This window comes from Canis aureus, chromosome 8 (assembly GCF_053574225.1).
Source record: "Canis aureus isolate CA01 chromosome 8, VMU_Caureus_v.1.0, whole genome shotgun sequence".
In the NCBI taxonomy this organism is placed as follows: Eukaryota; Metazoa; Chordata; class Mammalia; order Carnivora; family Canidae; genus Canis; species Canis aureus.
In genome coordinates, this window is record NC_135618.1 from 35,797,798 (window position 1) to 35,936,882 (window position 139,085).

General features: G+C 54.6%; 2 protein-coding genes and 3 long non-coding RNA genes across 15 annotated transcripts; 3 read left to right on the forward strand and 2 right to left on the reverse strand.

The window, feature by feature from the left end:
- The first annotated feature begins 16,195 nt into the window (after positions 1–16,195).
- On the forward strand, positions 16,196–65,808 carry SLC6A17 (solute carrier family 6 member 17). Of its 3 annotated transcripts, none has more exons than XM_077905804.1 (12): positions 16,196–16,308; positions 32,682–33,054; positions 37,581–37,738; positions 39,411–39,537; positions 40,298–40,479; positions 42,180–42,290; positions 56,344–56,585; positions 56,866–57,058; positions 58,833–59,025; positions 59,513–59,672; positions 61,298–61,460; positions 61,943–65,808. In XM_077905804.1, exons 2-12 carry the CDS (start codon positions 32,769–32,771, stop codon positions 62,309–62,311), a joined length of 2,184 nt encoding a protein of 727 aa, XP_077761930.1. In that variant the 5' UTR covers positions 16,196–16,308; positions 32,682–32,768; the 3' UTR covers positions 62,312–65,808. The 3 variants fall into 3 exon arrangements, with proteins under 3 accessions (XP_077761930.1, XP_077761931.1, XP_077761932.1); XM_077905805.1 differs by lacking the exon at positions 16,196–16,308 and adding an exon at positions 24,750–24,768; XM_077905806.1 differs by lacking the exons at positions 16,196–16,308; positions 37,581–37,738 and having other exon boundaries at positions 32,934–33,054.
- A 6,434-nt stretch (positions 65,809–72,242) lies between these two features.
- On the reverse strand, positions 72,243–76,113 carry LOC144318664 (uncharacterized). Of its 2 annotated transcripts, none has more exons than XR_013384721.1 (2): positions 75,593–76,113; positions 72,243–72,924 (listed from the first exon to the last, which is right to left on the reverse strand). It is a non-coding gene; the product is annotated as an uncharacterized LOC144318664 (long non-coding RNA). The 2 variants fall into 2 exon arrangements; XR_013384723.1 differs by lacking the exon at positions 75,593–76,113 and adding an exon at positions 74,494–74,597.
- KCNC4 (potassium voltage-gated channel subfamily C member 4) lies at positions 74,557–104,532 on the forward strand. Of its 7 annotated transcripts, none has more exons than XR_013384718.1 (5): positions 74,557–75,402; positions 85,816–86,752; positions 88,770–88,973; positions 92,691–92,905; positions 94,846–96,022. XR_013384718.1 is itself a non-coding variant. In XM_077905807.1 (4 exons), the coding sequence occupies exons 1-4, from the start codon at positions 74,695–74,697 to the stop codon at positions 91,519–91,521; spliced, it is 2,019 nt and encodes a 672-aa protein (XP_077761933.1). In that variant the 5' UTR covers positions 74,557–74,694; the 3' UTR covers positions 91,522–96,022. The 7 variants fall into 7 exon arrangements, 5 of the variants coding, with proteins under 5 accessions (XP_077761933.1, XP_077761934.1, XP_077761937.1 ...); XR_013384719.1 differs by having other exon boundaries at positions 94,908–96,022; XM_077905807.1 differs by having other exon boundaries at positions 91,352–96,022.
- A 6,079-nt stretch (positions 104,533–110,611) lies between these two features.
- On the forward strand, positions 110,612–128,398 carry LOC144318665 (uncharacterized). Of its 2 annotated transcripts, XR_013384724.1 has the most exons (8): positions 110,612–111,580; positions 113,171–113,250; positions 113,558–114,014; positions 114,089–114,204; positions 122,408–122,585; positions 124,703–124,814; positions 126,734–126,834; positions 127,186–128,398. It is a non-coding gene; the product is annotated as an uncharacterized LOC144318665 (long non-coding RNA). The 2 variants fall into 2 exon arrangements; XR_013384725.1 differs by lacking the exons at positions 122,408–122,585; positions 124,703–124,814; positions 126,734–126,834; positions 127,186–128,398 and adding an exon at positions 117,676–119,850 and having other exon boundaries at positions 113,558–116,908.
- On the reverse strand, positions 111,901–114,139 carry LOC144318663 (uncharacterized). Its single transcript, XR_013384720.1, has 3 exons — positions 113,570–114,139; positions 113,152–113,366; positions 111,901–112,851 (listed from the first exon to the last, which is right to left on the reverse strand). It is a non-coding gene; the product is annotated as an uncharacterized LOC144318663 (long non-coding RNA).
- Positions 128,399–139,085: the final 10,687 nt, after the last annotated feature.

The window sequence follows — 139,085 nt, forward strand, 5'->3', positions numbered from 1 at the left end:
GCCGCGCAGGAAGCATCCTGTCTGCTGGCATTGACTGGGGAAGCCAGCAGGGAGGTATGACATTGAAGTGGGCCTTTGAAGGGCAGAGAGGCTCCTGATGAGGGCGCCAAGTGAGAGGACCTTCCAGGGAGAAGGGCTGCTGCCCAGGAAGGTGCTGGCCAGGGGGAGGCTCAGCAGAACCCTGGGGCGAGAGGTCATGGAGCCGAAGACCCATGAGAAGTGTCCTGCTCAGGGGCGTGCCGCAGAGGCGACTGCCTTTCACAATCACTTTCCGCGTGCCAGGCACCGTGTACTCCCCATCTCTAGTTTCCACAACTGTTCTTCAAAGTCAAGGTCATTATCCCATTTCACAGATAAGCCACCGAGGCCCAGACTGCCTGAATTAGCCCCCAAAGGTGCACAAGTGAGTGACAGCACCAGGACTCCATTCAGGTCTATCGGCAGAGCTGCTCGGTCCGCACCACTTGCTGAACACCACGGGGCACTGAGGCGCTGGGAGCTTGCGTCTGACCCCCCTGCTCCCCCTGCTGTGAGCCGGGGAGGCCTTTGCAGCCGGGCTGGTCTCTGGACTGGCAACTGGCGGGCCCGGTAAAGCAAACACATGGCTCAGCTGGCGGTGAAGCACAGAGGAGGCGGCCTGTGCCTGGGCAGCACGGCCTCCTCAGAGGAGGTTGGGGACGGGTGGCTCGGTCAGTCCACCATCAGGCTAACAGGCAGGGAGTGGTGCACGGAGACCCCGCAGGTGAAGAAGGGAGAGAGAGCCAGCCTGAGGCCACTGGGCTGCTACCAGCCTCCAACACGGTGGATGTTAACCTCTGTGAGGCCTGCTGGACATCTGTCCCAAGGCCACGTGGTGACAGCCCACAGCCAAGGTCTGCTTTCATTCTCTGTCTCCTTCAGGAGTATTTTGGTGCAGGGTTTCTTTCTTTCCTCTGAATCCATTTCCTCTTGGACCCTCCACTGAATCATGTGAATCGGCTCTGGGTGTCCTATCCCAAGACCTGGCCAGCGATTCCTCCTCAGGTCACCTCAGGCAGAGCACTGTGCCCCACCCTGCACACTCAGGTCCCGTCCCATCCCCCAGCATCCCCGGAAAATGCTCCTCGCATCCACCTGCCAGGTGACCTCCTCCTCCCCACCTCCTCCTGGAAGCCTTCCCTAACTTCTACAGCTTGTCCTGCTTCCAGACCTGCAAATGTTCCCAATTACAGCTGTTTGTTAACAAGATTCTCTTCTGTTGGCTTATCCGTATGTGCCCAAGCACGGTAGCTCTGCAGGGGCAAGGAGTGTTCTTTTCTCACCTCTTCGCCTCTTCATCCGTCGTGTCCCCAGAACCTAGCAAGGAAGGGTGTGGGACATGGTGGTGTCTGAGGATTCAGCTGGGTGGGGGCAGATCCGGGACATGTTCATCAAAAAAAAGATTTCCATAGGTTCCTGAGTATGACATCTGGCTTTGCTCGACACTACAGGCCTTTTCATGATTTATTAGCCACTCTCTCTGTGTTTATCAGCCAGGGGGCTGGGGCTGAGTCTTGGCACAGACTGAACAAGCTCTGTTTTGACCTCCCTTGGAGGATCTACCCCAGCCAGGCGGGGTAACAGGAGCAAAGGTACCTGAAGTCCCACTCACCAGAGCCGCACTTATATCTCTGTGGCCCACTGGAGCCCCCGGCCCACAGCTGAGCCCCAGTCAGGTGTCAAGGAGCCTGCTAATGACACACACCCTGCTCTTGCCCCCACTTTGCAACTGACTCGTTGCGTGACCTTGAACAAGTCACCCCACCTTTCTGGGCCTGGTTTTCTTCATCTGACAACGAGGGTAGAGGCCTAGCGGCTTGTTAAGGTGACTTCCAGCTCTGAACCTTTGCTTCTCAGACTCAAAGGCAAGGATGTCTATTGCTTCTTGAGTAAAAATGCTTCTCCCCTGACAGCCGGCCTGGGGGGATGAATATTTCTGTCAGAGCATCCTTGCAGGAAGGCTAGAGCTCTGCAGGTCTCCCCCACGACTGGACACTTCAGCTTTAGTCATCGTTCATCCTCAATCTCTCCTCATCCTCCCTCCAGCCCCGCTTTGCCACCCCACCCCTAGTCTGGGGATGCGGCAACCTGCCATGAATGAAGAGTGGCTGGTCACGTGGCCTCGTAACCATGGCGATGGATCCCCGCAGCCAGTAGGCATCAAAGTCACATGAGAACCCCGGAAAACTGGCTGAGGTATTTATAGAAGCAGGCTGGTGCTTTTATGGAAATGGGTCTATATTTGGCTCTGGTACTGAATGCTGCATGCTGCCCTGGGGCCAGGCAGGGTTTGCACCTGCTTCTTCCTCCCCAAGCCTATGGGGCAAACAGCCTCCTCCTTTCCTTGGTCTCCTGGCACATCCCCACCTCACTGCACTCCTAGAAGATGCTGCTCCTACTACAGCAGACTCCCCCAACCCCTCTCCATGCCCCCCCAAACAGTGCTTCTTCCCCAGGTGGGAGTCTGGGGACCCAGGACGTGGGCATGTGGGCAATTTGGGGTATCCTCCTTCACTGTCCCTCCGCCTGCCCTTATAAACAAGAGGAATGTCCTCACTGCTCTCAGGAAATATTAGAAGATACTGTGACTCCTCAAAGCCTTTACCACTTCTTTCTTCCTTCAAAGTTTGGAGGTGGGGGGGGAAGGGAGGAAGTACTCTTCCAAGCACATGACTTCAAAGGTTCAGCCATTCCGCCCTCCATGGGTGTTACAGCCATGTTCCAGAAAAGCCAAGTTTATGCTAATGACAACTATGGTTTGTTGCTCCGTCTCTGGACGTATGCTATCTCATTTAATCCCTAATTAGTCCCTAGAACATACAGACTGCTATGATCCGCCTCTTACAGATGAGAACAAGGAGCTTCGAGTCGCAATGAGAACCTGAATCTGATCCCACAGCCCATGCTCTTCCCACAGCCGTGCACCTGAACTCAGGGGAGGCGGGTCCAGGAGACAGCGGCAGAAAGGGACAGTCTAGAAGAGCAAGGAGAAATGCATTTTTGTTATTTTAATGAACAGATAATACATGCACAAGGCCAAAGGAAAATCGAAACAAGCTAAGTCCAATACCAAGTTTCCCTTCCAAGGTCCTCCAGCCCCCAAGCCCCCTCCACAGAGGAAGTGACCGTGGCCACTTTCAGGTAACCCCTTCCTGGAGGTCTCATGTGCATATCAGAGCAGATACGAATATGCCAAATATACATGGTACAGACACGAGGTCTTTTTTTAATTTATTTTTCTAATTGGAGTTGGATTTGCCAACATAGAGCATAGCACCCAAGGCTCATCCTGTCCAACGGCCCCCTCAGTGCCCACCACCCAGTCACCCTGTCCCCCTGCCCACCTCCCCTTCCACTATCCCTTGTTCGTTTCCCAGAGTTAGGGGTCTTTCATGCTTTGTCACCCTCTAAAATCCAAAAGGTACATGATGAAAAGTCAATCTTTCCTCCTTGCTTGCCCGCAGCAAGGAAGCACCATTATCAGTTTCTTATGTATCATTCCAGGAATATTTTATGCCTCTCCAAGTACGTGCAGCATACACAAATGGTCCCACCCTCTTCACACTATTCTGTATCTTTTTTCATTTAACAATACGTTTTGGAGTCATTTCCAAATCAGAACATAGAGAGCAGATTTGTTCATTTTAATGGCTGCAAAGAATTTCAATATGTAGAGGTACCATAAATTATTTCAACATTTCCTTGTTGATAGGCATCTATACTGTTTCCTTTTTTTTATTTTTTATTTTTTTCTTTCTTTTTTTTTTTTTTTACAAACATTCCTGCAAGGAGTATTTTTAAACAAATATCTTTAAACAAACACATGTTCAGAACAAGCCTGTGCCTTCATCATTTTTTTATTTTTTGCCTTCATCATTTTGGTAGATGTGGTTTAGTTGGCAATGGGTATGTGCCTTTGTAATAAATACAGTCTCATTATCCTCTTCAGAGACTGTACAACTTAAATCATCTCCAATTAGCAACTTGTTTGTTATCAATCTTTTTAAAAAATTTATTTGCAAAAAAAATGGGGAATCCCTGGTGGCTCAGTGGTTTAGCGCCGTCTTCAGCCCAGGGTGTGATCCTGGAGTCCCGGGATCGAGTTCCACATTGGGCTCCCGGCATGGAGCCTGCTTCTCCCTCTGCCTGTGTCTCTGCCTCTCTCTCTCTCTGTCTCTCATGAATAAATAAATAAAATCTTTTTTAAAAATTTATTTGCAAAAAAATTTGTCAACATAATAGGTAAAAAAATCATATCTCATTGTTTTTCAATTTGCCATTTCTTCTATTATGAATGAAACGGAACATCTTTTTTTTTTTTTTTTGTGGGAACATCTTTTTATACATGTAAGAGCCACTTGTATTTTATTTTCCATAAACTTTCTATTCATATCCTTATCCTTCCTTTTCTTCCTGATTTTTAGGAATTCTTTATATATCAAAGAAATACTTCCCTTACCTTTTAAACAGTCATTTAATAGATATTTCTAAACACCTGTTATTGGGCAGGACTGTCTAAGTGCTGGAAATACAATGTTCATCTAGTTGGGGAGCAGACAACAAGCAATGAACAGGAAACTGAGTCAAATGCCAGATGGTGATGAGTGATTTGGGGAATAATAAAACAGGAGGAGGTAAAGGGAGCCAGTGATTATATCATATTTAGAAAGATCTTCCCCACCCAACATTAGAATAACTTTCCCATGTTCTCTTCTAGTATTTTTATGGTTTGGTTAAAAAAAGTTAGACTTTGCCAAGGACAAACTTCTGACTTTGGTGAACCTCTCTACTCTGTTTGCTTTCCTATTTTATTAATTTCTACATTTTCTTTTTAACCAGGGGCCTTCTTTTATTTCTTTTATTTTTAAAAAAGATTTTATTTATTTATTTGAAAGAATGAGTACACAAGCAGAGGGAGGGGCAGTGGGAGAAGGAGAAGCAGGCTACCCACTGAGCAGGGAGCCAGACGTGGGGCTCGATTCCAGGACCCTGAGATCATGACCTGAGCTGAAGGCAGACACTTAACCATCTAAGCCACCCTAGTGCCCCTGTCTTTATCATTTTCTTCCTTCTGTTCCCTTTGAGTCTATTTTCCTAAGTTCTTGAGATGATTGCTTGGCTTGTTGATTTTCAGTCTTTCTTCTTTTCTAATATATCTACTTAAGGGTATAAATATCCCTCTAAATACTGTGTTGGATGCATTCCTATGGCTTTTTTTTTTCTTTTTACATTTATCGATCCTGATACATGTACAATTTGGTGTAAGAAATAAGGAAGGCATTCAAATTTACTTGTTTTCTAGTGGCCAAGCTGATACCATTTATTAAAAATCCATCTTTCTCCAGGGTGCCTGGGTGGCTCAGTTGGTTGTCTGACTCTTGGTTTCGGGTCATGATCTCAGGGTCATGAGATTGAGCTTGGAATCAGGCTCCATGTCAGTGGGGAGTCTGCTTGAGATTCTCTTTCGCTCTGCCCCTCCTCCCCACACTTGTGTGCTCTTGCTGTCTCTCAAAATAAATAAATAAAATATCTTTAAAAATGCATCTTTCCCCTAGTCACTTGAAAAAACTGCAATCTTTATCATAATCTAAATGTCTAAATTTATCTGTGGACTCTGTGTTCTGCCCTATGTATTTCTTATACTAGGACCACACTAATTTAAACTTGTGCTTTATAATATGGCTTATCACCTAGTGGGCTAATGCCCTACACCACACAAATCCCTTCTCATAATCCCCCTGGCTATTCCTGCTGCTTTCTTTCTTTCTTTCTTTCTTTCTTTCTTTCTTTCTTTCTTTCTTTCTTTTTTTTTTCAGGATCTTCATTTAAAAAAAAACTTTTTAAATTTATTTTTTTTTAACTTTTTAAATTTAAATTCAATTTGCCAACATATAGTATAACACCCAGTGCTCATCCCGTCAAGTCCCCCCTTCAGTGCCCGTCACCCAGTCACCCCATCCCCCGCACACCTCCCCTTCTGCAACCGAAACCCATTTGTTTGTTTCCCAGAGTTAGGAGTCTCTCCTGGTCTCTCCAACTCTACTTAAGTTGGTCCAAGGGTTGTGGGTTATTGTTAAGCTGTTTAACCTACTGGTTTCTTTTTACATGTGAACCTTCGAATTAGCTCACCTCGCTAAAAAGAGAAAAAAAAAAAAAAACAACCATTTTGTTTGATTAGATTTGGAGAGAATTAACATGTTTATTATGTTTTGTTTTCCCTTTCTTTTCTTCTATCCAAATATGTTTGTTTGTTTGTTTGTATCTCTTAGTAGCATTTGGGAGCTTTCTTCATGTAGATTTTTCTAGACGTCTTTTAAAGCTTATTCCTAAGTATTTTTCTTTTTTGGTTGTTGCTATTGTCAAGGAAGCCTTTCTTTAACCTTCTGACTGGTTGTTGTATATCTGAAGGTTATAGATATTTTACATGTTAATTTTGCATCCAGTCATATTCCTGAATTATGCTGTTGTTTAAGTTTTTCCTTGCAAATTACTTTTTTAAATGAAACTTTCAGCCTGGAAAGGGATAATGCACATTATATTTTTAAACTCTCAGGATAAATGGCTACTAAATGATTCAATGAGTTAGTCAGTGTAATATGCTTACAGTGTGCTTTATGAGCTACTGCTAATAGCAACAGCAATAATACTGCCTTGATTTATCGTTTTAATCTTCGCAGGGACCTTGTGAGATTAGAGAATTGAATATTACTTCCATTTTACAGATAAAGAATATGACAGTCAAAGATACTAACTGATCATCAAAGATCGCCTGGCAAGGCTGGATCAGAACCTGGGTTTATCTGTCTGTGTACATCACACTGACTCAGAAAAAGAGAACAAGGCGAGTCCTTCTGTAAAGCGAAGAGAACTTTAGAATCAGTCATCCTGAAGGTCTATTTTGATCCGTACTCTGAATGTTCCTGCAGGAGTATGTCTAGTCAGGGCACCCCATCCTGCCTGATAAGGACTCTGTGGAGTCAGTCTCTGGGACAGTGTTGCAGTTCCAACAGCAAAAGATTGGCATTGCGCTGGGGTTGGGCAGTGGGGCCTGGCCTGCATTTGTGGGGTGCTTCTTGCTCCTGTGAAGGGCTGTCCATTCCTCCTCCATCACTGGGATTGAGTGTCTCACATTGACAGAGGAGATGAGGACCCAAGTGGCTTGGGGGCTCGCCTGAGTCACAGAGGAGGAAGGTGAGGTTTGGGGTACAGGAAAGAATTTGGAGGCCCTCCCTGGTTTTCCAGGACCTCTGCTCTCTTCCTACCTCTCTCCTTCCTCACGTTCCTCCCCACTTCTGCTCACATCCTCCAACCTGCCTACTGCTGGGGTTCTCTCAGACCCTGAAGTGAGGCTTCCAATTTACAGACTGAGGAGTGGCTTCCCAGTCAGGACTGAAGAGACCCTTTAGACGTTGCTGTGAAGTAGCACCTGGGAATAGAAATGGGGGACTCCTCTCAGTGGGCAAGGATGCTTCTGAAGGGGTCCAGGATTGCCACCTTCCATTGAAGTCTAGCTGGGAAGTTCATTCCCATAAGGTCACTGCCAAGCTCCAAGACTTTCAATGGCTCCCTATTACCTTTCAACCGAAGTAGAGGTTTCCAGCCTAACACATCAGGCTTCCAAAAATCCACCTCACCCTCTGGCTTTATCTCTCACTTGTTCTTTAAGCCACAGCTTCTAAATGACCTGGCTGGATCCAGACCTAGGTCTGTGGGGTTGAGGACATGGTCGGTTCATCCCTGCTTGCTCACTATTTCTTCACCATGGTCCTCAAGCTCCAGAGAGGAAGCTAGATGGACATGTGACATCCACCCCTTCATCGGAAAAGGATAATTCTATTCATGCAGCTCAAGCGTAAATTGGCTGCTTGAGCAGGCATTTCCCATTTTTGCTTCCTATGTATAGCTTGAAATACACTAAAACTCCAGTTATTTTTCTTTTTTTAAAAAAAAGATTTTATTTATTTATTCATAGAGATGCAGGGAGAGAGAGAGGCAGAGACACAAGCAGGCTCCATGCAGAGAGCCCGATGCGGGACTCGATCCAGGGTCTCCAGATCACGCCCTGGGCTGCAGGCAGCGCCAAACCGCTGCACCACTGGGGCTGCCCTCCAGTTATTTTTCATGTAAACTCTTGATGGAACCAAGAATTATGGATTCGGAGAAATAGGAAACAAATGTAAAAAAGTAATGAACTCATCTGTGTTGTTTCTACAAAGATTCTTACTTGAATTATTATATATACATAAATATATACTATTCACACCCAAGAGAATTCTATTCCTCCTTCCAGGAAACATAATGCTCAGAGCAAAAGCTGAACTGAACACAAACCCCTAGGTGCTAACAAAGTCCTTCAGGCACATTTGCTTTCTGTTATATGTGGATGAAGTCCATCATTGTCTTCTCACCACTGGGGCTGATTTAGCCTTTGTTAGGTGCTGACCAATACAGAGGAAAGTTGCTTAGCTTCTTAACACCTTCCATGTTGTCTTTGGCTGATGGTGTAAACCCTGCCTGCGAATCCGGCCGTGAGCTGACCGAGCTTAGCACAGTGCCAGATACAGATAAGCTTTCCCCAAATATGAAGTAGTTGGATTTGCAAAGAGACCTATTGCATGTAGACAAGAGCAGGTGGGCTGCCCTTCCCCAGTAGGAAGGGCTGCTCCCCCAACCCCCCACCCCCACCCCGCACCCGCCACTGCAGTTGCTCCAGTTGGGCCAGGTGAGGGAGTGGCTGGCTGCCTGCTGTGTGCTGACTCTGCCATGGAAGTCCCTTCTCCAGTCAGGTTCCGATTGCTCTCTCCATAACAGGTGGCTCAAGCTTGGGACATCCCAGACAGCTGGGATTGCTGGCAGAGCTTCCTCCCTGAGCTCAGTTCTGTTCCATCTACACAGCACCCCAGGAGAGGGGGCTCTGGCCTTCCAACCTTGTGGCCTAGCTCTTCACTATGTCGTTGTCACTGTCACCATTGTCGGCATTGTCAATCTTATCACAGCAGCAGTGTAGCTTGTAGAGTCCTCACTCTGTGTCAGCTGCTGGTATAAATGTGTTCCTTTTAAAGCTCAACATCCCATGAGAAGGGCACTCTTCTTATCCCCATTTCACAAATGGGAACACTAGGTCCCCAGAGGTCCCACACTAATGACAGGGGGTAAGACTGTGAACTCTAGCCCTAGTCTGCAGGAGCCGAGTTTCCAACATGCTCACAATGCTATTGCCCCTCACTGCTCGAACATCCCTGCCTTTGAAAACTAAGACTCACTTCCTTGCTCATTTTCTAACTCAGGATGGTACATGTGTGTCATTTCTTCCACCAACTCCCACTGATTGGTGAGCCGATGAAGCCCATAGGGTCTCACTGGAAAAGCAAAATACAGGTTATTAGGGATGGTGGCCACAGGCCACCAGGAAAATGAAGTAAGAGAGCAGAAGTGATATGGGTGGGAGTAGCCTGAGAGGAAATCTGAGCTCCTGTTCTAGGTTCCAGTTTCCATTTCCCGCAGGGAGTTAATGCTGCCATTTGCCTCTTCATTCGAGTGAAATTTCACATATCCACAGGGATTGGCTTTATCCTCAGAAGCTATAACAGGATAATCATCCTCAAGGAACTGCAGTAGGCCTAGCATTTATTCAAAAGACACACACAATAACAGTGGTGGGTGGGGACTTTGGTATCAGCGATGTTTTACAGTTTGAACCCTCATCAGTTGAGGTTTGCCCCTCCCCTTTGCTGATCTAACTCCATGAATCTGGGAGGATGGCATCCCTATGATGGCCATGGCAAAAGGCCCATTTACTGCTGCTAAGTCGGTGGTGAGGGAGGTCTCCAAGTTGTGAATGTAGCACGGGGTCACTGACCTTGCAGCTTCCATACTTATTCACCAAGTACATGGCTGTTCTGGGCATTTATTGCTGTGTAACAAAGCACCCTAAAATGTAGTGGCTTATTAAAGCAATGATTATTTTTCTCTATCTCATGGTTTCTGTGGGTCATGCATTTAAGAAGGACTCAGCAGGGCAGTTTGTCTCTGCTCCATGCAGCATCAGCTGGGGGGCTTGAGTCGGCTGGAAGAGCTGCTTCCGAGATGACTCAGTCACGTGGCTGGCAAGGTGGTACCTGCGGTAGATCAGGAGCTCAGCCCACGCAGAGGGCTGGGGACCTCTTCTCCACATGGGCCTCTGTCCGTAGGCTCCACAGAATGGAAGTCAGGTTCTAAGATCAAGCATCCTGAGAGAGACAATGGAAGCTACCATTTTCTTATGGCCTGGGTCCAGAAATATGCACAACTTACTTCTCTTGTTCAGATGTCACAGATCCCAGGTTCAAAGGGAGGAGGTAGAGGTGTCACTTCTTGAAGAGAGCACTGTCAAAGAATGTTTGGGGCCATTTTCAAAAACATCCACACTGGAAAAACTCTAATAATTGTGCCACTCAGAATGAAAGAGAGATCAAAGCTTAGCATCTGTGTGTTTAAGACACTCCGAAACACAAACAATTTAGGTGAATTGCAATCTGGGCGATTTCCCTGTGTCCTGGAAAAAGCTATGGCCAGCACCTCCTCCTACATCTTACTACTTAATGATTCTGGGTGTAGCGTTTCCTTGGATTCACGTAGACAGAAATAAAAATTAGAAGCATTACTTCAGTGTCTTTCTTTTTAGGAAGACAGGCTTGGGTGGAAAAGGAAAAGCTGGGGAGGGGAGTTGAACCGGTAAATATGTCTCCTCTTCCAAGCAGGACCAGTATTGAGAAGAATGGATTAGGTCATTGGGTTGGACCCACTCTGTTTGACAGGGCTTCGCAGTGTGTAAGGTTTGACCAAGCACCTATTATGTGTAAATCCTTTGGGGCAGGGAGACTCGAGGTATGGAGAGATGAAGAGGAATAGGAAGAGGTAGGTCCCTGCTCTACGTGCAGCTACACTCTTATTTGAGAGGCAAGATATAGACATGTGAAGGGAGGCCTACATTATAAGGCCCTAATGTCAAGATTGAGAGCAGGGACTTTGGACCTGGGAGGGACTTCACTGTATGACTTGGACACCACGCCTGAGTTCCTCTAGGAGTGAGCAGGGGATACTAATAATCTTACCTCAAAATGTTATACTACAGACTTTAAATATCTTTTGTTAGGTCTGGAAAGGAAGAATCCGTTTTCCAGATGTTCAGAGGGGAGGTGGCCACTGACAGTGGAAGGGTTCAGGAAGACTTCCTGGTGGAAGCCATCCTTCCCCTCTCCATGTCGGAGCCTTCAATCAGGGATACCTTCTGGGCTTCGTAATCTTTCACTTCACTGCAGATGTTGACACTTGGACTGCCTTTTCCTTCTGGAAACGCTTTCTTCTGTGACATACATTGTCTTCTCACCTCTTGACTCTTCCTCTCTGTCTTCTTTCCTCCTGCCCAGCAGAATCAGACACAGCCCCCCATGTTCTGCCCTCTTGACTGTCTTCTACATGCTTCCTCTGGAGGGCTGTCCTTCCCCTCCACTTCAGCACCTACTTTCTCTCTCTCTCTCTCTCTCTTTTTTAAAAGATTTTATTTATTTATTCATGAGAGACACAGAGAGAGGCAGAGACACAGGCAGAGGGAGAAGCAGGCTCCCTGCGGGGCCCGCGATGTGGGACTCGATCCCAGGACCCTGGGATCATGACCTGAGCTGAAAGCAGACGCTCAACCACTGAGCCACCCAGGTTCCCCTCAGCACCTGCTTTCTGCTCATGATTCCAAGTCTGTGTCTCCAGCCCTCTCTCCTGGACTTTACACCCATATTTCTAACCACGCATTATCTATTCTTTCAGCAAATTCTTATGGAGAGTCCACTTCGTGGTGAAGATGGACATGGTCTTGCCCTCGTGGAGCTTACCCATCAGCCAGGGAGACCATCACTCAGCAGCCAGGTCACACCATTAAGCATCGAATTACAATCATGAAAGGGGCTACCAAAGGAGAAGAAATGTCTACCTGGGAGATTGATCGAATCCTCCTCCATGGTCAAGAGAGGTGTGAAGAATTAGGGTTTGAGGTGAACTGGGTGGGGAAGTAGGGAGTGAGGGAAGAGGAGGAGGGGACTGAGAGGCTCTCTGGCAGAGAGGGGACATGGCTGCAGACCAAGTCAGGAAGGAGTGGGTGTGTAGGAGAGCCAAGAGAAGGTCAGAGCAGGCAGTGGGCTGTGGGGAAGGCCATGGGGGAAGGTGTGAAATGAGGCTAGGGCTGAAGAAGGGCCTGGAAGGATGTGTTGAAGATGTGGGCCAAACTCTGCAAGCTTGAGGAGAGTGTGATCATATCCGGACTTCTAAAAGATCATGCCGTTGCCGGGTGGAAAAAGGGAGCAACACTGGATTTGGAAACAGGACATGATGGTGAGGGTCCAGGTGAGCGACTGTTCTGGTCTGGACTAGGGTCATGGCAGCAGAATGAAAGAGAAGTGGCCAGATTCTAGAGGTACTTAGGAGATGAAATCTCCAGGAATTAGTGGCAGATTTCACAACGAAGTGAGAAAGAGGAGGTCCCAAGGATGATTTTTGGGTTTCTGACTGGCTCAACTATTCATGGAGCCAGAGAGGCCTAGAAGAAGAAGACCAAGAAGTGAACTATGGGATATTTACAGGGTAGAACTTTGAATGTTGAATTTATTTCTTGCCCATCTGTGTTGGCGGTGATTCTGAGGGAGTCAAGTGGAAAGGTGGAGTAAGAGGTTGAGTATATGACATTCAGAAGGATGTCTGGAATGGAGGTGTAAAGGTGGGAGTCAGTGGTCTGGGAAATGGTCTAGGAGAGGGGTACAGAGGGTGAAAAGGCTTGGGCTCTGGGAGGTCCAACGCTAAGAGGTCAACAGGGGAAACCGAGGGGTGGCCAGAAGGGTAGGAAGAATATGGGGGAATGTGGGGCCTTGGGAAGCAAGTTCTAGAAGGAAGGAGAGGGCAGCTAAGACAAGTATCACAGAGAGGTCAGGGAGATGAGGACATGGAGATTGTTCCATGGATTTAGTGACATAGAGGTCCCTTGTGACCTTAGCAAGAGAAAGCCATCTGGCAGCATCATGGGCACAGGTGAGTAGAGGAGCAAGTGGAGAATGAGGGGAATGGAAGCAGGGTGCGTGGGAGAAAATGAGAAGGTGGGGATGGAAGCTTTAGTGACTTTGTAAAAGGAAGCTAGCTGCTAGGAAGGATCCAGCAGAAAGGGAAATGTTGATAAGACAGGAGAGAAGGCATAACCTGCAGTGATTGAGGCCCTCGGGAAGGATGGGGCCAGGGGACCCAGTGGGCAGGTGGAGGCTGATCAGGAAGGAGGGGGAGAGGGCAGGTGCAAATGTAGCTGCAGATGGGGGCAGTGGAGAACCAAGGGGGCTTCTGGCCGAAGCAAGGCAGGGACCAGTGGGGTGGGGTGGGGGACAGCGGCGTGGGTGCTTGCAAGAATGGAGACGGCTGGAGTGGCCTCCAACAGAGCGGAGAAGTGAGTTGACCAGAGAATCCTAGGAAGGCTGTTGTGCCACATGAGAGCCCACTTGAGGTTAGCAATTGTGAAAGCAGAGGGACACCAGTGTCCCCCTTAGTATGTTTTCTCTGGAGAACTTGGCATAGAGAAACCAAGTATCGAGGTCGTTCAAGGTTGGCACTTTACTGGGCAGATGTGATATACGGGCAGAGGAGCAAAGACTTCTTCCGGTTATTGTCTTGATATCCCACCGGCACTTTATTTTCCATATGTCCCAAATCCACGATCTCATTACCTTCTTCCCTACTGCTCCTCAAATCTGTTCCTCTTCTGAGATTCCCTGTCCTGATTAATAATATTACAATAATATAATAATACCACTAATAACCATCATTTATTAAGCATACAGATCAGATGTAATACCAGATCTTTAAAAAAAATCATCTCATCTAAGCATCGTAACAGCTTTACGGGGTATGTATTATTCATTTTACGGACGTGGAAACTAAGGCTCAGAGATGTGATGTCACTTGCTCAAGGTCTGTAGTAAATGGGAGTCAGGATGAAAGGAAACAGGTCCGTAAGGTCCGAAGTCCTATCCTTTCCATTAGCACAGCCCTTGAGTTCCCCTGCCCTAAAACCACCTGTCTCTGCGCTATCTCTTCTCACGTTCCCCACCAGGTCTGCTGTAGCATCCTGTTTGTTCACCTCGCATGTCTCCTGTATCTCTTGCTGCTTCCTGCCAGGCCCCTTCACCCCACTCCTTGCTGCTGGATGCGTGCACTTGAATGTAAGCTCCCCGAGGAAAGGGATCATTATCTGTCCTGCTCTGTGCTGCATCCTCAAGGCCTAGAAGAGCACCAGGCAAACACCAGCTAACACTCAGTAGCTGTTGAAAAGATAGATGTCCTTTGGGAGATAATTCTCCATGGGAGTCTCACATTTCTGTAGGTCTCGTGGGCAGAGGCACTGAAGGCTTTCTGCTCCAGACTATCTTTTGGAGGATATCTGCATGGTGAACAGCTTCGGAAGCTACAGTGTCTCTGAAGGGAGGATGGGCTTGTTTGCTGTCTAGGGTGATAAGGTCTCTCTCCAGGGCAAAGGTTGGCAGGTTTGCTTGCAGCCCACTGTAAAGGATTGGGGTTTCTAAACTTAGACTTCCTCAGTGTGTGCAGGATCACCATGACCCAGTCCTTCCCATGGGAGTTGGGGGTCAAGGGAAGCTGATTTGAAAGTGAAGGTCCTGCTGCCTGCTGCACCACAGCTGATGAAGCACTTTGTCTCTGGTCCTGGAGTCTCACAGCTCCTGCCAGTGTCCGTGAAACGGCGGCAGGCTCAGTCCTTAGACTGCAAAGGTAAAATCTTGGCCTTCAGAGTTTGTGGCAATGGTCCTATTGCCTGTCAGTAGGACAACTGAGAAACCGCCTCCACCTCCCCCTGGTCCCCCAAAACACTGTCTCTAACACCAAGGTCCTCTAGAGCAGAGAGGACTCATCCCAGACTCCCCATACAGCCCTCCACAGCTGGGGGGATGGCTCCCACCTCCCTAACTTCACCCCTATTGCCCCACCCCTCCAACCCAGGCCGTGGCCCCTTGCACACCTTCTCCACTCTGTGGCAACTTTGTCCTTGTCACACTCTCCCCTCCACAAGCGCCAGCCTTCCCGCTCTCGGTCTCTTGGAGTCCTGTCCACCCTTTGAGGCTAGCATCCCAGCTTGCTTCCCCAAGGCCTACTCAGAGCCTGGTCAGAATTGTCCTCTCCTTTGATCATCCTCCAATTTTCCCATCTTGTAGGGTTCCCCGGTCCTTCCGCCTGGTATTGGGACTATCTAGGTAGGCCCCCTCTGCTTGTCCCAGAGGTTCCGCCGCGGTTCCGAGATCCTCGCAGTCCCCGCCGCCCACGGCATGCAGGAGGAGCTCAGCGGAACTGTATGGAAGATCGTCTGCCCTGGGAAGGCTGTTGCAGGGAGGGAGGATGGAAGGACCGTGGTGCTGGGGGCCGCGCTGTGGAGAAGGCGCTGCAGGGGCCCGGAGGGGAGTGTCTAGGCCCAGGCCTACGGCCTTGGCTGGGGCAGAGTTCGCGGAGGAAGGCCACGGAGCTGCTCCTGGAAACGCCAAGAAATAAGGCCTTTGGCCATCGGGGCGCCTTCCTCTCTGAGGATGGGAGCCCTGGTGGTGCTGCCCCAGGGTTTGGGTCCCGCGGGGGCCTCGGGGGGCCGCTCGGGGTTAGCCCCTCTCCCCGCCCCCCTCTCCCCCTCCCTGCCCCCCCTTCCTCTCCCTGCCCCCCTCCCTGTCCTTCTCGGTGCCCCCCGCCCCCCCCCCCCCCCCCCCGCAGCCTGCGTCGTCGGCCATCAGAGCCTCGCTCGCGGCCCCGGAGCCTCGCACTGACGCGGCCCGCGCGTGAGTCAGGCCTGCGTCACGGCGCCCCGCCGCCAGGGCGGCCTCTCGGGAAGCGAGGGAACCGTGCGCGCCGCGCTCCGCCCCGCTCGGTGCGTTCCGCTCCGCAGAGCCCGCGCGGCCCGGGCGCAGGGAGGGCGGCCCTCGGCGCGGGCGACCGCACCCCACGCGCTCCGCGGCCCCTGGCCCCGCGCCCCGCGCCCCCGGGGGCTCGAGCGCGCGGCGGGCGGATCCGGGCCCCGCGGCGAGGAGGCGGCGAGGAGCGAGCAGAGCCGCGTGCGCGGACGCGCGGCCCCGGGTCCCCTCGCAGCCCGGCCGCCGCCGCCGCCGCCGCCGCCGCCGCCGCCGCCGCCCTCGGGCCGCCCGGGAGGGACCTGCGCCCGCCGCCGTCGGGGACGCGGCCTCCCTCCCGGCTGCAGCGCGGCCAGTCCGCGCGACGGCGCCCGCCCGCCAGGTGAGTCGCCGGCCCCGCAGCCAGGTGGGCCCCCGGAGGCCGCGCCGGCCCGCGCTCGGCCCGCTCCTCCCGCCCCGGGAGCCCCGGGAGCCCCGGCCACCGCGCGGAGCCGCAGGAGGGCGGCGGGGGCGGGGGCGGGGGCGGGCCGGGGCGCGGCGGGGGGGCCCGCGGGGACCCCGCGACCTTGGGGAGCGCCGCACCGGGCGGCCGCCGCTGAGCGGGAGCCGGCGGGGAGCCCTCCCCCGGGGAAGCGCGCCGGGAAGCGGCCGACGGGCGAGCGCGGGGCGCGGGGCGCGGGGCGGAGGGCGCCCCCCAGGCTGGGCCTCGCGGCTCCCCGCGCCCCGCGTGCGCCGCCTGCGGAGGGCCGCGGCCCTGGGCCGCCGGGAAGGAGCCTGGCGCGGTAGAGCTCCAAGGGCCCCGCCTGCCGCGGCTGCTAGTGTTCAGAAATCCCGAGGCCACTCACCTAACAGGACCCCGTCGCTGTCAAGTGGAGTCAAAAAAAAAAATGTTGTTTTTTTTTTTAAAACCCCATTCCCCTTTCCTTCTTTGAAAAATATTTAGGAATTCGGAAATTTCTAACCAGGGCTACCTTGGAGGCAGTCCAGCTGTGACAGTGAGGCAGGCGGGTTGGGTTGGAGAGACTGGGCAGTGGGACAGAGAAGAAAGATCCTTGTGAGGGCACTGTCCTTAAAAGGAACTTCCAGAAGCTAAGAAAATCCTTTAATGGCTCCCAAAATATTCAACAAAAACTTTAGTTGGAGCCCGTTAGGCTGTCCTGGACACACGGATTGATGTCTGGAGAACAAGGTCACAGAGTGTTGACATTAACAGTGAAGGATTCTTATATTTCATGCTGTGCTTTACATTATCCCAGGTCCAGTGGGGTGGACCCATCACCCAAGCAGGAAGGGCTTTGAGGTCACACCTGATTGTCCTTGGCTGTGGCCTATCCACTGGGACCACGAGAGGTTTCGGCTCTTCGGCTGCCTTTTTCTCTAACCAAGCAGCTGTAGCTCTAAGTAGGTGGTGAGTTGCAGCTCCACCTGGAGAGCGAGTGACTCAGTGCAGGAGGCACATCGTGCCCATCAACTCTGACTGGAGTGAGTTCGTTTGGCCTGAGTCACACACAGAGTTGTGTATCAGCTATTTGTGAGTTCAGTGGAGTTCTTTGCAAGCAGGAATGCCCAGAGCTCCCCGGATTTTGGGGTCACAGACTAGAAGTGGGCAAGTGTTCAGAGTGAGCACAGGCTCCCTGGCTCCTGGGCAGGAGTCCTGGAACTCTGACCTCACAGGAAAGGGAACCAGAGCCAGGTTGGGGTGGAGGGATTGGAGGAGAGGCTGCGATTGTGGTCAGAGGTGGGCCCAGTGCCCCGCCATGTGCCAGTGACCTTGGGCAAGTCACTTTACCTCTGGAGCCTTGGTTTTCTCAGTTATAAGATAGCCTACGGTGCTTCCTCAGGCTTATTTTGAGCCCAGGCTGGACACCTGGCAGATGCTCACAAAATGTTGATCCCTCACCCCTTTCTTTATGGCTCTTAACCAGTGGTGGTTCTCTCTCTCCCTGCCCTTGTGCCTTGGTGTGAGAGAGGGTGTGGAACAAATGAAAGTGTCAGGGCTTCACATGTGGTTGAGAAGGACCCATAATTCAGCTCAAACTGACCTCTGCCCAGCCTTCAGGTCTCCTCAGTAGGAGCAGGGTCGTGGGGGGGCTGCGTAGAGGCTGCGCAGTGGCGGGCAGAGCTACGCTGGGCCTGATGGGTGTCCTTGGCTGTCTGCAACAGCTCTGGGGCGAGATTCCCACACAGACCTTGATGCCTTAGGATCGTGCCTGGCTGTGGTCTGCTCTCAAGTTGTGGCATTTGCTAGGTGGACTTCAGGGGTCCCCTGCCCTTAGATCAGATCTTGCCATCCTCCCCCACACCTGTCCTATCCATCATGGAGTTGGAAGCCACATGGCAACCATCCTGGAGAGGAAAGAAGTGTGTCTCCTGCCTTCTCTGAGGGATCCTGGCCCCTCGCTCTTTCTTTCTGTGACGTGTTAGACTTGGTGCTGAGCTAAGATGCGTGTGCCTCAAGAGCGAAGGCAATAAGGGCATCCCCAGTGCAGCAAAAGAGACTCCGGTCTACTGCTGACAGTGTGTATGTGGGGGGGGGGGCGGCGGGTACACGCACCCTGGATCAATGCCCTCCCCCACTGGAGGTGGGAGCAAATTTCAGAGATGAGGGGATTCTGGAGAAGCAGGCTCCTGCCCCTCCCCTCCCCTCCCCTCGTGCTCCTTTCCTGTCCACGTTAGCTGCAGCAGGGCAGTTCCGTCAGCAATCCCTTTAAGGCTGCTAAGCTAAGTAGCAGAAATAGTTTCAAGGGAAGATGGATTTGTGCTTTCTTCCTGGAAGCAGATCTGAGTTATTGCTCCCTCCTAGGCTGGGCAGCAAGAAGTTCTCACAGCCAAACATCTGGAGCACCAGGCTGGGAAAAGACTGTCACTCAGCCTCCACAAAGTCCTTTCACATCACCTTCCCCAACCTAGTGTCCCAGACTTCCAGAGGTCAGAAGCACAATACCACAGGTGGATCTGTATTAGTGCGCCACCCTAGACAGGCGGGCCAGTGACCTGTGCGGAAAGGCCTACTTGGTGTGGTTTTAGGAGGAGTGGCTGCAGCTCACGCCATGCCGGGCGCACAGTGATAATATCCAGGTTCTTACTGAGGCTCCCGTGCTGTGCTAAGTGCTTTATTCATACACCATCTCATTTAATCTTCGCTATGATCCCAGGAGATGGATATTGCTCTCTGCAGTTGACAGATGTGGGACTTGAGGTTCAGAGAGGTTTGATAATTTGCCCAAGGTCACACAGGTAGTGAGTGGCATCCGAGAATTTGAACTCAGGTCCGTCAGAACCAAACTTTATGCTCTTAACCACTCAAGTGACATGTCTTCATGTTAAGTTCTTCATAAATATTTGCTGGCTACCTAGGCATCTATCCAAACGGGTTATCTAAGTGCATGGGTCCAGTTCTTTAAGCTTGTGCCCCAAGGAAGGGGGAAATGAGGCTCCACTAATGGGAATTTGGTAAACAGTGAACATACCTAAACTTCCAAGGTTTGGGGAATATGGTCTGTGATGGCAGGTGGGTCCCAGGCTCCACTGTGGTGCTTTATTGTCCTGTCTGTCTTTTTCTTCCCAATCTCTACCACTCCTGACCTCATTCCTTAAAGTTCATCCAAGTCAGGGGTTGGTGCTGGAAGCAGTGAGGAAAGAGTCAGAGCAGGTTGGATGATGCCCTGAGGATTTCTGCATCTGCAGAATCAAGGACAGCCAGGCGCTGGTGGGAGCTCTGGTGTGTCAGGTTTCTCTGCTGGAAGAGTGCTTGCCAGGGATTTGCAGCAGTTTCTGGTGAGGCCCCAGACCCCAGAGCAAAACTGCTAACCCTCCAAGGTTATTTACAGCAGCTGCTGGCCTGGGCTGCTCAGAGGGATGCTGCTTGCCTCCTAGTCTTGTCCCATGGAGAGACCACTGTCCTCACCCCTGGGGCTTTGCCACTGGAATCCAAGGCTGCTCTGGGGAACTTGGCATCTAATTCTTCCTGCTTCTTCGTCTCTTCTCTCTCTGAGAAATCACCAGCCCTGGTAAAAACAGGCTTGCATTGTCCTATCTTACCTGGTATCTCCAAGCCTCCATTGATCTTGGGGAAGTTCTGTAGGTGCGGGTGGATAATTGGAGTATGAGTATTAATGGTCCCCCATCCCACCCCCCAGAGGACACAAAGAATTCTTCCAGAAGCCCTAGCTCCACAGGCAGCCATTTTGTGCAGACATATTCCTTTGAAAATTCATCCCTGGGTAGCTCAGCAGTTTAGTGCCTACCTTCAGCCCAGGGCAGGATCCTGGAGACCCGGGATCAAGTCCCATGTCGGGCTCCCTGCGTGGAGCCTGCTTCTCCCTCTGCCTGTGTCTCTGCCTCTCTCTCTCTCTCTCTCTCTGTGTGTGTGTCTCTCATGAATAAATAAATAAATAAATAAATAAATAAATAAATAAATAAATAAAATATTTAAAAATGAAAATTAAAATTCCCCCATCCCCCACCCCCATGACTAATTACTTATATTAAAACATTGTTCAATTTCAACTATGGATAAATCCAGTTATTTAAAAAAAAGAAAAACCTAGATATTCACTGAGTAAAAAAACTTACAGGTGAGAACATAAGCTCAGATGCAAGATAGATTGCTGTCCTGCATTATTCTCATGTTCATGACCAGGTATATTTTGTTGCAGAATGATTCTGGGTCAGGCAAGTCCTGGGCAACCTGAGTCTCCAACTTGGGAATTGACACTTAAAGCCCTGCTTTTACTCTGGGGCCTCATATGAAATGAAGGTGGGGCAGGCATGGGCAGGAGGATAATGCCCCAGCTCCTGGGCCCTGGGGTTATCTCACCTGCTGCATTTGTCCCACCGAGCTGCTGCTCGATCTTCCAAAGCTACTCAGGGTTTATTTGGAGATAACAAGTTGCCTCTCACTGTACTCCATCATTTCTAATTACTGGTTTAATTAGAATTTCCTCTGGATTCTGTGCACTACTAATTTGCCACCTATTCTTTTACTCGCAAATAGAATCTATTGGTCCACGCCCCCAAATTCCTGCTGGTTGCATTTTCTCTTTAATTATAAGACTCCTGGGCTCTTGTAGTTTTAAATCCCACTCCGTATCAGGAGCGTTGTTTGATAAAGCTACCTTTCAAGGAATGTGAACAGTCACCTGCTGGAGTGTGTCCACCAGGTGCTGCCAGGTGAGTATTCAGTGATGATGTGGACCTTCTCTTCCCTGGTGGTGGGGGGTGGGGGGCAACGGAAGGAGAGCATGTGCAACCCAGCATCAGCTTCCTGAATGGCCTGGTGGGCGCTGTCCACGGTCCTGGCACACCACTGAGATGACCTGCCTGCTAGGAATTTGGGGACTCCTTTAGAGCAGCTGGAAGGAATATCCTTGAGTTCCCCAGCTTGCGTTATGTTGTTGGCTTTCGGAAAGGACCTGGCCAAATGAAGAAGCTCCTAACTTCAGGGAGAAATGGTGATAGAGGGACTCTTCTCACTGTTGACTTGCTGAATGAGATTCAAGTGTATCACTTTACAGTGCAGCATAGCACATTGGAGAATCTCCTCACCAGTGCCACAGTGGGTAGCATGTGGCCCAGAAATAATGATGCCTTCATCTCATGGAGTAGCCTGGAGTGGCCTAGAGTGGTACGGCCTCCTCCATTTACCCCAGTACGCCATACCTGTGTTCTCTCCTTTGTGTGTTATGACATACAAAAGATTGGAAAACACCAGTATATCGGAAAGAAAATGGGCTTCAGAGTTTGGGAGACCACAGTTTGAATCCCCACTCTTACACTTCATGGCAGGGTAATCTTGTACCTGATAGTTATCTTTCCTTAGCCTTGGCTTCTTTGTTTGTAAAATAAGAATTACTTTTTTTTATCCCAAGTTTTTTTTGGGATACATAATATATGTAAGTATAGCAGGTCTTCAGAAATACTCCTGGGGCGCCTGGATGGCTCAGTCAGTTGAGTGGCTGACTCTTGGTTTTGGTTCAGGTCATGATCTTGGGGTCATGGGATTGAACCCCACACTCAGCAGATAGTCTGCTTGTGGATTCTCTCTCTCCCTCTGCCTCTGCTCCTCGCCCTGCTCATGCACCTGCTCTCTCTCTCTTTCTCTCTCTCAAACAAATAAATAAAGTCTTTAAAAATACTTGCTCCCTTCAGTGTGATCTCAGCTGTCCTATTACCTGTTCCCAGTAGGAGCACTTCTCTACCAACCCCTCCACAAAACTGCACTGAGGGCTGGTGAGGAAACGGGTGCAAAACCCTTCTCACTGCCAGGACATCATTACTCCAAAGAGACATCCTGTTGGGACTGTAATTAAGGGTTTCTGATCACTATTCATTCAAGTGCTCTTCAGCAGTCTGGTGGGTAACTCAGGTAATTGGACCCCCTTGGTTCCCTCTGTCTCTCCATGAAACAAGACAAAATAGTGGCTTTAAGAAAATCCAGGTCAGAGAATTTGGGCAGATACTGTGAGGACCCATCTGTTACCACCGTGAGCCGCCTGTGGATGAGGAAATAAAGTAGTGAGGTTTTTGCTTGTTGCTCCTAGACATTTTATTTTCACACCTGATTTAAGAAACTAGTATCTTTTTCCAGTTGGGACAGTCCCATGGATCTTCTACCTGTCTGAGGCCTGGCGTGCTCTTCAGCATCTTGGGGCCCTCTGTTTCCCTCTCTCTTTAAAACCTAAACCTCACCCACCAACCTGGCTCAGGTCACCATCATCACCTCTTACCTACCCCTCCTGTTTCTGTATTTGTCCTATAGATCTCCTTAAAAACAGTTGGGTCACATGACTCCCCTGCTCAAAAACTTAAAACAGCTTCCTGTTAGCCTTGAAAGGAAACCTAGGCCTTTCCATGGCCTGCAAGTCCTGCCTGCTCTGGAGTCTAGCTGTCTTCCTGCCAGCAGTTCCCATTCTTCCCTGGCTTAGGCTGCTCTAGGCCCAGGCCCTTCTTTCTGGTCCTTGTACTCACCAAGCAGGCTGCCTCAGGGCCTTTGCACCTCCTATTCTCTCTGCCCTGAATGGTTTCTCAGGATATTTACATGGTTCATTCTCTCACTCTATCATGTCTTTTTTTTTTTTAAGATATATTTATTTATTCAGAGAGAGAGAGAGAGAGAGGCAGAGACACAGGCAGAGGGAGAAGCAGGCTCCATGCAGTGAGCTCAACGTGGGACTCAATTCCGGGACTCTGGGATCACACCCTGAGCTGAAAGCAGGCGCCAAACTGCTGAGCCACCCAGGGACCCCCTCACTCTATCAGGTCTTAATCAGAGTGTGCTTTCCTCTTCCCTCTATATTTTATAGCATCTTTGTCTCACTCACTCCATCCCCTCACATTCGGTACATATTTATGTGCTATCTATATATATACTATAGGTATGTGTCTATATATACAGTATTAATTATACATTTGTCTGATTTTTATATCTCACTTTACACTAGAATATAAATCACACAAGGGAGTTGCATTATTTGCTCTGGCATGGCACATAGTGTTCAGTAAACATTGAATGAAGGAAGTGGGCAGTGAGTTGGAGTACCAGGACCTACATCCCCCAACAACATCCTGCATCCTCGGGCACTCACGTGCTTGTCACACTCTGGTGCCCTGACAATGCACAGTGGGCAGCTGTGCTTCCAAACCTGGTCAAGCCCATTTCTCCCATGTGCTCACATGAAGAGGTGGCTGATGCAATTTTTTTTTTTAAGATTGTATTTATTTATTCATGAGAGACAGAGAGGGAGGCAGAGACACAGGCAGAAGGAGAAGCAGGCTTCATGCAGGGAGCCCAATGTGGGACTCGATCTCGGACCCTGGGATCATGACCTGAAGCAAAGGCAGATGCTCAACTGCTGAGCCATCCAGGCATCCCTGGTGCCAGTTTTTGATGTGTCATCTGCATTGTCTCATTTTATCCTCATGATGACTCTGTGAGATTGGGGCTGCCTTCTCCATCCAGATCCAGAAGCCGAGACCATAAGAGGTTGTATAGGACTCACAGCTAGTAAGTAGCCGCAGGACTCAAACCAGGCTTCCCTAGCTCCAAAACCCATCTTTCTGCGCTAGTGTTGTCAGATCCCAGAGTCAGACTGTGCTGGTGTGCACTCCTGTGTTTGACTTATATCTATGCAGCAGTTCCCTACTTCATCAATTCCAAGATGCATTTTTCTGTATGTTGTCACATCTTAAATTCAGGGCACAATGTACAACCAGTGGTGTTTCTAAATGGCTGTTGGTCAGGTGAAAACCTTCCACCAACCCTCTTTGCTAAGTTCAAGAAAGTGCCAACATCAAAGGATCTTAAGTTCAATGAAATTAGGTAACTAATCCCTTCGAACCTCTATTGCTTCATCTGTTGAATGGGAATAATTGTGGAACCAACCCCATACAGTTATGGGCAGGATTTAAGGAGACGATGTCTGCTCCCTACAGTGGCTGGTACAGAGCCAGCCCTCAAGAAGTATCTCCTGTGTGTTGTGGTGGTTGTTTATTGCTACACCCTCCTCTGACTTCCAAAGTTCCCTTAGCACCTAAATTCTGGCACAAGTTTAATGCATCTGTGGGGCAGCCATGGTGCTGCTTGCACCATGTTGCTTGCACACCCACCGGGCATGCCTTTCCCCCTCACATGAAATGGTCAAACTGAACCAAAAGATTTTGTTTGCACTAGCCCCACCCACATCTTCTCGTGTCAGTTCCTCCCCCTCTGGACCATCTGCCCCTTTTCTGCTTCCCTTCCTCCTTGACTAAGAAAACAGAAATACCGACTGCAGAGAACAAGTCTACAAATGCAACAGGAAGGTGACACAGGCCGAAGAAGGTTCTCCTGGCTCTTTTGCCGGTAGGTTCTTGTTTGGAATGGTCTCACTAGCCTAGCAGAATGCTCTGTGCCGAGACCGTGCCTGTCTAGGGTTTATTTCGCTGAGGTTAAGATGGACCCTGTCTACACAATGGAGAAAGTGAGGCACAAGGAGTAGATCCTTTATAAGAGGCAAACCGTCAGTGAATGCTGGCCAGGCTTCTTAGTTTACCTTTGCTTGAAACTGCCACTTCAGGGGAGTGCCTGGGTAGCTCACTGGGCTGGGCGTGCAACTCTTGGTTTCAGCTCGGGTCATGATCTCAGGGTCGTGGAATTGAGCCCCTTCTTGTCTCAGGCTCGCTGCTCAGCATGGAGTCTACTTGTCCCTCTGCCCCTGCTGGTGCTTTCTCTCTGTGTGTCAAATAAATAAATAAAGACCTTATTAAAAAATAAACTGCAACTTGGGGCAACTTTGGGGCATCATGTCTTCTTGGGATCAGAGTATTGCATCAGAAAATAGAAAAATTTTGGAGCTGGGAAATTCTATCAGACTATGGAAAATTTGGGAACTTTAAAATGCATCCGTTCATTAATCCACTCAATTCCTTCATCTATTTATTGAGCACATGTAACAGTAATACATGAGGATTTGGTCTTGCAGAGCCAAAAATGGTATTATTTGAGATATAAGTGGGAGACTAAAACACAAACCTGAAAAATCTATGAAATGTAGTCAGAAATGACCATTCTGTTTATTTGAATTCCCGATAAACTTTTCTTTTTCTTTCTCTTTCTACCCATGTGGTTACCAGATGCATTTGGTGGGTAAGCACTGTTTCCTATTTTACAGATGATTACAGAACAGAAAGCTGGCTTCCAAGTTCTGGGGTCTTTCCCACATGGGGAAAGGAGGGCTGCACCAGATTAGCGGCCCTGGTTGGGGCAGCCAGACACCTAGTAGGTTTAAATGTATCTGGGTCAAGTGTGTTAGCCTTTCACCCCTGCCTCTGTTTCAAGGTGAATGCAGCGGGTAGGATTTCAACAGGGGAAGCAAGTTGCTCTTGGAGGGTGAGATGGCAGGGACCCTGGAACATCCATGGGGACCCTGTTCTATCCTGTGTGTGGCAGACACGGGCTGAGCTGAGGCAGTGGCGGGTAGATGCAAAGCTGGGTGCACCTTGGTTTCTGCCTTTGGGGAGGTCCCTGTTTGTTTTAATTTTTTAGATTTTATTTATTTATTTGACAGAGAGAGAGAGAGAGAGCACAACAGGGGGAGTGGCAGGCAGAGGGAGAGAGAGGGAGAAGCAGGCTCCCTGCAGAGCAGAGAGCCCAGTGCAGGGCTCGATCCGAGGACCCTGGATCATGACCTGAACCAAAGGCAGACACTTAACCAACCAAGCCCCCAGGTGCCCCCAGGAGCTCCCTGTTTAGAAGAGGAATCAGAGATGCATGCAAGTAGCTATACTAGAAAGCCAAATGGTAAAAGTGTGAAAGAGTATTTATTTCGTGCCGAGTAGGGGAAAGAAAGGTGCACTAATCCCCACTTAGAGCATCACTGAACGTGTCAGAGGCGAGGCAGTGGACCTTGAGCTGCTTCTTCAAAGACTGGAAGCTTCAGTAGGCAGAGGCTGGGGAGGGCTTCATGCAGGGGGAGGGGAGAGATGGCAGCTGAGGCTAGGGAATGGAGGCACCCAGTGGTGGAGCTGCCGTGCATCTGGCGAGGGCCATGGGCTCTCTCCAGGAGGCAGTGGGCTGGGGCCACCGGGCATTTCAGGAAGCTGCCTCTGAAGGCCCAGAGGAGAGCGACTGCTGCAGGAGTCTGGCTGAGAAAGGGTCTGAGCTGCAGCCCAGCGGTGGGAGCGAGGACAGAGCCAAAGCTGCTGTAGGGCTCTGGGCCCTCAGGATGGGGGGCAGGGGGGGTCAAGAACGCAGCTGGTGGGGAAAATCCAAGGAGAGCAGCCATCAGGACCTGCCAGGGCCTGTCAGGAGCAGTTTGCCCTGGGTGACTGCCAGAAGCTTCGATAAAACAAGTAAAAATAATTTGTAGGACAATTTGTGTGTCTGATAACAGTCCGACCTGTTTTGGGCTCTGTCGAAGCCCAGGGGCTCTGAGGTAATTAGGAGAAGTGTTCGGGCCACCACCTGCTTGTCACATGGAAATCAGGAGGCTGTGGAGCCTGCGACAGGGACCCGGACAGGGACCCCAACCTTGCTTCCTTCCCACCACCGGGCAGCCAGGTGGGCCCCTCCCTCCCCTCCCTCCCCGCCCCTCGCTTCCCCCTCCCCTCCCCTCCCCAGGCTCCTCCTGGCTCTCCATCCGGAGGTCTGTGGGAAGTGGTGCACTGTCCCCAGAACCAGACCGGAGGGTGGCAAAACAAGGTCCCAGGGGACTCCGGTGGGGGGGGGGGGTGCTGGGCGTCTGTAGTCCCCGGGGCTTCCGGCTCTCCCGAAGATGGGCCCCGCCACGCAGGTCCCCTGGGAGGCGGCTTGGAGGGTGAGTGGGTCCCCTGAGTTCATCCCCTGCGTTACCTGGTGCATCCCTGCCAAACAAGAGAGGCGCTGAGCCCAGGAAGGGGTGCTTGGGGAGCTGCTGGATGCCGCCTTCCAGGAGGCTGCCCCTGGCTGCTGGGGCTGGAGGGGCTGGGTCTGGCCTCTGCCCAGGGGAGCAGCCGCCCCCGAGGTGGCTGCGAGGGCCAAGCTGGGAGAGCTGCTGCGGGCGTCGGCTCTCTGGCACCCGGTAGGTTTACCTGTCTGCTTCCTACTCACACTCCTTTTTTTCCTTTCCAAGAAGATTCACAGTTCACTCCCTCGACGATGCTCCTCTCACATGCTCTTCTGAGCTGTGAGCTGCGTCTGTTGCTAAGTGACTGGCCTGGCCGGGGGCTTCCTCAGCTCTCGAGCCCCCTGCTTTGTGCTTTAGGTCACTGAGGCATCCCTCTTGGAGCGCACCCCAGAGCACCATCGTCTGACTATTGCTCACGAAAGCAACTTTCGGTGCCCCAGCTGCCCCAGGGGCATAATTCGAGTCTGGCTGGGCAGGCTGCCTCAGCATCACCAGGCCTGCAGGGTCAAGTGTCCATGGTCATGCCTTGCTCACACCCGTGTGCAGGGGGACACCCCCTGGATGTATACGGAGCTGAACAGTGCCTCAGAGACCATGCTCACCAACCCATTTTACACACGGGAAAGCTGAGGCCTAGCGAGGGCAGGGCAGTGGTGTCCGCGTGCATGGTTGGTGGTCGGTCAGGACCGGCGCCTGGCTGGCCTCCCGATACCCGGATCGTGGCTGGCTCCCTGGACTGCAAAGTCAGGGGGCAGAGAGAAACCTGGGCCTTCTCTGATCCCGGTGCTTGTCACGGGTAACGCTTCGGGGCTGTGGGCTGGGCCGTGTTGGACCACCACCCCCCTCCCCACCCGGTCTGAAAGCTGCGTCTCATGGGTGCAGGGAGCTGGGCTGCGGGGGGAGGCCTGCTCCCCGTCACTGGTGCCACAGCCTCTTTCAAACAGGGAGGCAGCGCAGGAGCTCAGAGACGTGGGTGCCGACAGCCACGTGATGTGAGTCGGTGCTGCCTGCCCTGGGGCATGGCTGTCCCCCTCGCCTCCCAGGGGCTGAGGATCCAGTGGGGCGCCAAGAAGAGGCGCCGCTGTGAGCAGCGCCCTGAGACCTGCCGCCCCTGTTCCGCGCAGCTCCGTAGGGTGGGCACTGCTGTCCTCCTTTGACAGCTGGGCCACGGAGCCCTGAGACCCCAGGCCACTTGCCGGCTAGGCAGCTGCTGGGCGCCGAGCTGGGCCCGGAGCCGCGTGGCCCGGCTTCTGAGCAGCGCCCCACGTCCAACCACCCCGAGGCCAAGCGGAGACGTGGTGGCTCCAAGCTATCCCAGAGGGGCCGGTGGGCCACTGCCAATGAGGGGGGCCGGGGGGCCACTGCCGACGAGGGGAGCCAGGGTGCCACTCCCGACGAGGGGGGCTGGGGGGCCACTCCCAATGAGATGGGCCCGGGGGCCACTGCTGACGAGGGCTCTGGGGGGCCACTGCCGAGGTTGCTAGGCTTTAATACGGGGCTGTGGCGCCGTGAGTAGTGAGATTCGCATTTTTACACCGAAGAGCTGGCGCTCAGCAGACCTTCCCCTGCTTCCCTGTGGCCTGGGTAAGGGGGGCCCGGGCTGGGCGTCGTGGGGTGCCGCTAGGAGCCTCGGGGTGGGGGGGCCAGATCCTGCTGACAAAAGCCGGACATTTCTGGGATGGTGTGGGTGGCAAAGGCTTCTCCACCCCTACCCCACTTACACCGCACACTCACTCTGGCTTTTCTTGGGGAGAAATGGCATTTATGTGATTAATATGTAATATAAATGGGGGGCTTAGGTATTTTTCGGTGAATCAAGGCAAACAGTGCAAGGCTTCCCGGTAGCGGGGGTCCTCCTGGCGCCAGGCCCCAAGCCGGCCACTTTGGAGGCGTCCGCTCGTGGAGTCTGCAGGTGGCCCCCCTTGGGGAGCGGGGAGCTGTTGTCACGTAGACCCTGTTTCACCCTGGAGAGAACTGACACCTCCATAGTTGAAGTGGCTGCCAGCCCCCCTTGCGCACCGGGCAAGGGCCCCAGAGGTGGCGGCGGTGGCGGCGGCCGCGGAGGGCAGGGCCTTTGAAGACAGGACAGGGCTTGAGCGTTCCCATTTTGTCCGATTGCTCACTCATGTGACAACACATTTTCCTGAACATCTTGCCGAGATGTCCCCTCCTCAGGAATGCCTTTTTAGACCATAAAATAGCGGCCCTCCCACTTGCAACACTGCCCTCCCCCCCCCCCCGTGTCATTTCTCTTCATATCATGCGTCCCCACCGGCCACTGTGTGTTTCTTTCCTTCATTGGCATCTGACCCTTCCACAAGAAATATAAACCCCCCAGAGGAGACACTTCTCTCATTTTGTTTGCTGTTGCATCCCTGGCATGTAGAACAGAGCCTGGCCTGGGAAAAGCACCCAGTAAATGAACGAATGTATGAAATAGGAGCTCTTGAACTCAGGCCCCTCTGACCGCAAAGCCCCTGCCCTCACTACCACCATCTTCTTCCTGTTTCCTTCCTTTTGCAATCCATTTCCCCCCGGGCTTCAATTTTCTCATATAGAAAATGAGAATATTGCCAGGGCCCCTCAAGCTTTAATATTCTAAGTGTCAGACTCTGTTGTCACCCAGCGTGTTCCTGGGCACAGAAGGTTCCAGTCATGATTGCAGCCCAGCCCAGTGCCCCTGCTTGCAAATTTGCCCCAGCACCTTTCGTCCTGCAAACCTGATGGCACAGAAGGCTCCGGACCCCGTCCTGTGATGCAGGATGCTCTCACACACCTCTTGGGAAGAAAGAAGCCCTGCTGGGCTGGTGCCTGTGGTTTCTGTGATGCTGCTGTGGGCATCCTTCTCTGGCTTTACCAGAATGTGCTAATTTTGTCCTTGAGTCCTCCTAGTTTGAATGATGCTTGTCCCCTCTCTGCAGCCCTTTCTCTGCTGGTGACCAGAGCTGCCACTCTCTAGGCTATTTATGGGAAAGCGTGTCCTCCAGTTGGTCAGCAGCAGGATGAATTCTGCAGACTTGCGGGAATCCCCTTCGGTTTTCTTCAGTTGTGAGATAATGGGCAGTAAAACATACCTAATGCACTGCAGATTGTCCTGATCAGATTCCACTGTAGGCAGAGTACCTGGAGACAGGCTCCGAATTGGAACCCTGGTGATTGCTGCCTCCAGAGGGACCCCAACCCTTCTTCCCACTTCTGTCTTTCATAAAAACTCTTCTTGAAGATGCAGGGGAGATGGGGTAGCCAGACAGCCAGCCCTTGCATGTGCCTTGGGTTGTCTGCCTTTGAGAGCCATGGGCACAGGGACCTGCTGACTGGGGAAGGGGGAGGGGCTCATGCTGGCAGCCCAAGCAAGAGCACAGGCCTCCCCATTGTGTGACCCCTGAGGGCACCATTCCCTTACATAGCATGCCCCCCCCCCCCCCCCCCCCCCCCCCCCGCAGCCAAGGGAGGCAGAGGGCTGAAGGGTCAGCAGACACACACTCCCTCCAGGACACAGAGGAACATTCAGCTGAACCCAATGTGGAGTCCCAACAGAGAGCTGCATTTCTTTTAGAGAATTCTAAGGTCTTTTAGGCAGACTGGTTCTGTCTCAGTCACTCCAAAGCCCAAGACCTTACTGCTCCTGGGGCCTAAGGGGTAGTCACCAAAGACTCACTGTCTCCCTTGGATGAGAAAGGCAGGGAGGTGTCACCTGCTGCTGTGGCCCATGGCCTGGCCCAGGGAGGGCTGGCTAACCGCACAGACCAGCATGGGCCATCCGCCATCTGTCGGGTCTCCCAGCATCACTACACAGGTAACAGGATTTGGCTAGCCAGGTCCCCTTGAAGTTTGGGTCGTAACTGGAGTCACCCAGGAGGCCTGGGCTAAGCTACTTCTGTGCAGTGCCCAGGCCCGTGCTGTTCTGATGGCACCTACGGGCAGCGGGGCTTCCAGAGGCAGCTCCTCCCCACAGTGAGCGATTACAGAGCTGGGTAATTTACATCCCTAGAAAGTGCAGGGCACCTGCAGGCCGTGTGTGTGTGTGTGTGTGTGTGTGTGTGTGTGTGTGTTTAATTTTAAATCCTCCAACCTCTCCTTAAGGAGGAGGTGCTTTGAAACATAGCAGCTTGTTGATTTCAAAGGACTCGTTTCCTTGGTGCTTTATTTCTTTAAGGGAAAGCGTGAAAGCCAGCGGGAGGAATGGGGGAGGGGGGGAGGGGGGCTGGCCCGCCTGCATTGTGCAGACAGAAGATCTGCTGTAAGACTGTCGCCTGTCGCCTGTCGCTGGGATGGAGAACTGGCTTTCTCTCTCTCTCTCTCTCTCTCAGAGAGAGAGAGAGAGAGAGAGCGCGGCGGGCGTGGCCCTCAGACAGTGTGGGCGCTGAGCGATGACCCAGCATCTGTTGGCACTAAGCGAACACCTCCAGGGCTGTGGTGCCAGAACCCTTAGCAGAACCTGGTTAGAGCTCTTGCTGGGGAGTGAAGGGGACACGGGGGCTGGTTCCAGGTACCAGAAGTCAGAGCTCTAACTTTTTTTTTTTTTTTTTTGCAAGCATTAATGTCCCCTGAATCACCTGAGGGTTCTGTAAAAATAGAGACTGATTCAGTAGATCTGGGGATGGGCCCGGGCTTCTGCGTCTCTAGCAAGCTCCCCATGCTGCTGCTGGCCCACGAACTGTACTTTTTTTTTTTTTAAGATTTATTTATTTATTTATTCATGATAGACAGAGAGAGAGAGAGAGAGAGAGAGGCAGAGACACAGGAGGGAGAAGCAGGCTCCATGCCGGGAGCCCGATGCGGGACTCAATCCCGGGACTCCAGGATCGCGCCCTGGGCCAAAGGCAGGCGCTAAACCGCTGAGCCACCCAGGGACCCCCCCCCGAACTGTACTTTGAAAAGAAAGACCCTGGTGAAGGCAGACCCCAGCTTCACTGCCACCCCCCCCCCCCCCCCCCCCCCCGGTGGTTTGGCTACAAAGAGCTCAGGAGGGCTGGGCTTGGCCACAACCTGCACCCCTGTGAGGGGAGGTCTGGGGGGCCTCGGAAGGGTCCTGAGCACTCTGGTCTATGCAGTGATGACAGGGGCAGTGCCATGGGAGATGGCCCTTAATTTGGGTGTGGTGTCTGGTTTGGCCTCTTCTGCCCCAGTAGGTTTACCTTCAGTGATGCTCAGATAGCAGCTGTGGGAGAACTGAGTCTGCAGACTTTGAGGTCCTTGGGGGGTTTCCTCTGGGGGGCGGGGAGGAAGACAAGCTCCACATTCCAGGCTGCTCACTGCCCAGCCTCCAGGTGTGTGCCCTAGAGTGATGGGGGATTTGCATCCACTTGCTCCCCCCCCCCACCTCCCTGGTGTAGTCAGCAAGCTGTTGTGGTCAACTAAGCTTCTCCTGTTCACCTGTTCACTCTCGCAGGTGCCCGGATGAGAAGGAGCTGACAACAGCAGAGTGTCACCTTCTCTGAGTGCTGGGAAGCAGGGCTGTGTGGCCCGAGTGGCACCAATGCCGAAGAACAGCAAGGTGACCCAGCGTGAGCACAGCGGTGAGCATGTCACGGAGTCGGTGGCCGACCTGCTGGCCCTTGAGGAGCCGGTGGACTACAAGCAGAGCATCCTGAATGTGGCAGGTGAGGCCGGCGGCAAGCAGAAGGCGGCAGAGGAGGAGCTGGATGCGGAGGACCGGCCGGCCTGGAACAGCAAGCTGCAGTACATCCTGGCCCAGATCGGGTTCTCTGTGGGCCTGGGCAACATCTGGAGGTTCCCCTACCTGTGCCAGAAAAATGGAGGTGGTAAGAGGCGGCCCTGCCTGCCCCCAGGGTGCTCTGCAAATGGGCTGGGCTGAGGGGTGAGAAGGAACAGCCCTTTGCATATGCAGTCGGGGCTCTTGTAGGGTGGAGCTCAGGGTTCTAGAGGAAGGCTCCCCAGAAATAGCCAATAGTTAACAGCTACCAAGAGGCTGTCAGGAGTGATGATAACCAGAACACGGGCTGTGGCCCAGGACCGCCTGCAGGCAAGCCCCAGTGTGGCCAGTCAGCCCTGCAAACCCGTGCAAGGTGCTTGATCTCTCTGCACCTCTCTGTTCTTCACCCGTAAAATGGGAATGATAGATCCTGCCTCACAGCAGCGTGAGGAGGATTAAACAAGCTTTACATGTAGAATGCTTCACACCGTATCTGACGCATAGTGAGGAGCAGTGGTTGGCCATTGCAATGAAATGCTTAGCAGGTGCCAGGCACTGTTTAACACTTGCTGGCTCTTAGGCTGAAATGCACGAAACTGTTAGTATCTGAGCATCTTGGAATAACCAAAACACCAATTTCATACAGTTCAACCATCGGATCCCTCTACACCTATGTGAGAAAGAAGTTATTATCTTCATGGTAGAGACTGTCAGTTTTGAGGCACAGAGAGATTAGATGACTTGCTCAAGTCACACCGCTAGTGACAAAGTGAGGATTCTCACCTGGACAGCTTGGCCAGGGAATCTGAGTACGCCTGCTGCTGCCTCCCAGCGAGGAGGGGGCCTCACGCTGCCCCTTGAGTTTTAATCCACCTAGGGGATCTTGCTCCCGGTATCAAACCCCTTTTACTAACCACTTCCAGCCATCAGGATAGGTAGCAGCCCCCTGGGGCTTTATCCCCCAGCCCCTCTGAGACAGACTGGAAAGTTCCAAAGGTAATTTGTTTTGAAACCAGGGGAACACTAACAAAAAACAAACAGAAAAACCTAGCGGGCTGAATACAATGGCATTTACAAGCTTGGACATCTGGTCCTGGGAAAGTGATTTGAGAGAGCAGAAGGTCCTTGTGCCTCTGAGTCCCCATGGCCTGGGACTGCCTCACTCCAGCCTGATGGGTGGCCACAGCTTTGTCAGCATTTTAACCTGACTCCTTCTGCCTCTGCTCCAGGGGACTCTGGCCACGGAGCCTATCCCAGAGATGCAGCCCCATTCAGGGATACTCTCTCCTCTCCAGAACACACTCCCTCCAGCCCAGAGGCCAAGTCTGGCTGGAGGCTTCCCCACCTTTCCCATTTCTGTTGAAAGACAGGAGTGAGAATGCCATTCGAGCTGGTGTAACTTTCCACCAGAGCATGGTCTATTTACCATATGCTCTCCATGCTTTGAAAAATCTTCCCCAGCCCCACCCCAATCAATCAGCAACTGCCAGTTAGAGCTTTCGGTCTGTATGGCATGGCCAGACTCAGGTCACTGAGTTGCTAGAAGAGCAGCCCAAAGCAGAGATAGAAATCCAAGTGTGTGGTTTTCTTACGTGCTGAGAGATGCTGACAAGCAGCATCCACAGTGACTTCAGAGGGTGCGTCGTATCTGGGGACTCCAGCCGGGAACCACTAACCTTACCCCTGTGGCTTAGATGATCAGCTCTGCCTGGGCACTGAGTGCTGAATCAGGGTCCCTCTCCCCACCACACACGCTCCCAGGGCAGTGGTCTTGCCGGAGCTTTCCTGTTCACGGTGCCACCAGCCAATTGTCCGGGCGCCAGACGCCTGGACAACCCCCAGGAAAGCATTGTTAGCGGCTCAGTATTTGGAGCTCTCCATTCCTCATTCCTGCTCTCATTCTTCCATCCTCTCCGATTCCTAGAATCCCTTTTTATCTCTGCCTTTAGCCCTCCTGTATCCTACACGTTTTACGGCAGGTCATCTTAAATGTTTTTTGGAAGGAGGCAAATGATCCTATTTCATATATATATACAGGAAGGAGGAAACTATTTTGACAGAGAGTAGAAGCTCTGTGGTTTTGAGCCATGGGGGAGCTGGTCAAACTTGGCTCAAATCTGGGTGGGTGTTCTGGAACTCTGCTTAGCTCCACTCAATGCTGACAGTTTATTCTGCATTATCTTAGTTTCCCTTTTTTTTCTGTTGATTCTTATGAAAAAGAGGCAGATGTTCATCAGGTGCTGACTGGGGGTAAGTAACACATGTAATCCTCACAACAGCCCTGTGCAGTGGGTCGCATTGAACCATGGGAAATGGCTGTTTTTCTGAATCAAAAATGGTCACAATACCAGCAGTTTCATGTGATTCTGCCGAATGTTATCATCATCTTTATATAGATGACAAAAAGTGGCATAGAGAGATCAAGGAATGGCCCAAAGTCACACAGCTAGTAAGTGGCAGAGCCAGGGTTCAAGCCCAGAAGGTCTGGCCCCAGGGTCCGGATCTCAGCCCCTACTTCTCCACAGGCTGAGCCCCAGGTGGTCTTTCAGGATTTGCAGGAAGCAAGACCCAGAGTACAGACCTAGATGGAGACTGTAGAGCTCCAGGGGGCCTCAGAGATGCCACAGTCAAGCTTCTTAGAGCCACGTTCTGCAAAACCTCCTGACACCCTGAGCAGTGCTCCCAGCTGTTCAGATGGAGGACCCCAAAGTTCCCGCAAGTCACTGAAATATCAAAGGGATTCCAGTTGTGTCTCCAAGTTGTATTTTCGAAGGTAGTAGAGAGTGCATTTCCAAATGATTTACGCAAGGGTTGGAAAAAAGTACCTCTACCTAACCAAAGATCCTCACCTGGACCACAGCCCCTGAGCACTGTGTGTGGCTGGGCCGTGGCACTGTGAGGGGAGCTGCGCCAAGTCCATGCCCTGAGCCTGACTGAGGCCACCGGCCCCAGTGACAGGTGGCAGGTTGCCCGTGGCCAGTCTTTGCTGAGGGCCACTCTTTGGACAGCACATAGGTGGAGGCTGTCTCTGGTGCTTTGGGGAGAGGAGAGAAGCCTTCACAGAAGATGCCAGCCTACTCTTCAGACACCCCAAAACCCATCCCCCTGCACCTTTTGCCCCATCCAAGGGTATATGGCTGAAATATAAAACCGGTGAGGCTGTGTCCCTTTGACTTTCTGCAGGTCATATGTCTCCTCTTTCATTTCCCTGAACTCAAGATCAAGAGAGAGAACCAGGAGTCCTTCAGGCCCACCCTCCTTTAGGGGCCAGGATTGGCACTGCTTGTTAGTGACAAGTTGATGTTATGTGTATGTGTGATCGTGTATATGTGCATGCTTGATGAATTGGATGCTGCTGTGTACGGCTGGATGGGTTAGCGCCCCTGGAAGCCTTTCCTGATCAGTGCTGTTGGACCCCGACCCCTCCCTTGGCGCGCAGGGTGCTCAGCCGGCCCTCTGTGACGAGTCCGTGTGTGTGTATACACATGTGCTGACATTGCTCACGTGAAGCTGAGGGTCCTGCCTTCCAGACTGTGAGCTCTCCTGGGATAGTGCTGTACTGATTGTGCCTTCTTTTGCTCCCCAATCCGCTCCCCGCCACTGCACATGCCTGGCACAGGGTCGACCTGCAATAAACAGCTGACTGTTGCCAAGTGCCGGATCTTGTGCTCGGGAGATGCCCTATCCCCTGAGTTTGTTGGCAAATTGGATACATGTGGACTGTCATGTTACAGGGGGCAGAGCAGTGCGTGGCTGGGGGTCTTCTGGATACTCCCAGCTGGCAAGGTTTGGTCTGGGGGATGCTGGGTGACTGACCATCAGGGCACTGGTGACTGTCTGGAGCTGTCTGATGGCGTTGCTAACAGGACTAGGTTGCTGGCACATCTCTCAGCAGAGATCACTCGTCTGTGTCCAGACACCATTTTAATTCTCCTGCTAAACGCCCTGTCACTTGGAATTGTGATTGTGTCTGCAGTGAGGCCAGGGACAGTGAGCTTAATTTATCATCCAGAATCTTTATCAAGATCCATTCTGTCTATCCATTACCATCCTCCTGGCTATGCTTTTCTGAACTGCTATTTCCTCTCTCGTTCCTCCCAATTAGCTGTAGATTAATGGTGGTGCTGGTCAGACCCTCTCCCTGGAGAGCTTCCAAGCTCTGCTTCCCTGGAGCTGCCAGGTCCGCCACGCTGGCTTCGGTTTCAGATGCGGGGAAGGCCGTGCCTGGGGTCTGTGCCTCTGGGCGGCGAGTGATCAGGGCCCACTCCACCTCCATCTGGGGCTGCTTCTCTGTGGGCGGGAGGGAGCGTGAACAGGTGTCCACAGAGTACGTTAGGAGGCGAGCCGGTCTGCGTGACTCGACGTGTGGATTCCCGAGACAGTATGGCATCTGTCTGTCTCTGAATCTAACCTTGTGAGCAGTCCTCCCGTAGCATTTCAGATCAGGGGAGTCAAGGGATGTCTGGGTGGCCAGTGCGTTGTGGGTCACATGTATAAGCCGGGGCCTTCCTGGAGGAGCCCAAGGACTGGTCGCAGTTTGAGGGTGGTCAGAGATGTGGGCAAGACTGTAGGATATGGCTGTCCTCCCTTACCCTGAGTGCCGTGCATTCCTCTGACATCCTCTCTCCTCCCCAGGTGCCTACCTGGTGCCCTACCTTGTGCTGTTGATCATCATCGGGATCCCACTCTTCTTCTTGGAGCTGGCTGTGGGCCAGAGGATCCGCCGCGGCAGCATTGGTGTGTGGCACTACGTGTGCCCCCGCCTGGGGGGCATCGGCTTCTCTAGCTGCATAGTGAGTCGGGGGCCAGCACTGGGCACTAACCAGCAGGCAGAGGGGCTGCTGTCAGGTCCGAGGTTTGCAGACCAGAGTCTTGGGTCAAGGGCAGGGAGGGAGACCCTCTGCACGAGAATTGCTTCCAGCTGGTGTCTCAGGGCCGCATATCTCCTCCATTGAAAGTTGGCTACACTGCCTGAGGCAGGATATGATATTTGGAATTGCTACCAAGGAGGAAAGGCTGGGACATCTCAGCCGGAGTTCTCTGGGGACACGTGGACCCTCCTGGATAGCTCTGTCTGCTTACTACCCATCAGCTCCCCGCAAGGGCGGCTCTTCCTCTTTCCTTGATTGAAGAGTATTTGAATTGGGCAAGTGTGTGGCACAGGAAAAGGCAGCCCTGAGGCACAGGAATAGAGTTGGAGAAGGTCTCGGACAAGAGTGCGGGGCTGACCCAGAAGGGGTGAGGCTTTGGAACAGTGGGAGCCAGGGAGACCCCACTGACTAGGTGGGGAACTCTGTGAGGCTCGTTCACGGGGCTGGGGGTCAGGCTCTGCTTAGCTCTCTAGGGAAGGAAACTGAGCTTCTCTTAAGGGCAAAGCACACGGGTGCCCCTGCTCACACCTGCTTCTGGAAGGGACCAAGGATTCTGTTAGGCCTGGCAGCACGGCCAGGCCAAGCCTGCCTCAGGCAGAGACCATGGGAGGGTCTGTGTAGCTCCCGGAGTCCTGCTGGGTATCATCTCTGCTCAGGTTGCCACGGCTAGACGCAGCATCCTCTGCTGGGGCTGGCCGTGTCTGTACATGAGTGTGAAAGGGCCTCCACTCGGCCGGAACGCACCCAAGTAAAAGAAGTGGGCGCCCTTCTCCCTCTGTACTCCCGTTAAGGTGTGCCGGAGGAGTGTCTGCTCCTGCACACCAGGGCTCAGGTGAAATCCAGGCAGCAAGCCCGCCCGGCTCGCCTAGTGGTCAGCATACCAGAGCTGGGACCCTGGAGGTGGAGGGGCCTCTCAGCATCCCCAGCCCCCAGCGGATGTAGGAAATCCCCGTGCGTAAAAGCACTGCTTCCTGAGAAACCTCTTGGACTCTCAGTCCGAAACTATGCATCCCTATTTCAAATATAATTCTACCAAGGTAGGTGATCGTGTTTCCAAGACACAAGAAGTGACATCTTTTGGGCAACAGGCTGCTGCTGCTGGTACCAAAGAGAGAGTGGTGTCCTGAGAGGAGGGAGGGCACAAGAAACCAATAAGAAGCATCCGGGAGCACTGCCGTCTGGGGCTGTTGTCTACAGGGGCAAAAGCTGTGCAGGCCTCTACAGCCCCTGAGGGCAGCTCTGGAATGGTAATCCTGAGTCATCAGGAAATGATGGGGAGATGCTTTAAGCATCTTAGAAGAATTTCAAACTGGAAAGGATTAACATTTTAAGAGTTCATTGCTTAAAGGAGGGATCTTTAATATCTGAAACATTCCTTCGTGGATTGTCTGAATACCAGATGAGTGGAGGATTAGGAGGAGACCCTCAGCGCCCATGCCTCATCCCTCCTCCTCCTCTTCCTCATCCGCCTCCTGCAAGAGTCTGTGCGGTCTGGTCTGCCTGAGCCTGGGCCTTGGATGGGGAGTTGGGGTGGGGTGGAGTTGCCTGTGGCCTTGTGACCCCTACCCCCACCACTGTGGTCCATTGTCCTCAGGTCTGCCTCTTTGTTGGGCTGTATTATAATGTTATCATCGGGTGGAGCATCTTCTACTTCTTCAAGTCTTTCCAGTACCCGCTGCCCTGGAGTGAATGTCCTGTCATCAGGAACGGGACTATGGCAGGCAAGTATGAGACCCCCTGAGTATGACCACCTGGGGACCCCAGCCAGCCTGTCCCAGGAGGGGCTGGAGGAGCCTGAGAGGCTCAAGCACAGATTTGGGACTTGCTGTGTCACCTTGAACAAGATACCTACCCTCTCTGATCCTCATTTCCCATTCTGATGGCCCTTACCAACCGATCCCATAGAGTTCTTAGGGGGATCGAATGAAATGAGTGTAGGGAAAACTCTGGAAACTGTGACTCTTGTTTAGTCATTATCAATGATCCTGTGTTACTGTAGCACCATCCTATCTGGAAACAGCCTTAATTTGCATGCCAGTCTTACAAAAGGCTAAGTGACTTATCCCACCTCACAGATGGGTAAACTGAGGTCCAGAAGTGACATCCCTGTGTTTGCACCACTCATTTAACCAAGGATCTGGGATGGGAAACCATATGTCTGGCTCCCATGTCAGGACCTGTCCCAAGGAGCTCGAGACCAGTGCTGCCTATCCTGGCTGTCCTCCAGGCGTGGAGGCGGGTAGGGATGCATGTGTGTTAATTTAGCCAGATCCATGTGTCCTGAAGCCTCCCAGGCCCATCTGGAGCCCCATCTGGGGTCCTCAGGGTCTGCCGGAGGCTGGCTAGCCCAGAAGGAGCACAGTACCTCCCTGCCACCCACACTCAGCCAGCCGCCCACCCACTGCTGCCCTGGGTGGGGGTCAAACAGAGGAGGCAGCCCCGCAGCCCCACCTGAGGCCATGGCCTTTGCTGCTATTCCAGTGGTGGAGGCAGAGTGTGAGAAGAGCTCAGCCACTACTTACTTCTGGTACCGAGAGGCCTTGGACATCTCCAACTCCATCTCGGAGAGTGGGGGCCTCAACTGGAAGATGACCCTGTGCCTCCTGGTGGCCTGGAGCATCGTGGGCATGGCCGTCGTCAAGGGCATCCAGTCCTCGGGGAAGGTGAGTCAGGAAGGGAGTCAGACCCGCACGGGGAGCCGCAAGAGCCCGTGGGAGGCAGGGGGCTGAGGACCCTGGGCTACGCCAGGCAGGGTCTGTTGAGTGGGCTTGGCCTCTGGGTGGTCCGGGGGGACAACGCAGGCCCCCCTTGGAGGCGATGGGAGTGTCACTGCCACGTTATTGTTCCCTGTGAACAGCCCACCAGGAGTGGCTAGGAGTGGGCTTGTGGAAAATCAGGGCTCTGACCCCCGGTCACCTCTGCTCCGATACCTCAGGCCCGCACTGCAGACTTTGTAGAGAGAGCAAGCTAGGAGTGCGGACCCAGGGACATTCATCTAGATCCTAGCTCCTTAGGTTCCCAAGCACACACCCCAGAAGAGTCTCCTCTGGGCACTTTTTCGTGAAAACCAGCAGCTCACATGTAAACTCAAGGGCACCTTGAGCAGATGGGTGCTGTGAGTGAAGGGGCCTTGGGGCGTCTGATGTTGGCTCTCCACTGCTCGCTCAGGGCGCAGCCCACATACCTCCATACACCTCCCAGCAGCTCAGATCCCCTTTCTTCCTTGTCAGGTACCAGTACTCATGGGCTACCAGGGCTGGAAAGGACATGAGAGACCTTGTGGCTCAATTCACTCATTCTACAGATGAGGAAACTGAGGCCCAAAGCAGGGAAGCCCCTCACCTGACATGACACAGCCAATCAATCCCAGAGCTGGAACTAGAGCCTTGATCTGTCTGAGGCTCCAGGCTCCATAACGGACTTCTTGAGCAAGGAAGCTAAGTGTTGGGAAGGTAGAGTGTTCTTGGCCACCACCTGTTCCCTCTCCACGGGCCACAACAGTAGCTGACACTTGATGGCACTTAACCAGGTACGGCCACATGTACGAATGCTTTTGGTCCACAACAACCTTATGAGTTAGGAAGCCTTATACCCATTTATAGATGAGCAAATGGAGGCACACAGAGGTTAAGTGAATAGCTCAAGGTCATGTGGTGGCTAAATGGTAGAGCCAGGATCGAACTCTAGTGCTGCAGCTCTGGACACACGCGCTCGTGGGCCTTCAGTACCATCCTGCCCAAACAGCCCTCTTGATTTGTTTTAGCACAGCGAATATTCTGTGAGCATCTCCTTCGTGTGCGGCTCTCTGCCAGGCACATGGGGATACAGAAATGTGCAAGGAATGCACATGCTAGAAAATGGCACGCAGTGTATAATCATAAGAGGCAGGACCTTTTCTGATGTTTTGGCTTGGGAGCCATGCCTGTAACCTCCCGGGTGCCTTCCGTCGGAGGAGCTCTAAGGACAGGGGAGTCCTCGGGGAGCCCACTGGAGTCAGGGATGGGAAAGCAGGCATGAGACATGAAGAAGTGAGGTGGGGAGAGGAGCCGCTTCCTCGCCCCCTTTGGCGGCCGTTGGGGGTGCGGAGGCTGCAGGCCCAGCCCTGCCAGCTCTTGAAAGGTGGAAGCCAGCCCCAGGCACAGCCAGGCTGACTCCAGCTCGTCTGTGCTCCTGCTTCTGCCTTGGCTCAGTGCCGGGCGTGCGGTGGGTTTGGCCCTGTGCCCGGGGGTTCCAGGGCTTCTCTTTCTGCTGCCATCAGAGGAGGCTGCCCCAGCTGTGCACAGGGCGGGGGATGCCCCAGCTGTGGGGGGGTGCCAGCCGCAGGAGGCACTCTCCCCACGGTGGGTCCCTGTCCTCTCTGTAGGTGATGTATTTCAGCTCCCTATTCCCCTATGTGGTGCTCATCTGCTTCCTGGTCCGGGGGCTGCTGCTGCGAGGGGCCGTCGATGGCATCCTGCACATGTTCACCCCCAAGGTAAGGGTCTGGGGGGCACTGACGGCTCCACCGGGCCTGGCTAGCGTCCTGCAGCTTAGTGCTCATGAGGGCCTGTTACATGTCAGGTAGTCGCCACGGGCCCCTGGAGGCATGTACCGGGGAAGGGAGTGTGGGCCCTGCCCTCAAGGTTCCAAAGAGAGGGACCTCACATCCATTTGGGGGAAATCGGGAAAGGCTTCAGAGAGGGGATGAGCCGGGAGTGGATCCTATTTCAATGAATGGCATTTGGACATTGCAGTCAAAGGAATCGAAGGAGCAAGTGCGGAAAAGCACTGGGCACACCTGAGGCTGCAGTGGGAAGGCAGGTTTGGCTGGGGCACGGGGGCAGGGAGCAGTGGTGGGTGTCATCAGTGGATTTGTGACAGCAGGAATCAAGAAGATGCCTAAGAAAAGGTATCTCCCTGCTGGGAATCCCAGCTAGTACCCAAATCAGGGAAGAGTGTTACAGTTTTATTCAGGATAATAGACCAGGTGGGTCATGACCTTGTCCTTACCAAATCCATCCACATCTTCTCTTTGCATCCCCTCAGGAGCCCCGTGAGGGACCGCTGGGCACATTTCACAGGGCTATAGCAGGGCCGCAGGCATCCTGAGGTGTACAGACAGGATTCTTAATGGTGATCTTTGCCACCATGTGGCCTTGCCTCCCTACCTCCCCTGGCCATGGCTACGGCTGCCTGAGCCAGTCCCCTGAGGAATAAGGGGATTTCAAGGTGCTCTTCAAGGTGGAGATGCACTTCAAGGTACATCCCAAAGCAATGTACCTTGGTAACCCCAGCTGGGAAGGCTGGGGAGGTCCACCTCCAAATGCCAGCTCATCAGTGAGCAGCCAGCAATGGGCACGGGTCAGAACTCCACCATCTTGAGGCCCCCAACCTTGGCTCTCAACAGTGCCATGTCCACATGTGCTCACCCACACCAGTGCTCACCCAGAAGGGTCACACAGATGACACAGGAAGAAGAATCCAGATTTAATGGGGTTTGAAATCCCTATTCCTTCCCAGCTCTGCTCTGCAGCTGGGAACAGCCTCTGATGTTGGGGGGATGGCAATGGGTAAGACACCCACCACTCGTATTCATTAGATAGGAATTGCCTTGGCCCCCAGCATTCTTGGCTATAACATCTGAGGTTCACAACCACAGAGGTCCACTCTAGGAAGAGCACATGGATCTCCTGAGCCATGAGTGTGCCTCCCAAGCCACGTGGCTGGCATAAGGAGGTTGTGAACATGTGATGTCTGACAAAGAAGAAAAAATGCAAACCTCATACGTTTAAGGGAAAACGGCCATGAGAAGAAAGCCAGTGGTTTTTATAAAGTACTTCAGCTGTATTTCTAGAATGATGATCAATCTCATGTTTTCCCTTGAGTCTTTCAGTTACACTTTACTGGACTTGTGAGGAAACTGTATACTCTGGAGATGTTCATAAATGGGGAGATTCACACAGGTCTCCAGACGCGGCAGGCCCCTTGGTGGCATCCCTGTCGAGAGAGCCCAGTACGGAATGAATTCATGAGATGGGCTTCTGGGGCCAGCACCCACAGAACCACTCCCCCATTTGATTCAGGCACTCTTTAAAACATCTGTTTAATCCTGAAATACCTCAGGCAGGTAAACACACCTATATTATAATAAACATTTGAGAGGCCGTAAAAAATTACAGAGGCATAAAAGTGCCCTGATAGCTTGCCCCAGTCCTGTTTCTTTCCTCCTCCAAAGATAAGCACTAATCTGAATGTGGGATTTATCCTCCTAATACCTTTTTTAGAACTTGTAATCCATATATGTGTATGCCTAAACAACCAATAGCATTTATGCTCACTCTTAAACTTTACGTAAGTAGCATCGTAGTATATGCAACTTTCTGTGACTTGCTTTAGCTTTTATTATTGTTCAACCCTGTTGAGATTTATTTATAGTACTGTTTGTAGCTCTAGTGCATCCATCTTCCCGCTGTATAGTAGTCCGCCGTAGCACTAAGCTTTGTTTCGTGTCTAGTTAATGATCATTTATGTTGTTTCCAGCTTTCACCATTGCCAGTAATGCTACAGTAAACATTATTACACAGGCTTTCATGTGCACAGTTTTTTCTAGGGTGTCTGTGCTTAGGAGTAGAATTGCTACCTCAAAGGGTATGCATACCTTCAGTTTTACTAGATGGTGGCCAAATTGCTCTTCAAAGTGGTGGCAATGGTCAGCACTCCCACCAGTCTGTGTTTGTTGGACTTCCAATTTTGCCGAGCAGATGGACGTGAGATGGTTGATGTGCACTTTGAACAACAGAGGACGCTCGTGTCCAGAATCTTGTCCTGGATGTTCAGGAGATGGTGTGATGCCACTTTAGCATTTGCAGGATCCAGGACCTCCCTGAGGTGAAGTTTAAAGAAATCCAACCCAGAAGGTCCTAGAGGAGCCAGATTATCAAGACCCAGCAGTGTGGCCTCCGGCCCATCTAGCTCTTATGACTTTCAGGCTGGATAGAAGCCTGTGGGCTCATCTCGAGATCTTGCTTACTGAGCAGTTCTATGGGCAGCTCTCTCCCTTGACCTTAGATGGATGTGATGCGCAGGGAAGGGCAGGCCTAGGGGCCTCCAAGGCCAAACCCTTCCATCAAGGATCCCTTTCACGGCCTGTGCTGCAGGTAAAGCCAGTAATGATGGCTGGGTGAGGCTCCTTGGAGGAGGACAAAGTCCTCCGAGTCATCCACAAAAAGGGTGGACCCCCTCTCAGAAACAGTCGTCTAAAAAAAAAAAAAAAAAAAAAAAAAAAGGAAACAGTCGTCTAACTGTCCATACATGGCAGACCACTGTTGCAGAGCTCTGACTGTTCCAGTACAGGATTGCTGCGATATGATGAACCCTGGAACTATTTCAAGTTCTTCACCCAGAACAGTACCATAGAATGCTAAGGTCATTGCACACAGCTGCCCAGGCTGTGCACTGCTCCATTTATACTGACCACAATGTGAATAAAATCCCCAGGGGTCATGCCATTTGGCAACCATGACAGAGTCCAAGGAGATTTTTAGCTAGGGCATCTCCAAATCTGCTTGAAAAAAAGCACAGGCTCTGCATAAATATGCCGAATGTCCTCTTATAAAGTCTTCCAACATCAGAAATAATATAAACTATATCTGACCTTTCAGTCCATGCCCTCAAGCAGTCGCTGTGCCAGTGACAAATGCAGTGTGGCCAGGATACCATGATGACTCACTAGCATCTTTGATGGGACAGTAATTCATGTTGATGGCTAGTTAAATTCTTGGTTGGATTCCTCGGGCAACTTCTCTCCTGATTACTTTATCTCCCTCCAGTGAAACCCCGGGTCAGCATGGAGTGCCACAGAATTCACTATGTAACTTGCTCAGCACAAAGTCGTAGACTTCTAATCACCAAAACTTTGGAAAATGTTTATCAAAATTAAAACTGTTCATGTATTTTGGCCCAGCAATTCCATTTCCAGGTATTTGTCCTACAGATATATTCACTCAAAAACAAACTGATCTGTGCACGATACTGATCATTACAGTGTATGTTTTGGTGGCAAAAGATTGAAAACAACTCGAATGACCATCATTCATTTATGCCTTCATTAGGCAAAGGTTCACTGGATGCCTGTTATGTTCTGGGTTCTGGAGTGAGTCCGGTTCTGGGATCCAGCTATGAACCAAGTAGACAAACTTCCTGGCCTTCAGGGATCTTGTATTTTAGGGAGACAGACAATATAAGATTAAGGAGTTTTTGGGTGGTGTTGCTAAGAAGAAAAAATACAGCAGAGAAAGGAGGATTAGAGACACCAGAGAGGGGATTGCTTCAGATAGTGTTCAAGGAAGGCCTCCTTGAGAAGGTGGCATTTGAGTGAAGACGTGGGAAGTGGGGAAGCAGGCTGTGCGGATATGTGGAAGGAGCACATTCTATTTCGGAGGAGGCAATAAACAAAAAGGCATTGGATGTGTCTGGCATCTAGTTCAAGGAGACTAATGAATCCAGAACAGGAGGGGAGAGGCATAAGGACATGTGTTCAAGGGGCTAGTGGGAGCCAGGTTATGAGGGTCTTGTGAGCCAGGTAGGACTTTGGTGTTTACTCATGGTGATATGGGAGCCATTACAGGTTCTGAGCAGAGAAGCAACTTGATCTGACTTCCGTCTTTGAAGGATACCTCTGGCTGCCATAGAGAGTCTGAGGGGGCATGGGTGGAACAGGAAGACATACCAGAAGGCTCCATCCTTGGAGCCATCCAGGTTCTAGAATTCATGTAGGTGAGCGGTGACTGCAATTTGAGTCCAGGTGATGGCAGTGGGAGTGATAAGCGGTCGGATTGGGATATATTTAGGAAGTAGGGTCAACAAGATTTGTTGTTGGATTGGACGTGAGGGGAGAGAGAAAGAACGATCAAGGATGACTCCAAGGTCTTTTGCCTGAGTGCCTAGAAGCATGGGCTTGACATTTATGGAGACAAGGGCAGATGGTGAGAGGAGCGGGTTCAAGACTACTTGTTTGGGCCATGGCAGGTCTAAAATGTCTGAGAGATACTGAGGTGGAGATGTGAGTAGGCAGTTGGACAGATGAATCTGCAGGTCAGGTGGAGATAGAAATTTGAGAATCAGAGAATTTAAAGCTGTGGACAGTGAGAAGGAGAAGAAAGCTGAGCCCTGAGCACCAGGAACCAACATTTAGAGTTTGGGGGAAGAGTAGCCAATGTGGGAGAAGGAGGAGGAGGAAGAAGAGGAGGAGGACAGAGACATGGATACATTGATCCCAGAGGTAAAGCAAAGAAACTACTTTAAGGAGGGAGTGGCCAGCCAAGTCCGAAATTGCTGAGAGGTTAGGCAATGAGCACTGAGAAATGAGCAGTACACCTGGCAGCAGAGGGGTCCCTGATGAGCTCCACAAGAGCTGTTTTGGGGACAAAGTCTGAGAGTGGTGGGTTCAAGGGAAAATGGGACATGAGGAATTGGAGACAAGTGGTAAAGACCACCTGTTTTCAGGAGCTTTGCTATCAAGGGGAGTGAGAAATGAGAAATGGGTGGAAACTGGAGAGAGCCATGGGATCAAGGGTGTTATTTCAGAACTTTGCACAATGATAACAAAAATCCATCATACACTGCTGGAGGGAAGGTGGACTGGCGCAGCTGCTTTGGAAAACAGCCCGGCAGCTCCTCGAGAGGTCAGACAGAGTTAGTGTGCGATCCGGCAGTTCCACTCCTAGGCACATCTCCAAGAGAACCAAAAACACGTTCACACAAAAACTTGTACACAAACGTTCGTGGCAGCATTATTGACAACGGCCAAAAAGTAGAAGCAACTCAAATGAACTGTTGAACGGAAAAATCAAGAGTAGTATGTTTATCTGATGGAATATTATTAGGCCATAAACGGGAATGAAGTCCTGACGTGCTACAGCGTGGATGTACCCCAAGCACAGTACACTGAGTGAAGAGGCCAGTCACAAAAGACCACACATTGTGTGATCCCGTTAATGTGAAATGTCCAGAATAGGCAAAAACTGTGGAGACAGAAAGTAGACTAGTGGTTGCTTAGGGCTGGGTTTGAGGGGAGGTTGGGGGATGAATGCGGGGTATAGGCTTTCTTTTTGGGGTAATGAAGACGTCCTAAAATCGCTTGTGGTAATGGCTGCACAGTTGTGCGATGTGCTAAAAACCGTGAAATCATACGCTTTGTAAAAATCCAGCAAAGACTGGGAAGTCAGTGCTGTTGGTGGAGGGGACCAGAGTCCTTGAATGAGCAAGAGAGGTGGGACCCGGTGTCCAAGCAGAGAAGCGAGGAGGAGGGGAGACGAGGGCCAGCCTGTGGGCGCGCACGCTGGCAGCAGAGAAGGTGGTGAGGCGCCCCTCACCGCGGGAGCTCTCCTCCCACGTGCGCTCAGGGCCACGGTGTGCGGTGCAGTCGGCCAGCACGGCGCAGCTCCACCTGTGGGTCCCAAGCGGGACACTTCCTCCTGCTTCACGCCTCGGAAAGCATGCTATTTCCCAGTTAGTAGGTACTGAGAACAACCCCGTGTTTCATAATGGGGGTGCTTCAGCCCATTTAAAGTCCTAGTGACCTCGGGGCAGGGGTTATTCTTGCATTTTGCACGTGGGGAAATTGACACATAGGGAGGTTATAGAGCTCGTCCAGGGTCCCAAGGGTTGCGTTCGGTGACTTCTCCAGCTATGCTCAGCTGCCTGGGGGCAGGCCCAGAGTCGGTGGAGGCCTGGAGCAGAGTCAGGAGGCGCTGACAACAGGGGACATGGAGAGAGGTGGTAGGGGAGTTAAGAGGGTAACAAGGGCATAACCAAGTGATGGACCATTGACTAAGCCAATGAAGAAAGGAAGTTAGGCTACAGACAGCGTAGGGGAGTGAGATGTAGGTGAGTCCCAGGGAGGCTGAAGAATTTTTGGAGTCATGATATGAAGAGTGAGCTGGAAAGGTAGGGTGCTTTGGGGTGCAGGGTCCTTAACTTTGAGACCCTATTGGAGCAGAGCTCTCAGATATGACAGAGGCCTTGACACAACCCTAGGAGTGGGGTGAAGGACAGGATTAGTGGGAGGGAGGAGTGGAGGGGACCAAGAACTCTGATGGCAGTAGAGGGACGGAGAGAGAATACCGTAGAATAGGAGTAATGACTTGGAGGAACAGCTTACACCCCGTTCACCTCCAGGCCCAGCACAGCCTTCCTGAGAACAGCCTACATCCGGGCTCTAGGGGTAGCTCGGCCTTAGCTCCACCCCCACCCCACCCCCCCAGCCAAGGAGTCGGCTGGTGCATCAGGATGCCGGCAGGCCCTGGGAGCCAGCGACCAGGCCCGGGGCTCCCTTGAGCAGACTGTGGGAGCGGGGCTGAGAGTGCACAGGGGCTGCAAGGGCAGCCTGCCAGGAGCCCCCAAACTCTGTGGGCTCCCAGCTCTGCACGATGAGGAAATAGCAAGACTGGGCAGGGTGGTGGACTCCTCTGGTGTGGACGGTAGGGGAGAAAGGGGAATACACACACACACACACACACACACACACACGTAAATATGTATGTTGGGGGGCGTGTCACTGACATACACATAAAATTGCCCCAGACAGGCGTGCAAACAGCAGCTCTCATGGTCACGTGTGGCGAAGAGGAAGCGTGTCTGGATACAGCGTGGGGCAGAGGAGGCCTTGCTGTGCCTTTTGTGCTTTTTGAGGTTTAAAACACGTGTCATCAATTGAGATGAAAGCTGCGCAGTCCTCCGGGGCCAGGCCAGCACAACCTGAGACGTGTGCAGCTTTGGCATCTGCCTCTCGCCCCGCCATGTCCGGGCTCTGGACGCGCGAGGGTCGTCCCCCGTGAACCAGAGTGCCCCAGGGCCAGAGCAGGTGCTGGACCTTAGAGGGGAGGGGTCCCGGGCAGGGGGCGCCAGAGCTCCTCGACCCCCACGACAGCGCAGGGCTCCGGCAGGACGCCCGGGCAGGCCAGCCCTGCTGCCAGAGGCTGCTCTCTGGAGCCCAACTGTGGTTGGGATCCCGGCTCATCATTCCGGGGTGAGAGGGCAAGGTCCCTGGGGAACTCGCTCAGCGGCCTCAGCCGCGGGTTAGGGTGAACTCTGGCAGCTCCCTGACAGCCTGGCCAGGGGAGCACAGAGGCTGCTCCTGGCCGCGCATGGGAAGCCTTAGTCATGGTTATTATCTCCATCGCGAAGGGGACGCTGTACCTGGGCAGTGGGAAGCCGGCGCTCCAGTGCCATCTGGTGTCTCGCGGCCGCGGTGGCTCTCGCCTGGCAGGTGCCGGCAGGGCTGGGAAGCAAGGGCGCTCCAGTCACGCGCCAGCTCAGGCCAGGAGCTCAGGAGCTGCTTGTAGATTCCAGAAGCATCTTCGCGCCGCTGACTCAAATGCGTGAGACACCTTGCACTCTGCTTGAGGAAGTGACTCAGCCCTTGTGCCAAGGAAATGACAGGAAGCCCTTGCCGTGATTCAGGGCAGGCCTCCCAAGGGGGGTGCAAGCCTTGTCTTCAGTGGAGAGAGCCTGTCTCCCACCTCTCCTCTTGAGTCACATCCTGATGTTTGGCAAGGATGTTGGGCTTCCTGAGGTCTGGCCGTGGGTTCATCCTTCATGGACACTATGATCAGGACCCTGGCATTATGAAACAGGACCCCAGAAATCCTGATAGAGCTCCTCTGACTTTTTAAATTTTTTTGAAAGGTTTTATTCATTTATTTGAGAGAGATAGAGAGAGAATGAGAGCGCACAGGGACATAGGGAGGAGCAGAGGGAGAGGGGAAGCACTGAGCAGGGAGCCCAATGCAGGGCTCTGTCTCATGACCTAAGCCAAAGGCAGACGCCCAACGGACTGAGCCTCCCAAGGCGCCCCCTAGGACCTTGCTGGAATTATGCAGCAGCACCCCAGAAATCCTGAGAGAGCCCCTTTAAATTCAAGGAACAACAGTCATCGAATCCTAAAGGTGCCTGACTCAATTTACCTGTAGATGAATGTGGAGATCTAGTCATCTCCATCAGCAAGAGAGTCCCTCCATGCCCCATCCGGAGGAGTGTCCAGGGGCTGCTCACATAGGGCACTGTTCTTCTCAAAGCTCAAGCTTTGGCACTGTCAGATTCTTTCCTGGGGCCTCATTAATATCAGATTTGGATCTACCAATTTTCTTCAAAATAATCTAGGGATGGGGAGTGGGGGATACAGGGAGACCAGATTGGCCCTATGTTGGTAATTGTTGAAAATGAGTGATGGGGCAGCCCGGGTGGCTCAACGGTTTAGCGCTGCCTTTGGTCCAGGGCCTGATCCTGGAGACCCGGGATCGAGTCCCGCATCGGGCTCCCTGCATGGAGCCTGCTTCTCCCTCTGCCTATGTCTCTGCCTGCCTCTCTCTCTCTCTCTCTCTGTGTGTGTGTGTGTGTGTCTCTCTCATGAATAAATAAAATCTTTTTAAAAAAATCTTTTAAAAAAGATTAAAAAAATCTTCCATACGTTTTAAAAAAGAGGAAAGAAGAGCAAACATACAGTCTTAACATACAAATAGTTTTTATTCCCATGCCAGACCATCACATCTAAGATATTCCTACCCTGTCCTTTGAGAGTCTGTCCCCCAAGTTATAGGGTCAGCTCCAATGATGCAGTTTGGGATTATGGCAGCCTCCCTAGGGTGGCTGTCTCCGTTTATGGAACTTGGCCACACACAGTGGCTGGGCCTAGGAATTTACCCATGTCTTATTTTTATGTTTAGGGAGGGATGTAAATCCTAACAATGATGTGTTTGGGTCTCATAGATGGTCCAGATCCTTTTGTAAAAACTTTAGTAATGATTGATATAGATGAAAAATGAACTAATCACTAGAAGAAGATGAAGAAGAGGAGGAGGCAGAGGACAGGGGAGGGGGGAGGAGGGAGGGGGAAAAGCAAGAGAGAAGGAAAGGAAGCCAGCATTAAAATAGCCATGTTTTGGAAAGTAGAAGTTTAAAGCCATAAGGATCTTCTTGTCCCAGGAGCCTGGATCCTAGCACCGAAAGGCCAGTATGGTTTCACAGCTCCAGGTCTGGTCCTTCTGCTCGGCTCACCCTGAGGAAGCAGCCTGGTCGGACTCTCTTGCCCCCCACCCTTTTCCTGTCTTCCCATGCCTCAGACTCTGCTTACAGGAAGATGCACAGGAGATGGGCTCCCCTCCCCCCAAGAAACACAAAGTATCGAAAAGGAGGCAGACCTAGAAGCCTGTCATGCAGGTACTGACCAGAGCTGTGAGAGCCCTGGGACCATGACTAGCTCTCCCAGAGGAGAGAGGAGAAATCACTGCCCAGGGAGGAGGCGATATTTGTGCTGGGCTTTGAGAAATAAATAGGAGTTTCACCAGAATGTGAGTAGGAGGAAGGGAATTCCAGGCAGAGGGAACAGCCTGGGCAAAGGACAGAGGTGTGAGACCACAGCACTTTTGAAGAGCAAGTTCACTGCATTTGGAAATGGGAACAAAGACTGGAAAAAGATTTGCCAGCAGTCGGGGAACCATCGAGGATTTTTCCACATGCAAGGGAGACCACCAGGGCTGTGTCCATCTCAATCTACCGTTTCTTACAAAATCTTGTGCTGCTTCTTGCTTGGAACTCACCAGACCAGCCACTGGGTCTAGGTTTCTACCCCGAGGGAAGTGCCTGGGTTCCCCCTCCTTGGTAGAACTGACATTTGTAAGCATCAGTGAATGCTTGCATGCCTTCCAGGTACAAGGAATCCCTCTGCCCATTTTCCAGAATTTTCTGGGAGGATCATTTAAGAACCCACCCAGGAGACGGGTGATGTTTCCCAGCGGGATAGGGCTTTGCTCTTCTTTTAAAAATAGTCTCCAAATTTCTGTATAGGCCTCTGTTTCCTTACTCACGATGCCAAAATCCAAATAGCCCTGAAAAACAAAAGTTGTTTTTACTTTCTCCTGGAACTCATTTGGTGGCAAAATGACCTGAACAGATGTGAGGTTATTTATAGTCTTTATTGATTCACTTGGTGTGAATATTCATATGCTGCTGCAGAAATACTAATGTGTTTGATTATGGGGTGCCGCCCCAGACCCCGCTGGGGGTGTTATGTAATTATGTGGCATATGCACCATATTACCTTTCTAAAATAGAGTTAGGAATAAGAGCCGGAATTCCAAAACCATCTGGCCTCAGGGCTTTTAGGTAAGGAAATGTGGGCCTGTGCTACTTTGGTAAAGATGCCATTTGGATCACAGTGGACCCTCAACAGTGTGGGCTAACCCTACTCCATCTCTCTGGCGTCTCATTCTCCATGCTTCACTGGGGCGGTTTTAACCTGCTTCCACATGTCTGCACGCTCTGACCTCACCCCTAACAGATGATTTGGCCTCCTGCTTTGGAGGGTGAACAGGAGCCACCCAGACCCAAACTCCTTCACAGACACAAAATATCGAGACCCGCCTGCACCTGCCCCATCCCGTTCTCTTATCCTGGTCCCCCAGTGAGCAGCTCCAGCGTCTCCTATGGAAGACAGCTCCCCGGCCCTCTAGACCCTCTGCCCTCCATCCGCTTTTACCTGTTATCAAGTCACTGCATTAAAGACAAAAACTGAGGGGCACCTGGGAGGCTCAGTTGGCTAAGCGTCTGCCTTCGGCTCAGGTCATGATAGCGGGGTCCTGGGATGGAGCCCCGCATCGGGCTCCCTGCTCTGCGGGAAGCCTGCTTCTCCCTCTTCCTCTGTGTGTACTCTCTCATTCTCTCTCTCAAATAAATAAATAAATCTTTTTTAAAAATAAAGACAAAGACAAGATAACGAAAGCAACACCTCGTTGATTTCACGGTCTTCCCTGGACCTGCCACCCCTCTCCTCCCGTTCCAAGGTGAGCTTCTCCAAGCTGTTGGTTATCCACTTCTTTACCTTCGTTTCTTCCCTTCTGCTTCTCAGCTCTCCTGGCTCCTACCTGACTCTGGCCCCATTGCCTCCACAGCAGCTCCGACCCAGCCCACCCAGGACCTGCTCACCTTAGCCGGTTCTCCTGGTAGCACGGGCCCCCCTCCTCCCCATCCGGATCCAGCTTCCTCCTGCTCCCCTCCACCCCACCCCACCTGGTCTGGGCTCTCACACCTCCTCTCCCTCCCTTGTGAGGCTCTTTGCTGCACTGAATTTGGAGATGTTGCCTGGGCCTCTGGCTCGCCTCTTCTCACGACTCCACACTTAGGGCTTCAGTTCTTTCCGGCACACCTGCTCCTCTGGAGTCACATCTCCGGCTCAGCCTCTTCTCTGGACTCCAGACCCATTTGTCTGCCTGCCCACTTGACATCTCCTCTTAGATGCTGTAAAAGCACCTGAAACTCAGCACTTCCGCAGCCAATGCCTTGATCTGCCCCGTTCCCACCCTATCAAGACCTGCCCGTTTTCCTCAGACCCCATCAACACCCTGCCGCGTACAGCAGCTAGAAGCATAACTGTCCCCTTGGCATCTGACTCCCCAGCATTCCCCCGTCTCCAGTCCGAGGCTAGGGTCGGCTGGGTTGCTTCCCTCCTCCTCCGCTTCCCTTAGCGGTTTCCTGGATTAAGTGCTTTCTTAGGATCCCTACAGGACCTTTGATCTGACTCCTCCACCTCCCAGCCTCACCTGGACCTCTCCTGCCTTGTCCTGGCTGCTTCAAGCTACCTGGGTCCTTCCCTTAACTTCCACATGCCCTCTGTCCCACCTCGCCTCGGGGCCTCTGCACATGTTCCCTCTGCCGGAATGCTCTTCCCTCCCTTCTTAGCCTTGCTTTCGGGTCTCTCAGATGTCAGTTCAAGGATCCCTTCCCTGGGCTCCTGGCTGGCTCAAGTCCCCCTGTTACAGGCTCTCCGAGCATGGGGTACCTGGCCTGCACAGCCCCTGTCCAGGCCACAGCTTTCAACTCAGCACCTCTTTGTGGGGTCATTTGACAGTGGCCTTGTCTCCAGTTAGAATGTCAACTCCACGGGAGCTGGGACCTTGCCTGCTCTCGCTCTCTGTGGCTCCCCATCAGCTGGCGCTGGGCCTGGCTCACAGCAGGTGCCCGCGTTTGATAGATGAGCGGCTGCATGTCACAGTCACAGGGAGGCCACAGCATGTTACCACCGAGGGTGCAGAGAGCTGGAGGGCATGAGGAGGGTGTCATTAGGGCTTCTTGTAGGTGTCATTAGGGCTTCTTGTAGGTGTCGGGGGCTGTTAGCGCCTTAATGTCTGGATTCTGGCCTTTCTTGGCAGACCAAAGATGACTTTATATTGTGCAAGGTGTAGGGGACCTTAATCTCCCCTAGAGCCCACTTGCCTGCCAAGGCTCCATTTGCGTACTGACCCTGCAGGCCCTGCTACCATTGTGCTCCTCGCCCGCCTCAGCCTGAGGTGCCTCTCCCGGCCGTCCAGTCTTGCCAACACCTTCTCGGCTAGAGCAGTGACTGCAGGTGCCCACATATGCCCAGGGAGCTGCTGAGGCAGCGGGCCGGTGGGCCTCTGTCCTGGGCAAGCGCTGGGTCGGTGCACACACGGGGGGACTGAGCCACAGGCCCGCAGCGATGGTGGCAGGGCCGGACCAGGTGGGCTTGTGCCTGCAGGGACGGCAAACTCTGTAGCGCCTCCTTGTCTCCTGGTCTGTCACTTGGGTCAGCCTCCACAGCGGAGGTGGGGGGCAGGGGGGACAGTCTGAGTAGAAGAGGCACCAGGAGATGCTGCTAGGGGGCATCATGGGCCCCCTCAGACCACCTGTGCTTGAGTGATTCCTCTGCCCCAACAACCAGCTCCATCGCTCTGAGCAAGGAATTTTTACCTTGCGGGTCTCAGTTCACTCTTTCAAAATGTGAGTAATAACTCCTGCCCCTCACCAAGAAAACCCGTCCCCGCTAGGTCAGAGGCACTTCGGCAGGGTTCCTTGGCTACTTGCGTGCCAGCCGTTACCGGTGGCTGCCACATTCGATCCTCACCATTGCCGTGGGGTGGACACTATTGTTATTCCCGTTTTTCAGATGAGAAAACTGAGGCCCTTCTGTGATCTGGAGCACGTACATGTGTATGAATGAACGTTGGTCCTTTTTTTTTTTTCTAGGGAAAGAGTGATCAGGTGGGCAGGAGGGTGGTGTCTGTTCTCAGGGCTTCGAGTGCAGAAAGTATTGGTGAAATACTGGTGTTCTTAGTTCTCTGGTACTGTTGTGCAGGCTGTACACTGCACAACTCTAGGAGGGACCATTCAAGTGAATGGCACTCTCTGGAGTTGTGTGTGCAGCACGCATCGTACCTGATGGCCCTGAAGGTATTCCTCAGTAGGATAGCTCCACGGTAAGCAAAGTTGGCAGTTAAAGTCGGCCGAGAAGTACTGAGTAAGCACATAGTGTTTCTTTGATCTTACCTAAACCTCACAAGCATCCTCTGAAGCCGATGCTCCTGTTTGTCTGTGGCCTGTGCTTGGGGAAACTGCAGCTCAGAGGGGTTGGGGGACGCCCACGTTCATGCAGCCCAGTCTCCCACTCCACCGTGTGGCCTATGAGCTGGGGGGGCTGAGGAAAGGGGTGTGGCGGGAAACCATCATTGTGTGTCTCTGGTCCCCCGCGCCCACAGCTGGACAAGATGCTGGACCCCCAGGTGTGGCGGGAGGCGGCCACCCAGGTCTTCTTTGCCCTGGGGCTGGGCTTTGGGGGCGTCATTGCCTTCTCCAGCTACAACAAGCAAGACAACAACTGCCACTTTGATGCTGCGCTGGTGTCCTTCATTAACTTCTTCACCTCGGTGCTGGCCACCCTCGTGGTGTTTGCTGTGCTGGGCTTCAAGGCCAACATCATGAACGAGAAGTGTGTGGTCGAGTAGGTGGCATGTCCTCTCCTGTCCTTTCTCCTGTCCACCAGTCCTAGGCGGGGCGGGAGGGCCACGGAGCCAGAGTCCCCATCTCCCCTCCCCGGGCTGACGGTGGAGGTCAGAGGAGCTCTCTGTGTCCCCAGCCGCGTGTCCCAGGCTCGGGTTCAGAGCCGTCTCCGTCATGGCCCGTGGGGGTGGGGAGGGTCCTGCCTGGGTGTCTGGCAGGTGCCTCCGGGTACTGTGCCCACCCCTGCCTTTTTACCTGGACCCCTCCACTTTGTGCTGTAGGAATGCCGAGAAAATCCTGGGGTACCTCCACACCAACGTCCTGAGCCGGGACCTCATCCCTCCCCACGTCAACTTCTCGCACCTGACTGCCAAGGACTACACAGACATGTACAGAGTCATCAAGGCCGTGAAGGAGGACCGTTTCTCAGCCCTGGGCCTTGACCCCTGCCTTCTGGAGGACGAGCTGGACAAGGTGTGGGACAGGCTGCCCTTCCCCGGGCTGGGCAGCAAGGCAGACGTGGGAGTGTGGGCCCCAGAGCCAGGCCGTGGACGGCTGGGGCCTGCACGCTGGCCTCAGAAGGCCGCCAGGGACTCACTGGCTGGCTCAGGAGCAAGGACCTACTATGTGTCCGGGGAGGGACTGAGGAAAGGTATCAGCCAAAGCCCGGCCCTCGACGGGGATGGGGCAGACACGCATCACAGAAATCACAGGAGTTGCACAGAGTGACTTGCAGAGTCATTGAATGGGATTCCTGTGTGTGGCTCACAGAAAATGAGCATTTGTGGTAAAGTCTGTTCCCTGCTGTCGATCCCCTTAGGCCCCGGGGACAGTGCTATGAAGCAGTGTTAGTATCGTCCCGTTTTACAGCTATGCAGCCTAGGAGTTGGGAGTGTTCTCACGGTCTCATGGCTGTGGGGAGAGCCAGGGTTCAAATGTCCAAGCTCCTGGGCAGCCCTTGATGCTTCTCTTCCTCCCTGGCCCCCCGCTGTCCCCACGGCAGCTCCCACTGCCACAGTGACCCCTTAGCCCCTGGGGTAGAGCCGCAGCATGGTACTTCCTCATTAGTGCTCGGGCCCAACTTTGGACACCTTGCTTCTATTCCCATCTGCACAGCTGGACGTTTTCAAATTAGAGGTGACAGGAGAGAGGACCATGGGGTCTTGGGACCCAGCTGGTGCCAAGGCTTCCAGACAGAGGCAGTTCCCTTCAGCCCAGGCCAACCCTGTCCTTCTTCATGAAGCTAGGGAAGGTGACGTTTCCCCTGTTCTGATGCCGGGGCTCCACATTCAGTCAGCGGCATACTACTGGTCCCACCCCAATGCCGACGGAGCCGTGTCTTGTCCCCTTTGCCCTTCCCATGTGATCAAGAGCAAAGGCTCCAGGCTGGGGACCCCTCCCCTGTTTCTGCCCCAGGTGACCAGCAGTATAAAGGACCCCTCCTTCCATGAGACCCTGCCCCATTCTCATGGGCATGGCCTAGTCCTCTAAATATAACTAGGACTATGACAGGTTTTTTTTTTTTTTTTCTTATACAGTAGGACCTCGATAACGTCCAAATGGCAAGAACTACACACTCACACAGTGGAGAGGTGCTCCCTCAGAGTTACTGGTCCTTACAGGAAATGTAAAAGTGTGTGGTCACTTGCCCCAGGAGCAGGGGCCCAAGCATTAATGCAGTGGCTCTCTCCCTCGACTGCCCATCAGAGTCACCTGGGGACTTAATGAAACCCAGCTACCCAGCTCTACCCCCAAACCAAGCAAATCCCTCTCCAGGGTGAGACCCAGACATTGGTGTTTTAAAGGCTGCAGTGTGGTTCCATCAGGCAGCCGAGGCTGAGCCCATTACATTCAAGTCTGGAGTTCAGGGCTGGGAGCTCCCACAGCGGTGGCTGGAGCAATCAGGGAAGACTGCCTAGAGGAGCAAGGTCTCAAGCTGGGTGTATTTCTAAATGTGAGCATCTTCATCTGAATCACCTGGGATCCCTGTACCACGTGTAGCTTCCAGGTCCCGCAGGTGAACTTCAAATTGCTGTCTTCCTCCTTGGGGTAGGGGGGATTCCGATGCTCACTCAAGTTTGAGACCCACTGACTGGCCAAAGGCAGGAGGATTTAGGTGAGGGCACCGGTTCCTGTGAAAGAGGGAAGAGCTGTTCTCAGAGCTCCAGGGCCAGAGATGAGGGGGCAGGGGGCTCCCGGGAGCCATGTGGGCATCACTGAGTGCTTGCCTTCCACCCCCCCACCCCAGTCCGTGCAGGGCACAGGGCTGGCTTTCATCGCCTTCACCGAGGCCATGACGCACTTCCCTGCGTCCCCCTTCTGGTCTGTCATGTTCTTCCTCATGCTCATCAACCTGGGTCTGGGCAGCATGATTGGGACCATGGCTGGCATCACCACACCCATCATCGACACCTTCAAGGTGCCCAAGGAAATGTTCACAGGTAAGGCCTCCTGGCCGCCCCCACTCCCCCGCTGGCCTTGCGGGCTGCCCTCGGGGACCACAGTCAGGACGTGCCTATGACCTGAGACTCCACACTGACAAGGCCCCTGCTGCCCGCACTGGGATGCAGTCGGAGCCCGGCTCACCCCCCCAGAGAAGAGCACTCGAGAGCCGGGAGAAGGCTGTCTGGGAATCTGTGCTAAACCCGAGCTGGGGGCAGCCTGTCTCAGGTCATTTGCCGAATTCTCTTGGGCAGGGGTGCCCTCCCTTCGTGCTGGCCTGTACCCTGCTCCATCTCTGTCACTCTGGCCCTGGGCTGCTCCCGTCCTAGAAGAGTGGGAGCTCAGAACCCCAGTGTTTGGATCCCACTCCCTTGAAGGCCTTCGGGGAGGAGGGGTGGGAAGGGAGGGGCCTGGGTGCCCCCAAGACCCCCGGGCCCCGCCCACCCTACACCTTTGCCCCCACACCGGCCTCCCGGCTCTCTGTAGTGGGCTGCTGTGTCTTTGCATTCTTCGTGGGGCTGTTGTTCGTCCAGCGCTCCGGGAACTACTTTGTCACCATGTTTGATGACTACTCGGCCACCCTGCCGCTCACCGTCATCGTCATCCTTGAGAACATTGCCGTGGCCTGGATCTATGGAACTAAGAAGTAAGGGGGACAAGGGGGAAGGGGTGGGGAGAGGAGGAGGGGTGTGCCTCTCAGGACCCCCTGGGGAGTGCCGGGTTCCCAGGGCTGCTTCTGAGTGGAACAGGAGACCACAGGGTCAGAATGTCACAGTTGAAAATGCCCTTAGAGATCATTTGGGGAAACTGAGACTCAGAGAGAGGGTGTGACTACCCAAGGCCCCTTGGCTGGTGAGAGGCAGAGCCAGGCTGAGCACACCAGTGTCCTGGGTGCAGGTGCTGGCATTACCCTAAACTGCCTTAAGTTACCATAGCCCCTTACCTGAGAACCAACTCTTCAGAGTTCTTTTAAGTTTGTTAAACACTTACTGGGGACACAGGAGGCCCCTGCCCTCAGAGGGCTCTTGAACTTCGGCAGCCGAGAGAGTTTTCCGGTGATCTAAGTAGGGGTGTGCGCCGAGCTGTGGTTTGGGGCTGAAGTGTGGGGTCAGGTGGGGTAAGGGAAGTCAGCCGTGAGGAAGGATTGGGTGTCTTGGCCTGAGCCTAGGGCAGAGCCACACTCGCTGTCTGCCCCAGGCCTCGTTCTTCATTTAGTAAGTCTGTGTGCCTCGGAAGCCCCAGGGCCCGGCCCCTCCTACTCTCTGCAAGGCCAGGGCTCCCCTGATGTCTGCACCGGGTCTTAGAATCAGGCTCTCTCACCGTCCTGCTATGGCCATCGTCTTCCTCCAAGAACGTCGGCGGGGATGCGGTGGTAAGACAGGAGCAGCCCTGTGAGCCCGGGGTGGAAGATGCTGTGAGACAAGGGCCTGACTCTTCCGCAGTCTTGTGAAGCCCCTGTATGCCTTCTCAGAATGTTGTTTTTAAGTGGATAAGTGAAAAATATATAGGATCCTATAGGAAATGAATTAAGTTGAAAAATAACAAAAATACAGTTTGAAATCTGAAATGGTAATGTATGTGTAGTTTATTTTTACTGTATTAAAGTCAGAAGATCTAGCTAGGGTAATAATAATGGTAATTGTGAAATAGTGATAAATGTAAATGATGTTTGTAGGTGGCTTCAAGTGTAACCTGACAGGAAGATACTGTCATTTAACTAACTGGTGACAGTCTCAGGTCCCGCTAATAACACTGTGGTTGCTTGCATGTACAAAAGAAAGAAATGCAAGATTTCAGTTAGGTGTTATTCAAGTAGAGATGATTTTTTTTTAGTGACATTCACATACAGCCTACAGTTACCATCATCCCACCCCCAGACCCCCAAGTCGGGGCCTCTGGACGCTGGGGAAGTGCACTGCACCTCGTTTCCAGCAGGGGGCAGTCTAGAGCCAGGCCAGCGGGAGTGGGGCTGGGAGCTGGGTGGCTGCAGGGTTCCCCCAGTGCCTGCCCACCTGCTGGGCATGTCCTGGGAGGCCAACATATCCCTGGGTGGGTGTGACCTGAAGTATTCAGAGGCTAGCAGGCGCCACCAGAGCCTGCGCAGACACCAACCGGGGCTACCCAATAATAAACTGGGAGCCCTGAATGTGAGGAATGGAAGAGGCTGGGAAGGAGGGACTGGTCCCTGAGGGCTTCCTGGAGGAGGCGGTTGTTGGGGAATGAGCGGGTTCCACGGGGATGCCAATTCCAGGCCCTCTGTGCCCCTGGCAGGTTCATGCAGGAGCTGACGGAGATGCTGGGCTTCCGGCCCTATCGCTTCTATTTCTACATGTGGAAGTTCGTGTCTCCACTGTGTATGGCTGTGCTCACCACAGCCAGTATCATCCAGCTGGGGGTCACGCCCCCGGGGTACAGCGCCTGGATCAAGGAGGAGGTGAGGGGGCACCTGAAACCCCAGGGTTGCTTCCACCCAACAGGCAATAGACGTAAACCCTTATAGGGTAGCTGCCGTGTGCCGGCCCCGCCAGGGTGTCCCTGGCCGCGCCAGGGCCGCCGTCTTTACCACGGCCCATAGCACAGAGAGGTGGCTTTATCCCCATAGCACACGTGGGGAGACCGAGGCTCAGAGAGGTCGACACTCTGGTCCAGTCTTTCTAACCCATGTTCTCTCTCCACGTCTGTGGGCTGAATCACCCATCCACTTTACAGCTGTAGAAACTGAGGCCCGGGGGAGCTCAGGCCTTCCCCGAAGGCGACCGGCTAACGCAGGTAGCCACCCGAGGGCCTCCCTGTCAGCTGGTGCCCAGCCCGGACGGCAGGTGGGGGTGGTGGCGGGAAGAGCAGGCCCGGCGGTCCCGGGAGGGCGAGCTGTCGGGCGGCGGTGGCAGCGGCAGCCCTCACCCCGTGCCCCACTAGGCTGCCGAGCGCTACCTGTATTTCCCCACCTGGGCCATGGCCCTGCTCATCACCCTCATCGTCGTGGCCGCCCTGCCCATCCCCGTGGTGTTCCTCCTGCGGCACTGCCACCTGCTCTCCGACGGCTCCAACACCCTGTCCGTGTCCTACAAGAAGGGCCGCATGATGAAGGACATCTCCAACCTGGAGGAGAACGACGAGACCCGCTTCATCCTCAGCAAGGTGCCCAGCGAGGCGCCCTCCCCCATGCCCACCCACCGCTCCTACCTGGGGCCTGGCAGCACGTCCCCCCTGGAGACCGGCGGCAACCCCAACGGACGCTATGGGAGCAGCTACCTCCTGGCGGGGACCCCGGAGTCGGAGCTGTGACAGCCCGCCCCTGCCCCGCCCGCCCTGGACCCGCCCTCGCCCCGCCCCTTCTGCCCAGGGGTTGGGGGCTGCCCTCCTGGCCCACCCTGCTCCCAGCCCGCTTCCCCTATACCTGAGCAGGGGCTCGGAGACACCGTCCCCAGCCCAGGCTCCCACTCTGTCTAACCTCCGGATCCTCTCACCGAGTTGCAGGCCACTAACGGGAAGAGCCCTGATTCCCAGCACGGGGAGACAGCGAGTGGCCACTGTAGGGGTGCCCCCCACCCTCTCTCCCTGTAACCTGGCACCTGTGGTTCCGAGGCCCCGGGCAACCTCTGTGCTGCCCGGTGGTGGTGAGAGGCACCGGGTGGGGCAGGATGCGGTGTGGGGCGTCCCAGAGGGCGCAGATTTAAGGTTGGGGACGGGACCATTGTGCAGGGACGCAGGGCCCAGACTTGGCATGGAATCTGGTAGAGGCCCCAGGTTGTTTGGTGAGGCAGCTGGAGCTCTCTGGCTTGAGCTCAAGCCTTGGCAGCAGGAGGGCGGTGGGGATGGGGGCCTCTCAGCCTGGGACTCTGGGTGCACTGTCCCCTGTCCTTGGCCCACCTGGGGCAGGGTGTGTCCTGCATCCTGCCTGGGAGGGCGGTGATCGCCTGGGGCCCTTCCCCATCTCCAGGAGGGCTTGGCCTGCCCTCTCCGTCCCCACCCTGGAGGCCACAGTAGTGGCCTGGGCCTCCTTCCTGGGGGGAGGGGGGGTGCAGTACACAGGTTTCCAGAGCACCCTTGAGGGTTCACAGCACAATTCAGATGGTTTGGAGCACAATTGTGAAGCACACTCTCACCTGGGGCCCAACTTTCTTGCTAGCGGCAGCTTCTTTCCTGGAATGGAGGGTCCTTAGAGTTCAGGGGCTTGTACCCAGGAAACCTCACCCCTGGGGAAAGATGGATAATTTCACTGCCCTCGTTGGGCTGCCACTCACTCTCCTTGTGCAAGCACAGTCAGCATGGCGTGCACATCGTGTGCAAATACCTTGGGAGCCTTCCCCAAGATGCCCAGCCCTGTGGAGGGGAGGCCGTGGGCAGTGCTGTGGATGCAGGAGCCTGCCGAGAGGAAGGGCCGGGTCTCTGTCCTGGGGCCCAGCGCCCCCAGCCTCCCACCCACTCTGACCTGAGGCCTCCCCTGGAAGCGGGCTGCTGTCAGAGTACAGGCCGGGAGGATCCGAACCCGGCTGGACACAGTGCCTGCAAAGGGATGGATGGACTGGTGGCAGGATGGTTGCATGGGTGCGTGGGTGCGGATGAATGGAAGGCGGGCAGGCAGGCGGGACCCCAGGACTCCATCTCTGAGGGCTGCCGTGGGGAGAGCAGCAGCAGGTCACAGCGCTAGGTCTGGGCATCTTCAACGGAAGGCCGTGCGTTCCTCTTGTGTTCTCAGCATGGGGAGGGACAGACTAGGTCCAGAGTTCCTTCCCTCATCCCTCAGCCGCTCAGTTCCCCCCTCTTGCCTGAAGGGGGTCCATCCTCCCACCTTGCCATTTCCTTCACTCACCCCTCCCCCATCTGCTCCCGTTTCCAGCCCTCTGGCCACACCTGTCCTTTTTGAGCATGATGCGGGGGAGGAGACCCATGTCTCCCTAAAGACATGAGCCTTCGAGGCACCACATCCCTCCTTAGCCACCCTCACCTCACACCTCCTACCTGGCCCCCATGCCTAATCCCAGCAGATTTAGCAACAGGAGAAGCAAGGCCCCAGGAGAGACACTCTACTATATATACTCTCTACATATTCTATTTCTATTGTATATTCAATCTGTACATGTGGGTGTAAATGCTGTTAACTGACAAACCCAATATTATACTGTGGCTGGTGGACTATTTTCATCCTTAGTGCTGTACAGATCTATTTTCATTGTATATTTGATATATTTTTAATTTTGTAGCGTGTGGTTGGGCCAGGCCCCAGCCTGCCAGCCTGCAGTAGGGCGGCTGAGCTGGGCTGTCTGCTGGTTCCTAGGGGCTGGGTAGTCCTTGTAGCCTTTCGCCGTAGGCCAGGCCCTGTCCCGGCTGTGTCTCTGCTGCATTAGACACGGGGCCTGGAGCTTGGTGTATGCGTGTGTACGCGTGTATGTGTGTGGCGTGTGCACATCCGTGGGCGTGGGTGTGTGTAGGGTGATTTGTGATACCCAGTGTTCACCGCCTTCCTGAAGACCACACCGCCCTCCCCCGGCCTCCTTCTCCTCCCGGCTGTGAGGCAAGGCCTCGGGGCAGGGTGCTGTGTGGGAAAGGCAGGTGTTTCTTGCGGGTGACTCACTGCCTGCACACCACTGGGCTTGCGGGGAAACAGGGAAGGAGGGGCTTTGCGGGGGGCGGGGGGGGGGAAGTCCCTAAATTTATTTTCTAGCCAACCTCTCGCTGTTCCCACTGGACTCACAAGCTCTTCATCCTGAGGAAAAGCGCTGGGTTTCTTAAGATGGTGAGACCCCAGGAGAGCATCTCACAGCATCTCCGTCCCCTTTGTCCTTGAGACGATTCTGAAAGGAACAGCTTTCCCCTGCGCTGCTGACACACACTCCTGTCCTCACGCCTCAGGGGAGCCGGGAGTGGGGGGAAGCCTGGGGCCAAGGACGGGGGCATCTGACCAGGTACCATCCAGCCCCAGATCCCCCGGAGGAGCGGGGGTGCCGGAGAGGGGTGAGCCCCCACATCCTTATATGGGCTCCCCATCACTTACTGGATTTGGTGCTGTCCACGCAGTGCCCACAGGGGACGGTGGACTCGGGGCAGGGCGTGTCTGAATGAGTCCCCTGGTCCCTGCTCCTGCCTGTCCTCCAGGCCCCGTCACCAGCTTCTTGCTCAGATGCCCTCTGTCCACTGAGCCAACATGAAGCCCGAGATCCAGCTGGGGATGGATGGGGAGGGCACACTGGTTGATTGACACCAGCACGGTTGGCCTTGCCCTCCAGCAGGACATCTGAGGGGACATCCAGCTCCTAGTGCCAGGAGAAGCCTTCGTGGGTCTCCTGCCACAGGCTGCGGCTGGGGCTGGAAGCTGTGTTGTGCCGGGCCCCAAGCAGGCCTGCAGTATTATGGGCGGGGGGGCCCCCTTCTGGCCCTCCTCACAGCGGCACCCCCAGAGTACTCCCGTGGTAGAAAAGAGCGGAGACCACAAGTTGGAACGCACCTGACTCTCTGAGCATCCACGAGGCCTTGAAACTGGGGGCCTGCTGCCCCCCCTCACCGGAAGCCTAATGACTGGGGTTGGGAGAAGGAGGGCCCAGCGTCCATCCTCACCCCGAGCGCTGCTTTGTATAGTCCCAAGCACACATGGCAGGCATCGCTTTTGGTTCTGGTGCAAATTCAGAACAATTCAAGTCCATGTGCCCTGTGACGGGCCAGAGCCCTGGGTCCAGACCACGCAGCCCAGGGGAGGGGATGAGGCATCATCACCCACCAGATCCCCTCCTTTCCTCTCCTCCACCCCCCTCATGGTGTGCAATAAAGTGTCTGTTCTTACCAAATTTCTCTTGCCTTTCTGACCTGCTCCAGGCTCAGGGAGAGGGGATGGGGAAGCCAGAGATCTGAGCAGAGGCTCTGGGTGGGGAGGGGTGTGGGGACAAGCATGGACAGGATGGGGTAGAGAGGACTGCGGTGGGGTTGTGGGTGCTGGCTGGCTGAGGAGTTCCGGGAGGATGAGGAGGGATGCAATAAGAAAAAAATCGTATTTTCCTAAGAATTGTGCTAGGTGAACTGAACAACACACACACCTGTAGCAGGCCTTACTGGGGTCCAAATACCCCCCATACAAAATCTCACGTGAGCAGCCTGGGAGGCAGGTGCTCTGTGCTCAGGTTTTCCTGGGTGGGGGGAGAATGAGGCTCCGTCTCACATGAGGACAGTGTTCAGTGTCACTTCCGTGGCCTTGCGGGGAGATCCTGCCTTAGTGCCAAGAGCAGCCGTACCTGTCCCTCTGCAAGGGTGGGGCTGGGGGCTTCCGGGGTCACGGGGAGCCAGCCACGCTCTAAGTTCTGATACTTTGCAGACCCCTGTGGCAGGGCAAGGGCCCCGGAGCGCACCCCCGACCGTCTGCAGTGCTGCTGCTGCCTGACCTGCACAGCCCAGGTCCCCCAAGCAACCCTCCATTTCTTCCATGGCCTTAGAAGAAAAAGGTGTCATTCCAGAAATAGCCACCAGATGGCAGGAAAACCTTTGTGCCCAAATCTTCCCACCCTTACCCGCCTCTCCGACTCCGCGCTCCTACCTTTGTGGGTTAGTCTGATGATTGAACAGACATTTCTTAAGCATCCACGGTGACAGGTCCTGTGCCAGCGATGGATACACAAAGCTAAGTAAACCCCTGTTGTCTTGAGTTTTCCGAAGGGAACCCCATCCCTCACCATCCCTAGACTCCAAATCCCCCCACCCCCACCTCTCAGTGGAGAAAGTCCCTGTGCTGGGAATGTCCCTCCTTGTAAATTCATTCAGTGCTTTGTTTGATTGAAGGTAGTGTTTTTGGTTGAAATGTCAACCCCCACCCCCACCCCGCCAGGAGGCACACATAGACCCACTAAGAAGTGGTGGGTTTGAAAGAGCTATGGAGGGGATCCCTGGGTGGCTCACCAGTTTGGCACCTGCCTTTGTCCCCGGGCCCAATCCTGGGGTCCTGGGATTGAGTCTCGCGTCGGGCTCCTGGCATGGAGCCTGCTTCTCTCTCTGCCTCTCTCTCTCTATCTCTCTATCTCTCATGAATAAATAAAATCTTTAAAAAAAAATGGGCTATGGAGTCAGACTTCCCAAGTTCAAGTTCAAATGCCAGTGGGGGTCCTGCCTTCCGGGAGACCTAGGGTGGGAGACCAAGGGCAAGTTATTTAACCCCTCTGAGCTTCAAAGTCCCAGTCCATAAGGTAGATATAATGAATGAATTGGATGAAATAATGCATGTTCCTGTGTACCAAGTTACCCCAAATCTGATGGCTTACAACGATAGTTTTATTGTATCTCATGGTTTTCAGGGTGGGAAATTCAGGCAGGAGTTGTCTGAGTGACCCTCCTGGTGGTAACTGAGGTCGCTCAGTGGTGTCAAACTGCAGGGTCGCTGGTCTGGAGGGCCCAAGGCAGCCTCACTCACATTCCATCCAAATGTGGCTGACAACTCAGCTGGGATTAGCACCCAGCTTCTCCAGCATAGTTTATCTCTGAGTGGCCAGACCTCATAAGTGATGGTTCAGGGTGCCCCGAGAGGCCATTTCAAGAGACAAAAGTGGGAGCTGCCAATTTCTTAAGGTGAGGGCCTGGAAAGTGACACTTTGTCACTTCTGTCGTGTTCTATGATCACAGCCCCTGCCCAGAGTTAGTGGGAGGGCATACAGACCCCACTTGCTGAAGGGAAGGAGGCCAAAGAATCTGGGGAGGCCCATGTCACGGGCCTCTTGTAGGGCCAGGGATCTGCAATCCTTGGCATCTGGGTGGGACTTTCTCCCTGGGGGAATATCAACTTACAGACCCAAAACTGGGGCACAGAACAGGTTCATTCGGATGGGGAGGTGAGAGGCTGAGCTGGGGCTGTGGTTAGAGGGAGCAGACAGGGAGGTAGACACACGGAAAGACATGAGAACAGCTTCTTCTGCCTCCTGTTTGCCTGGGGCAGGTGGCATGCCTGTCTGAAGCATGGCTTTGTCACCTTGGGCAAGTCACTAGCCTCTGGACCCCCACTGCAAGTCTGCAAATGGAGGATGACAATAAAATCTCTTCCTCTCAGAGACTGCTGTGAGGGCAAAACAAACTCCTGAAATCCCTCCTCGAATTCAACACAGAACTTGTTCCATGCTGAGCTTTCTTCCTGTTTGCAACTGGAGTAAGTCCGGGGGGCTTGTATCATTCTGGGGGCCCCATCACCCGTGCAATGAACCATTCTCACTGAGCCATTCAGAAAAGACGGTTTCAGCCCAGACCCAAAGACACCAAGCGAGGAGAGGAAAGAAGGCGCCGTTTCCAGAGAAGGGCATGCCACCAATCCTGCACACTGCCCTGCTGCTGCCCTCAGCAAACAGCCACAACCAGCCGCACAGCCTCAGCTGAGCCATGAGTGCTTAGGTCGGGCTCGGAGGATTCTATGCACCCCAGGGATGCGGTGGATTTAAAAAAGTGGCCCCGAATTCTTTAAAACTTCCAGCGGAGTCTGTGCTCCTCCTCTTGAATCTGGGTGAGGAAACGTCTCCTTTGACCAACAGAGTGCAGTGAAAGTGATGCTGTGCGGCTTCTGAGGCTGGCTCGGGACAGGTCGTGCCACCAGTGCCTGGCTCAACCGCCGAGCCACCCACAACCGCTGTTGTCTCCCAACAACCCTTCTGAACTGCCTGACCCCTACTATCCTAAGCAAAATGAAATGTTCGTTGTATTTACAGCACTAAATTTTGGAGTAATTTGCTTCAAAGTGATAGTAACTACAACAGGAACCCTAGTGATTATCTGGCCCAACTTCCTCAAAGAACAAATAGAGAAACTGAGGCCCAGAGAGGGAAAGAGATCTACCCAGAATTCCCACAAGCAAACAGGGGGGAAAGCAGGGCCAAAGCCTGTCTTTCTTTCTTTCTTTCTTTCTTTCTTTCTTTCTTTCTTTCTTTCTTTCTTTCTTTCTTTCTCTTTCTTTCTTTCTTTCTTTCTTTCTTTCTTTCTTTCTTTCTTTCTTTCTTCTTTCTTTCTATTTTCTTCCTTTCTTTTTTAAAGATTTTATTTACTTATTCATAAGAGACACAGAGAGGCAGACACACAGGCAGAGAGAGAAGCAGACTCCCTGTGAGGAGCCAGATGGGGGACTCGATCCCAGGACCCCAAGATCACAGCCTGAGCCAAAGGCAGATGCTCAACTGCTGAGCCATCCAGGTGCCCCCAAAACCTGGGTTTCTTGACTCCTGGTCTAGATAGTGCAAGTTCTAGCAGGGAGGGCTTCCACCCTCCCCCCACCTCACCCTCCTCATTAATTCCGTGCATCAAGCATGAACTGAGACTTCTGAGCCCCAGGACTGTGCTAAGCTTGGGGAATAGACCAGCAAGGCTCCGGCAGGGGCCTCTGCCTTGTACAGGTCGTCAGTCACTAACCTGACTCGGAGCGTCCTGCCTCCATCACACCCACTGGTGCCAGGCACACAGATGCGTTCCTCAGTTACACTGTCTTAATGTGGTAGGAGACCTGGGAAATGGGGAGAAGACTATGTCTGTCGCTCAACAACAAACCATTATTAAGGTTACTCCATCCCAGCCACAGTGCCAGCTGCAGAGCACAAAGACTCAGTGGAGCTCACCCTGTGGCTCCCTGGCCGTCTCTGTTCTTCCCAGGGCTGGCCCAAGCAGGGAAGGATCCCTGGGCTTCATGAGCATCCAAGAAGAGCCAGTGTGTGCTCTGCCTCTCCTGACAATGGCTTTCCCTTTCCCCGGGACACTGCCGGAGGGGGCTGGGACCATCAGAACTAATTAACCACTCTAATGGAATGAACCAGTTTTGTTGGAATTTAGCCCAGGTGGGAGGAATCTGTACTTTTCTAGATGGAGAAATACTGAGTGCCAAGGAGTCCTGCCAGCTGGGCCCTGAACTGGTGTGTGTGTGTGTGTGTGTGTGTGTGCATGCGCGTGTGCATGCGTGCTATCTCTGGATGCAGGCTGGGTCTCTATCCCAGCAGCCTTGAGTGAAGAGGGCTCTAGGGGCCTGCTTAGCTGGTCCTGGTCCTGTGACTCTCATGAATACTGTTCTACAGGCAGAGGCCACATGGGACCCCATATCATTTTCTACCCTTGGCCCCACCATAGGCCCAGCTCAGTGTCCCAGAGCTCACTGCTGCTCCTTAGGCCTCAAATCTCTCAAGGAGAATTTACCTGTGAGCTGGCACTCAGGTCCCTGCCAGCCCTATGACCAAGTCCTGGCCAGGCCTGAGCTTGTGGCTTGCACCCTTCTGGGCCTTTTCCCTTAAGAACTGGGGCATCAGAGTCCATCTTCTGGGTTCCCCAGAGCCCCAGATACCAAACACAGCTACCCAACCCTGCCTTCTGCCCCTGTGCAGAACCATTATGGCTGAACCTCCACAAGGCCCTGAGGGCTGTCCTCTATGCCGAGCTCTTCCCAGGCCCGTCTTGGTAAGGCTCCCAGCATTTGGTTTGGAGCCTATTAGTCTCTGCAGGCTGCTTGTGGGTGAGGGTGGGAGGCAGGATTAAATGAAATGATAAGCAAACAGGAGACTTCTAGCCTCCTCTGGCTCTCTTCTTTAATGCTTCCAAGAGAGGGAGGGAAAGGCTCTGTCACCTTCCCCCCAGTGATGATGGCTGATAAAGCAATTCAATTTATTGGGCTGGAGAGCAGGGCAGGCTGGGAAGGATGCTGGCTCCTTGACCCAGGCCCTCAGGGAGGAGGGGTAAGTCCCTGGCCAGAGCTGGAGTGCCAAAAGGGGGAGATGGGAGTAGCAACGGAGAGAGACCTGCCTGACAGCTGTGGGACCTGCTCTTAGGCCTGGAACCTCTCAAAGCCAGTGGAGTCCAAACTGGGAAGATGGAGAGGACATTAGATGGTTCCTGTTGCCCCAAAACGGCTGAGCCCCACTCCAAGCCCCAGTAGGGAAAGAGGAAGGGTAAATGGCTTTAATGTCAGGCTCTCCAGCTTTCGGAGGGCAGGGCCGGCCTCAGCTCTCAGAGACCAAGGGCCTTATTTGAGGGGCTACAGAAAGGCGACACTTGCCAGCCCCTGTTAGTGTCACTCTGGGAGCAAACATTGCCCTCTTTTTTTTTTTTTTTAAAGATTTTATTTATTTATTCATGAGAGACACACAGAGAGAGGCAGAGACACAGGCAGAGGGAGCAGCAGGCTCCTCGCAGGGAGCCCGATGTGGGACTCGATCCCGGGATCTTGGGACCCCGGGATCACGACCTGAGCCAAAGGCAGACGCTCCACCACTGAGCCTCCCGGGCATCCCCACTACCCTCTTTCCTTCCACTTGTGCCATACTTCATTCCTGGTGAGGGGAACCACCGTGGCAGCCACAGTAGTGCCAACTAGCACCCAGACAGGTGCTCTTTTCTGACTGCTAGAAGAAACCACGGGGCCCAGGTAAGGAAGAGGGAGACCAGGTGACCATGAAGGGAAGGAGGCTCGTGGATTAGGAATTCCCAGCTGTGGCTATTTCACAGGCTCGCTGAAGCCAGCTGGTCATCAGAGCCTTGGAGGAATGGAAAAAGGCAAAAGCAGGCTGAGTGCCGGCGGGAGACAACGGCTGGGGGCTGACAGGAAGCCCAGAATGTGTTGTCAGCCCAAGCCCAGGACCCCCTTTCGTCCTCCTCCCCCCAGCCCAGCGGAGGCGCGGTGGCCAGCCGGGATCCCTCGCACCACCAGGGGGCAGCACCCACTCATCCGGAGCAGGCTGTCACAGGGCCGGCTGGGCCCAGGCTCCTACCCCGTCCTGGGCTCCCTACTGTGGGGGACTAGGAGGCCTCACACACTGGAACTGAGACAAGCCTTGTAATGCCAGCTGCAATGTGCTGAAGCCCCCAGAAAGTCCCAGCAAGGCCAGGTGACAGGTTAGCTCAGAGCTCGAGGATAAAATTTCCAGAAGTGGTGAGGACTTCTCCAGAGGCCTCTGGCCTGAGGCGGAGCTGCCCTCTTGGAGAGCTGGGCAGTGCCGGGAGTCAGGGACCCTCGCACCGCCTGCACATTAACTCACTGCCCCTCCCAGCCTGGGCCTTCGGTGTTCCTGGCTCTTCCTGGGTTCCCCTACCGCACCCCAGCTTTTTGACACTCTTCCAAGGGCTCCTATTTGCCTGGTAGCTTTCTCCCTTTACCCATCTCCCCACATGCCTATCACCATCCACAAACACTGCAGAATGGAAGCACCAAGGGTCCCTGGGATGGGCGGGGGCAGGTAAGGCTGCTGTATTCATTGATTTCCAGGGCCTGGACGGCTTCTGGCACACAGTAGGCACTCAAGAAATATTTATTGGGTGAGCAAACAACTCAGCTGTGGGATGCTAGGATTTTTTTTTCATTCTTCCCACCCTACTCCCATCAATTTCTCCTTCTTTTTAGAATGACTGAGTGCAGCCAGCCTGAAAAATGCAAAATGGAGGAGACCCCAAGAGAGTCCACCGGGACACAGCCAGGTAGCAGGTTAAAGCTATTCATTGCAGTCGGTTCTTTAAAATCCTTGCCAGGGCTCTTCCTTTCTCCCTCCAGCTTCTGGCCAGTCCCGGGTCTTCTCTTCCCAGTCACATTGGAGATATGTCTTCTTTGCTGCAGCAAACTCAAAGCCAGCCAAACTCTGAAATGCAGACATTAGGGACTGGACACAGCAAATGTATGTTTCCGGCTCCAGTCCAGGCTGGCAGCCGCCTTCTCTGCATGTTAGTACAGATCGCCACAGACCACAGTCACTCTGGTTTTCTGACCTCATTAATGAGACCTTTGCTGACCAGCCTTTGCATTTGCATTGAGCTTTGAACATTTCCTTGGAGCACATCCAGGCCCTTGTCTTGTTTTCCCAGGATAGCCAGGTACTGCTGCCTAATCCGGGAGTCGGATGGCACACAGGTGTCCACTGCCTTGCATTTCAGCCTTAAAATCTTCCTTATGTCATCCGGATGGACAGGGAGGCTACCTGAAGCTGTAAAAATAGTAGGATTAATTTAAAGATGTAGGAGAGGCTCTGGACTTAAAAGCAAATAAAAACAAATAAATCTGGAAATTGCTCTTGGGATGAGGCCAGTAAGTTGGGGCTGGAGCCGAATGTTTTGGGTACGGCAGCTTCTCAATCACTTAGCAAACAGGTTCTCAGAGGCAGTCGCTGTGGGGGCCATCAAGCTGAAAAGCGGTGCCCTCTGGAAGGCTTCAGGGCCAGAGGGGGGAGCCGAGAGGAACTGCTAGGAGCACAACGATGCAGACACCAGGAGGGGGTCGCCCGGCAGGACGCGGGTGGCTTTAACCGGGGGTCCTTTAGGACCACGCACTCCACATCCACAATAGTGCCAGACACAACCAGGTTTTCTTCCACCCAGACCGGGAGCCAGTTGTCTGCACAAGGCTCCCAGGTCCCCCTCTCTAACGCGGGGGCCTCGGTGACGGTGGCAGGGCCCGACCATGCAGACCACAGCCATCTGGGGCCTAGCTGGGCCTCGGAGGCGCAAAGGTGGGGGCGGGGTGGTCAGGAAGCCCCACAGGGTGCCTGGGACGGGCGGGGGCAGCCTCCTGGGGACACCTCTCCACTCCCTCCTCCCCGGCGCTCCGGTCCGCCGCAGTGAACCCGCCGCGCGAGTGGGGAGGGGGCGGGCCGGGTCGGAGGTCAGGGGTCGCCGAGGCTGCGGCGGGAGGAGCTGCGGGGCGGGGGCCGGGGCCGGGGCGGGGGCCGGGGCGGGGGCCGGGGGCGGCGCGCCAGGCTGGGCGCCGGCGGCGAGCGGGTTACGCGGCGGCTCGGCTCGTCTCGGCGGGCGGAGGGAGGCTGAGCCCGTCGGCCCCGCACCCGCCCCCAGAGCGCGCGCGGCCGAGCCGGGCCCCGGAGGAGAAGGCGCCGCGGAGAGCCACCGCCGCCGGAGGGAGAGGTCGCGAGCCCCCGAGCCCCCGAGCCCCCGAGCCGCGGGCCGCCGGCGCCCGGGCTCCCCCGCCCGGAGATGGGCCGACGCGCGGATGGCGTGGCTCCCGGCGCCGCCAGATGGCAGGAGCCCGGCGCCGGGGCGCTGCGCTGAGGCTCGGAGCGGCGCAGCCCGGGGAGCCCGCAGGTGTCCTTGGCCGCCCGGCAGCCCCGGCCCGGGCCCCCGCGCCGCGCAGGACGCCGCGTCCGAGCCCCCCGCCCCGGCTCGGCCCCCGCCCGGCCGCGCCCCGCGCCCCGCGCCCCCGCCCGCCCGGACGCCGCGTCGGTCGGCCCCGCCCGCCTCGTGCCGGCGCCGGATTTATGAATCGGGGCGGGAGGCCCCCGCCGCGCTGACTGCCCGCGCCCCGGGCCCGCGGCCGCCCCGGGGACTTGTTGCTGCGCCGCCGCCGCCGCCGCCGCCGCCGCCGCCGCCGCCGGGAGCCGAGGGCGGCCCGTGAGAGCTGCGCGCCCCGGCCTCCCGCGCCGCCCTGGGCGCTCCCTCGCCTCGCGGGCCGCGGGGGGCGTGTCCGGGGCTGCCGCGCTGCGCCCCCGCCCGCCCGCCCGCCCGCCCGCCCGCCCGCCCGGGCCGCCCGCCCGGCCCGCAACCACCTGTGCGCCCGGCGGAGCCGCGTCGTCCCGCCCCGCGCCCCGGGGGGAGGCAGGGGCAGGGCCGAGCCGCGGAGGGGCCGCCGCCCGCCCGCCGCTGCCGCCGCCTCGCCCGCTCCCCGCCCCCGCTGACGCTGCCTCCTCGGGAAGGGTGTTTGGAGGGCAGCGGCCGCCCCAAGCCGGAGCCCCGCGCGAGCGCCTCTTATGATCAGCTCGGTGTGCGTCTCCTCCTACCGCGGGCGCAAGTCGGGGAACAAGCCTCCGTCCAAAACATGTCTGAAGGAGGAGATGGCCAAGGGCGAGGCGTCGGAGAAGATCATCATCAACGTGGGCGGCACGCGACATGAGACCTACCGCAGCACCCTGCGCACCCTCCCGGGCACCCGCCTCGCCTGGCTGGCCGATCCCCATCCCGACCCCCACCCCCACCCCCACCCCCACCCCCACCCCCATCCCGACGGCGACGGCGGCGGCGGGGCGCGGCCCGGGCCCGATGGCGGCGGCGGCGGGGGCCGCGAGTTCTTCTTCGACCGGCACCCGGGCGTGTTCGCCTACGTGCTCAACTACTACCGCACCGGCAAGCTGCACTGCCCGGCCGACGTGTGCGGGCCGCTCTTCGAGGAGGAGCTCACCTTCTGGGGCATCGACGAGACGGACGTGGAGCCCTGCTGCTGGATGACCTACCGGCAGCACCGCGACGCCGAGGAGGCGCTCGACATCTTCGAGAGCCCGGACGGGGGCGGCGGGGCGGCGGGGCCCGGCGAGGAGGCGGGCGAGGACGAGCGCGAGCTGGCCCTGCAGCGCCGGGGGCCGCACGACGGGGGCGCGGGCGCCGGGCCCGGGGGCTGCCGTGGCTGGCAGCCCCGCATGTGGGCGCTCTTCGAGGACCCCTACTCCTCCCGGGCGGCCAGGGTGAGTGGCAGGAGCCCGGGTCTCCTGCGGCGTGCGCACCGACCGGCGGGGGCGGGGGGATGCGGACGGACCCCACCCCTGCCTCCCCGCCGTCGCCTCGGCTTCCCGGGCCCCCGGGGCCCCATCCCCACCCCCACCCCCACCCTCTCTGCTGCGCGCCTCCCCGGGAGACGGCACACGCTCGACTTACTACTTGGACCGAATCCCAGCTGCCCGCTCTGCCGCATCCCCTCCCGGGGACTGGGGCACCCTTACCGGAGCTCCTCCACTCCCTCTTTTTGCACGCAGGCCGCCTCTCTTCACTTGCCCCCCCTCCCCTCCCTGGGGCCGGCGGCCGGGAGAGCTGGAACGGGCCTCCTGCCTAGGGCGGGGGGGCAGAAGCCGGCGTAGAGGGCCCGCTGGGGGCGAGCCCCTGCCTTAGCTTCTTCCGCGCGCACCACCTCCCTCGGGTGCTCCGGGCAGCACCCTGTGCTGAGAAGTCTGAGCTCAGTGGAGGGGTCGCCGGCTTCCGCCCATGAGACAGAGCTGGGACCAGAGCCCAGGCCCCTCATCCAGGTTGCCAGAGGGCCCTTCCTTCAGGGAGCTCAGTCAAGGTGCCTGCCCCAGGCCATGGCCCTGAGGCCCCCTGGTCACCCGGGATGGCCTGGCTTCAGCTACACAGGAAGGGCCTAATGTTCTCGGCGCTGCGGGGTCCTGCGGTCAGTGGCCAGCCACAGGCTACCTGTGATATCCTAGATTTGTTGCCACTTCTCTCCTTCCTGCTGTGGCAGATTGGCTTCCCGGAAAGCCCTGGTTCAGGTTACTGCTTGAAACAGGAATATGGGGGAAGAGGGGGGTGGTATAGGTCGATTTAGGCAAGGTCCAGTCCTTTCCCACCACACCACCTCCTGCTCAAGTCGACCCAGTTTCTCCCAACTCCCTTAGGTAAAAGGGGGTAGACGGCGGAGATATGATTGGACAGCTTAAAAAAAAAAAAAATCCCTGGAGGATGGCTTTAGATCCCTTAAAAAGTAGTAGTAGTAGTAGAAGAAGAAGAAGAAGAAGAAGAAGAAGAAGAAGAAGAAAGAGCACCCTGGGGGCTGTTGTCTGGCTTCATGGCTGACATGGCCTGGCTGGGGTCTGTCTGGGAGACAGGAAAGAGCAACATGCATTGTGTCTGGGGACCGCCTCCTGCTGTGCTCACTTCTGGCATCCCAAGTTGTCCTGTTAATGAGTCTCAGGGCCCTGTCACCCTCCCCAGCACCTCTTGAGCCTAAGCCTCCAGCTAGTCATGGAAGGAAAAGTTCTTTCCCTCCCAGGGGAGAATGGGAGACCGAAACAGGGCTGCAGGGCAGGCTGTCAATGCCAGACTAGGGCAGATGCAGCTCCTGCCTGGAAGGAGCAGAGGTCTCAGTGGCAGAATCCTACCAGGCTGGGGCTGCAGGCATCCCCAGGACAGCCTCTTGAGGGCAGAGATCTTTTCCAGGACTGAGAATGAAGCCCTGGCCCACTGCCTCTGTTTCTTCTCCTGTAGGCCTGAGATCAGCTCAGAAGGTGAGGGCCCCATCATGCCCTGGCCTGCGTCTGCTGTGAGTTCTGGGGGCTTCTCATGCACTTCATTTATTCTGCTCTTGTCAGCTCTGGAGGCAATGTGTGCTAGGAGAGAGCGACAAGTACTGGATAATTCAGGTTCTTTCCAAATTGGGGGTGAGGGGAGAAGGCGGTAGATTTGGCCTCATAGCAATGGTGAAAGGGGACAAGCCAGGGAAGCAGGAATGAGATGAGGTGGTTAGGGGAGCTAGATCCTGTTTCTGAGCATTCTGGGGTCCCTAGGGGGACTTTTCACCTTCTCTGGTTCTTTCTCGGATTCCAAGGGACTGTGCCATCAATCAGTTTATGTTCCACTCAACAAACCCCAGGGTGGGCCAGCCAGGGGTCTCTCTGAGTCAGCTCAGAGCCTTTGAATTCCTCCAGGAGCCTGAGATACTCACCCTTTTGATAGGGAATCACATCAGCCATGGCATTGCCAGTTGAGGTGAGGAGTCTGGGACGAGGCAGGGTTAATTCTTCGTATCCAAGCAATGAAGAACCAGGTATCAGAAGTGTCAAATGTGGTCAGAGTCACATAAAGTAACAACAGAGCAGGACTCTTTCGCTAGTGTTAACTTTCTGGTTGTGAATACTGATGTGAACAGCTGTATGGAGCCTCACAGCACTTGTCCCCAGAGAGGACTTGCCTCCTGCGAAGGAGCACAAGGCAGGGGCCAGCCTTCCATTCAACTCTTCTTGGGACTTACAAGTGAGAAAAGATAATAATAAAAAAAAATTTAATAACTGCTATTTGTGGAACATTCCATGTGAGTACGTTACATTAAGCCCTGGTCAGTCCTCCCAAAAAACTTAGAGTGGAGATCTCCTCCCAGTTCAGTAGATTGAGGCCATGAGAGGGTAAGCATCTTCCGGAGATGACACAGCCAGCTCGCGGCAGCCTGTGAGTCCAAGCCCCTACTCTTCTGATTGCAACATGTTCTTTCCACTGAATGTGGTTGTTTGTGAGGTGGAGAGGTGGCTTTTTTCTTATTCTGGCCTGGAAGGTTTTCTGAGGCTCTGTACTTCCTGTGGGTGACATCAGAAAACCCAGGGGCAGACAGGGACATCAGAAGGGACATTGACTCTGTTACCCTTCCAGGCCCGAGGGCCCGAGGTGTGGGGGTTCTGGGGCTGTGCCCTCCCTACTCTGTTTCCCCCAGGCCAGTACCACTGCCCCTCCAGCACTGTCCCCTGGGTCTGGGGCCCGGCGGCATCGGCCACAGGCTCGGGGCATTCACTGAAGGCCAGCGGGGCAGAGGAGCAGCACTTGGCCCCAGGCGTCTCTGCACACAGCAGCTGGTGATCCGAATAGTGCGTTGTGACAGGAGCAAAACAGATACAAACGGGAGAGTGAACTGAGCTGATTAGGGAGCCTGTTGCCTGTAGCTACTGACCCGGCCCGCAGAGCCGTCCCCGATCTCGCGGGTTCTAGGCCGGTGGGGTGCTCACCCCTGCTCCCCGCACTGTGGCCAGGCCCATGGTGGCCACTGCTGTGGTCATGTTTCTGTGGCCTGGCCTGGGAGCTGACATGACGGCCAGGCCGGTGTCTCCCCACCTGCCCAGCACCCCCAGGCCCAGGCTCAGCCATGGCCACGGTGGCTTCCCAGCCTGATGAATGGGACCCCGGGACATTCCTTTCACCCCCAGCCTCTCGAGGACCCAGGCTGGGTTACCAGCCCTCTTGAGAAGGATAGTCCTTGTCCTTTGGCTAAATCAGTACATGTATCAGTTTTCCCGTAAGGTTTCCCTCTGAGAAGAAGAGGATGTGACCTGAGGATCCCGGTAGCCCCAGAAAGGCAGCCGGGGCTGGGTTTTCACGTGGGCTGACAGCCACTGCGGGTTAGGTGCTGTCACCTGTGCACCTGTGCTGTGTTCCCGGCTCTCAGCTGGCACAGGGGAGGCAGAGGCGTGTTCAGTGAGGCGGTCCTGAGGCCTGGGGCAGGGGTCGGCGGGGGGGGGGGGGGGTGCTTGCTCAAGATCACACAGCTGGTGGTAGAACTAGGCTCCAAACCAGATCCCAGAACCCACGTCGGCGCGTGTAACCACACCTGCTGCCAGCAGAAGGCTGCCGACCTCAGGGGCCCTCCCCGCAGCCTCCCTGTCATTCCTCCCTCCAAACTCAAGCCCCCGCCCCGGCTCCCTAGAGTGGCTCTTCTCTGCGCTGGCTCTCTTTGATTTTTCCTCACTGTGGGATTTTAACAAAAAGAAAGAGGACTTAGTTACAAGAGGAGGCCCAGGCGGAGGAGGGAAATGGAGACCTTGGAAAGAAAGGCAGAGCTGCCTTCTGGCTCATCCTTCCGGAGGGCGCCCAGCTTCTCTGCCTGGCCGGTGCCTGGGCCAGCCAGCTGCGGGGCAAGATCCTGTGGTCCCAAGGCCGCTGGGCTCGTCAGAGCCAGGAAGCCAACCCAGGACGCTAGGTGCCCTATCTTCCCCAGCGCTCGCGGCAGGGGCAGCCAGCCTGTGCCGTCCCAGGAGCAGGAGGGTGTCCGGCCAAGGGTGCAGGCCTCTCCCCGACCCTGCCTCGAGGCAGCCTCCTAGTCTCCTCCTGGGTTTGTTTTGTGGTGTTTTTTTGTTCTAAGTAGACCAACATTTTCCTCTGAACATCTTGTCTCTGGATAATGAGGTGTTTCTAGTTGTCACCATTTGGGGTGGGGTGTAAAGTGGGGGAGGGGTTAAAATAAACTTGGCCTATTTTGGGGATATGGGGGAAGAGCAGGCAGGAACAGAGCCCAGCAGCTGGGCTTTGGGAACAGGGAGTCCCCAGGCCCCTGGCATCCGCCCCTGGATGGTGCTGGCTTGGCATACTGGACACCAGGGCGCTCATGCCATCCTTGTTCCTGGGCAGCCAGCCTACCACAACCTCTGGTCCAGCTCCCTCCTAGGGGTCCTGTTGTTACTGTTGTTATTTTGCAGGTTGGGTGATGGCTACCCAGCCTCTGGCAGGGGCTTAGTCCACCCTGGAAGGCCACAGATTCTGAGAGCCCACGTGCCTGGAGGCATTCCTGGGCACACCTGTTCCCTCTAGCACCAGCTAGCAGGGCTGGCCACGTCTCCTTGACGGGCTCCCCAGGCCCAGGAGAGGAAGCATGCAGCCACCTTGGCTCCAGTCATTGAGAAAACATTTATTGAGTACTTACTACATGCCAGACACCAAGCTAGGCCCTCTAAATATATAGATGAGTCAGACATGGTCCTGTTCCTGAAGAGAGCGAGGTCAGGTGGAGTAGGTGGCAGTTGAGGGAGATTAGGTGACAAGGAATAGTGATAATCATACACGAGAGATCGTGAGAGGTGCCGCGGTAGTCTTAGGAAATAAGTCCAATAGGAGGTGAGAGGAGAAAGCAATAAATCCCACCCGTGTGTGAGGCGAGGTGGGGGAGAGGGTTGGACGGCGGGGAAGCTTCCATGAGGAAACAGAAGTTACGCTGGACGGGCCCTGCAGGATAATGACTTAGCTCCCTTAAGTAATTTTTAGAAGGAGGAAGGCTATGAGTAAGTAAATACATAAATAAATAAAATTTTCGACGTGAGTAGTGCTTAACCGTGCAGAGTTAGGGAAGGGGTGAATTTCCTGGCCGGGGGACCAGCCCGGGCAGAGAGAGGACATGATGGAACATGGATGTAGGCAATAGCCAGGAATTGCATTTGGCTGTATATGCTCTTGGCCAGTGATCCGGGCTGGACCTAATTCCCCCTGGGGCCGGAGTCCTCGGCTCCGCACTCCAGGGGCCCTGGGAAGCCCCATGTGCCGGCTTGGCAGGAGGTAGGTGCAGGGAGAGGCGGGCTCTGGCCCCTGGACGGGGTGGGAGGCCCCTCGGCCCAGGTCTGCTCCCGGGGGAGCCCATGGAGGGAGAGGCCCAAGGGTCTCCAGGCTGGGCCGGGCACTCACTCAAGAGCCTGGGCGATCACTCAGGAGCCCGGGCAGAGCGGGAGGTGGCTTGCCTGGCGGGCTCTCCTTTCCTGCGTTTGAGCCCCCAGGGCCGCCTGCTGCCTTTGCAGCACCGCCTGGGCACTAGGATCTCACTTCCCCGGAAGCCTCAGCTCCTCGTCCCATCCCCGCAGATCTTTCTCTGCAAGTGTCTTTGGCTGTGTTCTCAAATTTCTCCTCTCCTACACTTCATCCTTAATATAGGTTTTGGGCATGAATCTTCTTATGTTTATCTGTCCATCTGTCTCCTTGGCCCTTTCTCCTTGGGCTCCCCTCCCCTGCCCCCGCTGATTGTATTCAGTTCCCAATGACTGGTGTCTCTCACCTCCCCCCCACCCCACCGACCCAGCCTGTGCCAGATGCCTGAGACACTCTAGGCTCTGTGCTGTTTTACAAATATCATTTCTTTTCATCCTTGAAACAACCCTATCAGGTGGGCACTATTCTCAGCCCCTCAACATATGAAGCTCACCGTAGCCTCAGGGTCTTTGCACTGCCTGTTCCCTCTGCCTCTTGAGCTCTCCTGGATCTTCACATAACTTACTCCCTCACTCCTGGGCTCTGCTTAGATGTCACCCTGGCTGAGGCCTTGCCTCATCACCCTGTTAGAAATAGTTTCCTCACCATTACCCTCCTTACCCCCTTTTCTCTTGATTTTCCTTCCTGACACTTAGAGCATCGACATACTATATATTTTACTTATCGGTTGACAGTCTCCTACTAGAATATAAGGCCTCAGGGGCAGGGCTGTTTCCTGCTATTCGCCAGCACGCAGAACAGTGGCACGTAGTGGGCACTTAATTTCCATTTTATGGGCAAAGGCCCAGAGGCTCAGTGAGGCTAAGAACTTTGCCTCAGGCCTGTCAGGCAGTCAGCAGCAGAGCCAAACGTGGACTCGGAAGCATCGGACTTTAGATTTCCACCAACAACTGTCTCGGGTGAGCTCGGTGAAGGAGGCTGGTAACAAGGCTGGTAACAGCTGGGTCTCGGACTGGTGGGTCCCCAGGAGGACACAGCCAGTGGTGGGGGCCCCCCGGGGAGGGAAGCTTGAGGGAGCAGCGCTGCCCTGCCCGGAGGTGGTCCGTCCTGCGGGGGCGTGAGACCGGCCGCAGCCGTCCAGCAGGGAGCAGGGCTGGCCAGTCCAGTCCATGCAAGCATGGTTTCCACTTGGGCGGTTCCCGCCAAATCTACGCCCCGTGTCCTCAGGCCTGGAAGGAGCTGACCGCTGTGGCCGTGGGGACCAAGGCAAGTCACCCCCTCCACACCAGCCTCAGTTTCTTCTGCTGTAACATGGCAGAAGGGGCATCGAACTGGATGAGCTTCCGGGGCCCTTCACTTCTAAAGACCAAGGCTCTTCTGATTTTTCCAGCCCCAGATCCAGCTCAGCTCTCAGAAGCTGCGCGAGGCGGGCCGTGGAGGCCCCACTCCTCCCCAGCTCTGCCAGCTGTTTATTGAGCACATACTGTGTGCTAGATACTTGCCTTGTAGAAGCTCACACAGTCCCGCAGCATCCCCAGCGGGCACGGGTGCTGCCCCCATTCTGTAGTGAGAGGCGGGTACAGAGTACACCATTCACCCAGTGAGCGGCCGGGCCAGGGCCAGGGACCTAGGCCATCTGGCCCCTGGGTTCCTTAGCTCTTTGCGCCTGGTCTCTGCTCGGCAGGGGCCAGCGGGCAGGAGGTGGATGTACCCACCGCCAGCTGTATAGGATGGCCAGGCAAGGGGCTGCTCAGCAGTCTCCGCGCAAGGCCTTGATGTCTAAATAGGGTGCTTCTGCAGCCACTGCCTCACTTCTTGGCCCCTTTTGGCCCTGGCAGCCCTCTGTCAAGAGAGTGGGGGAAAAAAAGGCAGCGTCCCTGCCGCCAGAGGGGAAGTGCTCTGATTGCGCTTGCTTAGGACCACCACTTACAAAATCACTCGGTTTGGGAACAACATAGGGGACAGAGGAGTAATTGGGGCCCCGAAGAGGGAACTGTAACCTCGGCACTGACCTGGGGCAACGTGCCAGAGCCCAGATGCCTGCATCTGTCCCAGCCCGGCCTCAGGTGTGTGTCCTCAGGGCGGGGGCTGGGGGGCTTTCTGGGGCCTGCCTGGCGCCGGCTGTCAGCCCTTGGAGAGGTCACCGGGGAGACTGAGGCCCCAAGGAGGGGTCACCAAGGAGGAGTGGAAAGAATTCTGAGTCGGGGTACCTGGCCTCAGTGTGGTCCTGAGCGAGTCATTTGCCCTCTCTCGTGCCTCTGCCACCCCTGAGAAACGGGTACATGTGGCTACCCTTTACCTGCCCCGTCTTCTGGGAGGGCGGCATGAGCAGTACCAGTACGTAGATGCAACAGTTCCGTGTTTCTAAAACACAGTGAAAGTGAGCGAACACTGCAGGAATTCTGGGAGTTGGGCCCTGACTCGGGAGGGCGGCTCGTAGGAGCCCAGGTTGGCAGTGAGGAAGGCGCCTTGGCCCGGTGGGTGAGAAAGTGGCTGGCACGTGGCCCTCCCTCCCTTGCCTCCCCTCGGTGCCCCTCTGCTCAGCCCCTTGGCAGCTCTTCCTGAACTTGTTTTTCCAGGCTGCTAATTAACTTCACGCTCGGCTCCCAGGTGGGCCAACTCTCCTGGCTAAACTTTTCCTCAGAGAGAGCGGAGAAAGTGAGCTCCTGCTTCCCATGCTTCCTGGCAGAGCTGGGAGAGGCTGTCTCCACCCCTTACCCCCACCTCCTCTGCTTCTGGGGACCGGGGTGGGGCAGCCCCAGGACTCTGGGTCCCCGGCATCCCCGCAGCCACGGGACAGGTGCCTCCACTAGGTCCTCCCTGAATGGCCACGGAGGGCTCACAGGCTGGAGCCATTCGCCTCAGGCCCATGTCAGCCTGTATTGCCTTCGTAGCCCATTTCTCAGGGAAGTAAAGTGAGGTCAGACAAGGAACTTGAAATTTACCTTTTCAGAAAAGCAGCAGAGAGGAGAAGCTCCAGGAAGAGTTGTCCAAGTAGCGAAAGTGTTGCCTGTGGCCTGCTACTTCCCTTCTCCTTCCTTGCTAGAGCTGATCAACCCGTCCATGTTCAAGTGTGAATAAACTGTGTGTGCTGGGTGTCGGTGTGAAGCCAAAGGCACACATCCCTGGGGTGTGAAACAGCAGTCATCGCGGCGCTGGCTGGGGGCAGCGCTGACAGTCCAGAGAAGGCTCTCCTGGGTCCATGACATGATCCTGCCTGGGTGGCGGTGACGACAGTGTGGGGCAAGGAGCAGGTGCAGCCTGGAAGTTAAACCTGCTGAGTTCAAGTCTGGTTTCTGCCCCTTCCGGGCTGTGTGACCTTGGGTGAGCACAGAACCTCTCTGGTGCTCAGTTCCTCCCCCGGACGGCGAGATGGTGGGCCTTACGGCACAGGGTCCAGGGAGAACAAAGGCGGTAACCCGTACCAGGTGCCCAGCCGTGCCAGGAGAGAGGAGGCCACTAAGGGACGTGCAGCCCCGGACTCGCTCCTGCTCCGGAAGCTCTGGAGGTGCTGCTGCTTCATTTTCCCAGCTCCCCCTGTAGCCTCTGTCAGTGTTTGGCAGTAGTAAGGGCAAGGTGTGCCTTCTCGCCTCCCTGGGCAGACTCTCAGGGAGCAGAGCATCTCTGAGAGGCACGATTAGACAAGAGGCAAGGCCACGGTCAGGTGGAAATCAGGGTGGGGCAGGTGGGGGTGCTAAGTGGTCGTGGGGCCACAGCCCTTCCCCATCCACCTGTTTTAAGCACGGGCCTCTGCTCAGGGAGGGAGCCCATCCCACCCCCCGCCCGCCAGGCAGGACGGGCAGCAGCAGGGGGCGTGGGCCTCAGCAACAGGTACCCTGACAGTGGTGAATAACAGATGAAGGCTCCGTAATTGGTGTTATTACACACGCATTTCCTCTCCATTCATAATGATCGGACGCCTAAATCTCTGCCGAGCGCTGCTGTCATCATTCTAGCCGAGATCCCAGCAGCTGTCTGGACCAGCCGCTGCCACACTCCGATCCCAATGGGTGCAGTTTATTTTTTGTTGGAGCTCAGTGTCCCAGGAAATGTCAGTTGTTGGAAAGGGGAGGGGTGGCTATTCTGGGCGGACTCCCCCTGTCTCCTGCCATGGAGCATGCTGTCTTCCCTCGGGCACTTCTCACTGTCTGGGCAGTTGGCTGGGATATTCTAAGCCGAGGGGTGGGGGAGAGGAGGTGGGCTGGGGCCGGGGCCAGGACGGGGGAGGGGGTCATGTCTGGAGCCTAAAGCCTCAGCTGGCAGAAAGAAGCCCCCTGTCTCTGGGCGTATCCCTTATAATGCAGTGGACCTCAAAACAGTGTGCATTAGAATTACCTGGAAGGTTACTGGGCCCTACCCCCAGTATTCCTCATTCAGTAGGTTTATGTGGGGCCCAAGAATTTGTGTTTCTAACTAGTCCCCAAGTGATGCTGCTGCTCCTGCTGATCCAGGGCCCCACTTTGAGGACCCACTGCCTTAAAGCCTAGTTACCCCAAGTATTGTCTGTGGACCGGCAGCCTCGCCCTGAGAGTTTGTTAGAAATGCAGACTCCTAGGCCCCCGCCTATGACTTCCTGAATCAGAACCACACTTGGACAAGATTCCTGGATGATTTACATACCCGTTACAGTTCAAGAAGCTATAAGGCACAATGGGACTACAGGTGCGCAGAGCTAGGCAGTAGGCGGGGCCAGGCAGCTGGAGTTACCTGTCCAGGTGCTTCCAGCCAGGAGCAGCCTCTGTCTTCTGTGCCCCGTGACAAAGATTTGGAAATACTGCCTTAAGATACCCTAGCAGATGGATAAAGGCCCTCAGAGGGAATTCCAGCCCCTGACCCCATACCGTAGTCCTGCCCGATGACCCGTGCCCCCACCCTCCACACACAGGAGGGTGCCCGTCTGGCCCTGACAGGTGCCCCACTGTCCTCCTCACCCACAGGTGGTGGCCTTCGCCTCTCTCTTCTTCATCCTGGTCTCCATCACCACCTTCTGCCTGGAGACCCATGAGGCCTTCAACATTGACCGCAACGTGACAGAGATCCACCGGGTAGGGAACACCACCAGCGTGCACTTCCGGCGGGAGGTGGAGACAGAGCCCATCCTGACCTACATCGAGGGTGTGTGTGTGCTGTGGTTTACGCTGGAGTTCCTGGTGCGCATCGTGTGCTGCCCCGACACGCTGGACTTCGTCAAGAACCTTCTCAACATCATTGACTTTGTGGCCATCCTGCCCTTCTACCTGGAGGTGGGACTGAGCGGCCTGTCATCCAAGGCGGCCCGAGACGTGCTGGGCTTCCTGCGCGTGGTGCGCTTCGTCCGAATCCTGCGCATCTTCAAGCTCACGCGCCACTTTGTGGGGCTGCGCGTGCTGGGCCACACCCTGCGTGCCAGCACCAACGAGTTCCTGCTGCTCATCATCTTCCTGGCCCTGGGCGTGCTCATCTTCGCCACCATGATCTACTATGCTGAGCGCATTGGCGCCAGGCCCTCTGACCCGCGGGGCAATGACCACACTGACTTCAAGAACATCCCTATCGGCTTCTGGTGGGCCGTGGTCACCATGACGACCCTAGGCTATGGGGATATGTATCCCAAGACGTGGTCAGGCATGCTGGTTGGGGCGCTGTGTGCACTGGCTGGCGTGCTCACCATTGCTATGCCCGTGCCGGTCATTGTCAACAACTTCGGCATGTACTACTCCCTGGCCATGGCCAAGCAGAAGCTGCCTAAGAAAAGAAAGAAGCATGTGCCACGGCCGCCCCAGCTTGAGTCACCCATTTACTGCAAGTCGGAGGACACCTCACCCCGGGACAGCACCTACAGTGACGCCAGCCCCCCTGCCCCAGAAGAGGGTATGGTTGAGAGGAAACGGGCAGGTGAGATTGGGGGTTGGGAAGGAAAGCCACCTCTTCTCCAGTGGCCGAGGGAGTCCCCAGATGAACCTCAGCCCTTGGAATTTAGGATTGTGCTTTACTGCTCTGGGCTTCCCTAAGTATAAGATGTGCCTTTAAGAGTGCAAAGTATTGAGGCCAAACCCCTAGCTTCTGGATTTCCAGTAGCTTTCTGGACATCAGGGTCTGTGAAGTGAGTGTCCCGCCCAGTTTAGGCTGTGAAGGGCAGTGAACAGGGCTGTAAATTCTGATACCACCTTGGCCACCATGCTGTGTGACCTCAGGCCAGTCACTAACCCTCTCTGATCCTCACCTGTAAAATGGGAACGCTCTCCTACTCCCAAGACTCTGATGAGACCCAAACAAATGACAGACATGAGAGGACTTTGAGAAGTAAAAGCTGCTTTACAAGTATCAGGCATTGTCATTATTAGGTAGAGAGCAGGGCAGCTGTTCTTCCAAGGTGCATCAATGCATGAATCATTCGTTTCCAAACGTTGGAGTCTCATATCTCTTGGCCTAATAAATGCAATAACGTAACAGCAGTGGGAGGCTGCCTTCTGTTCAGCACAAGCTAGATTGAGTCCTGGGCTCAGGGTTTCACATGGGATGGGAGGGAACCAGGAGGGAGTAGCCCAGAGTCGGGCAGGGGGGAAAGGAAGGTTGAGGAAATGGCATCTGCATCTTGAAGGACAGGGAGGGCCTGAGGATCAGGATCCTGCTCCTCAAGGATGGGAAAGGCCACCTCTGGAAGGTTGCTTCTGGCCGAGTCAAGAGATGGGAAAGGAAATAGGCTTAACCCACAGCAACGTGCAGTTAGGCTGGAGAGTGGGAGCCTAAGTGTTAGGCATGGGGTGGGCTCCCGAGGGAGTCTGGGATTCCTAGTCTGGGGAGCCCTTGGATGCCAGGCCATCAGGGAACTGGGGTTGGGCCAGGAGACAAAGGTAGCAGCTTCTGACCAAGCTCTGGAAGCACCCAGGGGGGGGGGTGCCTGACTTGTGATACCCACCGGCCTGTTGGGGGGTGCCCATTGTACATGCTGGGGCTACTCACTCGCTGGGGTCATGCGGGGGCCTGGGTTTTCCAGAGATGCTGATGGAACAGCACACCCACCAAAGTGGTACCCCCTTCCCCGATCCCTGAGTATAAATCTCAGCCAGTATCTGAGGGAATATCAGCTGTACTCTGAGGCCCGTTCAGAGCTCAGGGGAAACCTGGTGTCAGCACGGACGAGCCCCTGCACCAGCTCCCCAGTGCTCACCTGCCACGCCCCGTCAGCTATGCCTCAGCCTGACCCTAACTGGCTGGCCATGCACAGGGCATTCCTGGCCACCCTGCCTTCACACAGAGCAGGCCCCTCTCCAGGGCCAAGGGTGCCCCCAGGCTGCTGCCTGATAGAGGCAGGGTGAGCGCCCACAGCAGTGGGAGCCTTTGGAGCCTCTTCCGTGCGGGGTCTTCCCCAGACAGGTGAGCCCCAAGCAGAGGGCTCCAGATCCTTCAGGCACCTGACTCTTCCCTACATGCCCGGTGAACAAGAGTAACTGCCTTCGGGGGGCCCAGAGACATAGCCATGGAAGCCAGTTTCTTGGTTTACCCCTGGCGGTGCCAGGCCCCGTCCCAGCGAGACAGGCATTCTCCAAGGGAATGCAAGCTCATCCAGGTGTCAGCCTGAGCCAGAGCCCAGGAGGAAGCAGAGTCCGCCACCTGCCTTGGGCTCCACCAGCCTGCAGCCGTCAGATTCAGGAACCCCTGCTTAAGGCATCTCCGGCCCCATGTCCCAGGAAAGATGCTAGGCCACGGCTGAGAGGGAAGCGGGGCCTTCTGACCCATACCCCCTCCCACCCCCGTGCGGGCCCACTCCCTGGCCCTCCCAGGGAGATGCCAGGCCCCCTTGGTAGGGGAAGTGAAACGCTGGGCCTGGGATCGGAGAGACGGAGGCAAGCCCATGAGGCAGGCCCCGGGCAGCCCCTCACCCAGCCTCCTTTCTGTCTGCCCCCTTTAGACTCCAAGCAGAATGGCGATGCCAACGCGGTGCTGTCAGACGAGGAGGGAGCTGGCCTCACCCAGCCCCTGGCCTCTGCCCCCACCCCTGAGGAGCGCCGGGCCCTGCGACGCTCTGGCCCCCGAGACAAAAACAAGAAGGCAGCGGCCTGCTTCCTGCTCAGCGCCGGAGACTATACCTGTGCCGATGGTAGTGTCCGGAAAGGTATGGCTCCCCGGGCCGGGCAGGGGGGAGCACCCATGGAGCTGAATCTCCCCAGTGTCCCCCCCAAGACGCAAGGTCCCCTCCTCCCCTAAGGTCTTGGCCACCATCTCCTCTGCCTTGAACGTGCCCCCGGTTTTAAGACAGGTAGCCTGATGCCTGATCCCTGGATTAGAAAGGCCTCTGGCATCCTCCCCCCGCCCCCTGCCACAGAGCCCAGCCATCCCCCACCCCCAATGCCCACGGTGAAGACAAGGGCCAGAGGGTAAGGGGATAGCAAATCAGGGGCCCCTGTCGTTGCCCTGCCTTTTATCACCACCTCGCCCTCTGGTTCCGGCTGCGACCGGGAGGCCTGGCCCCACGGGAGGGATCACGGCCACACTTTCCCTAGCCCTCCCTTAAACACAGCTAAGGTTTCCCAAGTAAGTACTCCCAGAGATGCCAACAGCCTTCAGGAGTCGGGGTGACAGCGAGCTGCTGGTGTGAGGTCTTCGGAGAGCCTAGCACAGGCCCCACCTGCACCAGCCTGCGCTGGGCATCCAGGAGCCCAGGGGGCCCGGCCCAGCTCTGTGGGCTCTCGAGGCGGAGCCAGAAGGTGACCAGGAGGTGCGGATGGGGGCACGGTGGGTAGAGAAGTGTGCTCCGGAGGATTTGGAGGGTTCCAGGGAGCAGCCTGTTCTCCCCTGTGAGGGCAGGTGGAAGTTCTGTCAGTTGCCCCAAGCTGTGGCGGGGGAGCGGGGCGGAGGCTGGGCAGCGGAGCTGGGGTTCCTCATCTGCAAAAAGGCACTTGGAAGTGACTGAGGCTGGTTGAGGGCCAGGAGTGGCTGTGAACAAGAGTCTCAGGAGCAGGTGTTCCCATCACTATTTTGTCTTTCGTGCCCTGTCCCTGCCTAAACAGTTCCACGATAAACCTTGACACCCCCAAAACAAAGCTTGTCCCTGTGTTCTCAGACCACTTCTTAGCCTGCCTTCTTTTAGCCGGATCCACCCTCACCCCCCCACCCCCTGCCAAACTTCTTGCTTTCCCCAGACTCCAGAACAAGTGTAGGTTGAATGAGGCAGGGCAGTGGCTGCTGTAGGATTAGCCTGTGATGTCTCTGTTCCCCCGAGGATGACCCTGGCCTGCCCATCCCATGCAGCCTGCAGGGCACCTTCCCAGCCCTCACCCCTACAGGATTCCCAGGGTACCTTGACCCTAACCAGGCCCTGAGAGGTGTGTGTCCAGCTCTGCTGGGCGTATGTCCTATTGGGCGGCAGCAGCAGGAGTAGCTGTCTGGCAGCTGGAAGGAGATGGCCCAGAGGCCTCAGTTACAGGGCTGCAGACAGAAGGTACCCTCTCCTGTGTCCCTCTGGTCACCCCATCCTCTGTGTCCCTCAGTCCTTGGGCTCTGGATGTGCCTGTCTCTCCTGCTCCCCATCACAAACACACAGCGGCTTCCACTGTGTCCTGGTTCAGACGCAGATATTTGCTTCGGCTGGAGGATGCTAAGTGAGGGCCCAGAATGTGGGGCAGAGGGGCCACCACCTCCCCGTAAGACTTAAGCACTCCCATGAGTGTCCAGACCCCTGTTTTCACACTGGTATCGGGAGGGGCTCAGCAGCAGTGTGGAAGAGGCTACAAGGGTGCAAGCCAGGAGGGACAGTGAGGTCCTGGGGAGTGGGTCGCACCCAGGGCAGGGGTTGCACGTGTGCGTGCATGGGCCAGAGAGTCTGGAGCGCACATACCACCAGATCCCTCTGGGCGCTTGTGCGGCCCGGCTGCTCTATTTTCAAGATGCCTCCACACTGCTTCTTGGCAACAAGCATGTAGCTCAGCCAATTAGAGTGACCTTCGAGAGGGAACAGGTGGGTTGCTGGGAAACAGGCCCTGCTGAGCAAGCGTGGCAATTAGCATCGCCAAACTCCCAGGAAGCACTCGGCAACTTTCCCTGTGCCAGACCATGTCTCACTTCTCTGCACTCAGACTCCACAGAGAACCTGGAGTGGGGAGCCCGGGGCTCCCTCAGCCATGGGCACAGACCCCATTGTTAGTCTGTAGCTGCCCGAATGTCATTGTGCACTTCTGGGAGGAAGGTGCCCAGTACCAATCAGGGCTTCTCAGAATTGAGAAGAGCGCTAGAGGGATCTTTGCGTAGCTGGAGGGGAGCTTATCGGACAGTTAGTTACAGGGCAGAGATCAGCTATGGGGCCCCGGAGTCTGTACTCTGGAGCCCAGGTGACCTGGAAGCCAGGGAAAGCTAGGGAGCCTTCCCAGGTGGGCCGGACCCTTCAACCAGCCGGGGGCTCCCTGCCCCCACAGAGTCCCCCGGAGCGTGGATCCCACGGAGCTGCTCAGACAGGAAGCCATGCCCCTCTGACCCATGTGCCTTTTCTTCACCAAGGCTGTGCAAAGTCCCGGAGTCTAAACAACATAGCTGGAGCAGCTGGAACCAGTCTGGGGCTGTCTCCACTGGCATCGAGATACAGCTCACCCTACCCTCCAAGAAAGCTCCTGCTGTCCAACCACTTCCACCCTCTCACCAGCCCTCCACCTGGACACTCGGCCCCTTAGCTGCACCCTCGGCCCTCCCCACCTCTGGGCACCCCCCACGCTCACATGCCCTCTAGCCCTCCTTCCTCTGGAGGTCCGAGGGACCCAGGCAGGAGGCAGGAGAACCCAGGCCGCCTCTCCTCTCCTCCGCGGCCCCTGGCTCCCCAGAACGTTCAGCTCTGGAGACTGAGAGCAAGGCGGGGGGATTACTCCCAGGGCTGCTCCCCCACTGGTCCCCATCCCGAGCCGGGGCTGCTTGCACCCCACAGGACCCGTGCCTCGGCCTTGCCTCTGCTCAGGGTCCCACCTGCATCACGGCACATGCATCTCCATTCCTCGAGGCCTTCAGTCACTCACTGAATAGCTCTGTCTGTCTGTCTGTCCATCCCACACTCAGACCAGCAAAGAATAAGGCTGTTCGTGGGGCACGCCCATGTCTGCTGGTGTGCAGGGAGCTAGCTGGTCGGGGGAGCGGTGCCCACCCCACCCACTGGGAGAGGAGGCCCCATGTCCTCCAGCTCTGGCCTGGCACGCAGGTGGTGGCCTCAGGTGCACGGTTGGCTGCCTCGGCAGGGGAATGCCCTCCCCAGGGAGTGACACCCCGCGGCAGAGCCCGGGCGGCCCATCTGCGCCCCGGCCGCCGCACCTCTCCCGCGCTGCTTTCTTGGCTTCCACGACCGTTTTTCTTCCCTCCTTGTCCCGCTGCCTCAGACTCCCAGCCCTGCCTGAGTCACCTGCGCTCCCACCCAGCCTCTGCGCTCTGGATTGCTGCCAGAACCCGAGACTCATCTAATTTCTATAATTAAGTGTATTCATTTACCTAACGAGCCTGGGAGCACAACAGGTTTGTGAGTCATTGAGGGAGCAGGGTGCACCCGGGCAAGGGCAGCTGAGGGGAAGTGTGAGGACAGCACCCCCTCCGGAGCTGGAGCTGGAGCTGGCACCCAAGCTCCTGGGAGGGCTGGGCCGGGGGGGGGGGGCAGCAGGCGGGGGGGGGGGCCCCCCCTCTGCAGCCTGGCGAGGAGGCGCTCGCCGCAGCCCCAGGCACACGGAGGCCTCAGCCAAGACATTTTCTGTTTCACCTGATGGGAATTAGACCTGACAGTGGAGCCGCGCGCCTGGCAGTTTTTAGAGCCGGATTATGCAACTTTGGAGAGGGAATGACTAAGGTCCATATCTGTCCCTTCCAGGGTGGGCAAAGATAGGACTGGCAGGACAGCACCCAGAGGTGCAGCAGGAGGCCGGGGCGTCTGGAGGCCGCCTGAAGGATGAACAGCGGTCAGATCAGATCATTCCATGAGGTTTGGGTGCTGTGAAAAGCCTGTGCCAGGAGCACCCTCATTTCACTGCCTTCTTCGGCCTGGGGCAGACACAGGAATGTGCCTTCCAGAAAAGTCTGTCCAGGGTGGGTACTGGGATGCCGCAGCCCTGTTGTGGTCCATGGGGCCTGTCTCCTGCTTGCTCTGAGAATGAAAGGTCCCCTTGAGAGATGAGAAAATGCAGGGGCATCCATGTGACCAGCCTTCAGAAGGGGACAGGCCCCCTTGAGTGACAGGAACAGGGGAGCTCTGTGGAGCAGGATGGAGGCTCTAGGAGCCCTGTCACCACGGGGCCTGGGAGCCTAGCTGCTTCTCCTTGGTGGGGACAGACTGAGTCCTGTCCCAGCAGGGCTCCCTGGCACCAGAGTCCTGGCCCTGGTGGGGACGTGATGAGCTAGGTGTCCCGCTGAGCACAGGCCCCACAGCTCTTCTGTCCTTGGGCTTGCCTTCCTGGCTCGGGGAGCTGAGGTGGCTATTTCTGTGGCGGCCCTCAAGTTGTCAGGAGTCCAAGTTTCCACGGCACCCACCTCCTCCTTCCCTCTCTTCCCTCCCACGGGGATGGGCATGCTCATGGCACCCCTCTGGTGGGTGCAGCTGTCCCTGGGCGACATGATTCGGCAGTGCTAGGCTGGGGCCCCTAGTGCCGTGGGAGACCGCGCCCGCCTGTCCCCCCACTGGCTCTCTGGCTTCTGTAAGGGAAACACGGGCCCTAGCTAACAGGACAGCTACCTCTCTGGGCCTCTGGGCCTCCCGGGGCCCTGGGAAGGGGCAAAGTGAGTCCTGGGGTTCACAGAGACCCACGGTACACCAGGCCCTGCCTAGGAAGGCGGCTGCCTACGTGGGCTTCAGCTTATCCAGGCCTTGGGACTCCCTCCTCAGGAGAAGGCTCTTCCACTACAGTCTGAGGGCACAGTTTGCTTTATGTTGCATGTAGACTCGGACCTGTACTCATTACTTTGTCTTCTAGAAGCCTTTCCCGCACAGCGAGGGCTCCCTCCCGGCACAGCAGGGCAGCTGCCCAGATAGGAGTTGTTAACCTTACTGACAACCTTACAGGCCATTTCCCAACCCCCAAGACTTTTGGGAGGAGCTGTGGGCTGAACCTAGAGGAGAAGATGTCTGTTCAGCGTAGGCCCGGGAGTCAAAGGGGAGACCGAGTGTCAGCCCAGGGCTGGGGCTCCGGGAGTCACCACTTGGGCCCTGGGCTGCCCTTTCACAGAGCCTCCTGAGGGAGGAGGGCCTCCTCTGCCCTGGCCAGAGAGCATCACCCCAAAATCCCTGCCCCTACGGCAGCCCCTTGCCTGCCTTCTGTGCCCCCACTGGGAAGGTAGAAGGGGAGGCCCAAGCCACTGACACTCCAGGCTGAGGATGGGGTGCCGAGAAGGGCTCACTGAGTGGCTGGCTTTCTCAATAAGATGCTCTTTCCTGGCTTTGTCTCCTGAGATGGACACATGCCTCCTCCCTGACCTTCCCCTTCAGGACCTACCCTCCAACTGCTCAAATTCTGCTCCAGCCAGATTGAGGAAGGGGGGCTAGGCACCACATGGCAGCGTACTCGGGAACCTTCTTCCCCAGCCCCCCTAGGACAGCAGACTGGCCCCAGGGAGTGAGGGGGGCAGGAGGCTGTGTGGGAGTGGGGAGCCCGAGCTGGACCACAGGCCACGCCAGGATCCAGGCCAGGCTGTGAGGCTGTGGTCCCTCTGTCCACTGCACTGGAGTTGTGAAGACCTAGGGCTAGGGATTTCTGGAACTCATTACCTGAGCAGGTACAGAGATACACTGTAGCATCACCTATGAGTCACTTTGGCCCAGCGCTGGGTAGGCAGCCAGGGGCTGCAGGAGAGGCTCACCCCATCCCCTGACCCACCCCTGCTCTTCCTGGTGTCCTAGCCCTGGGTCCCCATGCCTTCCAGCTCTGCTCCTGGCCTAGCCCTTAGCCCACAGCCCGTGGGTCAGCAGCCAGCTTCCTTCTAACATCTCATTCTTTGTTTCTCCCTTTCTTTTGCTGAACTCCTTGCCCCCCCAGAAGGCAATGTTGAGCTGAAAGCGTGCGTCCCAGTGTCTCACACCTGTGCTCTTTAAACACAGAGACCTGCCACGACGCCCTCTCGCCCAGCTATGCCCAGGCTGAAGTCCTCACCCTCTCTTAAGCGGCACCAACGTGAGAGAGGCAGGCAGACAGACAGAAAGCCAAAGGCTTAGGGAAACTCTGCAACCCTGGCAAGAATCATTCAGAGATCCTTGTTTGCACAGGACTGACGGAAAACCTCCCATGTGACCCTCCGGGCCCAGAGCCATCTGGGTCTGATGTTCTGTTCTGTTGTGCCCTGAAGAGATATATATGCACATATGATATCTATATTCATACATGCTATACTTGTGTGTGTAGTGCACGTGCTATTGGTGGTCTGTCTTCCCTGTGGGGCTCTGTCTCCGAGCCCATGCCCCACCCCAGCCCCCCCCCGCCCTTCTGCTCACTGACGCCTTGTTTCTGCTGAACGCCCACGTGGAATGTCCCAGGGAGAGAGCCTCTGGGGACTGCCAGTTCCCAGCCTGGACTCGCCCTCTTGGGGTTGTTTCCCCGGTGGCCGGTGGTCTGTGGAAGGCCTGCCTGCCCACCCCCCCGCCCCGGGTCACTGCTCCACCAGCCCCACCCCACCCCAGATTGGGGTTCTACCTCCCACCCCACACCCCAGTTCTGGGGGGACTTCTAGGGGCTCCTCTCCTGCAGCGTCTTCCACCTTCCCTGTGTCTTGGACTGAGGGGGTGTTTTGTCTTTTCTTATTTTGGGGTATTCTGTCCTCTTCGTCCATTTGTTTTCAAAGATGCTGCTGGGCAGACGGGCAGGGAAGGGGCCTGTCTGCCCATCCGGCTCAGGGGTCTGAGAAGGGGAAGCCTCGGGCGAGTGGAGACCAGTTACAATACTGTCCTTCCTGGTCGGTGGCCAGAGGCCGCGTGCAATAGCAGAGGCCGGGTGACCCCTTCGACCTTGGCCTCTGCCCCTCCCTCGGGCCTCCTGCCCTGCTGCCCTGCCCCGCCTCGGCCCTCCCTACTGTTGGTCAGTCCTTGTCCACAGCCGTCCCCTGGTGTGTGTCTGGGGCATGCCTAGGCCGGGCCCTGCGCCCTGTCTGCATGCCTCCCCTGTCACACTGTGCTCGAGCCCCAATAAAGACATCTGGAGCGTCCTGCTGCTCCTGCCGCGAGTGACTGCCTCCGCCTCTCCTTTCCGGCTCTGTGTCTGTGGGGACATCCCCGGGCTGCCACCCCGACACCTGAGAGATGCAGCACACTCCTATCCCAGCCTCACAGCACACTCCTATCCCTGCCCCCTCCGGGGATCGTCCATACTGGCAACCGCTGCATGTTTGTGCAGGGCCGGGGCTCCTCCCGGGGCCCAGCCGGCTCTGTATGGGCAGAGCCCTGGGGCTGCCAGGGTAGTGGCAATGCCTGGGTCGCCGCGGATGGAGTCGACAGGGTGCTGGTGGCACCTGCGGGCCCAGTCAGGGATGGGCAGTGACGAGACGGCGGGCCCCTGGGGGGTGGCGAGTGATGGCGACACACGGCCCTCGCTGGGGCTCCCGCTCACCTGGCGGCACGTGTAGGGCGGGCTGCGGGCACACAGCCTACAGGCTCCTCGGGCCCCACGCCCGGCTCCGTGCTCCGCTGCCGCCACCTCGAGGCCGCCAAGCGGTGCCCTCCCCCTGGCCCCCGGGTGCGGGCCTGAGTCGGGTCTGCCATCGGCCAGCGGGGCGCCGAGGGGAGCTCACCTGGCCTCGGGTTCCCTGCCCTAGAAGAGGATCACGAGGGCCCGAGTTGGGGACGGGCCCGGCTGGGCCCCCATCTCTCCTGTGCTTCGCAGCGGCCCCCCGGGAGCGGGGCACGGGTGCCGAGGGTGGGGGGGGGGCAGCGGCCTGGGCCGCGGGGCTTGGAGGCCCTGGAGCCGCGGGCTGAGGCCGGGCGGCGGCCCCACCGTCGGGTAAACACGCCTCCTGCACTCGGGCCGGAAGGCCTCCCAGGGGCCTGGCCGTGGCCGGGCACGAGGCTCTGCGGCCCCAACCGTAGTACGCAGCGCGCCCGCGGCCCAGATGGCCGCTTTTTTGTTTTGTGTTTTTGGAGCTGAGTGTGGAACTGTTTCACCATTTCATGGTCAGGGTCCAGGAACCAGCCCGCAGCCCAGGGGCACCAGGTGCCAGGAGCCCCTTGGGGACCCACGGAGATGCAGCTGGGGTCCCTGGCAACACTCCGGTGACAGACTCCTGGAGGGGGCAGGGGTGGCGAGCAGGGGCAGAGGGTTGGGTGAGAGAACGGGCCACTCCTCTGCCTCAGCTCACAGAAACAGCGGGCGCTGCTGTCGGGGAAGAAAGGCTGTGGCTTCCTCGGAAAGCAGGGGCTGAGCCCCAATTAGAGGACAGGACAATGGTGTCCAAGACCGACTCTGGCAGCCAGACACACTGGCTTCCTAGTTGTGTGACCCGAGGCCAGTTCCTTAAGCCGTTGGACCTTGGTTTCCTTCTCTGTGGAATGGGAGTAAGGGTAGCGCCCACCTCACGGAGCCGTTGGCAGACCTCAGGGAGCCGCGCCCGTGGAGCCCTGGGCACACCGTCCAGCGTGTAATCGTGCCTACAAATCCGGGGGCAGGCCGAGAGCTGTAGAGCAACCAGCCCCATAAGTCACCCCGGTCTGGCTTAGGGCCTCACCTTCCAAGTAAGTGCTATGAATTAGCCTCATTTCATTCTGTCCAGCCCTCCTGTCCTTGTGCGGAGGCAGAGTGGCGGTCATCTTAGCAGACTGACGTGTATTGAGTGCTGGGCGATGCATCCAGTGCTCTCAAAAACACATTCCAAGATTGGTGTGATCATCCTCCTTGTTTCACAGAGAAAACCGCAGCGCAGCCATGAGGGCTCATTTCTCCAAGGTCACAGAGCCCAGGAGCAGAAGAGCCGGGACTCAAACCCAAGCAGTCTGGCTCCGTGAGTCCAAGGCCTCACTGCTTTTTAAACGGCAAAGGGCTTCAAAGTCAGAGCTCTGAGCGTAGGGATTTGTGCTTTTGCTGTGTTTCATTTCATGCATGTCCACTGATTCTGATAGCAAAGGTTTCATTTGCCCCTTTCACAGAGAAGAGAGGATTGAGGAAGTGAGCGATCTGGTGGTGCCTGCCCTGATCCACACACACACACACACACACACACACACACACACACAAACGGGGATGATGGGCCCCGTTAATTAATTAGCATAACACCCAGCTCAGAATTATTGGTTCCTTCCTCTGCAACCCACTGAGTTTTGTTGTCTGAGGCTCAGAAGTGGGTGACCGAGACGGGGTCTGGTCTGGAAACCAAGTTACAGCCGGAGAGCAGGAGTCGCTCAGCCTGGAGAAGAAACGGGATCTCCATCTAAAGTGTTTGATGCGCATCCCAGGGCAAGTGGGTTTAGCTTATTTTCCGATCCCAGGGTGCAGACCTGGGACCAGTAGGTGGAAATATTAGGACAGATCAGGTTCATATAATGATGAACCTGACTTTTTATTTTCCTTACTATTGTGAATTTCACACACGGTATGAAAAGCATCCCAAATCAACAGGGAAGGAAGGCCCTGTCACGCTGTTAGTGCTACGCACCTCCTTGGAGGCGCCACCGTTAACACTGGCGTTGGGTCCTTCCAGGCCTTGGGAAGGAAAAGCTTTCTAACAGACCGGCTAAATAGGAATGGCCACCCTGTGAGTATGAGGTTCCCATCCCTGGACATGTCTGGAGAGACAGCAGGTGGTCACGTGCCAGGGTTTGTGGGAAGAGTTTCTGCTGGGCGTGGAAGGCTGAATTAGAAGACCTCTTCCAGTTTTCACACATTGTTCTTGGGCTGGGTGGGGGGTGGCACATGCAGCTACTTAGAGGTGCAGACCCCCCTGGAGCCCAGGTCATCCTAACAGGACCCAGATAAACTCATTTCCCAGCATGATGTTCCCCAAAGTCCTTTACTGTGGAGCGGAACTCCCTGCTAGACTCCCTGTCTGCGTCTCTCCCGCCAACCATGGTGTACGCCAGGGCAGAGACTGGCATCTGTGGTATATCTGGTCCGACAACTTGGTTGATGCCCTGTGCTTGGGCTGACAATGTGTAGCCAGCACTGCCCCCCCTCCAGCCTCCCGGGGCCCTGCCAGCATCACCATGAGCATCTGCCTTCTTTGCCAGGCTCCAGGGCTTTGTGGGATTGACACAACAGGTGGCACAGGAGCTGGCCCAGACACCTGGGGCTGTGGTCACCATACCTAAGCCCCGAACAGCATGTGTCGCTCTCAGGACCACAAATGCTGCTAGGGACCCTGGGACTTGCTCTCTCCTGGGGAACCTCAGCTTGGGCCTGGCCATAGCTAGCGTCACGGGCTGAGGAGAGGGAGCCAGAGGAGAGTTGGCATGGCTCCAGGTCAGAGGGGTCAGAGGCCTTCTGCTGTTGGTGCTGGAAGCTTCTCCTTTTCTCACAGGGCTGAGGGGCCAGCCTATATCCCTACCCCCACCCTCACTCCCAGGCACCATATTTACCTGTCTTTATGGCTACTCCCTAAGAGTCTCCCCAAACTGCAGGGCTCTGCTTTCTTTGCTGAGTTAGGGCCCCTGCTTCCTAAATCAATTCCTGGTGTGGGGAGAGGGGGTGGCCAGAGGAGGTCCCTTCCTTCTCCCGCTACACTTTCCTAGGTGATCTCATCCACTCCTACAGTCTTTTTTTTAAAAGATTTTATTTATTTATTCATGAGAGACACACACAGAGAGGCAGAGACACAGGCAGAGGGAGAAGCAGGCTCCCTGCGGGGACCCCAATGGGGGTCTCGATCCCAGGACTCCTGGATCATGCCCTGGGCGGAAGGCAGACACTCAACCACTGAGCCACCCAGGGGCCCCTACCCCTACAGTCTTAAACATCTTCCAGGACCTAGCAACAGCCACGTTGGTAGGTCCAGCCCGGAACATTGCTCTCAACTGCATTTGTTCATTCAACAAACAGAGTGAGCTTCTTCTCTACTCCCAGCACTGCTTTCTGTGTTGGGTGTCCATCAGTGAGCAGAGCGTACAGCCCCGCCCCCGCTCCCCACACCTGCTCACCCTGCCCACTCGGCCACTCCCAGGCATCTCCATGCCCCCCTTCACGGCTCTCCCCTCCCTCTTCCACCCCCATCCAGCCCAAGGCTGAGCCAGAAACTGGGATGTTGTGGTTAACCTGTCCCTCTAATACCTTAATTCACTCACTCACTCACCACACGTTAAATCTTTACCAAATGCCCACACCGCATCCCTGGGAGCCAGCAGTGAACCAGGCCAGCAGGACCCCTGCCCTCAGGGAGCTTACATTCCAATGTCAAGGGGGAGAGGGGACAAAAGACCAGTACGTTAAAAATATATGTAATGGCACGTGGGTAGCTCAGTGGTGAGCATCTGCCTTCGGCTCAGGTCATGATTCCGGGGTCCTGGGATCCAGGCACAGGGGACTCCTGCCTCTCCCTCTGCCTGTGTCTCTGCCTCTCTGTTTCTCATGAATAAATAAATAAAATCTTTAAAATATATGTGTGTGTGTGTGTGTGTGTGTGTGTAATGATCCCTCCCCCTCATTCCTACCCATTACAGCCCTGTTCCCAGCTCCCAGGTGCACCTCCATCTCCCCCTCTTCGTCCTGGGCACCCGGCTGCCTTTCCACAAGCCAGGCCTCCCAGCCCCCGCAGCCTGGCCTTCTTAAAACCGACCCCAGACCCTGCACCCCGGCTTAACCCCTCCAAGGCTGGATTCCCACTGCATTTGGAATAAAATCCAAACTCCGTCAAGGTAAGGGGGACCCTCAAGGGCCTGGGCTTGCCAGGCCCCTCCCTGCCTCTGCCCTGTCACCCCCCGCTGGGGGCGGAGAACACAGATGCCCACCTGTGCTGCCTCCTTTGCCGGGCTGACTTCTCTTCCGCCCCCTGGCTTTCACTGTCCCTCCCCTGGTGGCCCCTCCAGCGCCCCGGGTTGCTGGCTCCGGGTGCAGGTGCATTGCACGCTTCGGAGCCCTGGAGGTGTCTCCTGCCCACCCCGAGGTGCCGGGCCCCGCTGGGGCTGGGGCACCGGGATGCTGTGCAGTAAACCACCGCTCAGCTGCACCCCCCACCCCCCCACCCCCCGCTGTCTCAGCTGGCTCCTGCACCTCACTTCTAGGGCATCCCTGGGAGTCCTTGGGGAGGAACGTGAAAGCTCTTCTCTTTACATTATGCATTTCCTGCCGGAGAAGCTGTCAGAATAATGAGGAGCGCTGAAGAGAGAGGGAGGCTGAGAGCTCTCTGCTCTTCCTTCTGGAACTTGGCTTCCACCGGAGGTTTGGGGAACTTGTAACCCCCCCCACCGGGAGCTACCTAGGGGAGCTGATTCACCCTGGCTCCCCTTAGGGCTGCGCTCTGCATCGTGGGTGCTCCCCCCAACCCCGTGACATGCTGGAGCGATGGAAGGCAGTGATGGGAGCAGGAGGGTTGAGGGTGTGCTGAAGAGGGGAAGGACAAGGCTGGCGGAGACAGTGTGGGGTCCAGGAAAGAGGGAAAGAACAGAGTTGCCTGCCTGGCCCTCAAGCCAGTCCTCCTCCCCTGAATGCACTCTTTCTAGAACTATGAGCCTCCTGGTCCAGCCCTGAGAATAGAAGAGACACCTGCTAAATGTTAAGAGATAATTGTTAGGTCTACTAGGCCTCCCGGTGGGACAGTGGGGGTCCTCCAGCTGCGTCCTGAGCCCTCAGCAAACAGGGCCGGCGGGAGGGGGCACTGCAGTGTGGCTCCCCCTGAGGGCACCTCTGCAGGGACCAGGGCCTGGGATTCCTTAACCTGGGGGCAACTCCACTGCTCATATCCCTAGAGACCCCCTTGCCACCTGTCCCCCCCCACCCAGAGTTTCTCACCCTTAGGCCCCAGGTCCAAGGACAACTGCTTCAAACTCAGCATCAGTGATCAAATGTTCAAATCATACCAACAAGGGAAACACACAAAAACAGACTTTTCTCCATGTCCTCAGCCCTTACCCAAGAGGGGCTCAGAGACGGGGTGTCTGCCTGGCCCAGGCCCGGCCAGGTGCCCCTTGGTAAGACCGGGGCTGAGCCCAGGAGGCCCAGAGGCCCAGAGGAGCTGTTCCTGGACTAGCTGTTGCCATAGTGGCCCTCCCTGGGGTGGCGGCTGCCGAGTTGCTATGGAGAGCAGAGTTCTGCCTCCAACGCTGCTATCAGCATGGAGAAGCTGCCCCAGGATCCTGACCCTCCTAGGTCACTAGATGGTCAGCGTGGGGGCCAGTCTGTGCCATCCTCTCTGTGGACTCAGGGTGGGGGGGTGCACAGCACCAAGGAACAGGAATTAGAACCAGCCGCCTTCCCAATACTCCAGCTGCATCCAGCCTCATGCCTCAGGACCGCCTCCTCCCCTGAGGGGACTCACTGTTTGTCCTCCTGGCAGATCGATTAGGGACTTCATTTCTCTCAGGACACCCCTAGAGGTGGCAACCAGCTCCCGGGGAGCCTGGGGGGTGGGATGATGAGGGCAGGGGTGTGTGTAAGAAGGCTCCAGTGGTACCATTCTCCCTCTGGACTTAAGTGTGCTGGACTGTGACAAGCTAATTTCCCTGGGCAGAACTAGAAAACTGGTTTCTAGAATCATCCATCTCTTCCTGAGTTTTTCTCTACCCTTACTAAATGCTACCCCTTTCCTGCCTCCCAAACATCCACACATTTCCAGGGTCCTTCTGTACTCTTCACCCTCTTTTCATGGTCTAATCTATGCATTGAAAAGCATCTTGTACCAGCCATCCACACTCTAGTATAAATTAGTGTCCACACATAGTTTATTTCCCAAGACACAGGATTGCTAGACCTCCTCTTAACTTATGGAGTAAGACCCTCGTTCTCTGTTATAGGAAGTCCTGACACCAGAGGGGAGTAGGGCTTGGCAGGCCTGACTTCCTCAACAGAAAGCACTAGGAAGCCTTTTCCAGAAATTCTTGCTAGGGCCATTCACTGTGGGATGACAGGATGAAGGCAGTGTCCAGCTTGACGCAGGGCCCTGGGATGGGAATGCTCATGAGGTGACCCGCTGGCGTGGCCACTTCCCTCTTGGTGACTCAGAAGCAGTGATGCCCCTGTACTACCTTCTCAAGGCAGTGAGATGTCGGAGAGGAGCCTGCCAGGTGCCCTGCACCCCCTGCTTTCCCCCAAGTCTTATCTACACGCACCTGCTGGCTACTGGGAATAGGAGCCCAAGGGAGGGACCTCATTTCCCAGGGCCCTGGAGGGGAGGCAGAGAGCGGGGTCCTGCAGGACCAGGAGCCAGGGGCAGGGGCTGCGGGCAGGGGTGGGGGTGGGGGGGAGGCCGCTGGAGGGTGGAGGAGTGGGAGGGGAAGTGGGCAGGTGAGAAACTGCGAGGAGGGTAGGAGGGGAGGCGGGGAAGAGGGGAGGCGGGGAGGAGGGGGCGAGGGAGGGACCCATTCCCGGCTGTGGGACCTAAAATGAACTCAACAGGCTGGAAATAGAACAGCCGGGCAAGCCCACAACACTGTCTGGGTGTCTGCTGAGCAAGCACGTGAATGAACAGAACTGGGGGAGCAGTTCGAGGAGGAAATAGATCATTTCGTCTCAGAGGTAGGTCAGAACAGGAGGCGTTTACCCAGCCCGCCCAGATTACTCGGATCCCTTTTCTGAGGGTGTTTCCTTTACGTAAGCATTATTTTTAACGAGGCCGCCTCGGTGGGTGGGTGGCTGGGTGAGCTTGGTGCCACCCACCCTTGGCAAGTGGAAGGTCTAAGTTGCTCCGCGACCAAGACCACCCTGGGTTCTGTTGTAACGATGGACTCGGTGGACTCGTCTGGCTTCCGGGGAGAGATCTTAATCCCCTTTCCAAATGGGGGCTTAGGACTGCGAACTGTGTCACAGGAATACCGCTTCCCTTGTTAGGACAAAACCCAGCTCCAGACGGCGAGGGACTGGCCTGTGGGCCCCGCCTGCCTGGCACCTCACCCTGTGCCAGCACACCAGCCCGGGAGCTGCACTGCCACAGGACTCTTGCCCAGGCCTGGGGGGCCCCCACCTCTCCACTCCCCACCCTGCCTGCCCTTCCCCAGAGCGCAGGGCCCGCCTTCCTCCTCCCTTCCAAACACCACCCCCCCCCCTTTCCCACTGAGGCTCCTAGGAAGACTCCTGGGTTGCAAAGAGTTGTCCGTGTGTTATGTTCTACAGGCAGGGTTCAGAGCTTATCCCCCAGGGAGTTTGTAGCCCCCCCCCTCCCCCGCCCAATACGAGGAGCCATAGGTCTGGAAGTTAGAGGTGGGGCCGGCACAGACTACTGAAAATAGCTGGAGCCAGGTGGCCCCTGGGGGCTCCTTTTAGCCTGGCTGAGGAATCCACCTCACTGTGGGGCTTTTGCTCCCTCATGGATTTCTCTAGAATTCAGACCAGCTCTCCTTGGGACTGAATGTGGACAGGAACCAACGGGGCCAGAGCTCTAGCCTTGCATTTACCCCTGGCTATGCTGTCTCTGGCAACTTGCTTGCTGAGCTGCACATCTGTAAAGCTGAGGATGATACTGCTCACCTTAGCAGATTCTCCCAAGGCTCCAATAAGATCCATGTCCCTCCTGCTTAGCCTAGTACCTGACACTTCAGAAAGCTTAACCTCCTTCCTTCCCCTCTCTCTTCCTTCCTAGGTGACCACTAAGGAACCTTTCTAAATTAAGCAGGTAGGTTCACTAAAGGATCTTTGGGGAGACCTAAATCGGAGAGAAAGAATATAGGCCATTCTACGGCCCCTCCACGAGGCCCCGGGGCCGGGGCTCAGCTCTGGTGGGAGGTGGAAGAGATGAGGTCTCAGTAAGCAGAAGGCCTCCACTGTGGCAGCGAGGCAACCAGACCCGTGCCTGATATCTGGAACACAGCTGGCTCGCAGACTGGACTTGGGCATTAATCCGGTATTCGACATTTTGTACAGGTGGTCTCTAACCACGAAGCTGGGAGCCAGCAGGCGTGGGTCCATTCCCCGAGCTCTGACTCAGTTTCCTCTGCTGCTCTGGGGCTTCAGCTTTCATCAGAAGGCATTCACACGAAGGCCCTGTCGGTGATCAGTTCATGGCAAAAAGCAAGGGCAAGTCTTATCTCCAAGGAGATTAGACTAGTGTTTTCCCGTTTCGCCTGGGTGGTTAGTCCTGGCATGGTGATCATAGAATCCCATGTGGAAATGGGACCCTAGAGTCCACTTCCTTCCCAGGCTGGACACTTAGAAACACATCGGCTGTGAGGAAGCTGATGGAAGACCCCTTGACCCCACCTCCTCTGCACACATGATCAGGAGAGACACTTCTTACAGAGCCATCCTGAAATCTCTCCTTCCCTACACTGCCTCTCGCCTTCCTTTGGACTATCTAGGCTCTTGGCCTAAAGTGCCTTGGTCTGTGCATTTCAGGCAGTGCAAGAAGCAAAACAGGTTAGCTTTTTCTCTTCTCTGTCATTGATGGGCTGGGGGACTGAGGAGGGTATTTCTGAAAATTCAGGGGTTCCTCTTGGTCCCTGTACCAGCATCTTTGAGAATGCCCATAGAGCACCCTGAGCTTCTCAGACGTAAAGGGCAAGAGAAACCAAAGCCCTCCAGATCATGGGGATTGAGGCGCCCAGGTGGCTCAGTGAGTTGAGTGTCCAACTCTTGATTTTAGCTCAGCTCATGATCTTGGGGTCGTGGGATCGGCCCTTCCGGCTCTGCGCTCAACGGGGAGTCTGCTTGAGATTCTTTCTCTCTGCCCCTGCCTGTGCTCTCTCTCTGTCTCTGTCTTTCTCTCTCAAATAAATAAATCTAAAACAAAAACAAAATCCCAACAACGCAGCCCAAGCCTGTGCCCTTGCTTGCCTCATTTGGCCAGTAGCTGAGTTAATCCCAAACTGAGATTCCTTTTACTTTGTGCTCACCTGACCCCCAAAGGCTGCCAGGGTATCAGCTACCAAGTCAACAATCCGTAAGAGCCATCTGCAGCCCTTCTCAGATCCCAGAAGGAATCTCAACTCTGTCCTGACCTCAGAAGCCACCTCGGCCCCTTTGTCAGTGCTTTCTTCACACTGGATCTGGGCATCGCATCTGTAATTTGATGCCTAGGAAATATTTTTAGCTACCAACCTTGACGCAGACTTCATCCCTATTCACCACAGGAGTAAGGAGAGGGGAAAGAATTGGAAGGTTCCAGAACACAGCTGCTTCCTACAAGACAAGTCTATGTCTCTCCATTTCTGGAAACCCTTCTAGGGTTCCCTGTTGGATAAAGGTGTGATGCCCAAGACCACCTGGCCCATCAGGGGATCCCACTGCAAGACATTTATCAGATTTGTCTCTAACTTACAAAGACATTTATCTTGGGGTGCCTTCCTTTTAAATGCAGTTTCTTCAAGGCTCTTTGAACTACCATTAGCATCTTATTGGTTCCCTCATGAATTAATGAGTTCCACAAAATCTTTGACACAAATTTCATTCTCTACCTGTAGGAGACTCGTGCTTTTAATTTTTTAGAAATTATACTTAGATCTCGATCTCTTGTCCAGCTTAAGGCATAGGCTCAATTATTAACATACCTGATAGTTAGTAGGAGCTCAAGAAATGTTTGTTGAATGAGTAAAAAGCACTCGCTTGGAACCTTATGTTTGAACTGCCAACCACACTTTGTAGTGGGATCCCTATCTGCCAGATAACTGGGGGTGGTGGTGGGGGATGTAGGGAAGATGAGAGCCCTAAACTATTTGGGTGGTCCCCATGAAGTTCCCCTGATTTGGGGGGCACTTGGTCCCAAGAGGATAGTAGCCAAAGCAAATCCCTTTGGTCAGCTCATGGGGAGGTCCTCCTCGCTGGGGCTGCCGCAAGTAGGGTACCTGGATAGGTTTCCCTTCCCTTGCTGCCCATGGCCTGGGCTCTTACCAACCTCAGCATTGTGAAGATCCCACTAGACAACCCTGACTGTCCCTAAGGTCTTGGACACAGAGGCACTTTTGTGTCGGAGGTCAGTAAGCAGCATTAGCCTGAGGAGCCAGTATCCTGGGATCCCTGGCAAAGTCCCCCGGTCCTGAGTCCAGACAGATAATTGCAAACCATGTCTTTCCCCCTTTACCATCCTTACCATCTCCACCATGGGGGGTGGCCAGCTGGCAGGAGGGGTAGATGGTGACATGAATTCCTTGAGGGCAGAAGCTTGTCTGTCATTTGTAGGCCTGGCATCTGCCAAGCACTTTCCCTGCTCCTGGTGGACATTCGATGAATGCTCACCACCTCCCCGCCCTCGGCCTGACTCCAGCCTGCAGCCAGCTTCCTTCCAGTGTGTCTGATATACAAGCCCTTCGGCCTCGGCCTTGACAGAATATGGATTAATCAATCCTCCCCTCTGGGAGTCTGGGCAGGATCCACTGATAATTAGGCATCAAGCTCAGGGCATGGTGACCTGTGCAACAGCACGCTTGGTGTTGTTCACTTCCCTTACAAAGAAATGAGAAGTTTGTAGAGGCTCTGCCGCTGGAGAAAGAGAACAAAAGCAACTTTTTTTTTTTTTTTTTTGTAATAGGATCTACATAACCAAATTTACTCTTTTTAAGTACATTCATGTTGTCGAACCATCCATCACCACCATCTATCTCCAGAACTTTCCCATCATCCCAACCTGAAACTCTGTGCCCATGAAACAATCGCCCATTCTCCTTCTCCTCCCAGCCCCGGACAACCACCATTCTACCGTCTGTCTCTATGAATTTGATTACTCTACGTACCTCAGATAAGTGGAATCCTGCGGTAATTGTCCTTTGGTAATTGGCTTAGCATAATGTCCACTGTGTGTGTGTGTGTGTGTGTGTGTGTGTGTGTATCACATTTTATTTATCCATTCATCCATTAATGAGTACTTGGGTTGTTTCCACCTTTTGACTATTGTGAATAATGGATGTACAGGTATTTCTTTGAGATCCTACTTCCAGTACTTCTGGGTATATGTCCAGAAGTGGAATTGCTAGATCATATGGTATTGCTTGCTTAAATTTTTGAGGTAAAAGCAACATTTCTGAGCATCTGTGTGGTACCAGCTCTGAACCAGACCTTTTCTTTTTTTTTTTTTTTTTCCTTTTTAAAATTTATTTGACAGAGACAGAGAGAGGGAGCATGAGCAGAGAGAGGGAGAAGCAGACTCCCTGCTGGGCTGGATCCCAGGACCCTGAGATCATGACCTGAGCCAAAGGCAGACACTTAACTGAGCCACCCAGATATCCTTAGACCTATTCTGTATGACATTTCATTTAATCCACACAACTACCCTACAAGGTGAAGGTTATTGTGCCCAGTTTACAAAACGTGAAGATTCCAGAAACTAAAGGACACTCAAAGTTATAGATAGTGACAGTCAAATCTTGAACCCAGGTCAACTTGATTCCAAGGCCACACTCTTCCCAGGTGGCCAGTGAAGAAAACCAATAGAGTCGTCAAAAGGAGGGGCCGCACTTTAAAGCTGTTGAGAGCTAACACTTTCTTTAATTAACAGTTAGCATTACGATGAGTCTAGCAGGACTCATAGAAGAATGGGTCATCACTCCCTCTTTCCTCAGGTCGAATGAAACACTGGCTTCCAGACGGTTCCCAGACAAAGCTCCTCTCTCCCTCCTACTCCTCTTCCTCTCACATCACCAGGCCTCCCTTATTCACTGGCTCAAGCCCACACGACTCAGCTCCAGCCTCATCTCCACCCAGAAATCTTCCCAGCTACAACCCCAGAAGGGGTCCCTCCTACTAACTTCCCCGGACTCCCTTCTGTCGACTAGGCTCCCTGCCCTTTGTGTTACTGATTTATGTACAAACTCCCTCCTGGCCAAAAGCTCTCCAGGGCACAGCGCACATGGTCCTTTTGCATAACTTGAACCTACTGGTGCCCTCTGCGCTCTGTTAACGGTTTGAATCAATGAATCAATGAGTGACTCACTCAATCAATGGCGGTAGGGAAGACAGGCATGAAGAGAGAGAAAACCAGAATTATCCTCTTCTACTTCACTATTTGTGTAAGACAGGCTGTGAGTGGCTCAGAATAATTTGTGTGCCATATTTGGCACCACTGCGCAAGCCTGAGCCATTTTGGGGTTGGAAACTCCCAGGAAAAGAGATGGAATTATCCTCTTGGAGAAATATGCCCGTGTGGCTGGCCCAAGGCAGGGGAGGAGGAGTTTTCAATGTTGGTAGAGATTTCATGTCCTGAGGAAAACCAAATCCCAAGGGGATGCCCTGTTTGTGACATCTTAGCACGATTACTCATTCATTCCTTCATTCACACAACCTTGCCCGATGACTAGACCCATACCTGCTCTAAGCCAGGCACCCACCTCAGCACCTGAGGGACAAGAGGCAAATGAGATCTGCTCGTGCTGTGCTTGCTTCAGCAGCACATATACTAAGATCTGCTTGTGCGGTGCTGTGTGCTCAGACCCAGCCGGTGGGCCAGGAGAGGCCCTGCCACCAGGAGAGGACTGGGAGGCTCAGCCAAGCCCACAGGTGGGAAACAGGTGGCTGCTTCTGGAGCCAAATCTGTGCATTGCTGGGAAGCATGGTTTCACCTGGAGGCTCTGCTAACTCTCCAGCCTTTGACGTCAGGGCTGGTGGATGAGTGCCATGCAGGGGAGCAGGGGCAGGAACAGGTGACCAAGAAACAGCCAGGTACCCAGGGTGGCAGCTGCTCATACCCAGAGCGGAGTGGGGAGTGCCAGCAAGTGGGGGAGCTCCCGGCCAGAGTCCCCGCAGGACCTCCATATCAGGCGCCGTGGGGTCACTCCCCGCCCCTGCATACTAGACCAGCTTGGCTCAGGGAGCCGGCTCTTTAGAGGGCTTTAAGCTCCACAGTCCATGAACACGAAAGTGTGTAGCAGAGAGAGGGACAGGACTTGAATTCGACTCTAAGACTAGAGTTTGAGATTATTTGCCTAAGAGAGAAGGAAGCATTTAAGTGACTTGGTTGTTCACAATTATTTGGAAGGTATTAGGATGAGCACATTAACCCAAATGGTCTGCACGTCAAACCAAGGGGATGAGCAGAGCAGGGCACCATCCCGTTGTGTAGGCAAAGAAAACAAGATCTAACACTAGTGTTTCTGTCCTTGGTCCAGGGTTCTTGCTCATCCAGGCTGCCTCTCCTGACTCCACAGGCCCAAGGGGGCTTCCGCATGAGGGGGACTGAGATGGAGCCTGTGATGGGGAGCTGTCTGGCAGCTCCAGGCAGTGACCTCAGGACTGGCCAAGGAAGCAGCGCCTAGGGAGCGCCCGGCAGGGAGGGAGGGGGCAGCTCCTCCCCCCTCCCCCGGCCCAGGCCTGTGCAGCCTGCGGTACCCGGGTACCCCGCCACTCTGCCCAGCGAGCAGGCCCCAGTGGCCCTGGCAGCCTGAGTGCCTTCCTTACCAGGCCTTGTCAGGGATGTCTTGGGGAATTCAGAGGCTCCGCCTGGGGCGGGCAGGGTGGGGAGGGGGATGACCAGGTTCTGTCTGTGACTATGTGCCTGCAAGAAAACAAAAATCCACTAAAATGATTTTTTTTCCTTCCTACAAAGGAAGGAGGTTCACAGCTTGTTCCTTGGCTGCCAGAGGAGAGCGCCCTCTGAATTCCTTCCCTGTCTTGGCTATAAAGCTGTTAAGCTGCTCATTTGAGTTCAGGGGCCGAAAGCCTGCCCCACAGAGCTGTGGCTGGCCTGCTTAACTCTAGTGGCTCAAACCTGGCAGGGGCACGGCGGGGGCGGGGGTCGGGGGATGGGGTTTGCTCTCTGCTCGGCTCTCCCTTGCGTGGAACACTCAGACAAGCTCTCCCTCGGTTCCAGGGAAGAGGGCTGATGGCTCAGCTCAAACCCTTCCTCTCTGCTCAAATAACTTCCCAATGCCCCACCTCCCTGGAGTGGATCTAGCACATTCTCCCATTCACTTGGCACTTACCTTGGGCCAAACGGTTTGCATACCCGAGCTCTTTCAGCCCACCCACCCCCACCCCACCCCGTGGAGGAGGTATAATCCACAAGCTAAAGATGAGAAATCTGAGACTCAGAGAAGTTAACCTGTTTGGGTCAGTTGTAAATTCGGGCTCGGATCTAATATAATCCTCACGCTGGCCATTTCACGTTAAGTGCTGTTATCGGGTTTTCATAGGCGAAGACACTGAGACTCACAAGGCTACTTAAGCATATCTGGGGCAAACAGCTGCTAAGAGGCCCCTGGAATTGGAGCCCGAAGCCCAGCCTGTGTTTGCAATCTTCTCTCCCTACTGGGTGGGTTGTCTTCCATCCTGCCATCCATCGCTGGGCCTCCAGACCTCTGCTGCTAAGTGTCCCCTACCCGTCAGCACCCTTCTTCCCCACCCAGCCAGCTCTCGGAAGCCAGCTCTGAGTATCTCCACTGTCCATCTGTGCCGTCTGGCTTGAAATAGGCTTCCTCCACTAGGTCTCCCGGACCCTTGGGGCCCTGCCCCCCATCACTCCTTCCCCATCTCCGAGCACATTACCACATGACCCAGAAGAGCACTGATGGTGCTCTTGGCCTGTCTCACATGTGTCGGCTTTGTTCCTGCCTCCTTGTGCCCTTTCCTAAAGGACAACAGCCAGCAGCCTGGGATGTCACATCCTTCCCGGGCCGGAGACATCAACTCCAGATTACCCGAACTTCCTCAGGCTGGAGGGCACCGTTTCGGTATCTGCTGCATCATCTAGCCCAGTCCCAACCACAAAGTCGGTGTGGAATAAATCCACACGTTTGTAAGTCATTGTTCAAAGCATTTGAATACCCATGATTTGGACGAGTCTTCCTGGAAACCTTGTTGGGGTTGGGGGGGGCAGGTATGCAGATTCAGAGGGGCTCACCACAGCAAAGGTGACCAGTTGGTTGCTAAGAAGACTGGGACCAGGACCCAGGTTTTCCGATCCCGTGGCAGGGCTCTTTCCTCAACCCAGGCCAAAGACTGTTTCATGGAACTGCATCCCTTCCCCGATCTGCTAATTTTCTCCACCGTTTCCTCCTCCACAGAGCCGCGAAAAAGACCTGCTGGGGTTCCCTTTGTTGAAGGGGACTTTTATTTTTTTTTTTAAGATTTTGTTTATTAATTTATTCGTGAGAGAGGCAGAGACCCAGGCAGAAGGAGAAGCAGGCTCCCTGCAGGGAGCCCGATGCAGGACTCGATCCCAGGACCCCTTAGGTCATGGCCTGAGCCAAAGGCAGACGCTCAAGCGCTGACCCCCCCCAGGTGACCCGTTGAAGGGGCCTTCAGAGGGCCTCTGAGGACAGCCTGAGGCAGAGGGTAGGGGTGGTAAGAGGCATCTCAGGGGAAGCCCTGAATGAGACTGGCACCCGGCAGAGAGGACCGTCCCGGTGCCCCCCAAAGGGTTTGGACAGGGTTTTAGGTCTGCAGAGGGCCTGCTCCACCCCAAGGCCCTGCAGGGCAACACCAACCAGTAGGGGCCGTGGTCAGGTACAGACCAGTCTCCAGGTAGCCACAGGCTCCTTTCTCCAGGCCCGAGGGGAAGGGGAGCACTAGAGACGGGCTGCTGCCTCGGGCGAAGGAGGACATCATCTGGGCGGCGGAGGGGGTCAGGCTTTGTTGTGCCCCAGGCGCAGGAGGGCACCAGAAGCGCGCCAGCCTCCCTCAGAGGGTGCCCCCATCGGGCAGATCTGCAGCTGCTTTGCCAAAAGGGAGAAGCGGGTCGTGTGGAGCAGTCCTCATTCTCACCCAGCCCGACGGGCCGCAGGATGTGGGGCGCTTCCAGGAGTGCAGCCCCTTGCCCCCCAAGTGAACCAGCCGGCCACGGGATCTGGGCCCGAGGCTCGGGAAGGCAGGCAGGGTCAGGGCAGCAGCCAGCAGCCCGGCAGGCAGCACCTCCTTCGTGGCTACTCCAGTGTCTGCACAGCACCTGCAGCGTGGCCCCGCCTCTCTGGCTGGGGGCTCGTTGCCTCAGGGATGAGGCCAGGGTTGGGGGGCCCGGCTGTGTGGCCCCGGCTCCCGGTGTTTGCTCCAACTACGCAGCTTCCTGCTCTGGGAAATGCAGGATTAATTGAAGGACACGTGCAGCGATTATGAAAAGTGGGAGGTGGGGGGCGGGTACTGTCTGCAGGTGCTGCCGGGAGACCAGGAAGTGATGCACCCCGTCACTTTATGCTGAGCTGCCTCAACAGGTGTCAGTGGAGCTGTCACTGCACCCCGAGTACAGCACCTCGCAGCCCGAGCGCGCACTTGGTGGGGCTGGCTGAGCCCCTGGGGGCCCACGGGGAAGCAGGTTTGCAGAGCAAGGCCACCCAGCTCCAGCCCATCGTGGCCAACCCCATGTTAGCTCACCACCCACTTTGTGCCGCAGACACTGCAAGGTTACGAGTAGGAAAGCTTGGAACAGGGAAGCTCACTGCACAGCAGAGAAGACATCCAGGAATACGCGTGGTACGTTTGCATTTTCAGATAAAATCCCGTTTCCAGCATCCTGTGAACTCTGGTGAGAGGGGGGAACATGTGCACTCTCTTGCTCACACCTGTGATCCCAGTGCCCGGCACAAAATCTGGAACACAGTAGAGGCTTAATACGTGTTTGTCAAACGAGCAAGTAGACAAATCCCGGGTGGCGAGTTGACCGGCAGGTTCACTGGTGCACGGCAGGGAACGCGTGCTCCCCGCCGGCTGCCCCCACCCCCCGAACCCCTCGGCTTCCTCTCAGGAGACCCCCCTCACGTCTCTCCCTTCTCTCCTGCAGGCCCCTCCTGACCTGCACTCTGCGGTTTTGCATTCAGTGCCCCGTTCCCGTGGCCCTTGAGCCCAGATTGCTTAAGAGAGCTAACAGCAGCCGGCCAGAGTCCGCGCAGATGCGTTTTGACGTGCTTGGCCTGGCTGGAGGGCCCTAGACCGAACCCGATGTATTTTTAGCTCCTTGGGTATCTGGAAAAGTATTGAGATGCAGTTGTGGTCACAGACACCGGGCAAATCAGTATTCTGCCGCTGGCCTCCCCACACCAGCAGTTTCCGTTCAGTGTCTCCAAAGCAAGGGTTGCCATGGAGATGGAGTGCCAGGGCAACGGAACTTCCTGTCGGGAGAGGGAGACAGCGGCACAGGTGGAGCTCCGGGCCGTGGGAGCCCAGGAGCTCCTTGGATGGCCACGGCACGTCTCCTGAAGGCAGACGATGGCAGGAGTCCCCGGCGTCCCGGGAAGGAGGTCAGTCGGGAGATGGAGGATGCCGTTTCTGGAACTTCATTCAGGGAGGGACTGATTCTATTTCTTCCTCACAGGTGGCGGGGACTGCTTTGGTTCTCCCTCTGTCCCCTTGCCCAGGGACTGCGGCCATCTAAGGAAGCAGCCTGGAAGCTGGTTGGGGAGGAAGGTGGCAGCGCCGTCCTGAGTACAGGTCGGTCCTGGTGCGTACCTGGACCCCAAGCTCCGTGAGCGGCGGGCGGAGGCCAGGTCCGCCCACCCTGGGGGCATTGGAGTTACGGTCATAACCCCCTCTTGGGATGGCGCTGCGCAGGCTTTTGTCCTTGCTGTTGTCTGCGAGGCTGCCCAGACAGGTGGCCTGGTCCCCACCTTCCCCGTTTACTCACTAAACGTTTCGGCGGGCCTGAGAAGTTAGGCCACGAGGCTAAAGGCCCCGCCTACCGCGGCCGAATCAGCAAGGTGTGAGGCCCAAGGGCAGCAGGTCTGTCGGTCCGTAGATCGGAGGGCCCAGAGCCCGAGGAAGCTCTGAAGAGCACGTACCTGAGCCTCACATCTCAGACAAAATAGATTGAGGCCCAGAGAGAGCAGGAGCCAGGCCACTCGGGGAGTTGGTGACAAAACAGGACCAGGATTCTTCTGCCCACACTTCTCACCACCCAGGGCTCCTTCCAGAGAAATGTGCCGCCCTGAACTTTTACTGGCTGCTCACTCCATGTCGGGGACTGGATCCGCTACGAATTCCTTTTAGTTGTTGTTGACAGAGACCTGAGCACAGCGACTTAAGCGAACGAGGAGCTCATTCTCTCATAAAAGATGTCCGGGCCAAGCATTACAGGGCTGTTGACAGTTGGGCAAAGTCGTCAGCGGTGCCGGTTCCCTGGTTTTCTGAGTCCCTGCCTTCAGCACAGAGGCTTGATTCTAACTGCCCAGGATGGCTGCTGGGGTTCCGGCCATCACAGCTCCATTCCAGGCAGAAAAGGAGGAAGAGAACAGAACAAAAGGGCCTGGGTGCCTTCTCTGCCTGCCCCTGCCCCGCCTCCTTCGGGGTCTTCCTGAAAGCCCATCTAAGGTCCATGTAGAGCCCATTGGCACTGCTAATTGCAAGAAATATTGAGAAATGTCATCTTTCGCCTGGGCACACTGCTACCCTAAATACAATTGGGATTGCGGTGGGAATGAAGAGCAGGAGAATGATACTTCTAAATGTTCCGCAGTGTGTATATATTTATTAGAAAATGAGGGGGCAAACTCCAAAAACTACCCATCCGACCACCTGTTCATCCACACAGGTGTGGTTGCCTTGCTCAGGGTCCTCTGCGATAGGCTACTTCCATGAGGTGGCACAAAGATTCTTAAGGCAGGGTTTAAACAAACTTAAGATCACTGCAGTTCAGTTTGAACAAAATCCCCAGACCCTGTGGATTCACCCTTGGAAGAGGCTTGGAGTGGGAGTGGCAAATCCACCAGGAGCTGTAGAGATCACGGCCTCACACAGACTCAGCCGCCAGCCCCGGGCCTGCCCGCCGCCAGCCCCGAGCCCAGCCCACCTGGGAAGGCCTCCACTTGCCTGAATCCCGCGCCCTCCGGGGCTGCCGGGCCACCCGCCCACTGGAGTCACGCTGAGCCACCGGCTGGGCGCTGGGTTCGCCAGGAAGCCTCGGCCTTTGTGCAGCCTCAGCTCACACCCGGCTCTGGTTACCTATGAATGGGAGCCGCTCTCCTCAAAGGGCCATTCTCTTCAGGTAGCTGGTCTCCTCAGATGGCCGTTTTCCTCAGGTGGCCGTTCTCCTCAGGTGGCCGATCTCCTCAGGTAGCCGTTCTCCTCAGGTGGCCGTTCTCCTCAGGAGGCCGTTCTCCGCAGGTGGCCGTTCTCTTCAGGTAGCCGGTCTCCTCAGATGGCCATTCTCCTCAGGCGGCCGTTCTCCTCAGGTGGCCGTTCTCCTCAGGTTGCCGTTCTCCTCAGGTTGCCGTCCTCCTCAGGTGGCCGATCTCCTCAGGTAGCCGTTCTCCTCAGGTGGCCGTTCTCCTCAGGAGGCCGTTCTCCGCAGGTGGCCGTTCTCTTCAGGTAGCCGGTCTCCTCAGATGGCCATTCTCCTCAGGCGGCCGTTCTCCTCAGGTGGCCATTCTCTTCAGGTGGCCGTTCTCCTCAGGTGGCCGTTCTCCTCAGGCAGCCGTTCTCCTCAGGAGGCCGTTCTCCGCAGGTGGCCGTTCTCTTCAGGTAGCCGGTCTCTTCAGGTGGCTGTTCTCCTCAGGCGGCCGATCTCCTCAGGCCGCCAGTCTCCTCAGGCGGCCGTTCTCCTCAGGCAGCCGGTCTCCTCAGGTAGCCGTTCTCCTCAGGTGGCTGTTCTCCTCAGGTAGCCGGTCTCCTCAGGTAGCCGTTCTCCTCAGGTGGCCGTTCACTTCAGGTAGCTGGTCTCCTCAGGTAGCTGTTCTCTTCAGGTAGCCGGTCTCCTCAGGTAGCTGGTCTCCTCAGGTGGCCATTCTCTTCAGGTAGCCGGTCTCCTCAGGTGGCCGTTCTCCTCAGGTGGCCATTCTCTTCAGGTGGCTGTTCACTTCAGGTAGCCAGTCTCCTCAGGTGGCCATTCTCTTCAGGTAGCCGGTCTCCTCAGGTGGCTGTTCTTCTCAGGTGGCCATTCTCCGCAGGTGGCCATTCTCTTCAGGTAGCTGGTCTCCTCAGGTGGCCGTTCTCCTCAGGTGGCCATTCTCCTCGGGTGGCTGTTCACTTCAGGTAGCCGGTCTCTTCAGGTGGCTGTTCTCCTCAGGTGACAATTCTCCTCAGGTGGCCATTCTCCTCAGGTGGCCGTTCTCCGTAGGTGGCCGTCTCCTCAGGTGGCCATTTTCTTCAGGTGGCCGGTCTCTTCAGGTGGCTGTTCTCTTCAGGTAGCTGGTCTCCTCAGGTGGCCGTTCTCTTCAGGTAGCTGGTCGCCTCGGGTGGCCATTCTCTTCAGGTAGCTGGTCTCCTCAGGTAGCCAGTCTCTTCAGGTGGCCGTTCTCTTCAGGTAGCTGGTCTCCTCAGATGGCCGTTCTCTTCGGGTAGCTGGTCTCCTCAGGTGGCTGTTCTCCTCATGTAGCTGTTCTCTTCAGGTAGCCAGTCTCCTCCGGTAGCTGGTCTCCTCAGGTGGCCGTTCTCTTCAGGTGGCCGTTCTCCTCAGGTGGCCGTTCTCCTATGGTGGCCATTCTCTTCAGGTAGCTGGTCTCCTCAGGTGGCCGTTTCTCTTCAGGTAGCCGGTCTCTTCAGGTGGCTGTTCTCTTCAGGTAGCTGGTCTCCTCAGATGGCCATTCTCTTCAGGTAGCTGGTCTCCTCAGGTGGCTGTTCTCCTCAGGTGGCCGTTCTCTTCAGGTAGCTGGTGTTCTCAGGTGGCCATTCTCCTCAGGTGGCTGTTCTCTTCAGGTAGGCGGTCTCCTCAGGTAGCTGGTCTCCTCAGGTGGCCGTTCTTCTCAGGTGGCCGTTCTCCTCAGGTAGCTGGTCTCCTCAGGTGGCCATTCTCCTCAGGTGGCTGTTCTCTTCAGGTAGCCAGTCTCCTCAGGTAGCTGGTCTCCTCAGGTGGCCGTTCTCTTCAGGGGGCCATTCTCTTCAGGTAGCTGGTCTCCTTAGGTGGCCGTTCTCCTCAGGTGGCCCGTTCTCTTCAGGTAGCTGGTCTCCTCAGGTGGCCGTTCTCCTCAGGTGGCCGTTCTCTTCAGGTAGCCGGTCTCTTCAGGTGGCTGTTCTCTTCGGGTAGCTCAGGTGGCCGTAAGACAGGTCAGGACTCAGAGGATACCCATAGGAAAGTGAAGCCTGTGCCTGGAGGCCTGACTGCCGGCGCCCCGTTGGAACACCTCAAGAGGGGGCAGGCCAAAGGGGCTCCGCAGGGACCTGCCGCTCCACTCAGTGTGGTGCTTCTCCATGATATTTGTACATAACACATTGTCCCAGGCACGATGAAAGGTTTTTGAGAGGGGGACAGTGAGAAAGCAAGAATCAGTCTATTCAACATGAAACTGGGTGGCTGACTGATGACAGTGCCCAGACGCTCCTAGTGTATGCAGCACCCGCTCACCCCTTAATCTTTGCTCACCGAACGCCAGTTTTATTTGGGAGCAGTAACACGCTCAGTTGCAGTATCTGGCCTCTCAGGCTTGCTGGCAAACGGCCAGAGGGCTGGACAATAAAGCAGAGGAAAACATCTCTGGGAAGGCTGTCCATCCCTTATTGAAAGGCAAAGGCCCCATGGAGAAGACTGGCCTCACCCTCCCCTTCTTCCTGCCTGGAGTGAGCAGGAGATGCTTGGGAGTGAAGGGGGCCATCCTGCAACCCTGGTTGGAAGAGCCCTATGCTACGATAGCGGAGCTGGAAGCTAGAAGGATCTAGGCTTAGGGTTCTCCTGACAACATCCCTGTACTACCTACTTCCTGACTTCTTGTTACATGGCAAAAATTGAAGCCCCATTTGGGTGAGCCAGTGTGGATTTCTTTTAAGAGAAGCCAAAAGCGATCCTGACTGATGCCCAAGGATTGCCAAAGGGCTGTGCCTTTTTGTGTGATTGCAGATTTGCCAACCCATCTGTAGTTCCTGTCCTGGTTCTGTCCCCAGGCCCACTTCACTTCTTCACCGGGCCAGCTTGGAGCAGACCACCCTATGTATCAGGGAAAGAAACTGGCTGGATTCTCCCAGCAGAATTTCCAGCAGGCCTGGGCTTGCATCTCAATTGTTCATCTTTATATATCACTCTGGGGGAAGGTGAAGAATTAAGTCCCATGGACTGCTTTTATTCCTCCCGAGAGAGAATATGGCATCCAGGAAAATACTTCTTGGCTGAGAAGTTTCTGAGAATTAAAAACTTGGTACTCCCAAACTCAGGAAGAGAATCTTCTCTCTTCTCATCTCAAACCATTGAGGCCATAGGACTGCTTCCTACTCCCTGCCCCATGGATTGCAGGTCTCAATCCTTTGAGAGCCATAAGATCTTAAGGCTTTGTAAGGAGGAAATCATGACTGTATCATCTGTCAGATTTTTCTCAGTTCCCCCAAATCTTTTTGGGTGCTTGCTATGTGTCTAAATAGTCTTCACAAAATGAACAAATGGCTTTGAAAGATTCTTGCAAAGAAAACTGGATTGGAGATCCTATTAATAATGCAAACATGAGAAACAGTAAAAAAAAAAAATCTGGAATGATCTTTCTCCTCCTGAATAAGGGCCTTTAGTAGCTGGCAAAAGCAATGACAGTCTCACTGGATCTAAAAAGATGTTGACCAAAAAAAGCCAGCATTTTCAAGATAATTCTAAAATATGGTTAACAGTTATTATTGTTAATGAAGGTTATTGCCCTAACAGTTTTTGCCTTGTGATATTAGCTATTGATAGTAAAAGCTTGCCAATTAGTAAGATAGTTAAAAATTAGGAATCCAGGGGCACCTGGGTGGCTCAGCGGTTTAGTGCCTGCCTTCAGCCCAGGGCCTGATCCTGGAGACCCTGGGATCAAGTCCCACGTTGGGCTCCCTGTATGGAGCCTGCTTCTCCTTCTGCCTGTGTCTCTGCCTCTCTCTCTCTCTGTCTCTTATGAATAAATAAATAAAATCCTAAAAAAGCAATCAGGCACTCCCACAATGAATATAAACTTCTTCAATTATTTCATTGATGCTTAAACTTATTAACCATACTTACCCCAGTATTTAACAAAATTTCATTAAATGTAGTAAGTGTATACAAGAGTCTTTTGGTGCTTCTTAGTAATTGCAAAACACAAAAAGCCATGTGCCCTCAGGGAAACAATTGTTTTTCTTTTCTTTTCTTTTTAAAGATTTATTTATTTATTTATTTATTTATTTATTTATTTATTTATTTATTCATGATAGACATAGAAAGAGAGAGAGAGAGGCAGAGACACAGGCAGAGGGAGAAGCAGGCTCCATGCAGGGAGCCCCATGCGGGACTCGATCCCCAGACTCCAGGGTCATGCCCTGAGCTGAAGGCAGGGGCTAAACTGCTGAGCCACCCAGGGATCCCCAACCATTGTTTTTCTACCATGAAAAAAAATTGACTAAAATACACGAAAAACAACATGGCAACAAAATATGTAATCTTTAGTCAGCAGATCTTTTTGAAAGATGCATAGAAAACACTACTGAAAATTTTAAGAAGTGACTATTAAAGCAGAGTATGTGCTGCTCTGGGGAGCCTGGCTAGCTTAATCGGTAAAGTGTGTGACTCTTGATCTCGGAGTTGTTAAGTTCAAGTCCCACATTAGGTGTAGAGATTAGTTAAAAATAAAATCTTACAAAAAAATTTTAAAAGGGCACCTGGGTGGCTCCATGGGTTAATCGGTCATGGCAGTTGGTCCTGCTCGGTGGGGAGTCTGCAGCTCCCTCTACACCTCACTGCCCCCAACTCATTCTCTCTCTTGTTCACTCTCTCTCAGATAAATAAATAAAATATTTTTTAAAATAAATAAATAAAATAAAAATGAAACATTATGCCTTATAGCAAATTTGCTTTATATTTGATTGAAAACATAAAGCTTTCTAATACCTCAGTTAATGGGATTGCTGGGTTTTGTTTAAATACTAGAAAGAGGGGATCCCTGGGTGGCTCAGCAGTTTGGCACCTGCCTTTGGCCCAGGGCGGGATCCTGGAGTCCCGGGATCGAGTCCCACTTCGGGCTTCCTGTGTGAAGCCTGCTTCTCCGTCTGCCTGTGTCTCTGCCTCGCTCTCTGTGTCTCTCATGAATAAATAAATTTAAAAATCTTTAAAAATAAAAAAATTTTAAAAAATCTTTAAAAATAAATAAATAAATAAATAAATACTAGAAATAAATATTTTTGAATCACCCAAGAAAAAATGTGTGGAAGAAGAGTAAATGAGTAATTTCTCAGAAAAAAAAAAAATCCCTTACAGGAAAACTATTGACTGAAATACAAAGGGGAGCCTGGGACGAGGTTATACAGGTAGAACCACACTTGTTATCCATTCACTTGACAGCCAAGAGGTAAAAGCCAGATGTGCATAAACGCTGAGGGTTGTCCTTCATGTCTTTAATTTTACAAAAATTAGGTCTTTAAAGTTCTGTGGCGTCTTTGTAGCACTTGGTAAAGTGATAGAGTGACCAGGAAGCTCTTCCATTTCACACAGAGGTTCCCCAGTGTTGTCTCAGCTAGTACTTAACAGAGTTCCCAAACTTAGAGATAAATCACATGCTTTTCTTATGAAGACAAATGTTCCATTTTTATTGCCCTTCTCTGTGATGACAAATGGCTGTCAGATTTTTTTTAATAAGCACTCTCGATCTGTCCCTTTCAGAGAAAGGTAATGCTTCATCACCTCTTAAAAAATAAACTCATGCCAGGGAAAGAGCACTTGAAAACAGATGTTTGGATGTTCCTGTTGTTACACAATTTTGTTCCAAACCCTGCTTGATACCTTTCAATCTCTCCCATCTGTATACTGCAAAAGAATTGGCAACAGAATTTTCTAACTTGGTTTAAATCTTTTTTTTTAAGATTTTATTTATTTATTCATGAGAGACATACACACAGAGAGACAGAGAGACAGAGAGAGAGAGAGAGAGAGGCAGAGCCCCAGGCAGAGAGAGACGCAGGCTCCATGCAGGGAGCCCGATGTGGGACTCGATCTCCAGGATCAGACCCTGGGCTGAAGGCAGCGCTAAACCACTGAGCAAACCGGGGATCCCCAGTTTAGAATCTTTTAAACAAGGGGCACCTGGGTGGCCCAGTCAGTAAGCGTCTCCCTTTGGCTCAGGTCGTGATCCCAGGGTCCTGGGATGGAGCCCTTCATCAGGCTCCCCGCTCAGTGGGAGTCTGCTTCTTCTGCTCTCCCCGCTTGTGCTCTGTCTCTGTCAAATAAATAAATAAATAAAATCTTTTTTTTTTTTTTAAGAATCTTTTAGATGAGAAGTGTCCATAGGTTTGTACTCCCTTTTATTAAAATTGTAAAAATAGGGACATCTGGGGGGCTCAGTGGTTGAGCGTCTGCCTTCAGCTCAGGGCGTGATTCTAGGTCTAGGGATCGAGTCCCGAGTCGGGCTCCCCGCAGAGAGCCTGCTTCTCCCTCTGCCTGTGTCTCTGCCTCTCTGTGTCTCTCATTTCTCAATAAAGAAATAAAATCTTTGAAAAAAAGAAGTGTTTAAAGAAATACTGTGCTTCTGCCTCGCCTGGCCTCCATCAACCTCATCAAACTGACCTTTCTCACCTCTTCTCCAGGAGCCTTCTTCCTGTCTACTTATTTGAGGTCTAGGTTTGGACCAAGACCCACTCAGAGCCCATTTCCTGCTTGCACCTCTTCCATCCTGGCCTCGGGAGTCTTCTCCAGGCCACCCCTCCCCTGGGAGCTATTCTAGAGCACTTATGTGCACAGGTGGACACTGTCGGCACGGATTGTGATGAGAATGTCCTGTCTCTGCAGCTGGACTGTGACACCTGGAACCGCCAGCCTGTGGGCCTCCGTGTAGGCCCAGCGCCTAGAGCAGAGCCTTGTAAACAGCGGCACATGCTGCATGCAGGCCTCCTGACTTATTGTACAACGCTGCTGCTGTACACAGCAAATGCTCAGTGGTGACAGCATGACATCTGGGGTCAGCAAGGTGAACCGTCTGCATCTGTCACACGCATTTTTCTCTAGTGGGAGGAGGGCCACGAGCTGTGATCCTAGCATCGCTGCCTGCCTGGTGGCAGAGGGGACTCGTGGGTGAGAAGCCATTGGGGTGCTCATTTTGTTCTGTTCTGGGGGCAGCTGGCTATCTCGAGCCCAGCGACCTGCGGGCTGGATGCTGTGTCATCCCTTGGGTAAAAGCTATGGTAATAACTGCTATTCTGGGCCAAAATACATTTAGTGATGCCCTGGGGGATTTGGGTGCATGAGGCACGCTTTAAAAATACATGATAATTTAAGAGCTCCCCCCCCCCCCCCACATACACCTGCTGGAGGAACACATCCACACTCCTGGGCTAATATTAGGGCTGTTTACGTTCTATGGCTGGCATTTCCTGGGCCCTCTACAATTGACCCTGGAGACAGAGTGATACTTTGGCACCCTTGGTCCAGAAAGGATTACTGGGGCTAAGAAGGAGCACGTCTGGGCAACACAGACATGTAGACAGACGCCCAGAAATATGTGGGCCACTCCAAACAGAGCTATCATCTGGCCGGGTTGTCCTGGGTTCAAGGTGGCCTTTATATAAGGGAGTCCAGTTAGAGGGGGTCATTTCAGATGAGGGACAAATGGTCCCCAAATCCAGTGTTACACACAGACTAAGAAACAGTTTTTCCAGTGGGGAGACTACTTTGGGAAAGAAATGAAGGCCTGTAAGGCAACAGTCTCCCTTCCATTCCCCCCCTCCCCGAAAGGGGCAGGGGAGGAAGGGGAGAGGGAGAGAGAGAATCTTAAGCAGGCTCCACAGCCCATGCCAGGCTCGACTTGGGGCTCGATCTCCCAACCCTAATATCATGATCTGAGCTGAAATCAAGGGTCAGATGCTTGGGATCCCTGGGTGGCTCAAGGGTTGAGCATCTGTCCTCGGCTCAGGGCGTGACCCCAGGGTCCTGGGATCGAGTCCCCCATCGGGCTCCCCGCGGGGAACCTGCTTCTCCCTCTGCTCGTGTCTCTGCCTCTCTCTATGTCTCTCATGAATAAATAAATAAATAAATAAAATAATAAATAAAATCTTCTTCTTAAAAAAGAAGTCAGATGCTTAACTGACTGAGCCATTCAGGAGTCTCAACAGTCTCCCTTCCTAAAACAAACCCTGACTCTTCTGAGCTTCAAGCGAGGAGGCAATGGGGGCATCTTCATTTGAGGAGGGCACTTTGCAAACATCTCTTTGCCTGTGGGTTTTGCCTTTCCTTTGAGCACCACTCTCCCTGGTCACACGAGTTGGGAGGGGAACGTCTCTTTCTCATGTTGCCTTTAGTACAACTGAGGCAGATTGGAATTCTAAATGGGGACTTGATGTTAAAAAAAAAAAGGAGAAAGAAAATAAGGCACAAAGACAGTTGCAGTATCAAAGCATAATTTATTGACGCTACACAAGAACTTCTTGTACCCAGCCCCTTCCCCCACACTCTTTATAAGTCCCTAGAAAAATCTCTCTTACAGTGTTTAAGCTCTTCCTAGGTTGGAAGCCTTGGGAAACAGGTTCCCAAGTGTCTGATGAGTAACCAGTAGACTGCTCAGGCTTCCTGGGTCTAGAGCAACAGAAGCAAGCAGACAAACAAAAGCCCCCCATCCCCCGTTCCAGCAGAGGACAGCCTGCTCCAGCAGAGGACAGCCTGTAGCCATCAGAACCTGAGGCCCCAGGAAGAGGACTGCAGCCAGAGCCCAGAGGGGTGGAGAGGGCTGCCCAACTGCATCAGCGGGCCCCTCTCCCCAGGCAGCCCTGGGCCTGATCCCCCCACGCTGTTCTCCTGGCTGTTTGAGTTCCTTGGATCCCAACAATACTTAATGTAGACATGTCACCCCCACGGGCTGGGGGAGAGAGCTCAAGTCGACCACCTTCCATTTAGCACCAGGGAAGCCTGTTCTGGGCCCCGGAGAACTCAGAGCCAGGACAGGGCTCCAGGGCAGGGCTGGAGGTTGGGTGGGGACAGGACAGCTAAGGTGCTGCCCATAACTAGACCCTCTCCTCCTGAAAACAGAGATACTCGGCTGGTGGTGCGAGGTATTAGCTAGGATGCCATGGGACTGGCTTCTGCGCTTCACAGGACAGAAGGAGCGCTCCCGAGCACCTGCTGGATGCGAGCACTCTAATGCTTACGTGCAGTCACGCCACCCCCAGCAGCTCGGTGGAACAGGGGCAGAAATGAGGAAGAGCACGTAAGTTAGGGTGCGGTCAGGGCTGCAAGCCCAGGCTTGGTGTCCTCCGGATTCACGGCCACGGGTGGGGAGCTCTGGGCCGGGCTGCGTGGGGCTGAACGGCCCTTGGGAGCTTGGTAGGCACAGGGCAGGACCCTAGAGGGCTGAGCGAGGAGGGTGGAGGCCAAGTGCAGAAGAACCGGGTGGCACACAGAAGTTCCGCCTGGGAACGAGTCTGGACTCCTTGGAGATGGTCACGAACACAAGCCGTGGTGGCCGCTACCCTTATGGAGACCTCGCGGTCAGCCGGGTCGCCCTGGGACAGCTCATTTGCCTCCCCAGCAGCCCTGCCCCTGTCCTACGATGAGGAAGTAGCGTCGGAAGGGCGTTCTGCACCTCTCCTCTGGGCAGGAGCCCCTAAGTGGCAGGGCTGGGCTAGAACCCCCAGAGTCCAACCCCATCCGGTCTCTGCTCTCAGCTCTGTACCTGCCACAGCTGGTGTGGCGAGCCTGGCCCTGCTGGACCCCATTTCTTTCCCTGGTGTCCTTTGGCGTTCGTACCCCAAATGACCCAAATAGCAGGAGATCCCTGAAATCCTAGGTTCCCTGGACCCCCGAGGACCCCACGCCTCGATGCACTGTTGTCATGGGGATGTTTGCTCCTTCTGAGGCCCCCCTCCCCATCTCACGGTTAGTTCCCCTGGGGCGCCCGACTTTCTCTCCTCGGCTTGCTGGCTTGCTGGCTTGCTGGGCGGGCTGAGCCAGCAGCTGCCGCTGCCAAGGGGCCTGCAGGAAAAAAAATGCAGGAGCCCCGCGGGTCCCTGGGGCTCCCCCTTTGCAAGCAGCCTGCAGGCAGCGCCCTTGGGGACAGCCGCTACTCGTCACTTCTTTGGCTGCCAGCGGCCTGGGCGCCTGCGCCACCGGGCTTTGCTGGGGACGGGGGCACCAGCTTCCTGGGAGCCGAGGGCTTGGGGACCCGTGGGGCTGCTGCTCGAACCCGCATCAGGCCTGCTTCAGGCTCGCTCTGCCGCAGAACAATGTCGTGTTTGCTTGTCTGCTATCGATACTGCAGGGCTGTCTGGGAGTTTCTCTGAAGCAAACTGGTAAGCTCTGGGCGTGTAAGTACGTTTCCGGCTCAGTGCTGCGCTCACGCGCGTGGGTTCAGCTTAGACAAGGCCAGCCTTTGTTCCGTCACTGCCTCCATGTCCTGCCTGAATCTGAACCTTCCAGACACCTCCATCCTCCAGTGCCCCCACGTAAGCACACTCCTAAATAGATTCAGAATCTGGCTCCCGCTTCTTTCCCTGGATAGTGAAACATCCTTTCAGCCCCTCAGGGACAGGCTGTGGCCGCAGCCACTGTCTCACGTCTCCCTGCAGCAGGACGTGGCCCTCTGTGTTCAGTTGCCATTTTGAACCTCCTTGCGCCTTCCGCCGTCAGCGCTGCCTCCTGAGGGAGCAAATGCCCCCTAGGCCTTCCTATAACGTCGTCGCTAAACCGCACGATATTTTTTCCCCAGTTTTATTGAGGCGTAATTTACACAGAGCAAAATATGCCTTTTAGTGCACGGTTCCGTGAGTTCTGACGAATACGTGTGGTCACACAAGCACCACCACGATGAGGATGCAGAGCACGTCCACCCCCCAAAGGTTCTTTCACTCACCCCTGTGGTCAGGCCCGCCTCCCACCCCAGCCTCTTGCCACCACCGGGCTGGATGGGTTCACTTCCTCTCTTGGAATTTTGCCTTTTCCAGAATGTCACACGAATGGAACCTGGAGCCCGGCCTCCCTGACTCAAATCCTATCAAGGACAAATCCTCGGTGTTGCACGTGTCACTAGTCTCCTCTTTTTTAATGCTACGTAGTATTCCAAGGTCGGGCCGGACCACAGTCTGCTTGCCATTCACCAGCTGAGGGACGTTCGGCTCTTTCCGGTTTCAGGCAACGACGAGTAGTGTTGCTGTCGAGTGCGCGGAGGTTCCTGTGGACACGTGTCTCATCTCTAGGGGAAATACCCAGGCCGGGGATTTCTGAACGGTAAGGTAAGTGCATATTTAACTTTCAAGAAACTGCCAAACTGCTCTCCAAAGTGGCTGTATTATTTTGCACCCCTACCAGCCAGAGAGGGACCCAGGTGCCCCTGGGGCTCCCGGTGCCGCCCCCCACCCCGCTCTCCCTCCTCCCACCCCACGGCCCGGCTGTCTGCTACTTTGATGATGTGTGTCTGTGCTTCTTCCCCTCGAGTGAGCGGCAGTCCTGGAGGCAGGACGTGGGGGCCGCTGATTCCTGTGACCTACCCTGAGCACGGGCAGGGCCTCGCTGGGTCTCCGTGGCTCCTCGCTCCTCACTCGTGTAGGGGAACGAATGAAGGAATGAACCTGAGTGCTCTCCAGGTGGTGGCCGCGTCTAGAGGACGGAGCTACGGATGCCCCAGCCCCGCTCACCTGGGAGCAACCCTGGGATTCAAAAACCCAACCCCAAATGTGCTTCAAGCAGTTCCCCTGCGGACATGCAGCCGTGCCTACCGGACAACCCTCTGGGCCTGCCCCGCCGCCTCTCTGGGCGACAGCCCGGTCCCCCAGATCCCCGCCCTCCCTGCAGGTCCTGTGAGTGGTCCCCAATCCCCACGGTGTGCAGGGATTCTTCGGTGGGAGGAGCTGCTCCCCGGGGGCTGGGAGCCCAGGAACTGTGAGGAGAGCTTGGAGAGTGGTCCCCGAGGGCCCGAGTGCAGGAGGCCCGCCCGAGCCCCCGCAGCCCTTGCTGCGGCCTGCCCTGGCCACAGCTCACAGCCCCGCGCTCTGGGGCAGCGGGGTCTCCGCAGGTGCAGAGGCAGCCCCGTGGACTGTCAGCTGGGGTGCTGAGCGGGGTGAAGGGCTCCAGCGGGGCGTGGGGGCAGTGGAAGGCTGCTGCGGCCGCGGTCCCAGAGGAGGGCAGAGACACGCAGGAGAACAAATCCGCGCGACTCCCGGGCTCCCCGGCTCCCCGGAGTCCAAGGTATTCTGTTCCCGTGAGGCAGGCTGGCCAGGTCCCAGGCCCCACCCCCTGGAGCCGGGGACATTTTGCCAAGAGAGGAGAGGAATGAAACCTGCAAAGGTGGGCGCGGCTGGGAGTTCAGGCTGTGCTCCCCGGGGCTGCAGTGCGGCCCTGGGACAGGCTGGGTAAGGGGCTGTCAAGAAGGAAAAACCTTAGAGGTGGATCATCTGCTCCAAATTCCTCCTCCCCACAGGTGAGCTCTCTGAATGAGGCCCAGGGCGGGGAAGGAGCTTGCTAGTGGTCACACTGCTAAAGTAGTAAAGAATAAACCAGAGCCCAGTCTCTGGACTCCTTTTCTTTTCTTTTCTTTTCTTTTCTTTTCTTTTCTTTTCTTTTCTTTTCTTTTCTTTTCTTTTCTTTTCTTTTCTTTTCTTTTCTTTCTTTTCTTTTCTTTTCTTTTCTTTTTTTTTGTAAAGATTTTATTTATTTGAGGGACGCCTGGGTGGCTCAGTGGTTGAGCGACTGCCTTTGGCTCAGGGCATGATCCTGGGGTCCTGGGATCAAGTCCTGCACCAGGCTCCCTGCGTGGAGCCTGCTTCTCCCTCTGCCTGGGTCTCTGTCTCTCTCTCTGTGTCTCTCATGAATAAAGAAATAAAATCTTTTTTTTAAAAAAAAGATTTTACTTATTTGAGAAAGAGAGTGCACACGCACAAGCAGGGATGGGGGGAGTTGGGCATGATGGGAGGGGCAGAGGACAAAGAGACTCCCTGTTGAGTGTGAAGCCCAAGCTGAGCCCATCCCAGGACCCAGAGATCATGACCTGAGCTGAAGTCAGACGCTTCACCCAGACACTCCTCTGGACTCTTTTTTTTTTTTAAGATTTTATTTATTTATTCATGAGAGACACAGAGGCAGAGAGAGAGAGAGGCAGAGACACAGGCAGAGAGAGAAGCAGGCTCCATGCAGGGAGCCCGATGTGGGACTCGATCCCGGGTCTCCAGGATCAGGCCCTGGGCTGAAGGCGGCACGCAGGGATCCCTCCCCTCCCTTTTTTTTTAAAATTTATTTTTAACGATTTGCTTTATTTACTGATGAGAGACACAGAGAGAGGCAGAGACACAGGCAGAGGGAGAAGTAGGCTCCCGGCGGGGATCCCAATGTGGGACTCAATTCCCAGGACCCCAGGATCACTCCCTGAGCTGAAGGCAGATGCTCAACCACTGAGCCACCCAAGTGTCTCTCCTCTGGACTCTTTTAAGACCAGTTTTTAATCCAGAATCCTATAAACTCATCAGGAAAATCTAGTCTAGAAAGCTCTTGAAAAGCAAAAAGCTAAAAATGAGCCCAGATCTGTTTGGATTGGTGCATTCCTAGCCAAAATGCCTACACTGGTGTTGCCTTTGGTTACATGAGTTTCAGCCTGCGAGTGTGGTGCAAATGGACATCTGTCTCCTTTAGAAAACCATTCCAACAAAAAAGTGGGCTAGCTGCTCCTGGAAACATCTAGGCCCAGTTTTGCCAGGAAGCACACAACCATGTGGGGCTGTTTCTAGTTTAGGGTATGGCAGGAGGGGGTGGGCTCTGGAGTGGGAGAGGAGGCTGTCCCAACACATGCTTCGGGAATCTTCCCTCTTGCTGTACAGTGGCTGATGGAGGCAGCTAGTGGTGGAGGAGGAGGCTCTGCTTACACATAAAAGGCTAACAGTGACCTGAAGCTTACACTGCGTAATCACTCATAATTACCCTACATTCCTCTGACTTGTCAACAGCATGACCAGGACAGATCCCCATTACCTGACACAATTTTCCCTAAAGTTACGGACTTTTGATGACCTCCAAACTGACCTGACATAGTAATTTTGTTCTGAGGTACCTGGATATATCTATCTCTCTGTGTCTCTGTCTCTGTCTCATCTGTCTTAGTCTATCAACTCTACTGGTCATATAGGCCCAAGCTGCCATATTTGTTCCGTGAGATCCCCAGCTACAGCTGACTGTGTCAGAATCAGAGCCGTCTTAGTGTTGAACAATCTATTGGCTGGTTGGTAACCAATCAGATTCACCCACTCGAGAGTTAAATGAGTGCTAGAGAACCAGAACTCAACCAGAATTCAAAGGTTTTATAGAGTTGGGGACTTCACCTACCAACCAAAGCTAGGAAGAGCCAAGGTTATCTGGAGGCCGAGAAGCTTTTTGAATAAGCTGGAATGAGGAATATGGCACAAAAGTGTAAATAGATGAGACACTATAGAGGCCCCAGAGAAAGAGAATCACAGAGAATGTCCGCCTGGAGCCCTAGAGTTCCAATTTTCCAGATCCAATTTCCAAGAGATTGAGCTATACTTTATTTTCCTGAGCTGCACTAGAACCGTACAATAATTACCTCCTTTATTTTGGCTTGCATGAGTGCTTTCCTTCCTTAGCATCCAGCAAATCCATCCTAAAATGCCTTTATCTTCATATAATCTGATTTCATGTATCATAAAAATGCTTGCTCACAAATCTCCAGGGGATGGCCTTGGAGCCGGTGATGGTGTCTATCTAAGTCTCCCTGTGGAGATTTAGAATGAAAGACCATTAAGGAGCCGAGTGAGGAGAGGAAAGGGGAACGCTCCATTTCTGTAACTACACAGAAAGTCTTCTGAAGAAAAGGAGCCCAGGCACTGAAAAAGGGCATCTAGTTAGAGAGAGAAAGTGTCTTTCATGTACTTGGCCTGGTCCCTCGAGAGTAAGTGCTCCGGGTTTCCTCAGCTGGCCTCTTCGTTCGTTCCATAAGCATTGATTGTGCGCAAATGTGAGCCTGACCCTCAGCTCGGGGCTGAGGAAACAGAGAAATAAGGCACAGTTTCTTCTCAGAGTTTTTAGTAAGCGAGACAAACATGTTAGCACTTGGTTGGTACTGCAACCCAGCCTTGATTATGGTCTCTCTTCTGTGTGAATTATTTATCTCTACCTCAGTTTCTTCTGTGAGAAGGGTCAAAAAAAAAAAAAAAAAAAAACCAGAAACCCTGGAATATTGTTCCCCCACCCCACCTCCCACTGGGACTCGTGAAGACCTCAGCACTCAGGAGGTAACTGGAAAATTAATTGGCCAGAGGGTCTGGGCTGTGGGTTTGAACTGTTCTGCTCCTCTTTGTCTACTGATGGCCAACCTGGTCCAGACCAGTTCATTTGGGGGAAATATGTGCTCCTGGAGCTCCTGGGTCACATAAGGAGGCCCAGAAGGGGTGAGGAATGTGGGTGAAACCACTGAAATCCATGCTGGGAAAAGAACTCAAAGCATACACACTCTGGGTGTGGGTGAGTGATGTCTCTAGAGAGAGGTGCCCTAGAAGTTAGAGCTAAAGCCACTCAGCTGAGAGTAGAGTCAGCAGCAAGACCAGTCATCCCCAAGTTCACTGGACACTCTAAGTTGGCTTGCATGAGTGCTTTCCTCACTGAGAGAGTCATCTGGATTTGAGGGTCTAACCAGTTGTAGAGAGGACCTGAATATCCTAACACTAAAATGTCAGTAAGAATTGAATGTTTGCTTTGTGATCTGTGCACATGAAGAATGAGTTAAAATAAATTGGGGTGGTTTTGATGGTGTCCGAGCAAATAAGGCCAAAGAGCCTTAGCTTTGTCAGAAGGCTGGGGAGCTCTAAGCAGCCGCCATGGGTACCTAGACTCCTTGGCAGGAGTTCTTCTAGAGCAGAGATGCAGGTACTTGGCTCCTGTGGCACAATATCTTGACCATTAAGAGCATAAACCAATCTCCTGTCCCCAAATTCTGTTTCAATACTGTCCAGGCAACTCCGGATTCCAGGCTGTTTGGGAGTGACATTTCTCAAGACAGTTCTGATTTACCATCAATCTCTTAGGAGGTTGGTTGGCATGAGATAGTCCTGTAGCGCATCTAAATGCAAGAGCATCATTTTAGGTGGAGAGAGCAGGACACTTTGTATTCAGTGCAGCGTGGAAACAAGTGTCCTAACGGCCCAACAGCTTAATATCTCATGCAGAAACAGTTTATTGTGTCATCAAGCCAAAGACAAGCTAAAGACTGACAAACACGGACCTGTGGGCGGGGGGGGGCAAAAGTGACTCTTACTGTTCCCAGTAAGTCCTCAACAGCGCTGAGACGTGGGTCATGTATAGTTACCAGTATAGCTCACACATTTTAAATTACTTACACACTCAAGTCCAACTAAACTGCAAAGGACCTATAAACTCTCCTTTTCCTCTGAAGCCTCTGCTTTCAGCATTACCTACCCCCCGCCCCCCGCCAACACCCTGCAAAAACTAAATTTAGCCATCTCTTTTTGCTTGAAATAGTTTCCATAGGGGCTTAGACTCACTTGATAGGACTGATATTATAAGTGAAGTCAAGAAAAAAACACATCATTAAAAATGTTCAGGGCCAGCAAAATGCCTTTGAAATTGCTTGCTTTTTAGCTGGAAATGTGAACTAACTTAGCGGGAGCACGTCTTGCTGCCTGCATTAGGAAGATAATAGAAATGTAATGCTATTCCTCGTGCTACTTTTTATGCCATGGGCGATTCTGAGCCCTGACAAATTAACAGAGGGATGTTCTTTTCTTTGGGAGAAAGAAAATTGGATTTATTGGTAAAATGGACAGCCCACCACGTTTCTGACTCAGTCACCTCCTCCGCCCCTGAAATAACCGGCTGCTACTAACCTTGGAGTTTCTTCTTCCCAATGAAACCTAGCTCCAGCCTTCACCCTTGATACCAAGGCCGGTAGTCTGACATTCAAAACAGCCATGCTGCCCTGAGGGTTGAGCAGCGTGGAAACACGCTGTTTTGGGACAGTGTTTCCATCTTTGAAGCCTGGTACATTTTGTTCAAAACTGCATTCCAAGAAGGTCTGAATGTGAAGCAATATTGAGAAAGGCCCAGCCCTAACACCCCCACCCCCACCCTGCCCTGAGAGAAGGTACAGGAGCAACTGCAGGCTGCTGATTAAATGTAAGTTAACTCTAAAAGTTTTTATAGGGACACCTGGGTGGCTCAGTGGTTGAGCGTCTGCCTTCGGCTCAGGGTGTGATGCTGGGGACCCGGGGTCGAGTCCCGCGTCGGGCTCCCTGCATGGAGCCTGCTTCCCCCTCTGCCTGTGTCTCTGCCTCTCTCTGTATCTCTCATGAATAGATAAATAAAATCTTATAAAAAAAAATCAAAGTTTTTACATAGTTGTACTGTACGTTATATGATTACATTAGGTGAAAATGGACAAGACCCTTTCTCTGTGTATAATGGGTTATAGACAAATTCTCCAGGGAGAACCATCAAAGAAGAAGCCCACGTTGCCTTGGGCAGGTCACCTCTCTGGACCTCAGTTTCTTTATCCATAAATTGAGATGACTTGAGTCAGTGGTTTTTGACCAGGGGCGACTGCTCTCCAGGGGATATTTGGCAGCATCTGGCGATATTTTTGGTTTAACCCTATGGTGGAGTGGGCATGCTACTGGCATGTGCAGATGCTGCTAAACATCCTGCAGTACACAGGACAGCCTCTGGGAACAAAAAAATTATTCAGCTCAAAATGTCAATAGGGTCTAGATTGAGAAACCTTGAAATGAACGATCTCTAAATTCCTTTCAGCTATAAAAATATCTGCCTTTTTGCACGAGTATTAAAAACTCACATAAGCACATGTAATTGGGACGTCCTAAGTTTTGATGGCAAGGCCCAAGGCACTTGTCTCGGGTACCAAGAAGAAATCTGCTTTCGTTGCTACCTCGTGGGGCTCATCTTCTAAGCCAAGGCCAGGGCCATCTGCTGCCACCTTATTTGTCATCCCCAGCACCCGCAGAACGTTGGTTATCAAGAAAGCCATTCAAGAAGCTCCCCGGGGGTGGGGACAGAGCCCACGATGGCCTCACTTGCGCAGCCAGCTAGGTCATCACTTGTCACCAGCCTTTCCTCACGGCCACATCCCTCTCATCCGGTGAACTCTGTTCCCATCAGTCAGCATGCCTGCATCCCAGGAGTGCCATCTTCCTTCTCTGTTCAGTTCTTTCCTCCCTCGGGACTTAGGTTTGCCGGCCCTGAAGACGAACCTTCCCCTGAGCTGCGGCCTGGAGCAATTTAATTCCCCCTGGAGGCTTGAACTCACAGTCCTGACAAAGATAACAAGATCCATGCTATAAGCTTCTGTCCCCAGATGGAATGCAGGGAAATGTCCAACGTTCAGATCCACGGCCCCCGCGGCAGACCCCACTGATCGACCCCGCAACTCCCCCGTTGAGCTGAAGGCTGGCTAACCACGGCACAGCCACTTCCCACCGGGCCGAGGCAGCATTCCGACACTGGCCAGTTTGCTCTGCCAGGCTCCAAAGCACTCGAGGGAAGGTGGTCGGGGTTGGGAGAGGCGAGCAGAGGAGCCCCTCAGCCAGATGGTAAGGTCCACGAAGGCAAGGGCAAGGTCTGTCTCATTCACTTGTCTATTCCCACTACACACAAGCTCAGTAAAAATTGTTGAATGAATGAGGAGCCTCCCGACTTGTGGTCTCCCCAGGAAGCACCTTGTCCGCTTGGCTGCAGGGGTGAATGGACCCTAATCCACCGCTCCTCTTTGGGACTAATGCAGGATACGGCAGCCCTGGGGAAGGAGGGAGAGGGAGGAAGAAAAGGACTCTAGTGAACTCTGCTCTCGGCTCTCAGAGGGGACTGTGGGAGAGAGGGTTTCCATTATTTCTAAAAGACATGTAATGACTGTGAGTGAGTACTTGCGGAACTTTGCTGTGTTTATTATTTTTTATTATCCCTTCCCTGGTTCCCTGTAGTCATTAGAGGGCTTTAGGCATTTTAAACTATCATTTACTGAATGCTATGTTCTTACAGCTTTATAGACATTAACCCACTAGGTGATCACAACAGGTCGGCTCTCTTTTTACCCCCATTTCTCAGAAACCAAGGCTCAGAGTAGTTAATTACATGCCCAGATGCACAGCTCGTGGGAGGCTCGGCCCAGACTCACCCCCAGTGTGCTTCCAAAGCTGGTATTCACAAACCCTTCAAACAGCAAGAGTCTAGGAACTTGTGCCTGATGGCTGCAGGGGTGAGGAGACGGCGGTCCATCCCTCTGAGTTTGGAGGCAGAGAGAAACCCCAAGAGGGAGAGTGGCAGGGGGGCAGCTAAGGGCCTGGGACCTTAGGGAAGGCAGAAAAAGGTCCTCGGGAGTTGGCCTAGATAGGAAACAGGTTCTCAGTACCTAAGTCCCGGGTGGGGTATATTTCTGGTCTACTGGCGGAGGATCCCTGGTTGCTACTCCCAGCCCCATCCCTTAGTCTGCTCTCCACCGTTGTGCAGTCCACTGTCCCACCGTCTCCTGGCTGTCCGTCCCCTGCTGTTAGGGCTGCCAGATTTAGCAAATAAAACACAGGATGACTGGGGTGCTTGGGTGGTTTCAGCTCAGGTCACAATCCCAGAGTTATGGGATCAATCTCCCACGTTGGGCTCTGCACTCAGCACAGAGTCTGCCCAAGATTCTCTCCCTCTGCCTCTCTCTTTCTCTCTCAAAAAATAAATAAAATCTTTAAAAAAATATACAGGATGGTCAGTTAACTTTGAATTTCAGATAAACAATGAATGGTTTTTCAGTATAAATATATATTCCATGTTCCATGGAATATTTCAGATACATTTACACTAAGAAATTATTCGTAAGGCTCCTGGCTGGCTTGGTTGGTAGAGCATGCAACTCTTAATCTTGGGGTCATGAGTTCAAACCCCACGCTGAGGCTCACTTTAAAAAATTAAGAGATTATTCACAGTTTATCTGAAATTCAAATTTAACTGGTGGCCCTGTATTTTATGTGACAATTCTATCCATCATCTCCTGGTTCCCTGAGCTACCACCCTGTCATCCCCAGTGTGGTGGCTCCTAGCCCCACTCAGACCCCTGAGTTCCTGTGTCACATTCCCTGCTCAGCTAGGCCGCTCCTGGAGTCCTTCTGGAAGCAAACCGCTGCAAGTCCTGAGGACAGGTCCCCGAGCATCCTTGCCCAAGTCACTCAGATCCTTCCCAGGGGCATTAGACTCAGGTGGCAGACTCAGGCTTCCTGTGAGGGGTGATGAGGGGGCTTCTGGTCCGCAAAGTAATGAAGGTAATGAGCCATGAAATGTTGCCTTGTGGTCTAGAAAACTTCATCACTTCCCTGACTCTGGGCCCAAGCACTCATTTTAAGGTGTTTGGGGGCAGGGGGATTGAGAGGACGGCAGTTTGTTGTTGGTCTCTTCCCCCCAGACTTGCCAACTGCAGATGGGATAGGTTAATGAGCCGTGGAAGCAGATTTCACCCAGGAAATGATGCGGGGCCGCCCCTTGGGGTCCAGCCCCAAAGACTGTAAAGCTCGGGGCTGGAGGCTGCAGTGGGTGGGAACTGGAAGCTCATTGCCTTTTGGGGGGCTCCCTCTCCTCCCTCCAAACATAACCATAGAGATGGGGAAGGATTTAGCCTTCTTTTGGGTAGGAACCCCAACAACTGAAGAATACGGGAAGGGAGCTGGGAGGAGGGATGAGGGCAGCAGTACTTTCCGTTTCCCCTCCACCCCAATATGTACAAGAGCCCCACTGTGCATGTGCGCGACTGTGGCACAGAGGCCAACAGGTTGGTTCTCACACCTCTTCTCTGCTCGTGTTGATCCACTGGCTTCCCTGTCTGGGTCTCAGCATGCTCATCCATAGAATTTAGAAGGACTAGATTCTCCTCTTGCCTATAAAAACCCAGGAGTTTGGGATCTCCACCCTGCTATAAACTCCCTGGGGGAAGGAACTGGATTCAACCCCTGGGTGACTGCCCAGCACCCAGCACCCAGCCGGCCTCAGGGAGGATCAGCAAGGCCAGGGGCTTCGGCGGCTGCTGTCCCTACACCTGGAGACCGCCCCCAAATCAGAGGTCTTCCCCAAGGGGTGGGCTGGGACCCGCCCACGCTGCTGCAGCAGAGCCTGCAGGAGGAACCCCTTCTGAAGCCAGGATCTTAGATTCCCAAGCAAGCCACCCGCAGGGACCCCGTACTGTGGCGCCTCAGGACCAAGCCTAGTAGCGGGCGAGGAGGACACATCTGGCAGGTGGAACCGGGTCCCACCCCCAGTGGTTCACACACCCAGAACCATTGTGAATGTCTTTCGACTTAGTTTAATTAAGCCATCTGCCCACATTAAATGGTAAATTATCTCAATCACTCCCAGAGTCCCAGAGGGGAGAAAGAGATAAAAGGGAACTGTCGTCCCTTGAGTGGAATGGGAGGCCCATGCCTCCCCTGGCCGCCTGTGTGGCTTCTCTCTGGTGAGAAACAGCCTCCAGGATTTACTAATCCTCCTGTGTCCCCCAGACACTGACATCACCTGTTGCCTCATGCGTCCTGCTCTTTTAAAGGGGACGAGCAGGGCTCACACATGTCTGACCACGGGCGGGAAGAAAAGAGTGAAACTTCCCTTTTCTCCCCCTCTACCTTGGGGCCCTCAAGTGCCTGTGACACTTTCTTCCAATCAGCCTGTGTTATTTTGCACTGCCCCCCTCAGTTCCTGACCCTACTGGGGGAGCCCAGTGCTTCCATAGGTGGAGGTGCCTGGCAGGGCATTGTGAAGTGACCTGTGACCTTCACCTGACTCTTCAGCTGTTTGACCGGAGGCTGAATGTTGAGGGACTTCATTACAGACATCCTACATGCGTGTTGGTGGGCGGGGGGTGTCTCCCAGGGTAGAGGTACCTTCTCAGCGTTGCTGGGGACCAGGGGATAGCCCTTGCTCTGGTTTGCAGTTCCAGATGTTAGAGCTATAAGCACACTCATCATTATTTGGGCTCAATGATTAGTTCATAAGACACTGATGAACCTGAAACCAGTATAAAACTGAGACAGGGCTCAAGACTGACTCACAATCATTAAACTCCTAAGAGACTGAGGAACCCAAGGCAAATGTAAACCGACCGGGGTGACAGTTCCTACCAGGTATGCCCTTTCTGGTATCAAGCTAACCTCGAAAACTAATCATCAGAAGCGTGCTCAGTGAGCACAGAGCAAACGGACACTTTCACAAGTCTTTAGAAATCATAATGAACTGTGCCTGGCCCAGGCAGTGTCTCTCTCTCCAAAGCCAGGATGTCTCCTTCAGGTGGAACCGGAGACGCGCTGACGGGCTTTTTCCTTTAAAGACACTCTTTCTGGGCTCCAGGCAGACCACAGAGTTCAGTGACCATACCTTTTCTTAGGTCAGTTCAAGAACTATTGATTGTGCTGCAAGTCTCTTTACTACTTTTTGGTCTTAGACACCTTTTTTGAACTTGGGTATTTCCCGATCTCTTCATTACACATTTACAAAGCATCATTTAGAGTGGTTCTTTTTATAAATGGCTAAATGTATCCATTTTTGTTAATTTTTAGCTGTTTTACTCTCTTGAAAATGACTTAAGCTCCAGGTTCTGGAATATCTTTCTGTGGCTCCCTAGCTACATAGGATCCTTATGATAAGTCAGGCCACCTGACCTCAGACAAGATTTTATGCTGTTTCAGTGTACATCCGGGTCTCTGTTTGAGGCTTAGTTCAGACACTTGCTACGTGTTACTTTGGGCAAGTCACTAGGCCTCCATGAGCTGTGGTTTCCTCCGGACAAAACATTCATGATGACCTTATAGGGTGTGAGGACCAAGGGAGATGGTAAAGACTTGTGTCTCAATCATGTGTCAGAGTAGACTGTGTCCTTATCATTCTGACACCAATTCCTGATGTGGAGAACAAATGCAAAAGAAATATAGAAAAAAAAAAAAACTTCCTTACAACTTATAGCCCATTGACAAATACTTGAGACAGGCAGAGTGACCTTCCTCCAGGGACTCAACTGCCTCAATGTAAATACTTTGCCAGAAGCAAAAGGCAACCTTAGCTTGACATTAGCCTGACCTCCAGGAGGTAATGTAAGTCTCCTCTAACATAAAAATTCCTTTGGAAGCTTCATCTGTACCCTGCCTCCTCCAAGTGTATGGCTCACTGATATACATCTGAAGGGTCTCATGACTAAGGGTTTACTAGACAGTAGTACATGACTCTTCAAGATCCTGGAAAACTTGCTTCCAATTCCTTCGAGACTTACATTGTCCCTCCCAGCTTGAAAGTATAAATCAGTCACTCCTCACAAACCCAGCGTAGCTCTTTCTGCCCACAGGTCCTGTCCCTGCGCTTTAATTAAAACCATCTTTTTGTACCAAAGACGCCTCAAGAATTCTTTCTTGACTGTTTGCTCCAGACCTCAACAATTCACATCAGTACTGACGTGTGGGGGTTTTCCCACACCACCAAGCAATTCTCTAACATCAGCCAG

Excerpts from the sequence above, each read along its gene's own strand:
- KCNC4 (XM_077905807.1), top strand. The coding sequence starts at position 74,695 with ATGATCAGCTCGGTGTGCGTCTCCTCCTACCGCGGGCGCAAGTCGGGG. Across the intron at positions 86,753-88,769 it reads GGTTGAGAGGAAACGGGCAG|ACTCCAAGCAGAATGGCGAT; the intron begins GTGAGATTGGGG and ends TGCCCCCTTTAG. Across the intron at positions 88,974-91,351 it reads CGATGGTAGTGTCCGGAAAG|GCTGTGCAAAGTCCCGGAGT; the intron begins GTATGGCTCCCC and ends TTCTTCACCAAG.
- SLC6A17 (XM_077905804.1), top strand. The coding sequence starts at position 32,769 with ATGCCGAAGAACAGCAAGGTGACCCAGCGTGAGCACAGCGGTGAGCAT. Across the intron at positions 33,055-37,580 it reads GTGCCAGAAAAATGGAGGTG|GTGCCTACCTGGTGCCCTAC; the intron begins GTAAGAGGCGGC and ends TCTCCTCCCCAG. Across the intron at positions 61,461-61,942 it reads GCGCCTGGATCAAGGAGGAG|GCTGCCGAGCGCTACCTGTA; the intron begins GTGAGGGGGCAC and ends GTGCCCCACTAG.